Source organism: Eutrigla gurnardus (assembly GCF_963514095.1).
Source record: "Eutrigla gurnardus genome assembly, chromosome: 19".
NCBI lineage: Eukaryota > Metazoa > Chordata > Actinopteri > Perciformes > Triglidae > Eutrigla > Eutrigla gurnardus.
Genome location: NC_139930.1, coordinates 8317065 through 8461243, shown reverse-complemented (window position 1 = coordinate 8461243; position 144179 = coordinate 8317065). Strand labels below are relative to the sequence as shown.

Below are 144179 nucleotides of genomic sequence, written 5' to 3'. Positions count from 1 at the left end.
TTTCCTCGTGCCCCGGCTCTCCTGCACCGATGTCTGGTTTCTGTGTAAAATACCTGTTGGGATGCATGCAAGCATGTTACATTTCCTGTCACAGCCATCCATCCTGCAGCGAAGCAGGTATGTCCAAGGTGTGTTTAGAGTGTGTGTGAGTGTCTTGGTAGCGTGTGTGTGTCAGCGTGGAGAATAAGACCCCAGAAAATGCTCATTAGAGTTGACCTTGGCACTTGGAGCCAGCGTTTGATGGATCGGGTACAGGGCCAAACAAGCCCCTGGGGAGCCATGATCTTATCTCTTATTGTACACACACACACACACCTCCTCCCACCATTGACCCTGCACCCCCCCCCCCATCCCCGCTCACTCACACTCCTCTGCTCTACACGCATCACAGGCAGAATAAATCTGTGTCTGACACCACAGGAAAAAAAGAGAGGGGAGGAGTGGGGAGGCCCGAGGGAGTAAAGGAGAGAGAAGGCAGTGCTTGAAGAGGGATGGGGGTGGTGGTGGTGGTGGTGGGGGGGGGGGGAGTGTGACAGGAGGAGAGAAAAAACACACAGAGAGGGCCGAGGAAAACCAATAGCTCACTGAGGTGTCATTACCCACATAAGTCAGATGTGTGTGTGTGTGTGTGTTTGTGTGTTTAAAAAAAATACCTGCGAGGCCCGTGGAGTGTTAAAGGGAAACTGAGGAAATTGGCTGAGAGGGGGAGGAAGGGAGGAAGGAAGGGAGGAAGAGGGGTGAGGATCAGTGGCTGATGAGTCTGAGATGAAAGAGGAGACTCTCATGTGTCTCTGTAGTGCGTTCACAGTTTGCTCCCTTCCTTTTACCTGTCCTTCTTCTCCATGACACACACACACACACACACACACATATATATCGCAACAAACACACACACACACACACACTATTGCCACTGCCACCCTCAAGTCTTCCCCCGTCTATACTCCCAACCTGGGGACACACCAAACACACAAAGAGACATGAGGCAACATCCACCTCCAGGATGGCAAAGTTTCTCCCCCACCACCCAGCATCCCATTATTCACAGGGGTGGCATCACAGGCTTGCTGCCTCTTTGTGTTCTCTTCTTCTGCTGCTGCGCTACGGGGAGAAAGTGACACTCTGAAGTCTTAATTGAGGTTTACCTGGGGTTTTTTCCTCTCCCCCCCTCCTCAGTGTTGTTGTGTGTTAAAGTGTGGTTAAACTTTATAATCAAGCCTACAGGGTGTGGAGCGAGGAGAGCGAGGAGCGTGTGATGACATTACAAACACGGTTGTTTACCGGGCTGCTAGCAGCGGCAGCAGCTAGCTCGCTCGCTACCTGCATCTAGCGAAACAACAACAACAAAACATTCTCGCTGTCAGTCAACAGCCTTCTAAACAAACCTCTTAGTGTTCCCAGAAAAAGGGGATTTGAGTCGTATGCAACTATTTACTGAATCTTTGGGCATGTTTGAATGGCTCCCTCTCTTTTCTCCTTTGCACTCCGTCCCCCTGCCTTCGCTCCTGTCTGTCAGTCTGTCTTTGCAGAGATCTGGGAGGGACTGAGAGACTGATGTCTCAGCTCCTCCAGGATCCCACCAGGAACGCCTTTTGACAGTTGCAGGAGCAGCAGGATACGGCGCAAAGATGTTGCTGTAATTGCACCTGGTTGCGTCATGAAAAAGTAATAATTTGCTGTCAAGGACGTCAAGGTGTCAGCGTTCGGCAGGAGTTGATAAGGTATTGACTGCCTCCAGAGTGCTCACTCACTCACTCTCACTCATACTCCTTTTATAAAGTTGACTCCCAGAGAAAGAGGGAGACAGCAGAGGTTGGGGAACAGGGGAGAGAAAGAGGGAAGAGAAAGAGAGAGGGGAGATATGAAAGGACCAACGGAGGGAGAAATGAGCAACGTGGAATAATAGGCTAAAGACAGTCAATCTGCATGCTCTGAGCTCCAAGACATTAATTGCACTCTGTTTGCCACTTCGCAAACCCTGTTCATTTATAATACATGCACAGATTGCGTTAAATTATACATAAGCGATCAACAGGCTAAAGCAGTGTGGCATGCTCCCCGCAAGTTGAATAATACACAATTACCACCTGGCTCACTCTTCTATTCACTTTGATTGCTGTCGCACGGGTCGCGACTCGCCACTGATTGACACCCACAGGCAGGGAAAGAAAAGAGGGAAAAAGCTGTGACACCTTGTTGGAAGGTGGACCCCCCCACTCCCAGCGAACCCCGATCTTAGAGTGAGCACAAAGACTCATGGGAAGGTCGAGCTCCTCAGCTGAAGGTGTCTCTGCGATGTGTTGAGTCGGGTTCAAGGCCCTGAAATCAAAGAGTGTGTAGTGTAGGCCGGGCACATGTGAGTGCACACACAGAGGAATAGCATACTTTTGCATTTTAGAGTGCTCTTATTTTGAAATATTTAGCAGGGTTAGGTCTCATTTAAAATGTTTACCTGTGATACATTTAGGCCATCACAAAAGGAATATGTTTTATGATGCCTTAGTTTGAGAAGTAAAAGTTTTGTGCACAAAAAAACAAATGAAGCTAAAATTCTGAAACTTTAAAATGTCTTAAAATAGAAATTTGACTAATTTAAGCATTCAAATTATTATTCAATACAGCATGATGTTGATTTAGTACAATATGGTTAATTCAGAGTCAAACATGAAAAACAGGGTCTACTTTAGGGTGTGGCTACCTTGTGATTGACAGGTTGCTACAGCAGCCTCGTTACCACACTGGCAATGCAGTTAGCTAAGATTATTTTAACACTTTAACGCTATAAAAGTGTTAAAATAATCACCTTGAATGATGGAAGCTAACTTTGTTAAGAAGAAGTCAGATTGAGCCAGATGCTGTTACGTTGCTGCTCAGGGTCTCGCTCTGCCGCTTGTGTGGATCATCAGATCCACCTGTCACTCCTCCTCACTCCAATTATGCTCACTTCTGTTCACTGATTACCAAATTCCAATATAGCAACAGTGAAAATGCTGAAATTATTATATTGACTTGTGATTGACAGACTGCTAGAGTACGCCCAAAATCCAAGATATCGAACTTGAGTCTTCTAAACCGTAGTCCACAAACCAACGGGTGATGCCACGATCACTTCTTAAATAATGTGCCAAACACAAACTATGGCAATGTTTAGCAACAGGTGCATAATGACGCAAAGCAGCAACCTCCGGTGATGAAAAACGATGCCGATGTGGTAGTGTCAAAAACATCAGTTCCTCACTTGAAGCTGCTCCAAAAGTGAGTCAGTTCCCATAAACCCCAATGTTAAAAATGTCCAACTTTACAGCACAAATAAACATGTTTACAACCTGGTACAAAAAAAAAATCATAGTTTAAATCATATCAAGGCTTAAAGTTTTCACTCAACATTTTGAGTGACAGGTGTCGCCATCTTTTCGCCCATTTTTTAATTTGGCTGTTTCCTCACTGCCAAGATGGCGCCAGCCAAGCCACCAAGTGTTCAAGGGGCGACTGACCGTCGGACACATCAGGGCCACTTCAACAGCAGCCGTTAATGGGTGCTGGCATGCCGGCCAGTGGCTACTACGGGGATCAAACCTGCAGCCTTCACTGACAGGACAATCTCCCTCTAACCACTATTCCATCCAGCTGCTCTGTGATCTTTGGTCGGGGGAAAGTCCCTCTGAAGTGGGATGAAGCCCGGGGCTCCAGCTTTAATATCCCCCCCCCCCCCCCCCCCCCTTCTCTCTCCTCTTGATGTTGTCCAGCTATTTCATCGTCACAGAGAGATAAAAACAGATTGATGAAGGCGTGTTTGACAGTTATAACATGCAACACAGTGTGAGAAGGAAACACACCTGCTTCTCTTGAATGTGCCACCCTGGTTTAGCATAAGGGGGATGCGCCCTGTTTCATGGCTGGGGTGACGTAAGCAAAAAAGCCCTTTCTGAGCGTAAAGTGAAAGCCACCAATAAAGCAATGCAGTGGTTATCTGTCCTCATTGTTGCTTAATGAACCGTCAATGGAGCAGCTTGGACCAGCTTATAGGCTTCTCATTGTTGCACAGGGGCTTCCAGGGTTGATAGATTCAGCACTAAGGGTCAGGATTTGTGAGGCTCGAGGCACAATCCTTCAGATATTTCCCAGAGATCTAAAAGCCAGTTAATCAGCTCTCCCATCATGATCTCCCTGGCTGTTCATCTTCTCATGAACGCGTTCTATCAGTCTTTTTACCACCAACCTCCGCGCGCTTTCTGTGCTTTTCTTCTGCTGTGTTTGTGTTTGGGATTTGCCCAAGTGGCCCCCAGATCAGTTGCCCTGACCCCCGGCTTGGTGGAGAATGGTTCGGGGCCTTAGCTGCAGCCTCTCTTACATTTTAATCACAGCTCTCTGGGTTTCTGTCGCCGCCACACACACACAAACGCACACCATACTTTTTTTTTTTTTTTTTCTTTCCTCCCCTCTTTCGCCAGGCAAAAATGATTCGCACAGTCGATGCTAAGACGATTCTCTTTAACCTGCACTTCTAAAACTGCGGTGGAGATAAACTCATCTCTCGCTGCGCCTCCTGTAATTAAGCCCGCTGTCTTTATTTCTCTTGGATCACCTTGCATTAAAAATTTCCCCCTGGATATCAAGTCCCCCCCCCCAACCTCCCCCCTCCCTCCCTGCATCCCCCCTTCCTGTGCAGTTTGTCAGCTGAAGTGATTGCCTCCCTCTCCCGCCCCCTCAGTGGCATTTAGCTATTCTCATTTGCATGTACATGCCCTCGCTGTGCAGCCTGTGGGCTGGCGAGATTGATCAACAATGCCGTGTTTTATTACATGTCAGACGGAAGGACTGCTTGCCGCACGCCACGGGCACGCGCATGTGTGTGTGTGTGTGTGTGTGTGCAGGTTTTAGCCCGCGTACCGGTGGATGAACATGTTGTGTTGGCTGTGACGTACGCACGACGGGTACACGCTCACAAACAAAACACACACGGCGCTCGTACCTCGCCTGCAGATTTTGACACTTTACAAACACGTATGCATACGTGCTCACTTGAGGCCTGGTTGAAAACACACACACACACACACACACACACGCACACACACGCACGCACACACACACACACGCACACACACACACACACACGCAATCATCTTGGACTCTGCCCCCCGCGGGAGTTGATGCGGCTGAGCATGTATATTCTCGGTGAAGCCTGTGTTTACGGTGGTATTTTAGCGTAGCCTAAGCCTTCATCTCCTCATATAACATCCTGAGCTGACAGATATTAATATGCAAAATGGGAGGATGCTGAACAAAATGCTGATAATTAAGCGAAGATGTTCTGGGTAGAATCGCGCTTAAGGGTGTGCACGTGGGACCCAGCACATGGTAAGCCATATGCCTCTGCGCAGTAAGCGCCATCCTTTGGGGTGGGGGGGTTGGGGCCTGTTTCCACACAAATGGAGCCTGGGAGACTTGAACTGTATCCTTATCACTCTTTTATAGAGTCATCAGAGGAGAACGAGGCTGTTCTCGCTCTGGTTTCCTCAAGGAGCAAGATGTTGCTTTACGTGACGCCAGCGTCGGGGTCAAAGGTCAGCAGGGTCTCCTCGGTCTGACGTCGCCGGTGTCACTTTATGAATATTGGCCGCTGTGTTATATTTCATAAAGGCATCTCTCCCTTCTATCAGGTTGGCTGCCTTACCCACCAGCTCCTCCTTCCCTCCCCTCCCTTCTTCCCTCCCGCGCTGATCTCTCCCTCCATCCCCAGAGGGGGTGAGGGAAGTGGGGAGGATTTTCGTGCTGCCGGGGGCGACAGGCTCTCTGTGCCATCCACTTACACAAACGGCAGGATCAGCGCTCCACACAAGAATAATTAGAAGATAATGGGTAGTAATGCGGCCCGATCTGTCCCGATTATCTCCTGGCACCGACCGGCACAGCGCCATCTGGTGCCAGATCTCGGGGCAGCGGCTGCTCTGCCACATGAAAAGAAGGTGGGCTTAGGCTTAATCTCACACCCCATTCTGTTATTGACTGTCTGTATGGCTCTCTACTCAAAAGTGAGCGTGTGTGCATGTGTGTCAGTCTCTGTCTACCCCTCAGAGATGATCGATATATATATCACAGGGAAAAAGTGGGATTGCATTTATATTACATGTATAGCTGACAGCCGGTGTTGCAGAGCGTCTTGGTGATCGACAGTAAAGCAGAGTGTTGTTGAGAGCCCGGTGTGAGTTTCTGCAGCGCTGTAACATGGACAAGTGTCTGTCACGCTGGGCTCCATCTCAGCTTAACTCCCACCCTGCGTCTTCTTAAACAGCTTCTCTCCCACAGCTCCGGGCCAATTCAATATGACAGTCCATTGTATGGCCAGTGTGGCCCGAGGTTTAGCGCGTTAAGGCTCTTTGTGATTCGTGTTTACAGACGCTTTACGTTCCCGGCAGAATTTCAAAAAGCCCTCGCTCACCCCACACCTTTTACACCAGAGTTCCCGTAATGCTCCGGCTGTTATCCGTTGGATTGGAGCGGCTTCATCAAACGATGCCGTCACGTATTTCACACACAAGTTGTGGAGAGAGTTGCTCTGCATCAGTGTTTTCCTCACAAATACTCCAGTTAGGAGCTCTCTTGTCATTATTGTTGTATTGCCTATAAGTATCGGGAAGTATAGCTTCAGCTTGATGTCACATTCCTGTCTGACTGCTGCTGAAGAGAGAAGTCAGAGACGGTCAGACAGACAGTTTCTAATCATATCCTTGTAAATTGAATATCTTTGGGTTTGTCAGCCAATTTGAAGACGTTGCCGTGGGCTCTGCGAAATAGTGACATCATTTTCTGACATTTTACAGACTAAACACTTAATCAACTGATCACAAAGACAATCAAGACGTTACTCAATAAAGAAATGAATAATGAAGTTATTCTCCTCAAGTGTCTGACATGAGAACGTTTCAAATCCAACAATCTGTATTATATTCTCCCTGTAAACGAATGATTCTGGAAGGAATTAATTAGATTGCAAATATCAAGCATCTATGAATAGATACAATTTAAGTACTTTTAAATGCTAAACTGCATATTATGGTCTTCTTCAGCAAATGGAGCAGATATTATATTATTTACTGTATTCAAATATGTGATGTGTATCCTGATCTTGTATATCAAATATTAATAATATGCATATTCATTATGATATAATTATTCTTAGATTGTCATTAACTAACCATTGGAATATTAATGATAATCATTTTATTATTAAAATATCTGGCCACAAGGTCCAGTTTGTGAATATCATTATGATTTTTATCAGCTGCAGGAATTTGCCTGGTTGTCACTGAATCAAGGACTCTTTCTGTTGATTGATTATAATGAAACTATGAATAATGTGATTAAAAGTTTACATTTTATTTGGAATATTACGTTCTAAAAACATATTTGACCTCCAGGTCACCCCGCTGCCCCACAAAACAGCCATAATAACAAGTTTGGCAGATACTTTTCTGTAACATGATACCGTTCAGAGTGATGGATCACAATCTCCTGCAGTTTTTATAGATACAGTTTGCACTGTTCAGCGTTCACCCCCACCTCCCTCCAACACCTCCTGCTCGCTCACCGCATCCCCTCCTCCTATACTGTCCCTCTAATTTGCTCTCCGTGCATAACCGTCGCTGTTTATTGAGATGCTAACTCTCTTTATGAGCACCTAATCCCGGGGCAGGGAGGATAATTTATGAAGCATTTACATGAAGAAGCCCAGCTAATTGGAAGCATGTGTCCGGGTAAGCCTCTCCACTGCAGACACACTGCAGATGAGCAGGCCAGGATTCTCACCACTTGTAACGTAACATCATAATCATTTCTTCTCAAAATGTCAGTTATCCCCAGACCGTTCAGGCGTGCCGCGTCCTGAAGTCTGTGTTGTGGCGGGGCCATATGTCACACAGGCCACGCCGTCCACGCAGAGGCTGGAAAGCTGTCTTTTGTTTGCCCGGTCACGTACGGAGGCAGCATTTTTCTCCGGCTAACTGCCCCATCAGCACAGAAGTGAGGCACTCAGCGCCGCCTCTCGAGGCGTGACCCCCTAGTCTGTTATGTCCAGGGGAAGGTCAAAGGTCAGGTATGCAGGTCTTTGCCAGCCAGCCAAGAGGGGGCACTGGCCATTTTGATGGCAGATGACACCTCCATCCTTTATTACCGCACACCCCGGCATCCGTGGCCCTATTCTCTCCAAACCCCAGCCTCCCTCAAAAAACACCCCCATCCTCATTTACATCAGGTCGTTTGTTATGACTTTATGATTATATATGGGGCTTTGTCTGGCTGTGCATGTACCTTCACCACTCCCAGCTGGTCCCCATTAATAACAGGGCCCCGGTGTCGACGGAGCAGGAGAGACGGAGGAGCTTGTTAGCGTCATAGCCGAGCGCAGGGGCTCAGCATGTGAGAGTGGAAGGGCCGACAGGACAGGAGGGAGATGTACAGTACACACACACACACACACACACACACACACAGTCACCTGGAGTATCCTCTTCCACTCCAACCACAAATTTGAAGTACATGACATGATGTCCGGCATTTGTCCTCGTAATTGCACAAAGCCATCATGGCGTATTTGTGCGAAGCTACATGTGTAAACGTGTCAGTCTGCTAGTGTGTGTGCGTTTGTGGGCCACTGGGCATGTGTTGGGGTGAAAGCATAATGAGGCTGACTGGACGGAGTGGGGCCGCCATGCAGACGGGCTCCATTGTGGGTCCCAAACGGCGGCAGAAGCTTCTGAAAATCTGCGTCCCTGATCTACGCTCCAGGAGTCGGTGGGGAATAAAGGCGTGGAAATAGGATTTATTTAGCACGCCTCATCAAAAGGGAATTAGCAGGGTTTGGGGAGGGAAGACGGGGCTCTGTTTAGAGCTAGGATGAATGGCAGGATCATCTCTGTAATCCCCCCCCTCCCCTCCTCCTCTCCTCTCCTCCTGCACCCGAGAAAAAGAAGAGAATCAGCCACATTAGCTCCAAAGGTGGCTTCTGTAGGCTCACCCTGAACCTCAAACCAGTGATCCTGAAAGGAGAATCAGTTTGTAAGATCTTAGCAGGTGAGCACCTGGATCCTTTCTTCCTCTCTCCCGCCCATCTCTATCTTTTAATTCCTCCTCTCCCTTCAAAACATGGCCGCGGAGCTGTCAGACTCGATGATAGCGAGGCTGACGGCAGAGAGCTGGCGCGTCAACATGCAACAAACAACGAGCGAACGTGTAAACTAAAGCAAACAAAGCCCCTCTCCGCTCCTCCAAAGGCAGGATCCCTCCCACCTGCCACCCTGCGCCGCTGATGAAACATACAGTAACAGAGAACAGCCATTAAATGGGTGAGCGGTAAAACCGAGTTGTACAATGTGAGTTGGGGGGGGGTTTGTTGTGGCACATCCCGCTCTCAGTCACACACGCCCGCTTGTTCATTATCATCCCTGCTCGTGTTTGTGTTTTCCCAACTCCTCAGCCCCAGACATGGCGGCTGGGTGCACCGTGGGGGATTTGTTACCTGAGAAAAGGTGACAGGCTAAAGGGTGCTTGACTGGCAAATCTCTGTCAATGAGGCAATAGACTCAAAGTTTTGCTCAAGTTCTCACCAAATCTCATCAACATTGGCCCCGGTGTCTCTGTAACCCGGTTTGGTGTGTGTGGGGCGGGGGGTTATCCCTAATTGACAGGGAGTGCAATTTCCAGGAGTTGGGCAAAATAAGGTGTAACTATCCATTTTTAAAATGTCACTGTAGAAAAACAGCATCATCATATTTCTTCCTGCAGCTCTAAGTGGTTTCTGGTCAATGTCTTAATTTCTCCTGTTTAAAAAAAAGCCACCAAGGCTTAAATGAGGCTAAAGTCCACACATTTAGACAAATGAAGTTTTAATTGTGGTAAAATATGCAACGGTATTAATCTACATTTCCTGCTCCCATGGGCTCATCTCGCTCCCGCTCAGCGTCTCCCTCCTCCTCCTCCCCCTCCTCCTCCTCCTCCTCTTCGTCTCAGGAGCAGGGCTGGTATAATGGGCTTGGCCAGAATAAGCAATGCTGCCGTGCCCGTATATATATCTCCGCGCCTGGGTAATTCCAGCTCAGTTTATGTGTCCTCGAGGCTGCGTCGGGCCCCGGCAGACCCATAGCTCCTTTATGTAACACCCAGGAGAATCTGCCCCCTGCACAGGTACAGGCCTGGGAGAAACAAACACCATCAGTAACCTGTCTGCTGTACACAAGGCTGCCGGGCCCACCTTTACCCCTCCTCTTCCTCATCCTCCTCCCATACATCCGTCCTCTCTTTTCTCTTATCCCTCTCTCTCTCTCTCTCTCTACGCAACCCACAACCTAATCATCGCCAGCCCCCATTCCCATGATTTATCGCCCCGCGAGCGGCTGAAAACCAATAGATCAGGCTTGCGGCGGGGGGCCCGGGAGGCAGAGAGGTACAGGGGACGGGAATGGTTGGTAGGGGGGCCGGATGGGAGGGGAGGGGACCCGGAGAAAAACCCACCTATGATGAAGTGCTCTGTGACGCAGAGGAAAAGCAACAGCAACATTACAGCTCGCAGTCGGCGTCCTGCCGTCCCTCTGAGCACATTCCTCTTCCTGCCTTTACTCCATCTCCCTCTCTCCGGCGTCCTCCTCCTCTGTGGCTCTCTTACTTCCATCCTTTTTCTTTATGAATAGCCTCTTCCCTTGTTACAGATCTTCCCTGTTACTCCGCAAGGACTGCATTTGAACATTAGCGCAGTGATCATTTTCACAATTAGCTTGGATCAGCGGCCTGTGCTCCGAGATCACTGGAATGGAACGGGGCTGCAGCCAGGATTTTAGAAGTCATGACTATAACTTCCCCCAATTACTCGTCTGTCGGGAGCAAAGGAGGAGTTTGACGTTGTAATGGAGGCACAAAGGCCGCAGAGGGAGGAGGCCGGTCTGGTTTGATGGGTCAGCAAAACGTCGACCACTGATCACTGTACTGTTCACTTCCTGTTTCCTACCAGCAGTGAACGTTTCCTTCTTTTAACCTTTGATGATTGTTTCTTAACCCCAATCAACTCTTTTTGTGCTAATCTCAATCTAGATGGAAATTGTTTTGGAAACTTTAACATATTTTTCCATTTTATTATGATATATTATATTTTTTTGAGGGAAACAATAAGTGCTTCTCAGTCAAAACGCTGGACATTTGGACAAAAATTGGAAATATAAAATAGTCTCCAATAAGCTAAAATAAGCAAAATACCAGAAGGTGCAATGGAAATACACTTGGCAACTAAATATTGACATATGTGAAGCATGTAACTTAAACAACGGGCTTCTGTTGGTACTCTTATTATATTCTAATGTCTCGTACACCTTCTTCTGAAATCATTTAATTTCACCCAACTGGAGAATTAGCGCCACCGGCTGTTCAGCAGCTATGAGTCTAACTTCCTACCGTAACATTTACATTACAGTAGTGAACGGGAACTCCCATTCAATTTCTTTTTCTTTTGCTTTTCTGAAAATTTTGTTGAAACTTGAGTAAAATTTGGATTGAATCTTGACTGTGTATTCTAAAGTGTGACGCAGGCATTAATTCAGTTCTTGATGAATTCCAATAGAAGTCTAAACATACCGGAATCAGCCTGTAAAATACCCACCATGCTAAAAGCCCCAAATCCCACAGCAAATACCACGGACATGTCCTCAGCCTCGGCTCTGATGAGTGCAGAGATTTGGACGTTTTTTTATGGTGGAGAGCTGTTTGATGTAAAACTGTACAGTGGAGCTGTGTGATCACTGACCCCGACACGAGCTCACCGAGGAGCTGCCAGAGAAAGACAACTGTCAAACCCGTCCACGTGTTCATCCGCTCCAAATCCTTTCATCCTTCGTCAGCTCGGCATGTCATCTTATCTACAGTGTGATGGCCGACTACTTTTCTATATAATATTCTGTGGACGCAATGTGTTTGTTTGATCATTGAAAGTTGTGTTTTATAGCCAAATGTGTCAATTAATGTATTACAATAGAAAAATGTGAGCATGTGCATTGTGATGTTGAAAGATTCACACTGAATTTGACAGGTCCTAGTTTGCACAGATGCAATAAATTCCCATCCCAGCGATCACATTAGCCATCATTGACATTGTCAAATGTTTAAAAAGGCTTAAAATTTCCCATTCCCTCCTCCAGACATGTAAATCTGTTTGTATGAAGATGTTTGAATTGGCCTGTGAGCAAGCGTCGACGTCTGATGTTTACCTTTATGACGACAAGTGTTCCTCTTTGAATTTAAAGCTGTAAGCTTTAAAAATACAGTTTCATTGGAGTAAGAGTGATGTAAAATCAAACAGTCCAATATATTGAATTCACAGTTAAAACAAATCTTCACACTTCAGAAGCTAAAACTAGTTAATAATTGGCATCTGTGCTTGATACATGACTAATGAATAATATAATATAGGTGAAAAAACAGCACGCAGACTTATTTCGGCTATTGCTGGTAAAAAAAATGTTTTACAAGGTTTCAGATTTAATGGCTGAACTATCCAATCAAAGGACAACGGAAATGTATGATACTTAATAATCAAAATGATTGTCCATGGTTTTCTCTCAATTGACTAATTATTCACCGACTAATTGTAAGAATAAATGATGCGTATTGTTGGTGTTTGCATTGAAGCGTTAACCTCACTGCACCTCCGAACCTCTCCGTCCAACACAAGCGGCCGCGTGGTTCAGGTACGGCCGAACACTTGACCTCCCGGCCACCTGGTGTCTGCGTTGTACGACGGACACATGGAGTCGCTCCTCAGAGAGTACACTTCATTACAAACATAGATTGGATTATGTCTTCCCAAACAGACCGACCGTGTCCAATCACTCTAGTGCGCCTTTGAATGAAGAATATTCACCTTATGTCTGGACCGGTGGGTCGGGAAGGGTGACGCGCACACACACACACACACACACACACACACACACACACTAAGAGTGGCCCTCCTGGGGACTGGTACACGGGGCTGACGGGGAACTGAGGGGCATAAAAAGAACCGAGGAGGGGAGCGGGTTAGAGAAAGAGAAATGTCTTTTAAATGACATCCCCATTGTGAGCCAGAGCAGGACGATGGCACTTTGCAAAACTGCTAACAATGAGCACAGGAGAAATCCCTTATCCTACAGGGGCCCGGCAGCATGCTCGCCATTACCATAGTCATTTAAATACAGTAATCTCATTTTCTGCCTCAGCCGAGAGGGCATGCTAAATTTCCCAGTGTGAAGGGAGGAGGGAGGTGGGGAGTACACGGTGTCCAGGGCATGCAGGATTAGTGACTTCTCCCAATCTGTGTGCGTGGCTGAGTTTGTGGGGTTCTCGTGGTGGCACACTGCAAAAAAAATCATTTTAACAGGGAGGGTTTTTTCCTATTACAATGTGGGTTTTATTGAGATATATGAGCACCATTATTGTGGTTTTAATAACATTGTACGCACAAAATTAATCGCTACAAGAGTTTATTTTATTAGCCAAAATGTCTCTGCACTAGCGCACACAGTTTTCCCGTGCAATGAGATACTATTAGCTGTGTTTCTGGTGTGGTGTTTTTCAGTTTTAACGTTGAAATAAAGTGGTTTAGAGAAACGCAACACCAATATCATGCAATCAGGGTGGTGATTACAGTGTTATGGCTCATAGATAAGATGGAAAAAACCTACACAAATCAGGACAAAGTTGGAATAAATCAGAATTATTAGTAAAATAAATAAATAATTTTGCAGCCAGTTAAATGATTTCAATGTGTTCCCAGAAATAATCAATGCATGTATTTAATATATTATTTTAATTTAAAAAAAATGTCATATCGTAATAAGTTTCCTCACCCCAATGAGATTTCCTTAAACGTCTTGTCTATTCCGGAGTATGGATCCTACATTTCCCATAATGCAACTCAATAATATATTTTCCTTAAACAATCTAGATCCTGATGATCTTCTGTGAAATATCGGTGAAATTCCTCTTTAATTGTCCAAAGATTGTAACATTGATGAATCATTAACATTGAGTGTTAATCATGTCAAGTGTCTAATTCTATCCTGTTTCAAGAGACTGAGACAAACACTTGGAAGAAGTTGACGTGCAGATTTGTACACATATTTTAAGAAAACACTATTTATTTCTTTATTGGCCTAAAAATGCTCAATGAGGGTGGACATTTTTTGCAGCGCATTTGTCTTGTGCAAAAAGTGTGTGTGTGTGTGTGTGTGTGTGTGTGTGTGTGTGTGTGTGTGTGTGTGTGTGTGTGTGTGTGTGTGTGTGTGTGTGTGTGTGTGGCCGTTGGTGGGGTTGCGGCGGCAGCTTTGGGGATATCATATCAGATCGAACAACAAAAGAGAAGCGGGGGAGAAAAGGCTGTTTCCACATAAGCTGTTCTCATTCTTCTCTGCTTCCGGTCCAGTGGAACAGTTGATGAAGTTTAAATGAAGCAGAATTAGGAGATCAAGCAGACACAGGAGCTGGTGCTGATGGTATCCGTGAGGCCCCCCTGTGCATTGGGGAATCGAACCGGGGGACAGCTGACCTGGATGAAATCAAGAGAAAGAGATCCGTGGAGAGAGAAAAAAGAGTGAAGGCGGGGAGGAGGAGGAGGAGGAGGAGGAGGAGGGGGAGCCGAGTGAGATAAGGGATGAAGTATCCCCTAAATGTGATAATCTCCAATCACCTCTAACATCAATTCTGCCAAGGCCCGGGTTAATGAGCTCACAGCCGATCAAGCGTTATGCACCGGCACCCCCCCTCCCCCCCTCGATTCTCCCTTTCTCTCCCTCGCTGTCGCTCTCATCATCATTGTTGTTCTTTTGATTTAATCCCTCTTACTTCAGCTGATTTGAGCAAGATGGGAGAGAGGGATGGAGGGAAGGGAAAAGCCTATTACCCAAGCTCCTCTGCTCTCAACTATCTAAATGCTAACGATGTGAGGGGGCGAGAGAGAGGAGAGGAGGAAAATGATGATGGGAGGAAGACGCCGAGGGGAAATGGGAAAGAGAGCGCGAGCACGCGTTGCCAGGAGAGGACAAGATGCAGCAGAGGGGGGCTAATCTGTTGTTGCTCGGGGTCTCCGGGAGCAGTTTGGTTATTTTGAAAGCAGGTTAGCTGAGGAGAAAGCCCGGCGTCCCGCGTGCTGACCCTCGGTCCTCCGGGGTCAAAGCACCTGATCTGGCATCTTTACTTCCACTTGAGCAGTCATGACACACCGACACCGACATTGCCTGTCCTCGTCAATGCTTCTTTTTTACCTGATTTCACTTCCCTATTGATTAAAACACGAGGTGGTCGCGTCCGCCTACTGCAAAGAATTACATGTTGCAGATGTGATTCGCTTCGGCTGGTGTAGTTGGTCGGAAAAGACTGGGGTAAAAGCTGTGGGTCACCTTGAACTGAGAGTAATGTCTGTTTCGATCTGGTTCTCGGAGGCGCGCCAGGGGACCCGAGATTGTTTCGTTATGAGTTTTCTCTCCTCGCTCTGCCTCCTGAACAATTGTTTTCTTAGTTAGGCTTCTAGATACAGTACCCAGAGGCCCTAAAAACAACTGAGTAAATATTTGGCAATTGCTCGAGCTGAAATGATGATTATGAGCCAAGGTTTGGCAAGACCACAGGAAGCCGTGTCTGCGCCACCACAATTCAAACCCCAACGCTTTAATTGGACGACAAATTCTCCAAAGAGAGCACACGCAATCCAGTGTTTCCCTTGTTTAATTTGGCTTTTTTGTGAACTTTGCAATCATGCTGGCGGTAGGTAGCGAGGCACCTGTGTGTCGCGGATTAATTGCCTTGAAAGTTCACACGACAGCTCCGCTAATTTACATGGCGACATGAGGGAGAGAAACACGCCGCAACGTGCCGCTCTTTCAACTGTAACAATCATTTTGATTTGTTTTCACTGCCTGGCACTCAGCATCTCAATTCATCTCAAATACACAAGAACAATGGGAGGAATTTGCTCGAAAACACGCACACGTTCGCGCTCGTTCCCGTCTGCCTGAGCAGCGCAGTCACTTATTCTGTGCATAACAAGTCTACCCCTCAGATTCTCCTCTTTCAAGACTCCCATTTGATTTCATATTGGCCAATGAAACAGTGGAGGGTGAGAGGCAAGTGAACAATCAATCTTTGTAATGTGATCCACGGATTGAGCGCGGTGAGTAAATGTTTGCACAGGCAGCCATCCAAGCCCGCAGTCAAACGAGTTCTGCAGAAAAGGAATCTATCCAGGGCAGGCCTCTCTCTTTATCTCTCGCCTGCCCGACAGCAGCAGGGTATCAAGCACATTATATTCCAGCGCTCTGTGCATTTTTCATATAGGCTCGCCTTTTATGTTTTATGTACGCCAGCTCAGGGGAGAACAGCTGTGTGGGCGCCGCATCCTCTGGAAGTTTAGAGGGAGATAGAGAACTCATTTCAGTGGGAGAAGTGGAGCAGAATGCCAAACGCAGTGAGCGCGGTACCTGCGAACAAACAGGAGCTGCAGACCAAGGCCTGCCTCAGCTATTACATTACCATAATACACGGAAACAACACCTCGCATGCTGTTACTGCAGTAATTTGAAAACAGATTGACAGGATTTACAAGTTCTCAGCTTATCTTCAGCGTGACCTCCGTGACCTCAATCTTCACTGTCAACTTTTGGAGTAAAATCATGTCGGAAGCTTATTCGCAGTTGTTGCAGACTTTTCCTGGATAATCTGGTATTATATATATATATATAATAATGGAAATTGATTTTTTTTTTTTTGTATTTGGTTTCTGTGGAACTCTGCTTGGATCAAAAGAAAAAAGGAATCTACAGTGTGATTTTATAATTGACCCTACTTGCTCCTTCATACAGAGTTGATAAATCCCTCAGGCTTCCTCTGTGACTGTCGGCCTGTTGGATTATAAAACACAGCGTGTGGAAGATACTGTGAACAGAACAACAGCTGCATTATGAATTGGTGTATGTGCAATCTATACAAAATGTGGTGTGAAACCGTGCACTTGTTTTTACTGCTAATGCCCTCAGTAAATCCAAATGAATACAAATATAACCGCTAACTCTCAGTTAGTTCAAATGGGTTTACGGGTTTTACAACATTATTCAGATTATAAAATGATATGAAGATTGAAAATCCAGAAAGTGTAGCAGTTGAACTCTTTCAGGAAGAAATATCGAGATAATATGTGAATCTGAATAGGAAAGTATTTTAAAATGAATTAACGAGACACATTGCAGCTTTACGAAATATTATTTTTACATCATACAAAAAGAGGTATTAGCAAGAATTTAGATTTGATGGATTAAAGCAAACAAAACATTTTAGTGACTGTAACTGTTTGCCATACAGTAATCTTTACTTAAAAAGGCAACGCAATTTATTTATATATGTTTCATTTATTTTGTACCTTTTTGAGTCTAAATGGAAAATCCCTGTTGCTGCATAGATCCTTGGATGCATAGAAGTGAATGAAAATGAAGCCCAGTGAGGTAGACAGTGATGAAGCCATCTTCAGGGTACTTCTATTATCCCCAGACTCATCAAACCCAGCTGGGTAACCTCAGACACTCACTGCTCACAGACCGCTCTGCTGCTGCAGACGGGAGGTGAAAGAGTTTTAGAGGGACACACTGCCACCCAGTGTTACAGGCTGAGAGGCAGGAAGAGCTGAAGTTCACTCAAGTTTGTCCATTTCTGCTCCCAGCCGCCTCACCGCCCCCTCCTCAGCATTAATCATCCCGTCTGATGTTGAAGTAGTGCAGAGGAAGTGATGCTAAGAAGAAGGCTCCAGTGCAATAAAAGACATCTGAATAGATCTGTCAGTAATAGACATATAAGCTACAGGCCTTCAGTTCACATAATAGTCAGGCGTATTATCCGTCTTGACCAAAATGGCCAGAGGACCATTGGCCTTTGATATGCAGCATTACTGTTGTCACGTTGTCTTTTTTCATACTACCAGTGGGGGGCGCTCAATATGAAAATGAACTGTATGCAGCAATCAACTTTTTTAGGTTTTATAACACAGAGAGGGCTTATTACTTTTTATAGAAGGGCTTATAAAAATACTTTGACATTTGTGGGGAATATACTTGAAATGACAACATCGATACCATTCTCGTGTCTGTGTGCTCAACATGGAGCTACATACAGCAACGATGACTTATCATCATCTCGGTGTGAGATGTGAAAACCTGAGAAAATAAAGTTTTGTACTCATTTTGTGTTTAGCTGATTGCTGAAATGGGCCAGCATTGTCAGTGAGGCGTACAGTAAGCCCTGAAGGCTTCGACAGGCGTCCAACCCGCCTACCACTAAACCTTGATAGGTTCAGTGCAACGTGTCACAGGTGCCAAATGTCTCCTGTGAAGCCTGATTGGCTCGAATACAGCCTTCCATCTGTTAGTCAAGATTCCTCCAGTCTCCGTCTGACAGACTTTAAAATAGTGCGTCACTGCTTTATTCTGGCATTTTCTCATCTACAGTCATTTATCCAACGGGTCACATTTTCAGTTCATCACACACAAGAACTCAGATGATGCTGATGATACTTTTATAGCCACATTTTGGAAAGGGAGACGTGTTCAAGTATTTTCCCTAACTGCTCAAAGTCATTGTCCCATCATTTCTGTGGCAGTTTTTAAATCTCCAGTAAGACGACATGAACGGATGTACAGCATTCAAATGTTCGGTAGTGACAACTGTTGGGTCTGTAGGGAAATAAACAGCTGGAGATGTACTTCATGCAGATTGTCTTAGACAGTTGTTATTCATAGAGAAATTATGAATTCATATGTCAGCTGCCATCTAGTCACCTGATCAATCCACAAACCCCTTTCCATTTTTGTTTATCAGTTTAATACACATCAGTGTCCATATATGAATAGAGTGATAACCAGCGTAGAATGAAAGCCAGAACAACGATCCCGGACTGAATATGCATACATCAGACTCGTGTTATGCCAGCTACGCTCGTTGTCTATTTTTGGATTGCAGCACAGAATTGATGAACTGAAGACACAACATGAGCATCTGTGATTTACAATAGAATTTGCACCACAAAGATTGACTTTTTTTTCTTACTGTGATATATAAAGTGGCTTGTGTAAGCCCCTTATGTACATTTTTGAAGATCAGAGCAGGCACCACAGACTTTTTAGCTCTTAATTGATTCTTTTGTTCACCTCGGTCCTCATCAGCATGAAACTGAGCCTCCATTATTGACCAAGAAAAGAAGGAGGGCTGGAGAAATGGACAAATAGAGCATGAAGAGAGATAGTTAGGGATGGGGAGCGATAACGAGGAGGGCAAAGTACCCTGTAGGATTAGCAAAAAGGGTGGATAATAGGGAGCGAGTGTGACCGCAGATACAGTAGCCTATCAAGTGAGAGTGAAAGGAGTGGGGGAGGATTCGAGATGAGCAAATCATATGCTGTAACTTATCCTCCCAGTTCACCAGAGACCAAAGACACTGTGGTTTATTGAAGCAGGGAGGCCAGACTCCAGGTAGCCGCAGGGAAATGAGAGGGCAATTTTTTCACGCCTGAGAGGGTCTTCCCTCTACCTAACTGGCCACACTGGCCACCAGTCCCGTACACCGGTCCCAGCTTGGTGATTTGTCAATGTGCTGTGACTAATCCAGGAGGGGTCCCGCATTTTCTCTCACCCTAATTAAAAGAGGATTAGATGGGATGGAGCTCTCAGCCACTCCAACATGCACAGCCACCGTCCCTTCACTTTCCCAGCATAATCACGGGATTGCCTGGATTTTCTGTGCAGGGCACCACCTGAACTCACACCGAAATGGTTGGTGCTGAGACTAAATGGGGCTTTAAAAGATCGATCGGTCCCAAAATAAGAACACTGTAGCAATTGGTGTCATATACACACTGGTGATAAGATGGAATGCTGATGGCTGTGTGCATGTGCTGTGGGGATATCTTAAGTAATTTAAATTACACTGACTTATATATATTTTTTAAATAACAAGCTCTTAAATTTTGTACCAGTCGGATAACAATTTATTTTAATTTAGGGCAACTCTTCGCAGTTCATTACGTTAAAAAGCAACTGAAGTGAAGTGAGGATTAACGGAATAAACAGACAAATCAACATGCAGGCATGGTTCTCACAGCACATTACAAAAGGCCTGACTGCTGGGTTCGTGCGGCGGCTTTGCCCAGCATACAGACTTGTAGGCAGCTTGCCTGGGACCAGTCCTCAGGCAGCCACACACAGAGTACACTGACACCAGTGTTCACTGTTGCTGCATGACTTCCTGTCACCCTAATTTATTAGTTTTATGTTCATTGATCATGAATTGAAAGAAACTGAAAGTTTAAAAATCGCAAAATACATTCAAACTATTAATGGGGAAGAAAGTTATTCACTAAGTAGATGAATAATAATAATAAATAATTTTTTTTTTTTTAATTGATAATGACAACGCACAAAATGTTCTATCTCCAAGAAATGGCATACCATTGCATAATTTATTTGTTTTCACTTTGTTATCCACCAACAGGAAACGCAAGAGCTGTCCAATAATTGTGTTAAAAAGCTTCTTCATCCCCATTTCTTATGCAGACACATCGTGGTCAGAAAATGTCTGTGCACGTAAAACAGTTCTCGTCTGCATTATTGTAGGGTTTGCATGTAGGAACAGAACTGCAACTGAAAACCGTTTTGAGGTGTAATTACTGTTGCTTTCAGCTGTTAACTCATTCTGCACAGGGGTCCATAAATAGCCAGCTGAGATGAGCCAGTTTTTAAGTGCTGGTGACTTTAGATGACAACTGTTGCAGAGAATAGCGTGCGGCTGCATAGCACTGTTGGTATCTGAGAAATTGTGAAAATGGACCCCTGAGGGCCCCTGACCTCAACCCAGGTCAACCCAGATCATTGTGTTGCCTGCTGTGGGTGTATGCCAAGTATATAAACAGACCATGGTTTCATAGTTTTGAGTCGTACCAACGTGGATTAAGTCTGCATTTGAATAACAGGTGATTTTGCAAGACTTAACTGCTTTTAAATCTAAAGAGAGAGCGTTAAAATGAACTTTGTGCATGAATGTAGTCTGCTATTTAGTAGCATGCCGGGAAAAACTTCCCTCCTTCCTGCGTCACACAGCCACTGCCAGTCTGACTTCAGGGTGAAGGAGGCGGGCATCACCCACTCGGAGTCAACAGCAGCACGGTCACTCCGGTAAACACGGGACTACACTTACTACCACCACCGTTTCACTTGTCATTCGGCGCACACAATGGATGTTTACAACCAAGACGTGACAATGAAAGAGTCCAGAAGACGAGAGCGTCAATCAGGTACGGTTTGTTCACCTCGAGAGTGTGTTTATCGGGGCAGCTTGACCACGGAGCTGTCCTCTCCTACTTCTTTATTTAGCAGCAACGACACAAGCGAAAATGAGCAGCAATGTAAAGTTATTTCACGCTTTCATTAACGCGTATGTTACGTTACACCTTGCATTTGCTGTACGTTATGTTCACCCGGCGTAAAAAATCCTCAAAATATCAAACGTAGCGTTACTCGTGAAAGCTAACATTAGCATGCTCGGCTCACTGCTAGCTGGTATTAGTAGCCGACCGTTATCGTCCACGGCTGTTTAGAAAGATTCCAGACCCCAGCGTTAACCGTTGGTCAGCCGTTGGCTCTCTGAGGTTATGTGTATTGATAGCGTTAGCAGGAAAGCTAACTTGGTTGTTTGACAGGTGGGTGTTTTTGTGCGTTTGGCTTTAATCGGTAGCTGGGACAGGATTGATCATCACACACAGGGTGGGTCCAGCTTGTAAAGCCCCCCGGGGGAATCACTGTTGATTATCAGTGACGTAACGGGAAGGATGGGAGGCAGCAGCCCGGGCCACTTGACATACTTGCAACTTGTTACTTTAATTCAGGTGTTTTTGTTTGTTGTTGTTTTATCATATATCCGCTGGTTACTGACTCAGCTGTGCATACGTGCTGTAATCTGCTGCTCTAAGTCGTTCAGTGGCGTTTCTGACCTCTTGACTTTGTCTGTAGGTTCAACCAAGCATTATTTACACGATGTTGAAGGTACGGATCTCATTCACCGAATGGTCGCATGTCTAATTTATTATCTAATCATGACTGAGGTAATTAAAAGCTGCATGTAGGCATGGGACAATATTACAATATCATGTCACTAACGATTATCCTGGCCAACATAATTGCGATTCAATGATATTATCCTCATAAACTTAAAAATATGATTAAAACTCTTAAAAAGCAGCAGAACAAACTTATAGCATCAGATGAAAGTAATGAATAATAGAATTATAAACGTGCCAGCCTGTTCTTTTATGGTAATTCCTGGAGGCCTATCTTTAAAATGCTCCATATTTTTTACTTCTCTATGATAACGGTGAGCTAGACTTTTTTTCCATCATATTCACGATTATCCCTATAATGGAAATTCACCGCAATCAACTTATAGCCATCAGCTATCTTTTGATAAAATCCTATATTGTCCCGTGTCTAGCTGCAGCCAGGGTGAATGATGTTAAGTGTTAAGTCTAACAAGTCCTTAAAAGTAGTGGCTGAGTGGCTTTTACGTACAGTGGGTGTTCAGAGATGGATGTAAGCTGCTCTGATGCATCGTAGCATTAGGAATGTGTGTTTTTAGCAAGAGAGTATTAAGAGTCACATCTGAATTAACTTGCTTTTCAAACAGCTGTATGCAAATGTATTTAATTCAGTGCATATTGATATATTCCCACGGGTGAGTTGAATGAGTTTAATTTATTTCAGTGCATGTGTTTGTCTTCTTTCCCCCAGCTTTGGAGAATTCAGACTCCGACATTGGCTTATGTGGCTGGCTGTTGGTCGCCCTCTCCGTTCTTCTCATGCTGGCTACTCTGCCCATCTCCGTATGGATGTGTATTAAGGTCAGTTGCTGGTCAACTACAGTGTTTATTTTCCATTTTACAGGCAAAGCTAGCTAGTAAACTAACATAAATTACTGAGGTCTGCTTATTCAGCGTTTTGACAATTCTACGGTTGATCCCCCGTGTACAAAATGACTATCCATAGGCATATCTCAATATCCAATACATGTAGTACGTCAAATAAAAAGTTTGTTTCACTACACAGATTGTGAAGGAGTACGAGCGAGCCATTATCTTTCGACTGGGGCGTATTTTGCGAGGAGGAGCCAAAGGTCCAGGTCAGAGATGATTTTTACACAGCAGCATATGGTTTTAACTCCATCCATAGCCTCAGTTCTTCTGTTAAAATATACTTGAAACATGGTTCAATTGTCTGTATGTGCCGCTGGATTATCTCCACTTATCTTCATCTCTTAGTTAAGGCGTTCATCGCCTTGGCATTTGTTTACAAGTCCATTTGCTCCATTAGGCATAAAATTGCATTATATTGTACACTGTTTGTAGCTTTAAGGTTTCGCCTCCCATTTTATACCATAAATTAAACCATTATATTGTCTTTGCTGAAAGCATATGAAGGAAGACAGACTAATGTCTAAACCAGCGGTGGTTTACAGGCAACAGAAACCACAGTAAAGCAATATGACAGAGCAGATATCTGATGCCACTGTTGTGGATAGTATGGACTTCCTGTTTGTTTATCAAATCTACTCACTTTGAGGTGATGTATCAGGACTAATTGAGACCAGATTGTTCAGACCAACCAAATGTCAGCCTGCTGGTGGTGCAAGGAAACCCACATTTCTGTTTATGTGGCCATGCTGCAAAGTAGACAAAAGCATGGGAAATATCACAAAAGAGTGGGGGCTTAATATACTTTCTCACCCATCCTCTTCCTGCTGGGCAGCTTGACAAAAATCAAGTCCATTGTACAAATTATCAAATATTTAGGCCTAATAATAACAACTAAAAGATGTTCCACCGCAACATTCAACCAGACCATATGTCTGACAATGCTGCTGCATGTCTGTTCAACGTCTGAATGATTTAATCATTCTTTTCTCAGTGATGTGACTTGTGTTTTGAAAGGCAGCTGATTTGTTTAAGTAAAAATACAGACACCCACGAGGAAAAATTTGCATACATCTCATAACTTGCTGTCTTTTTATCTTTGATTTCTTGTTTTACGGGATCTGAAAACCAGGCAGTGTCCTCTCAAAATAGTGAAATGTGCCTCCAAGGAGTGTCAGGGGACCCCGTTTATGACAGTGTGGAGTAATAATAGCTCTCTGCCAGCAAACTTCACATTCCCGAGGAGCTGGAGGAACCAACGCCAAAGCTAACTTCATCATTTAGTTTCCCGTAATGCCCCTCACCCGCTAATAGTCTGGCTCCCTTTACAATGGCTGTTTTGCAATAATGACTTTGAACATTGCCTGAATCTTTACTGTAGTTTGAAACAGGCTTGCGGCGATAGTTTGTCATAAAATGAAAGGGCTTCGTTTGTTGAACATTTTGCATCTGTATACACTTCTGCCATGAACAGAGGTGTTTATTGAACCCAAAGATTTTTCCATGAAGCTTATCCGTGGAATTTTCCACTGCACAATAAAACAGTTTACAGAGTCTGTTTGAGAGCAACTGAGGTCCTTTTAGTTGTCTGACAGGAACTATAATCGCTGGAAATGTCATGATGGAATCGAAACAAGGAGGCTGCTGTTGTCTTCCTTTCCTCTTCTGAACAGATGGCTGTGATCTCACCATTTTAAATACACAAGATCCTGACAGGAAATGCAGCCCCACTAGTCTCTGTCTGGTGTGGCATTAATGTTTGCTAAATGATTGCACACCTAGCACATGTCTGTTCCACTCAGGCACATGCCACGTATTGTTTAATGCACTAATTTGTTCATTGTGACTTGAAACGGGCTTATGAAAGCTGCAAATATCCCCAGCTTTGCCTCGCTGTCAGCACAGCTGCAGTCTTATAAAGAGAGCTTGACTTGGCCTCCTGCCACAATTTCATTCATCCCGGTGTTTTCAAACATTTGTGAAGACTCTTCCTCATTATTGTGTTTGCAGTGGCTTTGGTCTTTGTTAAAACTATTTGCATTCCTCTGGTTCCACAGGGCTGTTCTTCATCTTGCCGTGCACTGACAGCTTTATTAATGTGGACATGCGCACCATCACCTTCGACATCCCACCGCAAGAGGTATGACATGCACGCATCCAATTACAAACAAACACTTTGTCACATGCACAGACATTCAAAGGACATCAAAATAATTGAGCTGATTCTTGATCCAGACCGCCAGTAACGCACTCTTTGGCAAATAAAATAAAACAACACAAATCATTTGAACATTTCCATTGAACATTTCTCCTTAACATCGTTAAACCATTTTCTTACACTTGCGTGTGTCCTGCTCTCAGGTTTTGACCAAAGACTCCGTGACAGTGAGCGTTGACGGTGTGGTGTACTACCGGGTCCAGAATGCCACTCTGGCTGTGGCCAACATCACCAATGCAGATGCTGCGACCCGGCTGTTGGCCCAGACCACCCTGAGGAACGTCCTGGGGACGAAGAACCTGGCAGAGATCCTGTCTGACCGTGAAGAAATCGCACACAGTATGCAGGTAGAGTACAGTACGGTCAGCTGGCATTGTGATCCACAACAGCATGCTAGCGCTAATATGCTAACATGTTTCAAGTGGTGCTGCACACCCACATGAAAAGGATATATGCTGTAAAATGGAACTTACTTTGGTTATACATGTTATGATTGTATGAACCTTAAAAAGCTGTATACTTAGTGAATGCCCATTATCTGTCTTTGGAAGGATTAATAATAATTTAGGAAAACATACACATAATATAGGCTCCACCTAATTTTATATCTGTGGGATACACACTATGCATGTTCAGAATATCTTTGTCACCAGTCGTCAAGTTCAGGTTTATGTTCTCTTTTTTTTAATCAATTTAAAATTGCATTATATTGTACACTGTTTGTAGCTTTAAGGTTTCGCCTCCCATTTTATACCATAAATTAAACCATTATATTGTCTTTGCTGAAAGCATATGAAGGAAGACAGACTAATGTCTAAACCAGCGGTGGTTTACAGGCAACAGAAACCACAGTAAACCATTATGACAGAGCAGATATCTGATGCCACTGTTGTGGATAGTATGGACTTCCTGTTTGTTTATCAAATCTACACACTATGCATGGCTCTGGGTAAGCTTATGAGAACACATCCTGGTCTCGGGCGGGTAAAAAAGTGACAAAACACTCTTCCACATAGGTTATTAATAATGTCATAGTTCCTTCCACTGTTACGGTACTCAAAGTACATTTTTGCCTTGCGTTACTCATGCAAGTTTAACTGGTCAGTGCTCAGGTTTAACTGACACAAACGCATAACTTGGAGCCTGACAAGTTTTGTTGAGATGAAAATGATTCTCGTGTGATCTTGCAAGGTAAATTTTAGACCGATTATGAGACAACATGTCTCACCTACGCTACAAAACAATAAGTCTTGCTGAAACTTTCTCTTACATGACAGTTGTATGATGCTGTGATACCAATCCTTCTACAGTTCTGCTGACATAACTTCACTGATGCACAAGGTTCCTGTGATTGTTAAGAAAGAAGATGTTGTGAATGTGCTGTGCTTGAGAGAGACACAGCATGTCTGGACCCCTGAAATACTGCACCCTAAAGCATTATGCAGAAAGCATATTTTATACAAACACATTATGCAGTCAGTAAAAATAAATATAGGCAGTAATATGAGACTCCAATAACAGAGTGACTCGTAGAGAAAACAGAATGCAGGATTACAGTGCCACCTTGCTTAGAGGCAGTTTGCCTGAACTCCGTGACAGTTAAACTAACACACTGCAGATAAAATGTGTATCCACAGTAAACTAAGAAAACCTTAGGTAATCCTGTGTTCCATGTAGACAGCTGTTAGCTTGCCTTGAGTTCAACTATTTATTCATTCATTGAACTTTTACTTCCAGATTATGTTGTTGAGCTTCTGTAACTGATTTATATGTATTTCTGATGCACAAATAGTCGGAAGGTTTGTCAGTGATCAGTCGGTAGTTCATTAAAGCAACATTATGCAAGAATTTGAGTTTGTGAGTTGTGATCTGGGGCTCTACAGATTCCCAGTTGTACACCTCCCTTATGTACAGCTGTGCCAGCTTTATTGACTAGCTGAAGGGTTTGGATCCAGTAAATATGACGTCAAAAGCCAAAGATGCATGTTGATGGACAGGGTGGAGAAATGTTACAGGATCATACACAAATAGGACTGCAGAGTTTTATTCCTTGTGGCACCGGGAGATGAACACCGCCATAACAAAAACAGTGACGGGAAGATAAGATTACAGCCTAGGTCGTCTTTCATAAATAACATTGGCAGGCATGTACACTGCTGTCGGTTTGTCCTTGTTTTCAGGACATTGTAAACCACTTGCAGTCAGATTTACTCTCATCCGGCCTGTTGCTTGGTTGACCTCTCTTTGTCTCTTTATGCTTCCATCATATTCTTTTGGCCTAGTCGACTCCGACATGTTGACGGTGTGTGACGTAAAGTGTTACGCACTAAAGTGTTACACACCCGAGATCGTAACTGCTCAGCAAAAGTGCATGTCGGAGAGCAGTTGTTCAGGGTTCATAGTGGAAATGAAAGGGGCATTATTCTCCCTTTTCCAAGCCAGTTTATCCAGTACAATTGAACATGATTTTGAAGCTATTATTTTAAGGTAAAAAAAAAAAGTTGCATAGTGCTTTTAATGTCACTTTTGTTAAGGTAAACTCCAGTGTTTTCACACTGATCAAATGGGAGTTTCTCCACGCCCGCATGTACAGTTCACTCTCCCCCTAAAACAGGATAAAGTAATAGTTAAACCTCTTCCTCCTCCTGTGAATTGCAAGTGGAAAATTGCGCGTTGCCGCCATCATCTGGCACAAAGTGGGGTTGAGTTGATCGGCCATTTGGACATTTGTTTGAATGTGTAATCACAGATGTTATTCTCTGGTTGTCAGACTACTGTAGACGTATAATGTAGTGATTTGATTGCTTAAATGGCAGAACATGTGAACCTAACAGTGTTTCCTTTGCTGCAGCCTTAATCAGATCACTGTTCAATAGCCATACGGTTGCTGAAGCATAAACACAGTGGCCTTGATAGAGCCATTCAACATGGTGCAGCACATAGTGTAGCCTCGCAGCAGGAGACTTTGTATGATTTGATTAAATACACAAGAACAACACCACTGTACTTACTACAGGCCCCAATCTGTTTTTATGGTCAATAGGTGCTCATCTGAAAACGACCTGCATGAATGTGAAAATAAAAACTACAGTACTGTAATGCTTTGAGCGGTTGCAGATTTGTAATGGTAATTTTAGGATTGTGTGTTGTACTGTATATTTACAATAACACCAACCTTTCTGCTCCATCTGCTGGACAAATTGAAAACTGCAAGATAGCTGGCCTTCCATAGAGGAGGAACCTTGAGGCAACTCTGAGTTGTTGTTGTTTTTTGTTGCTTTCTTTTTCACCAAAAACGCAGGGCTATTTGACATGTTGCCCATGTGGGGGCAATATCTGTAAAAAAATATATATATATATTTTGAAATCAACCAAGCGTGGACAGATTCGTGGAATGACAGTGAAAATGGAATAAAAAAAATAAATAAATAATAAATAAAAAACCAATGTTTCTCTAACATTTAAAGTGTTTGTCATTGCACCTAAGCTGGAAGGGGGGGGGGGGGGGGGGAATTCATCAAGCACATGATTAGACACAATTTGATGGGAAAAAAAATGCTATAAAATTGTAAAACACAGAATTTAGAAAAAGTCGAAATCTGGAAAACCTAGTTGTGAGCCTGCTTCAAAGCCATAGCTTTCTCATAGTTTCCAGTACGTCTGACGCTGACCCTGAAATCGATGTCACTGATGTTGAGGACAACTGTCGAGACTAAGAAATGTGCTGCATGTTTGCATCCAGCACACCAGTTCCTGTCAAATGCTGACAAAATGAGATATTCCACTAGAAACTCCAGAAACACGTTTTGTCTTCTCAGTCCACTCTGGATGATGCTACAGACGACTGGGGCATCAAGGTGGAGCGGGTGGAGATCAAAGACGTCAAGCTGCCCCTTCAGCTCCAGAGAGCGATGGCCGCTGAGGCTGAGGCCAGTCGTGAGGCCAGAGCCAAGGTAAGTCGGATATCTGGTTCATATCTGTACACCAGTAATCATAGAATAGTTATATTGCATCCTTCACCATCGGTTTTGTTCATTCCCCCCGTTTTCTTCTCAAGGTGATAGCAGCAGAGGGAGAGATGAACGCGTCGCGGGCGCTGAAGGAGGCCTCCCTGGTCATCGCCGAGGCTCCGTCAGCCCTTCAGCTGCGTTACCTTCAGACCCTCAACACCATCGCCGCTGAGAAGAACTCCACCATCATTTTCCCGCTGCCGCTGGAGATGATGCGGGGCTTCATGAAGTAATAAGCAGGAGTCTCCAAACACAGGGATGTCAGTTTCCTTTTTTAGTTTTCAATAGCCCGACAACCATCAACCGGTAACTAAGCAGTTAATTATTTAGGAAAAAAGTGACATGAAATACCAGAGGTGCTTTCCTTTTGCTACTTCTTCAATACTCCTTTGTTTGCTTTTTCACTGCTCTGTCATTCTCTCTGAGAGCGACACAACTGGACACACACGGGCCTCGCATGCTGTGATGCTCGCCGTGCTTCCTGTCTGAACAGCTCATTGGTTAACATGGTCCGCATAGTTGTTAGTGGTTGACAAGGTGACACATAAAATAACAGGTGGAGCTGGTCAACAATGTTCTCCTGGTTAAATGTTTTAACCGTTGACACCCCTAGTACACACACACACACACACACACACACACACACAGATACATTTAGGCCTCTGTGTCTATTAAGCATGTCTCTTTGAAGCAGCAGTGCCAAGAGATCGCTGAGGAAGTTGTGCTTGTGACTCATGATGCACCAAGAACATGTGGCGACTAACACCAGCCAGGCCACATGCACGCATGTTCTGTTGTAATGTATATAATACATTAGTCATGCAGCTTAAGCAAATGAGTCAACTCGAACCAGCGGTGCCAAAAATCTACAGTCTGCAAAGAGCTGTGTATGAGATTACACTTTTCTATAAATCAGGTTTCCTGACTGTTACAGAAGCAGGAAGCCCAAACATTCATCCATTTTAAAGTGGCCTTCTCTCTTTCTCTCACACACACACACACACACACACACACACACACACACACACACACACATTTATATACTGAACTACAGCTAATATTTCTGATATTGTAGCAACATTGCTACACTGCCGGCATCATCGTGGTCTGACCATGTTATATCTAGCATGGAAGGTTCACACACGTACCAGGACGTACAGTCAAAGATCCCTTTTGCCTTTTTAGAGGAACAAGATGGATCTGGAGTGGCATAATCTTGGTAGAGTGCATTTTAATTTTTTGCTGTATCACAATATTAAGGGATAAAAAGAGATGGGCGAAGAACGGCCCCTTCAGAAAGTTCATGTTTACAGTATTCTATTCATACACAGCATTTACCATATTTGGGAGATTATAGAGTTGAGTATGGCTAAAGTGAACACTATGAGCTACACAGGTGGTACTGTGTGCTGTGTAGGGCTATCAGTTCCTAGCATTTTGTCCACCACCTGTCTGGCTTTACAGCTTAGGAGTGAAGAAGGGACTGTTAGAAAGGCATCTCAAACTTTACAGCCAAAAGCCTTAACTCACTGCCATCCATTCATTTTACAGCCAAATATAATATGTCTATGCACTTCTAAATAGAAACCACTATTCATTTTTAATTCGCTATATTTTATCTCTTTCTAAATGTGAAAAAGCCAAATAGTTCAACATGTTTTAATTCATGTACCTTAAACCGACATCATGTACCTTAAACTGACATTTATGAGTTATATTTTTCTTCTTTTTGACATATGAAGGACAGAAGTGTTGATAAATGTATGTTAAATATCAAATGTATGTCTGACTTGGTGTTACTATGTGTGTGTCTATATCTATCTATCTATCTATCTATCTATCTATCTATCTATCTATCTATCTATCTATCTCATATATATATATATATATATATATATATATATATATATATATATATATATATATATTACATCCATTACAGTCCTGTAAGGTTTTTACTGTAGATAGATTTAAAGTTGTTACATGTTACATTTTATGAATTACAAATGCTGTTACTTTGTTTTACTACAGTAACTCCTGTATATTTGAGTTGCTATGACAATGGGAGAGAGTATTATTTTTGCTGTTACATGCATCCACAGCAAGTTACATGCATCCACAGCAAGACCAACCACTCGGTAATGTTCAAGTCTTGTCCGCTTTCTCGGGCAGTTTTTGTGTTGAGAGAAGCAACTTTTTATTTGATCTTATTTCTCTCATAATACACCCGGCTTGCACCAAGTTTTAATCCGAATTAATGGCGGTTTGGTTTCTGCACCTCACACTAATTATTTTGTACAAGCTCACTGCTGTTTTATATAGTTTTATCCTTGGATAATACAAATATTTGAAGACTTAAAATAAAGATGCTGCCAAAAAGCATTTTGTCTGTATTTTATTCTTTTCACATCAGCGTTGCAAGCAGATATTTGTAAAAACAGAGACATAACACACTTGACACGTTTTATTAGGTTTTATTGAAATGATGACAAGGGAAACCTTAGAAAGTGACTCAGAAGGCGTAACTGGGTTGTTAAGCAGCAAAGCGTTGGTTCCCCATTTAAAGTTGGCTATCGCAGCAACACACAAGCTTTCCATGAATCTGACATTTAAAAAAATAAATATAAGAGGCATCGGAACTGAAGGTGTAAACAACATATCTATAAAGGCACCCTTAAACTGGAACAGTACCTTTTTATAAAAAGAAAAAAGCTGGCTTACTGTAAACTAAAGGAGGGATATTAAGGCATCACTTGTATTGCTTTTTCTAAGTTTTCTTGGCAGTGTGGTTTCTGATGTTGCAGCACACCCAGACTTTCACTAGTGAACAGGTTGTTTTATCAATATATAAAATGAATGTGTAAAATTGTTTTTTAATAAAAACTAGCATAGTGTATTTAGTGCAAACCCTACAGGAAGCCTGTGTTTCTACTGAAGCTGTTGGTTGAGACAAAGTGAATTACACACTTCGACCTGCATCACAAACATAACAAAAAAAGTTTTCTGGGCGCGTTGGCAGCTAAAAAAGTCTCATGATTGGAGCTCAGTGCTTGCGGCGGAGCAGAGGGGTCAAAGGTCAGGGCTGATAGTCTGGGTAAGGATCAGGTCTCACAGGGCCAGCTCAGCCATGGCGCGCTCCAGGGGGTCGCTGGTCCAGTACTCGTGGTCCCAGCCCAGGAACCAGCCGGTGAAGGTGGGCGGCTCGAAGCCCTGCTTGATCTTGACGATGGGCGTCCTGCGGTCTCTGTTGGCCGGATCCGTCTCGATGTAACGGACCGCTGAGCGAGACGAGGACAAGGCCCGCGTTAGTGCTGGTCTTTGAGTAAAACTTGAAACACAAATGTAACGCAGAATAATGTTTGCGAAACGAGCATAAATGGGATTACCAGACGCCATCGCTTCAGTCTTCTCTTCCTCTTGGGCCTCGGTTCCGATCCAGACGAACACCTGAAAATGGGAAGATGTTGACGTGTTTGCTCCTTTTATAGTGGTGACTCTGCTCTGAATCCGTACGCTGCATCTAAAGCAGCCTCTGGTTTCTTTACCTGCTCCCAGGTGTCCAGGATCATGACATCATCAGTGGCGAGGTCTTCTTGGGTCATCTCCCCGGGTACCTCCTCAATCTGAGATTTAGTGGAGCCGTAGGGAATGTTCTCGTGAAAACTCTTAACTGTGATTTGTGTGAATAATAACTGTGACATTATTTTGCATTATGATCACTTACGATAAAGTTTCCAGTCTTGTTGGAGCAGGCGAAGAGTCTGGGTGGGTGAGAGTCCATCTTGTCCTTGAGTCTGGTAGAAGTGCGATATTCTGTCTTTCCTCCCAGAGCCTCCCAGAACTGATCTGTGAACAGAACGGACACTTCAAGTTATCACGGTGTTTTACATTTAAAGTAGGGATGGCTGGATCCATACTTTAATATTCACACGCTGCTCATTCTTTCACCACACGACTGTGATAACGAACACTCTTCAGCATACATTTTAAATCACAAATGTAAAATAGACAATAAGTGTCAAACTACCATTAACATACAGATTTAAACTGTTTCCCCTGTGACAAATTCAGCCTGAAAAGCAGCGTGTTTGTAACATTGACTCTGTTTTCGCCTGTTTTTCTTTTTCTATTTGAAATTGTGAGCAGAGATTGAATAGTCTTCTTCTTGACCTTTGAAAGCAGATCACAAAATCACTGATGAGCTCAGATACAAAGAGAAAACAGTTTAACTTCACATTCAAGCATTACTTTAACAGCTTGGAGCCGACAGCAGAGAGAAATAGTTATTGTGCGTCCAGCGCGTCTCCTCACCAGTCTCTCCCCCCTCAGACAGCTCGGAGGCAGACACTCCCAGGATGTCACACAGCTGCTGAGCTCCCTGCTTCTCCGTGTCACTGGCACCTACGCCCACCCACAGGAAGGAGCCTCCGGGGGTCACCAGAATAAAAGCATCGTTGGCGTTCAAGTTGGACGACACTGCGTCGAGCTGCATGGAGGAGTAAAGATGTTGTGGGTTAACGTGCAGAACAAATAACTGTTTGAAGTTGTGTCGAGTGTCTTTCTCCCGTATGGAAGCAGGAGAGGAGGGCGGGACCTGACGTTGGGAGGCCGTGGATTGATTGATGGATGGATGGCATGATATTTGGTTGAAATTGGTTGGTGCTAGCTGATGTAAGCATGCGTCATATTTTATTTTCCAGGGAGAAAAAATAAGTAGATTTTCAGTATTTTTCCAGCTCACAGACACTACTTATGAGTATGATCAATTTATTCCTGGCCTTTTCACAGTAATACAACGTGTGGTTGCCTTACCTCCACAGCTCTGGTGTGTCCTGCAGAGTTGGAGCGGACCTGGAAGAGTCGAGTCTCTGCGGGAGTCGACTGACCTCCTTCTCTGGACGTGCCTCCCTTGTACACCACCATGGGCTGGCCTCCAAACAGGCTCATCAGATGGGCCGGCTCTTTCCCCTGCATCACCCTCACCTGGTACACAAACGCCACGGTTACAACAATGATGCTGCTTTATTACAGTACTTCAAAATACCTCATGCATGGTGAAGTACCACAATATGTGATACGTGTCTGCTGCAATCCCGACTAACAGACACAAGATGGCGCTGAGGCACGCGTTCACCATCTGCGCCACAAGGTGGTGAGACTGTGGGATTAGCAGGCAGAGTGATGACTAGGTTGAGTCTGACACAGGATTATGGTCTGCAGCCTCTGATAAATATTTATGACTTCTCCTAAAGCAGTCATACTAATCCTGACAGAATGTCTCTGTGTGTGAATCCGTTCTCCTCTAAACAGCACGAAAGTTGTTCTTCAAATCTCTCATTTATTAACCGTCAGTTTCCTTGTTTTTGGTTGCTAGAACTCAGCAACCAATCACAGACCTCCACACAGCCTTACCCGCCGTCAGACCTGCTGTTGCTGTTGATGTAACTTCCTATTTCTGGGCATCATTGTGTAGTCTGGCTCGTCTTTAGGTATTAAACACAATGTTTTACCAAACAGAAAACCTGTTCTTGTGCTTATACAACTTTTATTGAGGTGTTTAACTTATTTTTGTTAAAAAAAAACAACCTGACTTTATTCTTCATGGTATCATTTTGGTATTTGTGCCCAAACTCAGGTATCGTATCAGTGCTGGTACCGTCAAAACATCCAGGCGATAGCCAGCCCCGGCCAGGTCTGTTGTCTACATTTGATTGAAGTGAATATGAGGCTTCAGTGGTCTGAGCTAGGCTAGTCAGGTGAGGATCTTCCAAAGATACAGTCCTCCTCTATCCTTTAGTGATTCTCTCAGTGGGGTCAGTGTATCATTAAAAGTGCATCTGTACAGATGTTGAAGCACTTACTGGAAGTCAGCTTTAGACTGGTTACTTGACATATCTGGATTCATGAGGACTACGTTCATTTTCTGAATGCTTTTGGAAAGAATGTTAAAATATGTATAAGAAGTATTTACATGACTCAAACTGAAATATGTCTGTTTATCAATATGAAACAGGTCTGAAGTATTTAGGTTGATGAGTTTTCCAATACAAAGAGTTCCACTGGAAATGATGGCAGAGTATGAATGGTAGGAAGCACATGCTTAAAAGGTGTTGTGTACGTTAAAGGGGGGGCTTGGAAACTTTTCTTGAGAACCACAGCTTTAACACACACACACACACACACACACACATGAACACAAAGGCTGTGCAAAGTGAGGACACACGTAAGCGAGTGAAGTGTGAATGCAGAACACAGAAACGAATGAAGACTCTAAACAACTCAAAGCTTACAGAACGATGTCTGTTATTTCCAAACTCTAACATAAGCTCTACTTGAAGGATGGATGCAGGAGCAGGAGGGAGGAAGGGAGGGGAAATACCTGAGTGGTTATAGGAGCACCAACAACCTGAAGACATGGGAAAAGAGGGAAACCAAGGAGGACAGAAGCGGCGGTGGCGGAGGGGAAACCGTCAGGGAGAGGAGAAACAGTCAGAGGATGTACAGATCAGAGAGGAGGTGAGTGTGCAGAGTAAGCCGGCAGACTTGAATTATTTGACGAATGAGAAGCTCATGAAAATGAAAAGCATCGAAAGGAACCGTGTGTTTCACCTGCACAGGTCCGCCGCCAAGCTCGTCATCCAGCTGGGCGCCGAGGATCGCAGAGGCCCCGATTTCATCCTGACTGGAGTCTGCGCCCTGCCTGTCATCATCATCATCATCATCATCATCATCCTCCTCATCATCATCATCAAGGTAACTTTTTCATGGCCGTTTTCAAGACCCACCTTATACATCTATGAACTTTGTTCCTTCGCTCTACTAGTGTTACGTCTTTTATACAAACTCTTTTTCATTGTAAAATATTCAAAGCAAGTTCCCAGCACTGAGTTCTGTCTCCTCTCAAACATGAAATCCTCCTTTAATCCTCCGTCTCATATCTGCCGGTTTAACAGCTAAAGTCACAGATTGACAGCTTTGACGTGGTTATGGGAATCTTTTATAATTCAGGTAGTTTTGACAGGAATATGTTTCTACAGAAATGTGCCTAATTCAGCTTCATCTGAACTGTTGGTGTTTGGTATTCTCACCACATGTAGATGATGTGTCCCTGCCGTCCTCCGTGGCTGTAGTTATACAGGATGATGTAGCTGTCTCCTCCGTAGAACTGTCCATGTGTGGACGGGTCCACCTCCACCTTGTCGGACGCCTCGATACGCCAGATCTGTCGAGAAAACAACGTTTGTGGACGTTTGTGCCAAATTTGAAGAAATTCCCTCCAGGCATTTCTGTTTAGGGACTTAATAATTTACAATTTTACAGCAAATTAAACGGATATTACATGAAATAATATCTACTATTCACTTATTAAATGTTCACAAACTCCCACCCCCATGGTTTTGGATTCTCCACAACTTCTCAAAGTTCCCCCAAACCCCCCACCAGGTCTTCAAGGCACTACAGCCCTGTCCTCTCACCTGTTTCTCCCCGTTGCCCTCGTCCACCATGCCGTGCTGGGCGGCCATGGCGGCGGAGTCGTGGAGGCAGGACGCGTCGAAGGGCACCTTCTCGATCTTGGCGATGCTGTTGGCGATGTAAGCCACGCCCATGCCCTCCGTCTGATCTTTGTCCCGCCAGTTCTTGAAGAACTGTTTGAAGAGCGGCGTCTCGCCCATCTCTGGCAGGATCTGGACCTGAGTGTGTTTGGGGTAACCCATCTTCTTGATGAACTCGTCTGCTGCTTTCATCGCTTCCTTTCGCTCGTCCATGTTGGCGTCTTTGCCTGGAAGCAAGAGAAAAGATGAAATAAGATATTAAATAATACACAACATAGAAATAGATACAAGGAGTAATTTGACAGTTTTGAGATATAAGATTATTCTCTTTCTTGCAGAAAGTTAGATGAGAATGTCGACATCGTGCCTGTTTGGTCAATTTCAAGCTACAGGTAGTTACAGCTAGTTAGCTTAGCATAAACACTGGGAGCAGGGGGAAAAATATCCTCACGGTCATATCTTGTGTGTTTAATCCGTACAAAATAATCAGGTTGTGTCGCCAGGCAACCTCAAGATGGTCACAAGACTCCAAGAAGTCAGAGCATCCAGCCGACAACAGACAAGAGCCCTCATAAAAACAACTATGTGTTGTTTCTACACTTTGGTTTTTGTACGGATTTAACTTACAACGTGTTAATTATGGAGGTTTAGAGGTGCTGGTATGCAGATATTTTTTCTTAGAAGTTTCCAGCAGCGAAGACGAACCCCTCCTAAATGACCTGCACTGACCTTTCCAGACGAAGATCTTGCCATCGGAGCCGTGGTCGAGGATGAAGCAGTCGCCGGACTCCAGGGCGCTCTGGGCGAACGGGTTCTCTGCTGCCACCAGCGCGATGGCCATTCCTCCACTGGCGTTGGACACCTGCGAAGCAACAGAGGTGGAGCTGAGAGTTTGAATCCTTGGAAGTTCTTCTGAGCAATCTTAAAGAGAAATGTTGAGGTCCGGGGTTTTTCCACTCTTCTCTCACCTTGTACAGTTTGGCTCTCTTCCTGTTCGAAGCATCGGCCTTGATGTCATCGGCGGCTCCGGCAGGCAGATCTGGTTTAGGACCCAACACCTGAGGACACAAGCAGCCGTTTTAACACTGAGTCCCTTGAGAGCTCATCTGTTCTCATCATCCACTGATCCCACCTCTTGCATCTTCTCTCTCTCCATGCCCTCGTCACAGACGTAAACTTTGGACCTCCCGCTGCGCTCGTTGTCACGGATACCCTTAGCAACCTGGGTAGCCTTTAGCTTCTCGAAGCGGTTGCTCTGGGAGCCGCACCACTGGTAAATCTCCTGAGAAGCAAGAAGAGCACATACAAAAGAAGGTGAACAGAATGTTGCTGCCTTACAGCTTCTAGTGCGCAACATCTGTGCTGTTGGCCGTGTAATGTTTGTCTACTAAAAAACTGTCGTTGTGACAATCACATCACATTATGATGCCTTTCCTAATACAGGTCTGCTTGGTGTGACTCACGGCCCCCAGGTCCAGGATGAAGCAGTCTCCCTGGTTGAAGCTGTCCCAGCTGACCGCCACCTCCGTGGCCCGGACGGAACGGCGACCTTTGACATGGAGCAGCCTCTGCATGACGACCTCGTTGGTGACGACGTGTTTGAACCCAGACGCCACGCCCCCTTTCTGGAAGATAAGCATTTCTAAAATTAAATATTTGTCTTTTTAAGAAAAGTGGATCCAACCTCGGAGCATTCGGAAAAGAAAGATTTGGGGTTTTTTTGGATGGATAATTTTAGCCACTTGATTTACAAAAGAACAGTTTCATAACAGACTGGATCTAATATTTTAACAGCTACTGAATGATAAATGCAGTTAATGTTCCAAAATATGACAAAATATAACATTAAAGTCAGTTAACAGGCAGAAATCACACTATAATGTTAACTTTATGTGATCCCAGGTTTAAAATCCCCCAAAACCCAAGCACAAAACATATTATTCCTTATGAATTGTCCGCAGCTATAAACATGACATCTTACCATGTATTTGAGTCCGGACTTGAAGTAGCCGAGAAAGGTTTTGGACTCGAATCCCTGGACCTCGCGGTACTGGATGGGTTTCCCCCCCAGGAAGTCGTCCATTTGGACTGTAAAGATGGCCGCCGAGCCGCTCTCATCTTGGGTGCAATGATCACCTGCACCAGAGGAACCACAGACACGCTCCATGTTAGCCCTGGTCCTTGTTTAATGTCGGCAGTCGTCTCCCCAGAGAGCCACGCTTCGTGTTTGATGGATTCCCTCACTGAGGACTCAGCGAGTCCAGAATCAATATGTGGGAGCGGCAGTGGGTCAGATCCCAGCAGACGCATTAATACATGCAACATTATTCTATTCCTGGTCACACACAGTAGTTCAGCAGCATGTTGGAAGGCTACATCAGATCCACTTTATTGGTAAATGCAGTTTCCATGATCAATCAATGTGACTAAAAGGACCTGAAATCAATCAAAAACAGATCCGACTCAGTTTCTGGCTTTCCTGTTTGCTTTCAGCTAAATCCTAAAAGACTCTCTGTCTTCTTTCAGGACCAAATACTAATTTACCCTTTTACTAGACTCTAACATCAGTTTGGACTTTTAATTCCAGTGAAACCATGTTGGCTGAAAGATTAAATTCACCTTAAAGGGTTGAGAAAATTATCCTATGTCGACGGTTTAGGAGAAAAAATCTAATTATAAAAAACCCCACTGAAGTTAAAAACAACTCTGTTTTCATGAAACGTTGACTTTATTAAGATGCATGTGTTTCATTCAGACAAACTCTTACAGGTGCAGTACTTACGACTTTAAAATGCTGCTTAGATGTTGCTGCATCAGTGATAATAATCCACCATGTATGTAATATCCTTGTGGATTATGAAGGGGTCACTCTGCATGTGTAATTTTACTTTTTATACCATTTTACAGATCACTTTGACTTATATTTTATTTTGCAATGTGCAAAGTAGATGATCTGAATACTTAATCCACCGTTGAAATTTTGTTTGTGTATGCCCAATGGTGCAAAACCTTCCAGACAAAACCCCTTTTCATCCAAAAACGTCATATGCATCTTTCTTTTAAAGCTGTGAAATCCTGCTGTGTCGCCGTCAGCCTTTCAGCTTCGATCACAGAGTGCGTGTGGAAATAAGGCCTGTGATTATTTTAGAGGCTTATCTAAGTACGCAGCAGAAACGTAACCGCAGCTGCAAACACAGCTTTGTCTGTTAACACACAGTGTCCTCAGTTATTTCTACATTTTCCAGTTTTTCCCCCAGTTTTTCCCTTTTCATCTTCCCAGATTCATGTCACATGCAATTTTTAAAAAATGTTTGACTATGCTGCCTTGAAGTAGAATCGTTTTTTCTTACAAGTACACATTTTTAATTTAGTTTTAATTAATAAACACAAAGTTACAACTTAATGTTCCCTTTATGCACAAGCAGATATTTTATATTTGAGCTCACCCAGCCAGAAGTGGAGGTCGTACTGCAGGTTCCCGGAGCGTTGTTTGATGGTGTTGAGGATGAGGTAGGCGTCACCGGTGTAGAATCCCCCGTACAGGTTCTCGGGGACGGGCACCAGGTCGAAGCTCTCCACCCTCCACACCTGGAGGCCCGGCTTCTGTCCGGCCCGCTCGAACTCTGGGTGCTGCGCTGCCATCCTGCAATCGAACACGCACCTGTGATTACGTGCTTCTACTCTACAGGCCTAAATGTACATGTGTTGCCGTGGCAACAAGCTGTGATTTTACCCTCCAGATCCAGCGGTCAAATACTAGAACAGATAAGAGTCGTGTCATAACCTTTAAGAAGAGAGACTGGGACTTCCCAGAGATGTTTGCTCTGGAAGGCACTCCTCTTAAGGCTGGGGTGTTGCCATGGATACAAAGATAAAGTTTAGGGCTATAGTTAGATATTAATGGTACAGCAGAGTGAGTCACTTTTCCTCCTGATCAGGAAAAGGAAGTCCTAGCAGTTATGACTCAGGCGTGGTCATTGGTGGCAAAAGAAAGCCTGTGTATAATTAGGTATAGGAAAAGACGGCTGTGTAACGAGACATTTGTGCTCTTCAATCTGTCATAACTTTATGCAGCAGCCCCACATATCTGGACACAGAGGCTAGGAGATATGGAGAATATCTTCTTTTCCACAGTATGTTAGGGCAGGGTAATATATCATGATATAAGACTGGATATCCTCTTAGATTTTGGATATCCTAATATCTTTGCATGGCATAAGTATTGTCTTTTTTAGAGGCTGCAGTATGAATCGATTCTATTTTTTGCCCGACTGTTTTAGCTGTTGTATTATTTCCCTTTACCCACTTAGTCATTATATCCACATTATGATTATTGATTACAAATCAAATTTTGTAAATGTAAAACTCCAATAGTCAATAGGCTTTTCCTTAAATGTTGACACCCACATCTTTATGGACTCTATGTGCCCTAATGGACACATCAGCAGTCAGCCACTGGTCCAATCACAGGCAAATTCACTCACACAGACACACACACACAGACACACACACACACACACACACACACACACACACACACACACACACACACACACACACACACACACACACACTACTGCCCTATCTGGGAGCATTTAGAAGACATGTGGCGCCCAAATCAAGTGTTTCAAGTATGTGTCTGCCTGTGCAGCATTGGGTTACAGCCCGCTGGCCTCTCAGCAGCACATGTTGATGTTTGAGAGTTTTAAGATGGGAGTTGGGCATCCTGTTAGAAATCTTTGTTATGGGCGTCTGGAAACTGTTTGCAGAACAGTTTATGAATTAACAAGAGGCAATCAGTGAATTCTGTCGGTTTGGACGACAGAATGTCTTTCTTAGATAATTTCAGAGTGAAGAACGTTTCAGTGGTGAAAAGGAACTCGCTGATCTTACTTAAGTATGACTGTTGACGTAAAAAAAGTTAAGATCTTGTAAAAGGATGTATTGTTATAGCGTAACAACTGTGTATAAAGTAGTTAAATCCACCATTAAAAAAGCAGCTTTCATGTCAAGACATTAGTAGTAATACAATGATGTAAAGTATTCAACTCTCTGGTGGTCTTTGTTCATAATGAGTGCTAACTTTAAGTCTTTGGTTGGTGGAGACCAAAGACAGAGCTCAAAGAGAAAGACCATTGGACTTACATTCATCAGGTGGATAACAGGTTTAAGCTAACGTGGATGTAAACAAAGTATTTCTCAGATTCTCCTATTAGTTAGCTATGTGATGGTTTATGAGGAAGGAAATGCATTCCAGTCATTAATCGGACTCAGGGATAAACAGTGTGATTTCGTGAGAAACAGCAATCTAAATAACTTTCTTATCACGGACAGGAGGATCGGACTGACAACATCGTGATTAAAGGACGGCCAACATTTTAAAAACTTAAAAAAATTCACAGCTATTAAAATAACCACAATTCTGCTTTATTAGATGTTCTTTTACATCAGTAAAATTAATTGAATGCAGGACTTTTACTCATAATGTGTTATTTTTCCATTCTGTGGTTCGACCTAAATGTTTGCAATGTCAGATAAGTCAGTCAGTCATTTTCATACACTGTGCATAAGTGAGCAGAGGTGTCCTCTGAGATTTTGCTGCAGACTCTGACCTAAACTGACTCCACACCACAGTTTCATTGCTGGCACATAAAACACTGCAGAGAGGGCGCAAACACTTTCACTGAAGTGAAGCAGTGTTCTCAAATTAGAACCTGAAGTCTCTGAAAAGAGCTTCTGTGACATTTCATGGTGCAATTCTCCTCCGTTTTACTCATTTTAATGAAATGACGATAGACGTTCACACCCTCAATGTTCTTAACTTTAAATAGCTGTTAATGAAGATCGGGTTCAGGTTTTACCCCCCCAAAAAACTGGAGGTCATGTAGTTCAGAATGAACACAGAATCCAGTTTTCCACAAGAATCCTGCTTGGACCGGCTGCCTTGCAATCTGCATGACTAACGTCCACACTGGTGCAAGAATTGCTCATTCTTCTAGGCGGCCGTCTGCCCACAAGCATGGCAGGAATCCGCTCCTGACCCTGGAAGAGGGAAGAGGCTCAGAATTCATGTAATCAGCCCAACAAATGTGGGCTTCGTTTCCCCCCATTTCAGCTCCCCAGACTCTCTGGGCTCCGTTTTACAGCTATGGAATGTTTCAGCATGGAAAAGTAAGTGGATAACTCTGAAAAGAACATTTTTCACAGCTTTCCTGACTTTTGATTTGACGTTGACACTGATACGTCAAAGATGAATTATTTGGATAGATCAGGTGGCAACCTCCAGTTCTGGAAAGTGATGCCAGAGCTGAAGTATGTGAGTTATTATCTCAGTAAACATTGTAAACATGAGTTTATGGACTCAAGCTCTAGTTTTAAGTCTTCTTTAATTCAGCATGATGTTCATTTAGTAAATTATGGTCCATTTAGAATCAAATAGACCATAAAGGGCAGGGCTATCTTGAGATTGAGCTGTCGCTGCCACCACTACCAATGCAAGTAACTGCTAAGATGACTTTAACACTTTGCTATAAAGTTGACCTTGAAGTTGACCCTTAATAAAGTAACATTGTTAACAATTTTCCAACAGAATCCAGATGGATCCAGATCCAGTATGGTTGCTGCTTGGGGTGACGCTCTACTGCTTGTGTTCGTCAGATCCACCCGTCGCTCCTCCTCAGTCCAAATATAGTCACTTCCTGGTTGCAAAAGTTCCAAGATGGCGATGGCCAAAATGCTAAACTCAAGGCTTCAAAACCGTAGTCCACAAACCAACGGGTGATGTCACGTTGGCTACGTCCACTTCTTATAAACAGTCTATGGGATAGATATTTGATATTATAAGTAAAGGAGGCAAACATATTCAGTTGTCGCTCTACAGAGATCTGACAGAGAAGTTCCTTTAAGGCCGATTCATATTTCAGGTCTGTGTTGGTCTACCTATCATTTCATCATCAGTCCATGTCTGTGAGGGGTTTGCATACGGCCACAAACACGTAGTAAGCACACCGACTGCACACAATGGACACAGTGTACGCAGTCAAAATGTAGCCTAAACAACCAGGTGCACTGGAGTCATACAAGGTTATGTAACATCTGATCTTCCATGACAACGCAGCGCCGGGGTCCAGGTTTTGGCCAGACAAAGAGAAAATGAGGCAGCTGAGCAATTCCACTGGGAACAATCGCTTGAGGGAGGCTGTGGAAAGCTGAGTTTTCCTACAGTGGCTCTAAAGAAGTCTGGTGGAGATTCCAGCATCAAGAAAGCTACAAACTCAAAGACAATATATCTGCAGCCTCTGTGGCACTATAAGAAGGTTTAACGAGTATTATAACTGTGATCCTTAATTTTGTCAAGCCTGAAAACAAAGATACCAACAGATAAAATAGCAGTTTTAAGGGAAATAGGTCTGCACTGATAGATTTTGTGGATTTCCACAAGGAAACACTGAGCACTCATACTTGGAAATGATCCGATATGGAAACTTTGAATACCGACACAACAGTCTGGTACATACAAGACTTTCATACACATAGATATTTGTGTTTTCAAGCACAACAACAGTAACTAAGACATGTTTTTGCGGTGGATCATCTGACTTCAATGTGATTTGGAGCTGATAGAACAACAATCAGTGAAGTTCTGATTGGTGATTGGACAAAGTGGACTGGAGAGCCAAGATAAGATGGTTCAGCCCTTTAGGTAACCATAACCATAATATGTTTATTGCCATATTTAAACAGCTCAACATACACTTTTTTCTCTCTCTCTCTAAAAGTCTGAAGAGTTAAGATTGACATCCCTCTCTTCTGTGTCGTTGATGGAGACTAGTTTAGCACGAAGACTAAAAGTAAAGGAAACAGGAAATGGTTTGAACATGTAAAATACTAAAACGCATCTAAATGAGATAGCTACCGCATCCTCCAAACGACTACTTCCTAAATATCTGGGGAACCATCTAAAACAAGATAGGATAAAATAACCTCATGTTCCCAAAAAACTGCCAACAAATCAGTAACTTCTTCTTTGGGTTGATGTACAGTCACTCATTAACTCGGACGCACCCAACAATATCCAAGATCTGAGCTTTCACACAGAGACGGAGGTCCAGCAGAGACACTCAAGTCCCTGAAGGCGACATATTGATGTCATGATGCAAACACAGTACAGGAGAACTTCTGGTAATCCAATCCCACGTACAACATCATTGCTTCAAAACAGAGCTGCTTTTTTTTTTTGTTGAAATATATAGAATTCTGAAAAGTCGACTTGTTCAAGAAGTCTTTTTCATCCGCTGGCAGCCGAACACCTTTCCTCTGAAGCGCTTCACCCGTTGAAAACACCCCTTCTTATTCTGAAGGCCTTTGTTTCCGAGGCGCTAAATCAAAATGACTGCCTTTGACTGTGATCTTCCCGTCTGATGGAGAGAAATGTTCCGTCTGCCTCTCCACATCAAAGCTCTTTCCTCCCGCAGTCACATACTTAATAAAGCGGACATCAGAGCAGATACGCCGCGTCTGCTTCACCTCGCGCTTTGACAAATCAAAGCCGGTGTTTAAAAATGTGGTAGCGACTGTGACAAAAGGTAGATGACAAAATAAAAATGTAACAGGAGCGAGGGAGAAGGTGAGAGGATGAGATCTCGTTATTTTACAAAATGTATTGAACGAACGGGACTAGAACAAACATTAGCTGTTACATGTAGGAGGGAGTGACTTGGAGAGGGGTAGTTTGTTGGACTCACAGCTGCCAGCTTATATAGAACTACAGGCCACCAATGACGAGGTATTCTGCCCCTTCTGTGCAGCCTCGTTGCCCCCAACCACTCTCCTCCAAACAAACATGCATGAGTCTCTCATTCCAACCTCAGTTATGTCATCCCCTCCCCCATATTTACCAGCCTCTCTTTTGTGTCTGCCTTCCCCGGAGGCCTCGACACTGGATCAGCTGCAACCGTGCAGTCATATGATACATTTGTATGAGAAGCCCTTGTGATTTATCTGCTGGTGTCCCAAACAAACAAGAACATCATAATTTAATCTGTGAAATATGAGTTTACTGGCTTTTAAGCCCCCCCATGTGCACTTGTATTTTCTTTGTGATGTTATCACTTGTGCTTCTATAGTAAGCTTTTTACTTGCTGCCCGAAGAGATATCACATGATCTCACTGGGAGCTCTCTGACTAAGTCCCCCCCCCCCCCCCCCCCCCCACAGAAAGAAGGAGATTCCTCCTTCAGGAAGCCGGATTCTTGATGACTCATTTTCTCCACGCACACCACTCTGGGCCTCCGGAGGGCCGAGCAGCAGCTGTCCGGCAGCTCGCTCAGGACCGACAACAGTCTGCATGGACTTGACACTCTATAATAGCCTCTCTGCATCCCTCTCATCTGTTTACTCAGTGTAGAACAAAGAGCATCTTTATGGCTTTGTAAACAACCGCCCTCATATAAGGAGGGTTATTAAAAGAGAGGAACAGTTCTGCTGCTGAATTCATCATATCAAATGTGTTTTTAACACAAAAGGGTGTGTTGTTTGATTGACATTAACAAAGCAATCTTAGAAACAGAGATGCATATAACATGTGAATTAACTTGAATACCTGCAGATAATGTGATGTGTATCAATATGGCAGTGTCACAATCTCTAAAGATATATCCGATACAGAGTTTCGACCACTTCCCTGTCAGAGATGCAAAGCAGCTAGAATGTGTGTTTTCAGTGAGAGGTGTGGCCTTTTTCCTCCTCCACTGGAAAACTGTGACTGTGTTGAGGTCGAAGGGAAAGCCCACAACTCTTCTCCTCAAATACAGCGTCTGTAAATATTTTTCTGTGATGACTCATGCTCTTGGTTGCTAACTTGATATGTATGAAGAGAGCAAAGAGCAGGTTTGAGGTCTTCTGTGAAACGTTCCCGCCCAACAACCACCCATATAACTGTCACAAACATCCTTCATATATGTCAGCCACCCCTATACTAATGACCTGTTTACGTTTAACTGATACTGTGAAGGTAGGGTGAGGGACCAACGACCTTCGTTATTAGAAGAAACAGAGCCAGGCCGGTGTTTTACATTGTATATTATGTAACATGACGTGCTTTACAAGCTGTAACCTACAGCCCCTGATTTAAACCACACATCTTCTGACCTGTGAAACACCAAATCAGTGTTTGCTGGGTGTGTAAGGTTTCTTTCTAAGACTTCTTCAGTCCCGATAGCAACACCTGATCTTTGGGTAGAAACATCCACAGGGCTTCAGCTGTCCTTCCCCCTTTACATGCACACACTTGTTTGAGGCCTCTATTTAAATGTGAGGTACAGCCGGTGGGTCCTGTACTCTCTGTACAGTTGAGAGCTGAGTGTGGACCTGACACAGCACTTTCTGATCGGCTAACAAAGGCCTGTCTATGTCTCTTACACTCACACACACACACACACACACACACACACACACACACACACACACACAGCATGCAGGATGTTGTGACTAACTTCCTCAGTGAACAGCTCCACTATTTGGTTGTGTGTTTCTATGGAAACCACAGACCTCCTAAAATAGAGATGAGCATATTTGCAGCTGCCGAGGACCATCTCAGATGCTCAATCACATTACTTTTTCAGTAAACATTCCAGTTTGGGTTTGGAGTGGCATCCTGAGAGTTAGGTGTTAGCTGTTAGGTGTTCAGGCAGAACCTGGGCCCGTTTTAAGTGGATCCACTGGATGCAGGGTTTTGACTGCCAGTCTATATATGGCTGCAGCTGCGTTGCACTTTTCACAATAAAAGCAGAGTTTACACCTCTTTAAAGGGAGTGTTATGGTGAACCTGGGTTCTTTTGTCCAGCGCTCATTCAATCAAACCTTTGTTAACTCTTCGTGGAAAGTAACGGTTCGTTTTATTGTTGCCCTAATTATGAGGCATCAAAATGTCCGCAATCAGTGCGCTCTGCTGTTGTTTCACTGAAGCCAGCGGGGGTTTGACGTACCTGAAGGCGGAGGTTGTGATCGGTGACGGACTGACGGACGGACCGGTGTAGAGCTGACGGAGCCGCGGTGGACGCTTGGAGCTGCAGCGGGGGCAGAGAGGCGTCGAGTCGGCGGGGCGGCGCAGTGCGGAGCCGCTGTTTATGCTCCTGTCCCGGGACACTCCCCGTTATGACACTCCTCCCCTGGCCCGGCCCGGCAGACGCGTGGGCGCGCACACGCACACTGATGCCTTCATTAAACCGATCTTTAGTCGTATCTAAACGGTGACGACTCGAAGGGTGAAGCTTTGGCTGCAGTGATTTAAAGATAAGTGTCATAAAGGTGAGCATTCTGCTCTTTGTATTGGGCTCCAAAGTGTTCGTGTTGGACATTTAATGATATTATTTTCATTCAAATAGATGCCTCAAAGGTTAGGTTTTCAACTTATTTAAAAATATATGATGAAGTGTTTTTTTTCTTTCTTGAAGACCTGCAGGACTGACTCACTTCCGGTCTCCAACAGCGCGTGCATCTTGACCAACACTGCCCCTGTCTGGTCCTGGTGAACAGCACCAGGCTGTCTAGTGAGCACGTCACTGTAATGCACACTGGACGTGTTTTTCCCCCCCATGAGGGGAAAACTGAGGGTCAAAGGTTGTCATTGTGTCTTTTAGAGGTGTGTGAGATTCCAACTTGCTTTTAAGGAAAGAAAATGAGACACTGTTCTCGCAATGAAGACATTTACTGATTGCATCATAATAATGACATCATACTTAGGTTCCCAGGTATTAGTTGAGCCCCTTACCCTACACATGAGAAATATGGTTTGCAGGTTCATTAACTGATAACATAGGTTATCAGCAGTGTACTGTATGTTCAGAGTACATTTTTTTTATTACACCTTTGCCAATATTTGTTCTAGATATCTGTGCAAAAGAAATGCACTAATTTTGCTTGTGAATATGTATTAAATATGTAATAGCAGCCAACAAAATCACAAGTCTACTTGTGCATGTAATATCTACAAAAAGAGGCATAGCACAAGTCTTTAGGCCTTGAAACACATCCGACCATGACCAAAGTTACAGCTGAAGAGGAAACACAGATTATAATGTGATTTAAACCCAGCACTGCATGGTTTGGCATAGACAACATGTTAAGTGTTATACAGTAGCTATAAGCAACATCTTTAGCAACATAAAGAAGCAACATGTTGCTCTAAGTCAGGAAACACATTGAATCATTCTGAATGATGTCGAGACAGACCTTGAATCGTGAAAACTCCACTGCAGGTGTGAGTCGTCGTCGGTGGCTCAGAGGAGAGGAAATAACGTGAGGGTCTTTGACCTGTTGCAAGAAGTCCAGTTATGTATTCATCTTATCATAGTGTCATTTCATTGTCAATGTATGTGTGTTTCAGCTGACAGAAATCATTCCACCTGATTATTTATATTGTAAAATGCTACAAATACTTTGCATTCATCAAACAAATCCCAAATCAAAACATAACCTTTTTTCTTTTGTTTGTTTTTTTTAAATCTTTTTGTTTTCAAAAATGTAATTAAGAATATGATGGTGAGGAGAATTATTTGACCCCAACATCAAACTGCTGGCCCTTTACCTCCCTTAAACATTTTCAACCCGTGGTGGCCCTCTAGTGGACAAAAACTGAATAACGGGGTAACCTGTGTTCATCTTTACTGGACAAATATGAGACTATTGACAAGATTGTCAATAATGAGGCAACGTTTTCAGCTGTTTGTTGATGTAACTTAACAGAACATTTGATTGGAGTGATGTAGAAAAGAACAGATTTTATCTATTTGGCTTTTCCTCCCTCTTTGTTATTAATGTGCCATAACACATTATGATTGTATGGCGTGCTAACAAGCAAAGAAGGTCAAGTGTTTCCTTCACAATGTCTAATCACAGTACATGACAATGTCGCATTCAGGGGCCGCAGAAACACTGAAACTTGCTTTGTGACGTTGAGAGATTTATGGAAATCACATGCTGCCTTGTGGGAACAGATATGTATATCAAACCACTGTCGCTCATGTACATTGTCTACGTCATACCGCTTCTAAACTTAGAAACTGTCATTTATGCACACGTTGAAAGATTCAGTTATGGATGAAAACATCCCAACAAGAAGGTCTTCTGTCTCAGACAGTAACACAAGCTGCATTCAGCCTGGCAGGAAGTCCGGCAATCCTCAATAGGAAGAGCTGCACACTTGAGACTTGAGACTTGGACATGAGTTGGACGACTCACCCGAATCACAAAACAACATATTTTCCCATGAACCCCGGATTGGTAGCCTTGCGTATAGTTTGAACTGTATTTACCAGACCACATTATGCAGCCTAAAGCAATGTTTGTATTAGTTTGTTGGGAATTCAGCAGTCTGCTGCTTTTTTCTCTGCTCTCTTGTTTGTTTTTCGTCACGCAGCAACAGCATGGCCGTAGGGATGGCATTGTCGGTCGGTAGGTCTGTTGCTCCGTCCACCACTTTGGTCGGGACTAAAATATCCCACAGCTAGATGGATTACCATGATGTTTTATTCCTGCTCCCCAGAGGATGAGTCTCTGGTGGTGTAAATTTAGATGTATTGTCCCAGAGGGAGATTAGTTTCACTGCCAGTGCAAGAGAGAAACATACCGATATAGACAAGACATAAAGTCTTCATGAATACATTCATGCCCGTCCCAGCAGTGTCAGCGAGGCCGTCTGTTCAGGGACAAAGTGAGCCCTTCTCCGTTTTAACGTCTTCTGTCTCTAATGTCAAGTGTTGTTTAGGGGTGGGAACAGTGACTTTTCAGCATGTTGAAGATGTTTTTCGTGACATTTAATGACGTCACCGCCAGCTGGCCAAACCCATCTTATGAAAAATCATAAAATCTACTGGATAAAATGATGAACACTGATGGCTGTGAGCTTGGCTTTTTCTGGACGGTGTGCCGGGCATTTGGTGACACATCGGTGATTCCTTAACTTTTCATCTGGTGCCGTCACCAGGACAAACTTTTCATTTGACTTTGTTTACGACCAAATACATGCATCATAAAGACATTCCCATCAGCCTCAGCTGTAGCTTAGTGCTAAGTAGCAAATGTTAGCATGCTAACACGATAATCCAAGATGGTGAACATGGTCAACGTTACCTGTTAAACATCAGTGTTTGCTCAAAACACCAATTTGCTTATTGAATGGAATTTGATTTGTGAACCTAAAAGCATCAAAAATGACTTTTAAAAAATGGATTGTGTCTGTGTGGAAACAATCCACAGACCTCACCGTGAACAAACTAACAAAGACATATAGCAGTCCCAGTGAAAACAGCTGACAGCAAAGTTTGTGGCTCATCCTTAAGGATGAAATTTAGGCTGCCAGCTGGTCCTCACAAAATCTGAAGCTTTCAACAGGTCTGCCTGATACCCCCCCTTCAGCTCTCCTTTCATTTCTCTGCAGAAAGTTTTTCGTGCTGACTGTGTTGGTGATGAGGGGCAGATGCTGGGCCAGCAGAACGGCCCACTGCTGCCGGTTGCTTGAAGAAGATTGAGGGGGATCTTGTGTTTGGAAACGTCAATTAAAGGGTGTCAAATCCCTGACAGGTGAAGTGGGTCAGAAAGCAGAGCCTGGGAGTGAAGTGACAGCGTCACCGAGTCTAATAAGATATTGCATTTGGCAGTTTTGAAAGCTGAAACTGAACAAGCCTCTGGCAAGGATTTATTCATCTTAGTTTAGTTTCTCTTGGGCTTGCCATTTATTCCTCACATGCTGGCTTTTCTTAGCAAGCTGCGACTTATAGATGCTGCACATCTCTTTTCTTCAGTGGGCATACTCCTTCTGAGGGCGATAAAGGATGTGAAGTGTCCGTGTGGGCGGTGAAACTATCAGTTACACATCTGAAGGCCTCCGTGTTTGCGGTGCTGGAGTCCACCAACATGCTGTGGCTCCTTCACAGTTTACATGACTGACAGAAAATAATGTGAGGAGAAGAGAGATGCAAGGAAGGAAAATATTCAGACTGTGAACAGTCTTCGATTTTAACGCTGTTATTACATGACAGACGGGCACTTTGCCATGTTTGTTTTTCACTGGCAATCTGTGCATATAAGTGTCCACATAGAACACAATGAGTTATTATTATTGTATTATTATTAGCCACCTCAGTCCCTGTTGGTATTGTCAATAAAGGTACTAGATAATAATATTATCAGATGTTAGTTTTCAAATCAAGTCTAGCAACAACCTTTTTGAAGTGAGCGCATTGACTCTTCTCTTTCTTGCATTATGGAACGTCGCCATGTTTTCTAGCTCTCAGCTCACCAACTTGAATCAGTCTTCTATGATTGTCTTGAGCAACACTGGCAGCTGTTGTTTGAAATAAAAATAATAATCTGGCATGAAAGCATGAATAGGTATGCATTTCACAACGCAACGTTTTTTGGCAGCAACAGTTCACAATGTTTATTTGCTGCATTATAATTTACTGTAAGTATGAAAAATATTCAGTTCCACTGTAATTCTCTTATCGCTCTGCTTTCCCATGAAACCTGAATGTTACGTGCCTTGACAGGCCTTTATTACACAAATCCACACAATTTCCAGTGTAACATTTTAGTGTGAAGAAGAAGAGATCTGTGGTGAATGATGATGATCCAGTACCTTCTGAAACCAAACAACGTACTTTTCATCTGCTTCTGGAAAGTCAAGAATTAAATTCAGTATTCTTCAATGAGTCAGGGAAATTCTTGTTTTTGTATGTTGACATATAGCCTAGTCTCCGGTTTGCAGTAGCTCTCAATGTCCTTTTACATATTTCTCATACACAAGACAAGAGTATACAAATACATACATCCATATACTGTATGTGCATACATTAGTGGAGTATGTATACAGTCAGCTTAAACTGTGTATAAAAACACCTCAGTAAAATGTGATCAAGATGAAGCTAGTGTTTGAGTGGGACAGTCCCCCCCTCCCTACTGTTTCTTCATCTTTGTGCACGCGCCTGTGAATCTGCGATCCTGTGTGCGCGCGCATTATAAAAACCCTTTGGTTCACGTGCGGAACTGAGAGGGGTGGGGAAGAAGTGACTTGTGGGATGCGGCAAGCGAGACAGAGGCGGAGAGTGACTGACACACGGAGTGAAACAACAGCGCGAGGAGCGGGAAAGGAGAGGAGGAGATCAATATAATAAACCGTTTACGGTTCATTTAGCGCTTGACAGCCAGGCTTGCGCAGACAGACGGCGGAGATTCAGCGGAAGAAAAAAAAGTTCAGTTCCCACGAACCAGCGCGTGGGAGTGGGAAGCAGGATCGTGACTGACTGAGGAAAGCTCCACTGTCTGTCTCGTCATGGCAGGTAATTCAGTTTAAACGGTACACACATAAACACCACGAACGGGCCGTCGTTTCTACAGCACGAATCCGTTCCGACGAGCCCTGCCCTGGCGGCTGCGGGACTCGCTAACCCAGCGTAGTGTTGGTTCAGCTAACGATTGCTAGCTAACAAAACTTAGCAAGCTAGTGCTAACGATCGCTAGCTAGCAAGCAAACTCTGGTGTCATCGCCCATCTATCTGGCCTGTCTTTGCCGGCTACAGCTAGCGTGCTAGCTAGCCAGCTGCTACTAGCAAACGATAGCTGTTTACTGTTACACCGGCCCGGGACCAGTCTTGCAAGCTAATGCAGCATACCGTGTTAGCCAAACTTAGCTATCCGCGACACTAACGTTAACCCAGAACGCTAACTTGTCGTAGCCGGAGCGGCTGTTCCTCAGCCTTGTGCATGCGGTTAACAAACCAACGTTGTTCATTTAAGTTTCTGATCTGCTGTTGATGTGGAAACATAAAGCAGATAACTGGGCGGTGTTCACACCAGTGCACACATTTCTCAAACATGCCATGACTGGCTTGACAAGCCAGGCTAGCTAACGTTAGCTCAAACTTTGACATTGCCCACATGCAGGCTAGCAACGTTACTCCAGGCCTGCTGCCGACTGAACAAGCTGTTAAATAATTTATGCAGTTTTCTGACTAAAGGGATTGGAGAGTCAAGAGAGCCAGTATTTGGGACATGCATATGTTTTAAGTGGAAACATTCACCCATCCAATAAGGCCCAGTATGTAACGTAACATTAGCATTTCAAATACATTCCTCAGCTGATACCTTTGCTTAGAATATAGAGTGGTTACCAACTATGCGACTTTATTCTATTGTAGCCATTGATATTGTTCGCAGTTTGTTTAAAAAAGAGGCTAGTAGGATCTAGTAGGCATTCGGTCCATTTGGGCGGATAAATGACACTGGTCGTGGGGCAGAGGCATTGCACATCATCCATATGTTGAAACTTACCGAGATGATTTGAACATTAAAACACCTGTTTGCTATGTGCATTTTCTTTTGCGAGGAATGAAGGCAATCTATGCGAGTGCTGAATTTCTGCCCTTACCAGTAGCAAACCTGTCCTGGCTGTTTGTTTTAAATCATGATTCATCTCAGAATACTGTATGATGAAGCCAGGGTGACTCATAAATGTCCTTGGTTTTTCTGCAGAGCGGTTCCACTACGTGTTATTGACAAATCCGATCAGTATTTATTGTGTAACAACACATGATCACATGCAAAAATGTGCAGAATTTAAACATCTTTGTTGTGCAATGAGCTGTGTAGAGAGATAACCTGTTGAGGCGAGTGATGGAGGTCATCAAACAAACCAGCATGTTTTTTCTTGTTGATGTATTTTTAACATCCAAGGCTGCCGTGAAACTGTCTCCTGCCGGTATAACAGTTTCAGGTTTAAAATGAAAGATTTGAGATTGTATTCACCTATTGTTACTGTGATCTTAAGTCAGTATTTCTGAACATGATTTGCAATCGACTTCTTCTCTCAAAGCGATAAAACCACAGTACCCAGGCGAAGGCTTAAATGTTAATTCTCATGTGGTTGATGCACTCATTGAATGTTATAGATCTTTGACATACAAGTGGCTTGTATTTCATAACATTAGAAATAGACTTTGGCCTCTCAAGGTGCTTATAGCTTAACTGGTCTTGCAGGGATCATGTGTGGAACAGTTCAGTACGTATATATTTCATGTGATATCAATATTGTCTTTTGAGACTTGGTAATGTTGTGAGAGGATGTGTGCACATGTGTCATCACATACATTTTCGCAACCGGTCTACCATCTATTTGTAGTTGCAACATCATTTCAATTATCCAACACTGCCTGAGAGTGACAATGTGCTGAAACAAAAACGTTCTTTATAAATGTGCACCTATTTGCATGTACGAACAAGGAAAGTCCAAGCGTGCAATCGGTACACTGCTTTGACAATCCACATCATGTAGTTAATTACTGCTGTGGCACTGTTTCATTATCAGCCAAAACTCTGAAACATGGCCATCTTAGTTCAGTTAAACCACCTCTGCATCATTATGGATGCCCAGTGCAATACAGTTAAGGTCTGGGAAACATTGTGAAGCTTGAAATTAAAATGTATGTAGTAAACCTGCCACTTTAATTTGTTTTCTTTTTAATCTCTGCAGGACCTGGAGGTGACATGCAGTGGTGCTTCTCTCAGGTGAAAGGAGCCATTGATGATGACGTAGCTGAAGGTATGATCTCTGCCAAGAGCTATTATTTGTATGCGTATAGCATGGATAGGGAAAGTGTGGGGAAAATGTTATAGGAAGGTATTGGATAATATGCAACGGCAGTTCAATGTCTTCCTCACTTGTTCCATTCCAACTGATATGGCACATTTAACCATGACGAGCCATGATACTACGCATATCGACTGTGCACTCCCTGCTGCAGGACAATAATGTAATTGGTCTTAAACCTAACTGCCAATTGATTACTTCACCATGTGTGGTCGTTGAGTAAATGACTAGAGATAAAGTGACATTTTCAAAAGGCTTTCAGAAATGTTGTAGCTTCCTTGTCATCTCTTTGGTACCGCTCCTACATTGTTTTACCTGTATCATACAGCAGCCTAGTTTCTGAATCTTTGGCTTTATTGGAGCTATAAGAGAAGGTAGTGCTAATGCAAACCAAATGCTTCTTCCTCTTGCTGCTTGACATTAAAAGCTTTCCATTGGCAAGCCACTGGATGGCTCCTATTTCTACAGGAAGTGCAGGCTTATTCATCGCAGATGTTAGTGACTCCTTGTATACATCAATTTTATATCAAACAGCAAAATATTCACTTTTTTAACACACTTTGTTTTCAGAGGCGGCTTTAGTATTTCAGTAATGAATACTAAAGGAGGAAAAAACAGGCACAGTGGGCTGGGTAGATGAAGAGCCTCAGACGACACGTTCCCTTTATGCTTTGCCTGCATGATGGACTCTTATTTTGGTTGCACATGGTGTGATGCAGGTGTCCCAACTATAGGGAAATTCAGCGATTTCTGGCCAATTTAAGTGGCCAGATGGCTTAATTTTTTGTGAAGGCTACCATACTATAGTTTATACACTCCTAATAGACGGGATTTCTGGAGAGTTATCACAGCAGTAATCATTTACCGTTCTGTTTCAGAACAAGGTAAATGGCTTCACCGTGTTCATGTTATCAGGTATTTTATCTGGAATATCTGCTCTAACATTAGTTTGACTTGCCAGTGCCGTGTGTTGCTGCATCCTGTAAAATTGGATTTACAGATGCACCGATATTAATATAAAATAGCTGGATTACGTTTCTGTGACAATTACTCAATCTAGGATCAGATACCATTATTTTAATGTTTTAATGTTTTTTGTTTTTTTACAAAGTTAGGAAAGCAACGTGACACCTAAAAGAATGATCCCAGTCTGTGCAACACAATGAGGCCTACAGTTTATTAATTTAATGCTGGTATCGGGTCTGTCCTCTGTATCGGCTGATAACCAAAGCCCATGTATCTGTATCGTGACTGGAAAAGTCAGATTAGTGCATCCCTAATTGCATTGCACTCAGTCAATTCATTATTTTGCCTGCCCTCATTGGTGTAAATGGGGTTTACAAACTAATAGAAACGTTGTCAGTATAACACAATACAATTCAACAGCACCACAAACGACAGACGCCAAAACACAGTGCTATTGATTGTCTTTCTGTCCAATTAGTCCTGGTTGCTGCCCAAGAGACGCATAATATTTTCCTCATGCACTTTTTTGTGAGAACATGTATATAACATGTATAGTTTCTCCTAATTGTATTTTATTGGAAGTTTCATTCAGCCAGTGATTCAAATTGCCAGATAATTGTAGGTTATCAGACTCTGCGTCTAGTCTGTTGTTGGCCACGTAGCTGGAATCTAAATGATGGTGACATGCTAAGACTGCAATGTTGTTCAGTTCACAATGTTCTGCAGCGGTCTGGCATGTTAACCTTTGAACACATTCTGACAGTAGGGTGACAGAAAAATGGTACATTTTCCTCGGCCTACATTCTTACTCTAACAGTTTTTGATGTCCAGTATGTAGTGTCCACATACAGATAGTGACTTCCATTAGCCATTAATAAATAATGCATTTTAATACTGAGTAGTTTCTGTTAGGGATGCAACAATACAGTGAGCCCACGGTTCAATACACACCTCGGTTCTTGGGTTTCGGTTCTGTTTTGGTACACATTTTGTGTGCTGGGAGAAAAAAAGATTGCTTTTTATATATCCAAACATTATTTCTTTATTTTTCTTATAAGCTAACATAAATATACCTGTAAACATAAAGTCACTGTTTTAAATAAAAATACCTGTACTTCAGTCGCCTATATATGACTTTCATGCAGGTTTGGAGTATGCACTCTTCATCTCCCACTTCAACATTACGTTAGTGCTGAAAAGTGTAGCACGGATCGAGCGTTTTGATTCGGTGACGGAAGCCTGCAACTACGGAAAAGGGCAAATCTTTAATAATATTGGATAACATTGGATATTAACTCAGCAAGTGTGTATTGAACCGTGCATGGCGTACCGTACGGTTCAATATTGTATTGAGAATCATTGCATCCCTAGTTTCTATGCTGTGGTTATTGTTGCTCTTACACCTGAACATGTATACATTATATTGGCTAAATGATGTAATTAATGGGAAATAAATGAGGATGAATGACAGCTGAGAGAGGATGTCAAATAATTAGATAGTTTAAGTCTTAGTAGAAGAGCAATTTTACGTATATCCTCTCAAGTAGCCATACTATGAGTTCAAATATATATCCCCATACTGTCAGCCTCAGGGAGTCCACCACACAAAGACCTCCTACAACAGCCTTTTACAGCATTGTCTTTCTGCTCCAGTGGGTAACAAAGGGTTAAGAAAGTGTGCACATATGTGTGAGCTACTTTCTGTTTATAAAGCAACACTACTGCTGGGGGAAACATGTAAAAGGAGGGCGGGTGGGAAACTAGGTTACTGATCATTTTCCGTCTGCTCTATATTCTCTGACATCCTTCTGCGTCTCTGGCCAGCTAGTGCACTCTGATCCCAGCTCGGATAAATCCAGAGTTAGTTGGGATTACCTGAGTACTGCCTCATTGTCTTTCGTGCTTGCTGTCTGTACACCAACTTAAAAATAACATCATTACATGTACAAGTTTAAATGTTTGTTGTTGTTTTGCAGCGGACATCATATCCACAGTTGAGTTTAACCACACTGGGGAGCTGCTAGCCACAGGAGACAAGGGTGGCCGTGTAGTCATATTCCAGCAGGAAATAGAGGTACAACTGCAACTTTGTCTTTGTTGAGTTTTATTCCCACACTATTCATTTTAGAATAGAACTCAATTAATACAAAAAAAACAGGATTATTCTATTCTAGAATCTAAAACAAAAACTCAGTGAGGTTTTTACAGAGTGATACGCTTTATGCAGCTGCCACTTCTTATTTAAGAGATTGGTATGGCATCACCCAGATGTGCCGATCACTGATGTGAGGGGAAAAAACAAACCCAGCCCGACTCATTATCCTCGCTGCTTTGAAGCAGCCTTTTGACACAAAGGTAGAATGCTATAAAACAATTGCAAATTAATTGGCATCTTTGTCACCCCTTTTCACCCCTAATGAGTTTGCATGCCTGTGTATAGAACAAAAATAGTCATCACTGGCTTGTTCTTGTCTAACAGCTGCTCTTTTCTTCTCTTGTCTGATATTTTGCCTGGTTCCCGGACAGAATAAGAACCAGCCTCAGTTCCGGAGCGAATACAATGTTTACAGCACTTTTCAGAGCCATGAGCCCGAGTTTGACTACTTGAAGAGTTTGGAAATAGAAGAGAAGATCAACAAGATTCGCTGGCTTCCTCAGAAGAATGCCGCTCAGTTCCTGTTGTCAACTAATGGTAAGTTGGTTGTTTAATTGAGCACACATACTGGGTTATGTAACGGCAAAATGTAAATTTCAGCTTAAATGCAAATAAGTGACAAACCGAAACAGAAAAATAGAGCCTTTCAAACTTACAAATGTGAGCAAGAAATGGAATTTAAAAGTCGGTGAAATCAAAAGGTATTGACAATTTCACCTGCAGGATTGTAAAATTCCTGGAAATCAACTGTGAAAAGTACCTACAAAGAACTTGTCACATCCTGAAAAAAATCCCTTCAACCTTTTTATGTGTGTGTTTGTCTGTGATGCTATTGTCATTTGCATACTTATTTTTGTTTTTGACAGATAAGACAATCAAGTTGTGGAAAATCAGTGAACGAGACAAGAGACCAGAGGGCTATAATCTCAAAGAGGAGGATGGACGCTACAAAGATCCGAACACTATCACTTCAGTGCGGGTCAGTCTGAATCAAACACAACCTGAGTGGTATTACTCAGCCAGGTTTCTACCTAGAAATGAACATAATCTCCCCACATATGTTTGTCACTTTATATATTGAGAGAGCAGTCCTGCCCAATTTAGTAGGCTTTCTTTGTGAGGTAATACAGACTGCTCCAATTACCTGCCCTGTGGTTATACTGGTGGCTGTGGTTGATGAACTGCATGAATCGTCTTAAAAATCCACACGGTTATGTGGCTACAGTGATTGCACCGGCTCTTTGTGGTGAAACAATGCTGGCAGTTTGCTGAGATCACCAAAGAATCGTATAGGAGTAAGTTCTCCTGCCCTAACAGGAACAGGTGTGACAAAACTGAGTCATCTAACAGGATTAGCTAAATGTTAGTCAAGCTAACCGTCCGGAGATCAGCCAATATAACTGACAAAACCTTTGTGGGTGTAATAGAGGTGTGTGTTCACCTATCAATGAACATCTACACGTTGTAACTTTGAATGATGTAAAAGATGACTGCAACTTGCAATTTGTTGCCACACAACTTTAAAGAAAGGTATTCCGGTTTTTACAAAAAATGTTTTTATTGACTGCACCCATCAAGTACAGCACAGACCGATTTCACATCCATTTTTTAATGACCTCTGTCGACTGCTGTATTGATTTTACAAAGAAGCAAATCTGTTTGTTAGATTCACATTAAATAGATGACTCAAATTCTACCTGTATAGAAAGGGTGTTAGTGCATTTTATTTCATCTTTCTAAGTAAATACACATAATACTTTGACACACTGTCTACATGCTCTGGTGATGAAACTGAGTATATTTTGTGACTGATCAGAAATGTGCCACTAGGAGCTTTCAGAGCTTCAAAAAGCATACTTGTCTTTATCATCAGTTTCAGATTATGTTGTTCTCATCTCAGGTACCAGTTTTAATACCCATGGACCTCATGGTGGAAGCAAGTCCACGGAGGGTGTTCGCCAACGCTCACACCTACCATATCAACTCTATCTCAGTCAACAGTGATGATGAGACTTACTTGTCTGCAGACGACCTCCGCATCAACCTCTGGCACCTCGAGATCACCGACCGCAGCTTCAGTATCCTTGAATACATGTGGGCATGTTTGATCTGTGAAACTCATCTGAATATGAGATGAGATGTTGTTTTTCTTTTATACAGCCGGTTATGTTTTCATCAGCAGACATGAAAATGTTTGACACTCAAAACGTTCGATGGGGAGAAGAGATGAGGGAAAGAATTTAGAGTAATGAACAATGGGGGCAAAATAAAGCTGTGTGACACAGGAGTGGGAAAAACTTGGTTGCCGTCGGTTGTCTATCACATCCAACAAACGGCTGACATGATGTATTTTGTGTCCAAATCCTCTATTCAGCATCCAAATCCCTTGATTAGTTTCTTCCCTAACCCTGTGCTCTTTTAAGACATTGTTGACATTAAACCGGCCAACATGGAGGAGCTGACGGAGGTGATCACAGCAGCAGAGTTCCATCCTGATCAGTGCAACACCTTCGTCTACAGCAGCAGCAAAGGAACCATCCGTCTCTGTGACATGAGGGCATCAGCCCTGTGTGACAAGCACTCCAAATGTGAGTACTTTTTATTTTGTTTTACAAGATCTTATAAGAGGGGTTTCCCCTTTTACAAACGTGCAGACAGCAGGGAGGCGGAGGATGCAATGTCATAATGCAAGCACACCTATTTTTTTTTGTTTTGGAGATGACACTGATTAGTTTGATTCATGTTACGCCTAAAACACACCTATGATTAATTAAGAGACTAAATACAACCCCATTACTTTTTATGCCTTACTTTGCAGGTTTTGCGCCATTTAACTTGGACACGCCTGAAATGCACTTCCACCATGCACTTTAGATGTGTGCTGTAGATCGTTTAAATGAAGCCCAGAAGGAACTTCATGTTTTTGTGCAAAACTACTAAAGTCATATTTACAATCCAGTGTGTTTTGTAGGCTTACGTGTGCACTTTATAGCATAAGAAAGACTTTGCATGTTCACATCTTCATAAGCTCTGACTTATTATTACTGTTTTGTTTCACTGCCCCTGCTGGCACACATCTTATAAATGTCACTCAGAAACCCATCTGTGCTGCACTCGGACTATATTTCATCTCGCCTGTATCGTGTTCCTTTCTCTCGTCCAGTGTTTGAGGAGCCAGAAGATCCCAGCAATCGCTCCTTCTTCTCTGAGATCATATCCTCAATCTCAGATGTTAAGTTTAGCCATAATGGACGCTACATGATGACCAGAGACTACTTGTCTGTTAAGATTTGGGATCTGAACATGGAGAACAGGCCAGTGGAGACCTATCAGGTAAGATTGACAAATGCATACACCATAACAATGTCCTGGGTTCTTACACAAGTGTAAATGTTGTTTTTGTTTAAATCATTATTATTTACGCTGCACTTTAAGACTTTTACAGCACTGTTATGTTGTAATATCAGCAATGTTGGAGACTGCTCATTTATTTTTTACCACACTGATAAAGATGTATTCTTATTTCAATGTAATTTAATAGCCAATGTAGAGCATCTTTAATGGGGATACTGTGCAGTAGACAGATTCCCCCCTTTCTTTCTAAACAGCCACACCTTTTTTTTTATTATCTTTCCTTGTAATTCCACACAGTGTCCACATGGAGGCACCATAAATGCCTTGTTTTGCTGTGCAATGTCATTTGTATAGAATGAAGTTTGCTCCATTGGGAAGCTTCTAGATAACATGATAAACACAGTGATGTGTGGGTCCCCAGGGAGCGTCTTCTTCACACCGGTCTTCATGTCATTATTACAGGTTCACGAGTACCTGAGGAGCAAGCTTTGCTCGCTGTATGAGAACGACTGCATCTTTGACAAGTTTGAATGCTGCTGGAATGGAAATGACAGGTGAGGACATGCAGGGGGAAGACAAATGGCACCTCATGACAAAGAATATTTTTTTGAATTTTTTTAGCATATTTTAGCATATATATATATATATATATATATATATATATATATATATACATACATACATACATACATACATACATACATACATACATACATACTGGATGTTATTCCATGAATACTTGTGTTAAAGGCTCACTTACCTTTTCTCATACCTTCCCCATCAGTGTGGTGATGACTGGCTCATACAACAACTTCTTCCGGATGTTCGACCGTGGCCAAAGGCGGGATGTAACCTTGGAGGCCTCTCGAGAAAACAGCAAGCCCATGCAGGTCCTGAAGCCTCGCAAAGTGTGCGCAGGCGGCAAGCGCAAGAAGGATGAAATCAGCGTGGACAGTTTGGACTTCAACAAGAAGATCCTTCACACTGCCTGGCATCCCCAGGACAACATCATCGCAGTGGCGACGACCAACAACCTCTACATATTCCAGGATAAAGTGAACTAACACTGGGGTGAGCTTACGTGAGATCTGGCATGGGTGACATCATGAGTACCTGCAGCCTCATCCAGGGTGATCTGCGGTAACGCTGACAACCAGCGTCCCTGTCCGTCACTACTGGGTGACCAGACTTTGCCACTTTGTTCTAGATGTGGACAGAGGAAGCCTCGCTCTTGCCCATCATCAGCCTGTTCGTGGCAGAGTAACACCTGCCTTGTTGTTTAAGTGATGTTGTGCCAATCCCTCCCTTTTTGGTATGGCTTTTTTTTGCCAGCCCATCTGCCCTTTTCTGCCCCCAGGGTAACATGGGTAAACAAGTTTAATTTCCTCAAGATTCTGTATACAGACACACTTATTTTTATAACTTTTCCCCCCAAAAGGCTCTGTGGTAGAAAATGGAAAAACACTTATTTAGTATGTCCCCTTATTGTCCTGTGCCATTGTATTGTTTATTTTTCTAAGAAAAATTGCCAGTTTTTTTTTCTTTTTATTAATTCATCCGTTTTACTGTCATAATATTATTTGAGTCTCTTCACGTGTCTCTTCCCCTCATCGATTAAACCATGCATACAACAGTCACAAATGTATGGTCACAGTTAAGCATGTGCTGCTCATACACACAGGACAGCAACACCTCTGCGGTTGCCTCCAAGAGTTTGAGAAGCACAGTGTTTCACACTGAAAGTCCGGCTCAGTGAGGAGTTTTCCTGCTCACTGTCGCTGTGCTTCGGGCTCTCGGGTGGTCCAAATACCACAATAGATTTTTTTTTTTTTTTTGGAATGGCTCTCTCTATCTTTGTGCTTTGGTTCCTCTTCCTCCTTTTGTTTGTGTTCAACAATAGTCAGGTATAAGAGATAGCCTATTCAAAGATAATAATTATGATTGTCATATTTATATTAAAAAAAGTAAAAATGTCACCAGATTTGTTCCGTCCCATTTATGAAATGAAGCTGGACCTTCCACGTGTTTTGGAGTGATCTTAAGTATTGTCTTCCCGTGGCGTAGCACAGCTCTGAAGCAGTACTTCACAACAGGGAAAACCTTTTGATTTGACACTGGACTCTTGCTGCACCAACTAAAGTACTTGGATGTGTTGTAAGTTTAAAAGAAGACATTATTTGAGGCATTAAGTCACTTAAAGTGTTTGTTTAAATGACTGCAGACATTATTACTGCTACTGTATGTAATGGTACAATAAGCTGCACAAGAATCTGCAGCAGTTGATGTCTCCACACGTATTTATAATGTGGGCAGTTCAGAATATATTGATGCCTCTAGTAATGTATAACTACAGTTTTAATCTATGACGGTGAAGATAATAAAGGAACTACTTTTTTGCACCCTTGTGATTGCCTGATCGTTGATGAGTTATAAAATATCCTAGATCCATGTTCATATTATAAGAGCATCTTCAGCTGGCAAATAGGCTGGGGTTTTAAGTCTGGAGGGCAATGCTGCTCCATTCAGTTTCCGGCTGCTTTTCAATCATAACAAATTGTGAGCACCTGGTCCATCCACACCTGGAATGGTGCAAACCCAGCTGTAAGTCTGTCCCCGATCTGACGGGTGGACATGATGAGAAACACCCGCTCTGCTACTTCACCACGTTACAGCCACCGGCTGATGTGTGTGGTTGGAAATAACAGGCTTGGGGCACACATCTGCCTCGTGTCTCGACTGGCACGCGCGTGCTGTGTACGTGGTGGCACGCACGCCTCCTCCTACATGGGTGAACCGATCTAGCGCTGATCGCCACACGTCGCAGTGTTTAACTTTCCATCAATAGTCGATGCTAATAGTTCAGACGTGTCGTTGCAGGTGAAGGTGTGTTTTTTTCTTTCTTTTTTCCCCGCTCGTTATGTAATTCCTCTTCCCCTTTTGTTATCAACGGGACAGCGTGACGTCATCACCCAGCCCCGCGAAGCAGTGAGAGCGGCTCGCGCGCGGCTGCTGCTTCCAGACCATTTAACGGGCGGAAAACAAACGGCAGCGGTGCTTCAGCACAGCTACTCGCTCCCTCAAAAACGGAGGTAGCCAGTCGGGTCGGTTGTATTATCGCACGTCTGAATGTGCACAGATAAAGTAGCGCGTATTTGTACTGACTTGAATCCGTATATGCGACCCGCCTTGCTCACCAGGCACCGCGATGTCCGACGCCGCTAACGCCACTTCTACAGACAACAACGGAGACTCGGGGCTAAACGGTAAGCTACATGGTACCAAATTGCGGTGCTGGGAAAACCTGTCAACGTGTTTACTCGGTGGAAACGTATCGGGGTACACGGCTGTGTGTTTTATAGTCCAGTTTATTGATGGTTCTCAATCATTAATGGCAGTTTATCTTCTTTTTTTTCCCACCGCGAAGCTTCATTGGAAGGGGAGGTGAGAACGCTATGTTCTGTTTATTGACAGTGGAGGAGCCAATGGTGATTCGGGATTTTGACTGACGGGCAAATAAGCCAATCAGCGATTCGCGCGGAGGGGCGGAGTGGGTTTAAGCTTTGTCAACAAGCCGAGGAAGAAACTAGCAAAAAAATGAGACCAGAGAAATTTTGCAGAATTATTCGTAGCGTATTTGCTTTGCTTTCCAATCAGTTATCAATCAGAAACCGTAGATGTCTAACGTTTATAACCTGCTTCTTCCTTTCATTTTGAAAAATAATCCCTTTCAAAGTAATGAGGGTTTTTTTAAATATATCACCAAGTGAGAAATAGCATTTTATTTTCTCACAGTGATCACTGCATCATTTCATGTGTGGACATGTGTCACCTCTTGTACATTCAGTTGTTGAAATAGAATCAGCTACATTTAATACCTCAGCCTGCATAAGCCATTTGAGACGTAAACAAAGACATGTTTATTACCCTGATGCACTGACCCAGGGGCTTACTATTAGCTGTTGGGGTTTAGGCTTTACCACACTATGGGGGACTGTGACTCGGCATGCTATTTATGGCCACTGTGACAAGGGGACAGACGTTTTGGAAATGGGGAAAGGTGTGGGGGGTGTTCCAGCACTTATTTTAAGAGACGCATAGAATATCTTTTAATCGGATCGGATAGCCAGTGATGGATAATTGTGGAGCAAGTATGTTGCCAGCATTTTTAGCAGATGGATGGTAATAATATTCTACCCCGGCTCACATCTGTAATTGTACATCGACAGATGTGAGCCTCGTATATCAAGTGATGTTATATGATGTGGAAAGAAAGCAACAAGTGTTATAATGTCTGCTATTCTTGTTTTATATCCTTAAAACAGTCCAGCTTTCTTTTACTATGTCAGCCTGTGATTGGGCCCCATAATCCCTTGCTACACACCATTACCCAGCACTATTTTTGATGAACCGACCTTTACATTTAGCTGATAAATTTAGTAGTCATATTTACATCTGACTTATCTAGAATAATTTAATTTATGAGGTGTTATATTCACCACAGATTTTATCTGTTTTATTCGTGCACCAGGACATAATAGACTGTGACAGGACATGCTGAGACACAGCTTTAGGCACAATAAGACCTTGCACTGATCAGATGGAGAGGCCAGCAGTGTGCACTGTTATCTGACACTATGTTATTTATGGCGTTTCCTGGAGCTCCCACACCGGAGTCATGTTTATCTAATACCTGGGATCTTCAGGCAAGAGGCAGCCTCCTCCCTCCTGTCTGAGCCTCAGAATCAGTAGATCAAAGAGGTCCCACCATGTCCACTTCCTCTAAACCCACCCAACAGCTGATAACTGCTCTGTGGCCAGAATGTTCGGAAGCTTCAGGGCCATGGCGATGTGGTTTTAGTCTACGGAGTGGAGACAATGGGCTGTCACCAGCAGCTTGGCTCGCAGTCCGCTGTGTAATCCACAGGATGAGTGCAAGTGCTGAGTCGAGGCCAGTTTTAGGGGCGGGGGGGGGCATCGTTTGGGTAGTGGGAGTAAATGGCCTGAAGCCTGAACTTTGAAATTCAGTCCTCTGAAAGCTCTTGTGAACATGGTGTTTACAAACTGTTATGGGGTCATGTGACCAGCTCAGGAAGTCTTCCCTTTTTTTGTTTTGGTGAGGACAGAGGATGACTGTCTTTAAAACTGCATGATGAGGCATATTAGGGACTTTTTTCCCCCTCTGCGCTTCAAATTCTTGCCCTTTCTAACCTGCCCCTCCTCTATGGTTGTAACTTGTAACCCACCTCTGACATGCTGTGCGTCCTCAGCTGCCAGTCCATGCCAGAGCTCACGTACAAACAGGGAGGGCGTCATATGTCACAGTCAAGCTCTACTAGACGCCACAGCACATAAACAGGAAGGCATTTACTGCCCTTTCATCACACAGCAGTAACTGGAGCTTCACTCTTGAACTTCTCTGACTGACGGCTCAGGCTGTCTGTCTTTCTGTCCCCTCCCAGCTTTGGACCAGGAAATCATTCTAACATTGTTCCTCTCTTTTTCATCACCCTACCCTTTGGATTTTGAGTAAAAGTCCCTTTGCAGCACTTTGTCAGAGTGCTGACAAAGAGCTAGATATTTTGACATGTCATGGCAGGAAAAGCAAACGTGCAAATTAACATGAGTGATGTTTGCAAATCAATTTAGGTGTGCCAGTTTTTGCATGGTGCATGCCAGCTCACCATGACATAAGACTTGAAATGTTTTTAACCTTGTTACACCTGTGCTCGCCCTGTTATGCCAAACACCTGCAAGATTTCTCTAGTTGATCAGTCATTTTTTAATGTTGAATGACTTATTTCAAAGAGGCTTTTTTGTCTCAGTAATCAATAAGAAGATAGATACCAGGCTGTTTCACATAGAAGTCTAAACATACATGCAACAGCAACAATCTCAGTTTCAACTGATATAATGATGGTTGTATTCCATTTAGGTGTGTCGGTTTCAGGGTCTAATTATGTTGCTTGTGTTGTTGTATTGTATTTGCATGTTGCCAGGGACACTTAAATGATCACGATCATTATGATATGAATTTCACCTGAGCGTTTCCTGCTATTATAAGTCAAAATATCTGAGAACGTTGTTAAAAAGATGGCTTTAGCAAAACATAATAGGTGGGCAGTGCATTGTCATCTGATGTAGAGGCGCAGACTATTATTATGTATGTTTCCAAAACATTGATAAGATGCACCAAAATGAAAGAGGACATAGTTATGATGCTTCCCATTTGCCCATTTGCACGCTTATGGTTTTAGTGGCCAGTTTAAACAAATAGCCGGCTCCATGGAGCATATCAGATCTTGAGCAGGATATCGGCTTATTAGTTTAGTGACATGATTTTACACCAGATCTGTCTTATCAGTCAATCCTAACACGTGTCTCTGGACGTGGTTTGACAGAAGAATCTAATTAATATCTAATATGTATGTTGACTCATGAAGTCCATCCCTTTACATACATTCAGTTTAAGCAATTCTTTGTAGAATAAGTGGCTGCCCTCCAAAAATATTTAAGTTTGTACCTACATTTTACCTTTTTATATCATCTAATAATGTTCTCTTCCACAACAAGAAATAAGTGCCTTGACATATTTACAGCTCATTATTTTAGTGATGGCTCATTATTTTCTTTTTTTTAAAACAAAAAAAGGAATTGATAAAACTGTGTATATTTTTGTAATATTAAGATCAAGTGAGAAAGGCCCAATATAAAAATTGTAAAAGTGTTTACATCCCAAGTGGTGTTATTTTTCCCCTATCTCCTTCCATGGTGTCGTTGCATAATAAACTATGGAGGTCAGTGTTTACCTGCAGGAGGAAATAAAACTTTGCGTGCACTGGTGGGGAGTTGGAGTTGTGAAAATGGTTTCAACCAATCTTTTTAAAAATCTGAACATGTGTAATGCTGACAGAACTGAGTGAATTAACGGTTTATGTTTGTCTCTTTCTTCCCACAGGGTCCTGGGTGGAGTTGGCGATGAACAGAGGCACAGCCGATTCAGCCCAGACATCCTCCACAGGCGACCTGGCCCCAGGCCTGCTGCCCCTCCCTCAGGTGGAGGAAGAGGAGGCCATGGTGGGGGGTTTGGAGCACGTCCCATCCTCGTCCTCCATCCACAACGGAGACATGGAGAAGATCCTGCTGGATGCCCAGCACGAGTCAAGCCGCAGCAACTCCTCCTGCGACAGGTTGTGTTGAAGGGAAACTCTCTAAAGGTTTCATGGTGTTGAGTCTTGAGTGCGACTGCATATGTTAAAAAAGTAGTAAAAAAGCCTTTTGTGGCTCCAGAAGAAGTTATGTGAAGTCAGAAGTCAAAACAAAGACAAATATCAGGGTGTAGTTGTTTATTAACATTTGATTTTAAAATCATGAATCCGGCAGTGTTATATGAGGGTATGAGGGACCCCAGTAGCTCCCGGTGGTGAAGTTGGTTCCTCCTGTCTAATATTGTTCTTGACTTCCACTCAGCCGAGAGCTTCAGAAGTTACATTTGATCTCAAAGCCAAAACAAAACTTTGTGCTGAGATAATTATAACCCTTGATTTGATATAAAGCTCGAGGCTGTGACATTATGCAATCCCTGTGCTACCATGGAAAATAGTAGAAAATAACTTGAACCAAAGGGATTAGCATGTAATTGCATGTCATTTTAATTATTGCTCACAGGGTAAACATAGGGGGACTGGTAGCTCTACCGTTTTTGAACTAAAAAGATGCACTCTGTAGCTCTGTCTGCTAGCTTCAGCAATGGTCTCAGCTATGTGTGTATTGGAAGTTAAAGGCAGTGGGCGTGGAGTCAGCTGTCCATGACCGTATCAAACGGGCAATCAACATTTTTTGGGGGAAAGTATGAGCTACTGCAACCATGAGAGGTCCTTGAGCATGCAGCCGTAAATTAGTACCCCAAATATTATGCAGTTTGGTGCAGCATAAAATCATGGGGGAGACCATCTGGATCCAATCTTGCTCATTTTAATCTGTTTTAAAACAATGCTTGTAGGATAGTTTTAGAGTAGTGTGAACTGGAATTTAACTTTTCATCCAAATGCTTTCATCTTAGATGTGCAGCTCGACTGCTAACCACTCATTAAAAGCTCACTGGGAAAAGTAAAAATACCTTTTTAATATTGGTCACATAGCTTCTCAGAAACCTCAACTTTCCCTCATATTCCATTGGCAAATCGGCTCCTACTGTAAGTCAGGAGTGGCTTCTCTTTCGTAATTGCACTCCCAACATGTTGAGTCAGCTTTGACTCTGAGGTGACAGCTGCTTCGGAGTTGAGTTGGCTTCTGGAAATAAAACTGATGTCTTCTTCGCAGCGAGCCTCCCATGTTAACGGGCACGTCAGAAACATCCTGACCCTTCAACTCGTGACCAAGCTCGAAGGCTGCGATAATGCAGAGCTTATCAGAGAGCCGGGCAGTCAGCTGTCAGTGAGTCACCTGAGGATGTTTGTCAGCGTTTGAGGACAGGAGGTTCCAGGAACGCTGTATAAACAAGCAGGAACACAAACATCAAGTTCATCCCATCTTAACACGTTTAGTACAACCCAGGAGTCATGTTACACAAATTGAATTAGGAAAATGTTTTCTTTACTTGTCCTGCCAAGACACACATTTCTTCAACGAGGCCAGAGTGCAGGAGCAGCAGGACTTTACTGCTGGGTAAACGTTGTATACTGTCCCAGTCGAGGGGTTGTAATGTCAAGCTTTAAAATATACAATGCAACATTACTGTCATGTATACATATGGGTTAGTATAAGTGGAACAAAGCAGGCCTTGTGCTCCTGACATTGATCTATTAAATGTTAGAAGTATAAGTGCACCACCTCCAAAACCCTAAACATTTTATAATGGTGCAAATTGGTTTAAACCACTTACATTTTTTATTTTTTTATTTTTTTACAAGTGTGATAACATTTACTATATTTTCTGTTCATTGATTCAATTTTCTCAAGTAAATAATGTAGCCAGAAGTATTATGTTAAATGTTTTTGGATGTTTCCTGGTATCTAACATCTTGAGTTGGAAAACGCGTGTTCTTCTAGGCTACACTAATATTATTATTATTATTAATATTATTTGTAGAAATAGATTATTTCTAACTAAATGTTTTGCTTCTGTCCATATTTGTTGGCGTTTCAAATGTTTTTTTTTTTTTTACTGCCGTCAAAACTATTTCTCCCAAAACACAAAAGGAGGCACACACAGATGAGTTCTATTCATTTGAGAAAGTTGACCAACTGATTTAATTTCATGAATCACTTTATTTATATGGAGGATTTTTTTTAAATGATGAAATTAAAGTTTATGACTTGAAAACTTGAATAAAAGCTTTGAATGTCAAATGCCATTTAAAACAGTCTGAGTGCAACTATAACTATAAACTCACCCTTGAGATGAAGTTCACAAGCAGTCGTGATTTCCTGACGTGTGTAAGAAACGAGGCGTCTGACGTGTGGCTTGTTTCTGCCTCTGCCCTCAGCCCTCCGCGGCCCCACAGCCCCCAGGATGACGGACAGATCATCTTTGACGTGGACGTGAGCGGCAGGAGAGACAGCCTAGTAAGAGCTCATGTGCCTCCTCAGGGTCTCCATCATTGTCTGTTGTCATGGCAACCTCAACCACTGGCCTTAAAGTGGTGTGCGTACATGAGAACGACAACTGCTGTCTGCCTTTAGTTTCCATGGAGATAGCTGCTGCAGCCAATGTGGATTTCTGCTTCCTTTTGCACAGCATGTGTTGTCATCATTCCTTTCACTCTTCTTCCTCACTCGTTCTATCTCACTCTAGTTGTCTGTCAGCGCACTCTGTGAACAAAACTCAAAGAAATGAGTCTCTATGTCCATGTCACATGCATACATATACTGAGCATGTCTGGTTTTTGCATGTTCATGGTGTACAAAAAGCCTGCAGGCCCAGTTGTGTGAATGACGTGTGTGTGTTGGTGTCTTTAGACAGAAGACGATGTCTCGGACAAGGAGAGGGACATGGACATCCTGATGAAGGACGCAGACTGGGTTGCCGACTGGTCTAGTCGACCGGAAAACATTCCCCCCAAGTAAGTCTCCACTCAGTAAACAGCAGCGTGATGTTTCCATGGCGACTGAACACACACATCTGTTTGTCCAGAGAAAGCGGTTAGGCATTCTCGCAATAAAGTTGCCCACGGCACAAATGGGAAATTAGCTGCCAGAAAGGGTGGATGAAAGGTGAAGGTTAAATAATCAGCAGAGGAAAAAACAATCTTTATCCAAAGAATGTATTATTTTTGCTTTTTCAAAGACATAAAGTTGAGCTTAAACAGCATTTCAAGAGTATCTATCTCCCGTATGGTGACGTTGTTCTGAGTGAAGCAGGATAGACAGGCTGGACAGAACGGGAGGAATTTGATTTTATCGTTGAAAGGATTAGATCACACCCTTCTCTAGCTCAGTGCAGAGCTGAATTTGCTGAATGATTGATGAATGGATGTCATGATATTATAATTAAAATTGGTTGTGATAGTTTGTTTCCAGGGGGGAAAAATGGATTTTTATATAAAAATACCAAATTTCTTCAGTGTATATATTGTTAATCAGGTGCACAATAAGACCAGGATGTGATCTACAAGGGTTAAAAAGGCAAACATGCGTACAGTGATTATCAGGTTTTCAATCAACTGTTTTGTTATTTTTGCAGGGAGTTTCATTTCCGTCACCCTCGGCGCTCAGTAACACTAAGTATGAGGAAGACCGGGGCCATGAAGAAAGGAGGAATCTTCTCCGCCGACTTCCTCAAAGTCTTCATCCCCTCGCTGCTACTGTCACACATCCTTGCTCTGGGGCTGGGGTAAGAAATATCACTGCTGATAATAACCTGTCTGCTCACTGAGTACATGGAGTGCAGTTTAATGAAACTTATAGACCTGATTAACACTTGGTTTAGTCAACGATCAGCATTGGTTTGGTTTTTCATCATTTTACTTTCCCTCCTTAGAAGTTCCTCACATTTTTATACATAAAACATACTTAATTATCATAATGTGTATCATTTGTAATATGTTTTAGTTTGGGTGAATTCCACTAGGGGGAGCTGTAGAACCGTAGACACTAGTCTTCGTCTGTGTGTCAAACTGGCAGAGCAGCTGCCGACTGAGAGGCTGCACACCTGCTGTCTCATAGCGAGTGCCGACACTCCCAGGAGCCCTCGCTGCTCGTGATAACGCTTGTTATAATAATCCCGGCTCCTCAATCAGATGTCGTCACAGCAGCGATGCCTCAGGCAGCAGGCTCTCCTTGTACGTGATGTGGTATGCAATGAGTGTTGTCAACACACCTGTCGTCCTCGCAACATCTCTGTTGGCCATTCTGGAGTTTGTACTGTTATCAGTCACTGTGGTGCTCTCCATGAACCGATGAAGAAGTTCATGAGAAAAAGAGTTAATAGTTTTATTATTGTTATTTCAGTTTATTTCTAGTTCATGTGAGATTTAGAGGTACTGGTTAGTCTATAGTGCAGGGTTGTACGTATATACTGATACAGGTTCAGCTGATACCAGCTGTCAAAAGCTGTATTGATAATATTCCAATATCAATCTTACTTACAATACTTTTGAAGGACCAGTATGTTGCATTTTTAGGAAGCATCTATTGGCAGACATGGAATATAATATCCATAATTATGTTTTCTTTTGTGTATAAGGATTCAGGGATAATGTATTGTCGTTGTGCGACACAAGGCTGCGATGAAAAACCAAAGGCAGCTTCCTTCTTCAGGCTGTGAGCCTCCTAAACTCATTCTCCACCCTTCACCATGAAATATAGCTTGACGAAACAAAACAAAACAAGTAGTTTTTTTAAATTTGCATCAGGATGATTAAATGGCAACAGTATTCTCTGGACAGATAACTTGGCCGGCATCTTAACATTGAACATTCACCATCGATGTAAACACAGAGTCCACCTCCTCTCGTCCCAGTGGAGACCTGTCCTCTGTCCTGTGGGCCGCCCGTCAAGTGCAGCTTCATCCCCATGATGGAGCCAGGTCTCAGTAAAGATGTGGGCACAGTCACATACCTCCCGTTGCTGAAGTCCTATTTTATCCCTCTTATTTTCTGCCACCGGAAATCAGCTAGGAGCATGCTGGGTAGTGGATTAGCCTAAGGTGCTAGCTGGTTTAGCTTAGCTTCCATATTGGCTCTCCCACATCTCCTCCTGTGGTGCTCGATTCTGCTTTCCGCTGGGTGATCGGCTCAAGGTCCGCCACACTTTACAGACACACGTGTATTTGTAGGGAAGTTCTTTCAAAATGTGCATACTTTGAATACAATAGCTCTGTCCTAGCCGTTACTGCCATGAAGCAGTTCATGTTGTTGTTCACGCCTGTGAAGGATGAGTCAAAATGCATGGACGGTGATACGTAACCGGCTCCTTCTTCTCGACAGGGTCTACATCGGGAAGAGGCTGACCACGCCCACCGCCAGCTCCTTCTGAACCTGAACCTGAAGAAAAGTGCCTGTGAAGTGGCCACGAGTTGTTGGAGAAAGTTTTGACGCCGGTCTCTTCTCCCTCTGTCCCGCCTGCACCCTCCTTCCCCTCCTCATCCCTGAGATACGACATGTTCTCAGGAGACATGCATCTGCCTTCCCCTCTCTCTCGCTTTGCCCCACCCTTTTTTTCTTGATCGGCTCCCCCCCCTCCTCCTTATATCCTTCACATTTGTGTAAGAATGAATAGGGTCGTGTTTCACTTTCCCCACAATTGGGTTTAATGTTTCTAACGCACGTTTTCAGGGAGGGTCGCTGCGTCAAACCAAACTCTTCTTCTGCACACTACCCTTTGATCATGTGACCACAAGGGAGGACTGTCCACTTTTAGAACTGACCACAGATTGTGCCACCTACACAGTAGCCCAACACTCGATCTCGAAAAGGGTTCGACCGAATTCCGAGTCGGCTACTGAAAATGTGATCATGCCTTTTTGAAAGTAGCCATTTTGTTCATTTTCTTTTAGGTAATATAGGTTTTTTAAATTTATTTTACACCAGTGTAGGTTTATTGAGAAGGTGTAACGATGAAAGGAGTTACCGTAGTGGCCATCCTAAACCGTGAGCAATCACTAATTGCACTGGGGAAGTCTCTGGACGGGAGAGATTTATGACTTGTTTTCACTTTCTCTGTGATGGAAACTAAAAAAATGATAATATATTCAAATCTACTTCTGAATGATATTTTGCAAAGTGACAATAAGTGGAAACCAGGGTGAAAATGTGTGTTGTGCAGGCAGGCAGTGTGACCCTGTGTGGTTGTGTGTCATATGGTCCAGAAAGGTTGAAGCGTCCGTTCAAACAGTCGGCGTCCCCGTCGTCCTTCCAGTTTCCTGGGTGTCGGCAACATATCGTAGAGCTGGTTCGGTCCCGACCGATCAGTTCCCACTAACTTCTACTCTAGATAGGGCTGGATATAACGTGGTACTATGGTGAGTGTCTCATATTCTTTGTTGGTGTTATAGTCCTCAAAAAGGATTCGCTACCAAGAAGCTTAAAAACATGAGATTAGGAATAAAGAACTTTCTTTATTGACATTTGTTTTGAGGATATCGGAGCCAGCCCTGCTTTCTAACACCCATTCACGTTTTGCCAAAATTTCCAAAAGTAATACTTCATCCAGCTGAAGCTGATGAACGGTACTGAAAGGGGATCCTTACTTTCACATTTGTCACAGTGACACTGCAGATGTTCAGCAGCTTCCAATAGACCGAGGGTTTGTTTTTACTGAAGGAGGCTGTACTTGAAGTAGAAACGCAGGTACGTGGCTAGCAGTTTTGTCCCAAGTGGACCTGGGTCAAATATTATTTGATTTACAAGTTCAGATCTGCTTGAACACCCATCTAGAAGTAAATAGCTCCTGGAGATCTGGTATTTCAGTTATTCAGCAGCAAATTAAAGCTTTTTAGAGCGTTTTCGGGTTGCTTTGTTGCCTTTTCAAAATAATGATTTTATGATTCCTGCATTTCAGTGTTACAAATACCGGAGTGAGAAAAGACAAACAAATACGTGAACGTGCCAGAATACTATTTGACCCAGCAGGTCGACTCAGGTTGTGTTATCTTTCATAAGAGTATTCACAGAAGTACACACATTCAGACTACATACTAGGTGCTGGACAGAAAATCATGTAAAAGACCGGAAAAATAGAGTCCGCCGCCTTATCTTCTTGTTTTACCTCCTATGACACACTCATTAACGACCAACGATGCTGGTGTGGTACTGTTGTGTTGTGTGACCCACGTGTGTGTCCGCCTGTGTTTGTACATGCAGTGTTTGGCAGCAATATTTTGGATTCTTCTTTCCTGTTTTGAGTCGTATCTTTGAGTTGTCTTTTTTCCTGAGGTTGCAGGAAGATTGTGAATGCACCGAGCGGGAGTCGAGTTTTAAAATGTGAGAACAGAATCCTTGTTGTTGATGGCAGGGCCTGACGTGAACAGGAAAAGAGAGACTTCCCTCAGACTGCAATGGTCTAACAGCAGTTAATGTAATGATGTATTCGCTTTGATTTTCTTTTTTTCCCCCACATCATTGGAAGAATTGATGAACATTTTCTCATTAAAAATGACCTGAATGAAGCATTTCACTGAGTGTGACTTTTTGTTGCTCCTAGATTTACGTTTTTAAATTCAATTAATTTCGCCTTTTTTGATGATTTAATGTGTAATCCTCGAGGCCTTAAACAAATGATTTTCATCTTTTATTCAGCCATTTTGCAGTTTTGTCTATAAAATAGTGAGTTATAAATGATAAACCTATCTATATGATATAAAATATCATATAAAAATGTTAGAAACAGCCAAATCTCAAACTTAACTAAACAATATTCTGTTTGAAACATAAAATGTAATTTAATTTTAGTCTAAAGTACCTCCATCGTTTCCAGTTACTGCTGGTACAGAGCCGCCGTCAAGTTTTGAGTGAGGTGTTTTTTCCGTTTCCTTGGGTGCACTCCGTCTCCCTCAGCTGCTGCCACAGGTCCCAACCGTTGTTATGGCTGCCATTCAAGTCCACAGCAGCGAGTCAGCACACATAGCTGAGACCTGAGGCACCGGGCCTCTGGAAATAAGACGTTTCTCAACTAGCGGGAAATTCCCCTGAGCTCTGCTTGACTCTGAATGAAGAAGACTCTCAGATCAGTTAGGGATTAAAACATCTGCTGAGACGAAGATGCCGAGCTTGTGTTTTAGGAAACATTAATTAGACAGTCTTTTGTTTTCAGTCATGAGTTTCTTGTTTGTTAAAAGACTCTCCTGTCTCCAGAGGTGGCAAGTTAACCAAGTGACCTCGACCTGTTGAGCAGAACGACACCAGAGCGATCAGACGGCGTCTCCACATCTGACTGAGGAAGCACTGCTCTCCAGTGGCAGACGCTCTGAAGTGCTCACTGACCTTAAAAATGTTCCCCTGCAGTCGGCACACACTTTGTTTGGCTCTCACGTTTACTATAACTCAAAGCATTCACATTTCATAATCTAAAAGATTATTAGTCTTAATCCCTTTAACACAAGACGGGTACGTCTAATATCTATATATAAGCATGACAGGCTTTTAAGATATTTATTTTTCTTTCCTGCACAACAACACACAATCTTCATCTTTGTTTCCTCCAGAAAGTGACTTCAGTGTAGCCGCATGAAGAACATCTAATCGGGTAATGTGGACGACTCTCCCCTTCTGTAGAATTATACCTTCATCACTGCTCTGGGGCTTCACCTCTCAGTTATTCAGTGTTTTCACTGGGATTCGTTTGCAGGCTGAAGGATATTAAAGCTGCCTCACAGATATGGTCGCTCTGCTGCCTCTCTGCTCGCGCCTCCGCCTCCACCTCTGTCCTGTCACCACCTATAACTCACCCTCCCTCAGAGTGAATACTATAATTACATTCCTGATTGAAATGTTCCACATTTTAGAGAGAAAAGGTTATTTTGTACTCCATAGTCTGTACGTTTGTTAAAGGAATAGTCTGACGTGGATATACTAAGTTGTTTTCTTGCTTAGTCAGATGAGAAGATTGCAGATTATTAGCTTAGCTTAGCATAAAGACCGGACGCAGTGCAACAAGACCTTCGTCTAGAGCCACCCATGGTTTTTACATTTTGTTTTTTGAACTGATTAAACAAACAAGTTGGCCGTAATTTATTATTTATTAGTAATTATATTATTCACATTAATCAGTATCACTGTAAAGGTGCCAGCATGAACCAAAAGGCACATTTTCAACTGTTATTCCTTGGCCAGATATGAAGTTATCCATTAAAACAAAACTAAAACACACAACATGTCAAATTGGAACCAGAGAAAGACAACAGCTGAACAGGATAAAAAGCTCTGAGGGGTAAAAGGCAAATACCGTGCAAAGTGGGACTATGAAATTGAGGCAATTAATACAAAAGAATGCACAAGCAGTTAAAACATGACGACATAAACTCACATTACATTACAGAAGACAAACAAAGCAGAGCAAAGGCGAACATGCAGATTTAGAGATACTTTTGACCTTTATAGATGCTAACAGCTGACAGCCCCCCCCCCCCCCCCCCCTAAAAACTTAAATGAATGCAGCTGTGTGTAAAACAAAGATGATGAGACATTAGCTGAGGAGCAGCAAATAAAGTAGACAGCATAAATGAATGGAAGACATCCTAAAAGAAATGATGAGCAAAGTGCAAAACTTGCAGAAAACCCCAGTTTATGTTCAATCAAAATGAGCCAAATGAACATTTCAGTTTGCCTGATTAATGCAATAGATATACATGTCAGAAGGTCACATGACCCAGGTTAAAAAAAAGAAAGATAAAGCTACAGACCCCCCCTCTTCCTCCTCAACAATGCCTCCTCCATCCAGTCTCCTCCTCCATCCTCCCTATATGGGACCTCAGGACACCTGTTCCCAGCCAATCCCGACACAGTGAGACACGTAGCTCCTCCCACTGCAGCTGATGGCGTTACCATGGGTTACAGGGTGGTGGCCAGCTCCGTCTCCATCCCTCCGGTGAGGAGACTTTCCGGCACTACACTGCAGCAGCTTTACATCAGCTGAAATCAGCCCGCTGACATCAATAATTAGTTGTAATCCAGCTCCGAGTGCTCAGATTCACTTCTTTGGATGCTGTTTCTGCAAATCAAGACAGCTGTTGTGAATGTCAGACACCAGCTGTGTTCATGCCGTATGTATAAATGATGAAGAGAAATGATCAAACGGCTAAACACACATTGCTCACATGAAGCCATCAAATATAGAAAAGGCAATTTCTAGTCATTTATATTTATTTGTGAAAAACAAAGCCAGTTGTAGTCAGCGTGTGACAGAGATGTTTTTTCCTTTTGGCAGGTGGGTTTTTTTTCTCTCCTCACTCACTCCCACGTGTCTTACACAAGGAAGAAACGTGGCTTTAAGTCCCACTCCAGTCATATTTGGAAAGTAAAGAACAGACATGTTGAAGTGTACGGACCACAGCATTTAGCATCTTAACTGAGCGGTGTACACCCAGGTTTTTGGGCTGATTAGCTATCTAGCAGTGGATTTTCCTCTGGTGGATGCTGGTTTAGGCCCAGTCCATGTGACCATTCTTATAGATAGGAAGGAGAAATTGCCTTTTAATGTTTCTTTTTGCTATTTGTCCCAGGATGCTGTCAGCTGTTAACTGTATGCTCTACAACGACCTTCGGACAGGGTAGCACACAGACAGCAGAAGGTCTCAAAGTCCACAGCGGATATATATGCATACGTGGGAATAAATAGCTACATCTGGATTTTCCATGATACAAAGAAGGCTGCCGTCAAGTGGCAACCACTTGGTCTGAAATTGAAGCCCCTGCTGAAGTGCCTTTAATGTGCATTATCTCTGCTGGCCATCAGGGGGCGACTCCTCTGGTTGCAACAAGAAGTCTGATTACATGGAATACTATGAGAAAATGAGCCTACTTCTCACTTGATGTATTATCTCAGTAAACATTGTAAACATGAGTTTATGGTCTCGATCTCTAGTTTCAAGTCTTCTTCAATCCAGCATGATGTTCATTTAGTACATTATGGTCCATTTAGAGTCAAATAGACCATAAAGCAGGGGATGCTTTAGGGCGGGGCTATCTTGTGATTGACAGGTCACTACCAGCACCCTATCTGGTCTGGGAGTTGTTTGTGTTTTTGTTGAACCCTTTTACAGTTTAATCCTTTTTTTCAGTTCATGATAACAGTTTGGTTGTCCAAAAATGTGTTATTTGGTGTTCAGTAGCTCAAACCTCTCGTGTCACTTCTGGTTGCTGAAAAACAAGATGGCAGCATCAAATGCCAAACTCAAGCCATCCACAATCCAGTAGGTGACGTCACGGTGACTACATCCACTTCTTATATACAGCCTATGGCCAATACTCCAGGACCTCAACCAGGGGCCCCAAAAGTCCCAACTGACTGATTTGGTTTGTGGTAATTTTATTTTTTTATTTTATTTTTATTTGACCAAGTAAATCATCCCACTAAGGTTAGAGATCTATTTTGCAATATAACAGCATTAAAAGTTGCAGACAATTCACCCGGGGCTCAAAGCTAATTTCTGGCCAAAGTGTACTAACCTGCTTGTGTTTAGGAGGGAAAAGGAGAGAACTTCTATTCTATTCTCTCAGCAATCTTCCCTTGTTTTTGTCATTCATTTAAACATGTTTTTATATGTTTGGATCTGTTTCTGCAAAATCCAACAAATATTAGATTGTAATCATTCAGATTGATAAACTGCTGATAAACTGAATTGAACAGAACCAATAATCTCATCTAATAAGCACTTTCAGTATGTTTTGATCGGACCATTAGAGAGTCATGCTGCTGATCTCATGTCCTACATCTGTTCCTGGATGCCAGGACCAAGCCCTTCCTGTCCAGAGACCAGACTCTCTCTCTCTCTCTCTCTCTCTCTCTCTCTCTCTCTCTCTCTCTCTCTCTCTCTCTCTCTCTCTCCCCGCCTCTTCCAACTGTTTATGAGGCACGTTGCCAACTTTCCCCTCTAATTTTCTAATGCCCCCCCCCCCCCCCCCTCCACCCGTCCCTGCTCCTTTGTTTGGTTTTGTGGAGCTGTCTCAGCCTCTGGGCGTGGCTGCACCCTCAACATTTTCACTTTTCAGTATTCACCTCTGACATTCAGACATCAGACACACCTCTCCTGCAGAGATGACCCACCCACACACACACACACACACACACACACACACACACACACACACACACACACACACACACACACACACACCGGCCCTCTGGGAGAGGAAATAGTAGCAGCAAAGCCATTTGCTGCCCACCACGTTGTTATGGAAACTGAGTCGACATGGACTCAGTGCTGAAATGTTAGTAATGGACACTTGTGCGGGAGAGGTTTGTGTGCCTCAATGTGAGTCAGGAATTAACAATGTGTGTGTGAGAGTAAGCGTTTCCTGCCTGCTCTTATTGATCAGCATGCAGCACTGATTTATTTATATCCCAACAACCATACGTTCTCTGTGAGGCTCAACTAATAATGGAAGTTTGTTGATTACAAACCATAAGTAATGCAGATATCAATTTGTTAAATATGAATCTATAACTTTAATGTAAGAAACATGGTATATTCAGTTCAGTTATTACTTCAATTGCGATACCATAAATATGCATGGCAATATATATGGCCTGTTTTTTTATATGAATATTTTATGTAACTCTCTTGACCAGACTTTTTCTATATTAAATCAAGTGTATGTTAAAAAAAATTAACTATTGCTTATGAGAAAAATTGTGATCCTGATGATACAAAAACAAGTCCCCAGTCACAGTCACATGACATTTACACATCAGATTCATGGTGCATGTTCATGCATTCTATAATAATATTTTCTCATCTGACCTCTGCTGTATTGATTATGCTGTGTGCTTGGTGACTTGAAGGGCTTTACAAACAATACTTAAAGAGGCATATATTGATTTGTGGCTGAAAACAGGTGAGTGCAGAAATGAGAAGCCTCTGGCATACTTTTAATCCATCCATCCATCCATCCATCCATCCATTTTCTACCGCTTATCCTGTATTCAGGGTTGCGGGGGGGCTGGAGCCGACCCCAGCTGTCATTGGGTGAAGGCAGGGTACACCCTGGACAGGACGCCAGTCTATCACAGGGCTACTTTTAATACATGTTTGTGATAACTTGGACTAATAATGGAGACATTACATACACTAACAATGTAAAACATATAATTATTTGTAACTAAACAATGTTTTTTGTACTGAGGTTGTGTCAGCAAGTTCGCAATCTTCTCTTTGACCTTCTTGGACGCAGAGCAAGAACTAATTGAATAATAAATAGACTTTCACTTACCCCAAGTAAAATAAATGTTCAGTGGTTTGCTGCTGATTGATGGAGTTGTATTTATTTTTTTCTCATAGTAAACTGTCAATGGAACCCATTGTGGATGCTGGTAAAATGATTACAAGAAGTACAGAGGCAGGGAAACACATTTCTCTCACGCTACATACTGAATACACTGTACTGTAACTACCGTGTGGTTGCACATGTACAGTGTATAATAGTATAGTGAGACACAGGCAGTGCATTACTCTGCTCTACTACAGCAGAGAGTCAAATGCATCAAATGTAATGTAATCAAATGATTTAAAACCTTGTGGGAACAGACCGTCTGATGCTGAAGAAGTATCAAGTTTGCAAAATCTGAAACCACTTGTCTAAGCAGAAGTTTACAGTGTTGGGGTATAAATCAATACACGGATAACAGTGGGTGTTGTGAAGTGTACAGTTTCACTGAAATAGTAACAGATTCTAGTTGCTTTCAGTCATGAAACTACTCCCCAAATGGACTAGTAGAGCATCCCCACTCATCATATTTACCTGGTACCAGAGGTATGTTGGCTACTAACAAGGGGGACACCAGCCATGCAGTTGTGAGACTAACAAGAGACACATTTAAAAAGAGAAATGGTCAAAATAGAGCAAGCAGAAGCTGAGATATGATGTGTTTTAGTCCCTGCTATGGGTCAAACTAAAACCCCACTGGATCTTTCCCATAATGCAACCGACTGTATAGCATAATTATATTTGACTGTATCATCCTGGCATGCTTGTCTTTCCAACACGTTTTTTTATGCAGACATAGATAACCCTGATGACGTCAACTTCCCCCTCAGACAACACGTTACCGTCGGTGACATATCCTGGTTTAATGTTTGCTCCAAGATACTACACTTTTTTTTGCTGACTTGCCATTTTGCACGCTGTTCTCTCTCCATTGCACCAACATGTCATTAGCATGTCATGTGTTTGTGGTTGAACATTTCCCCGTGTGCTGCACGGCTGCTGCCTCCCGTCCGGCCGTGTGGTGCTGAAGGGACAGCGCCCTTCAACGTGGGGCTGGGTGTGGACTTTGGGGAACTCTCCGTGGTGCTGATGGCTTCTTGACCTAAAAACTTTGTGCCAGAAACGCCCTGTTGACACACACACACACACACACACACACACACACACACACACACACACACACACACACACACACACACACACACACACACACACACACACGGACACAGCTGTATGACATGCTTCACTTATTACACTACACAACTGTTGGCCTCACTGTCATGCAGGCAGGTCACGCTACCCTGATGGACTAGAGCTTTAAAGAGTCTCCACTTCGGACAAGAATCACTTCCGGGCAGACGGATCTGATCCTCCGCTCCTAGTCCGGACGAGTTCTCTACAGGTAATCCCTCATCGGGAAATATCCTCCTCCCTAGCCTATTGGATATTTATTGTGACAAAGCTAGACGGCCGGTCTCTCCCCCATATGCTGACTTGTGACTCGTGAAAGATATTGGCTCGGGGCTAGAAGCATATTGAGACTCATGAGTAAGCAAATCCAAACTGTGTGCCGATCTGAAGGGGGATCATAGGCTGGGAGAGCAGCGGAAGATTTTCCTCGTATATTTCCTTCATACCTTCTAAGATTACGTTAGATTGACGGTGCATTTTTCTCTCCACAGTGGGCAGTGTTTTCACGCAGCATTAACCGAGCAGATCTTTTGTCACGGTGCGACCACCTGCGATAGAAAACCAGCAAAGGCGGTGGCTGTCCAGGCGTGCGTAGCTGAAAAAAAAAAAGGGAAAGAAGAAGCCGAGACTCTGAGCATCTGTGCAGCGACTCCCCCGCAGAAACCTCTCAGCCTCCCCGCCTGCAAGGCATGTCGACCACCGGGGAAGTACCTTTCTTCCAGAGCATGGGCTCTGACAGCCCCTCCAGGCCGAGGCAGAAATTCTGTGGCATGTTCTGCCCGGTGGAAGGCTCCTCGGACAGCAAGACGCTGGACTTTGGCGCGCTGTCGGCGTGCAGGGGCAAGAGTGACGGGCGAGTCATTGACCGGCAGACGGACATCGCCCAGCCGAGGAAGGTGGAGATAAGGGCGAGCACAGGGAAAGAAGCTCTGCAGAACCTGGATGATAAAATGGTATTTTTGCATGCTTATTGCGTTTGCTCTCTTTCTCATCCCACGTCTTTCTCTCCGACTCTAATTGATCATCCGACATCCTGGTCTTTGCACGAACCTGCGCCATTTTCATCGAGATGTTTCACTCATTTGAGTTTGTTTAAGCCAGACATAAGCCTGACAACTTGCCCTGACTACATTTCCCAGAAAGCATGTGTGATGTAACAGGGCCCACCATGCAGAGCTGCTGGAGGGAGTGGCTCCTGTTAGTTGGACCCTGTGTTGATTTTGTCGTCTTGTGCTGCACAGCAGAGCTGGCAATACAACACTGTGTGTTAAGGAAGTACCCAGGAATCACAGGAACACGTCTGACACTAACTGACACCATTGCAGCCGTGCATTAAGTTCTGTTACAGTAGCATTGAGGGTGTGGAGCCGATGGATGAGACATGGCAGCTCCAACCTGCATGACTTGCAGGAAAATCTGTCAACTTTTCTGCTGCTGGTCCAAACTCAGCATCCAGCTTTTACAGTTTGGTGGTTTGGTGGTTTCCTTTATTTCATATCTAAGCAGGCTGGAAGCCTTAATGAGCTTTGCATAGTGGTGGTGAGCCTCATGTTACATATTGATTGGAAGCATTAGCCACACAGTCGGTTCTCTTATCTCCCTCTCACGTATATTCAAGTCTTACATGTATCGTAGTTTACCTTGCTCTCCTCTGATAAAAGACTATACATTTGACATTAATTGATTTGTTCTTGCAAATTAAATAATATGGGATAGTTAAACGATGGGGCGTTGTAAACCAAGCCTTGGGATCATGCTTGATCATCACATTAGCAGACTGCAGTGGGGGGAAGTAACTGAGTACATTTACTAAAGTACTGTACTGACAGTCATTTACTTGAGTATTTACATTACTCTGCTACTTTATATTTCTACTCCACTATACTTTTCAAATGAGGCAAATAAGGTACTTTTTTTTACTCAACTACATTTATTTGATCCTTTGCAGATTGAGATTCACAACACAAAATATCACCAGCAAATCAATTCTGGAAACATTCACAAGCTGCCCAGCAGTTTATTAGGTAATTAAAATCATCCCCAGCTTTCCACGCGATGTGCCAATAGTTAAAATCCAATAGTATATTATATAATTCAGAAATGGGTCAATCTGTGTCATCTGTGCTTTTACTTTTAGTTCTTTAAACATTTTTTTTATTTTAAAAGGTTTGCACCATTACTTTAAAATATTTAATGCAGTATTTCCAAACTGTGGTATAAAGATCTTATTCCATCACAAGTCTGCAAATCTCTATATTTTAAATAAAGGTTGAACAATCTATTGTCTCACACCGACCTGTGTGACATTTTTAAATGTGGGCCCTTAAAGTGAGACTAAAACTAAATTAAAATCAGGTTATTTAAAAAGAACAAACAACACATTCTTCCCCTCATAAATGAAAAGTTGAATACATAAGAAATAAAAATGCACTTTCTGCATTTGATTCACTCGAGGGTTTTGCTGTCGGACTTACTAAAGCTACTATTATCATACTTTCTATCGCTCCGTCACTTAATTTCCCCTTTAAATGAAAAACGTATGCAGTTGTTCATAATATGCAATTGGAGGCAAGATGCAGTCAATTAAGATATATAATATAATTTACTCTGAAGTGAATTCTTGTGAATCTGATTTGATTCTGAGAGATATTGGAGCTTAATACAAGCTTCTACTCAGGCTTCTGCAGTGTGTGTGTGGAAAATAGTTTCCATCAGTTTAATTTGATATTCTATTGATTAAAATCGTTTTGTTCATCAAATGTGGAACGATGGATCCCTTCATCTCCTACATGCTGTCTTCTCTGGTCCCAACAAGTCACCTCCTGTTTCTAATCACAACTTGAAACTGTCTTGGGATTTTTTTGAAAATCACCCCCAAATAGTGATGGAAGAACATTTCTGGAACAAGTCCATTAATGCTGAAGATTTGATTCATTCTAATAAAAACCACACTTTAAAACCCAACGGATGAAGAAGGGTTAAGATGGCTGCTGGGTGTTTCTTCGTGTGTTGCTTTGATGCACTCTCTGCCTTCACTAATCCAAGGAGAGTAATTGATGGCATTAGTGGCTCTTTTCCTGTCAATGGAGCAGGGCGAGGCTCTGCGCATGCTCCGTGGTGTTCCTTTATGGGACGAGGCTCGCTCGCGGTCCCTCCCCTCCCCTCTTGTCTGACTCCGTCTGGGAAGGAAACGGTTTGGTGCATCGGCGGAGACCGGGAGGCTGCCAGGACGAGATCCGGAGCTGAGCGACAGTTCGACTCTTTACATTTGCGGCCTCCGGAGGATCAGCTGCGAGCTTCTTCTTCGTCCTCCTCTTCGGCGTTATCCTCGTTTCGAACATCCCGTCGCATTGATCGCGGTCCACGGCGCAGCGCGAGACGAACCACCGGTGAAGATGTCTGGCTACCAGGGCAAGAAGAACATCCCCCGCATCACAGTGAGTGTTGGACTGCGGTTTTCTGTTCTCTTTTCATGTTTGGAGCAGCCGGGAACATACCCGGTCGCGTGCCCGGTGTCCGGTCGCGTGGGCCTGCCCGCGCGTGGCTGCAGGATGTCAGGGGGCGCAGCTGAAAGATATACGCCTGCACGAGTTTGCTCTCTGGGATGCATGTTGCAGATGCATGTCGGGTTATATTTATTGCTTTATTGTGCAGCGTGCTCCGCGGACGTTTGGATCGATACATGGACGCGGCCGCAGATGAAGCGCCGATCGGCTCGATATCGCAGCATCTTTGCGACAAGTGTCTCCGGATAAGATTTAAAGCCGAAGCGACGAGCTCCTGCTGCAGATTCACTCCCAGTCTGCCATTCTTTGTCCGCGGTGTTCCTGACAGTTGAGGTTTCACGCCGGTGGTCTTTGTGTGTCTGCTAGCCGGGTATCAGCGCACACCAACTGGTGGGGCGAAGGCTTCCCAGCAGCCGCTGTAACACTCTCTACCCGGCTGGATTTAAATGGAAGCTCCCTTTTCAGTTTGGAGAAAGTGTCTTTTTAAAATAAAGGAGCAGGAGCACGTATGGGCACATTGCCGGTGTTAGTGTGGGGCTGTTAAATATCCCTGGATTCGTAGCGGAGCTGCAGGGAGGAGGTGGTGGTTCAATGGAAAGTAGAGAATAGGGAGGGGAAGGAGCCGGGGGAAGGGAGGGGACAGTGGCTCCTATTTCCTTCCATGTTTCTCCGTCAGCTGTGTAATGAGGGGAAGATGCAGGCAGAGCTGACCAGGAGGGAGGTCACAGTCTCTCCATGCTGATGTTCCTGCAGGGAAATAACTGTTAAATGATGTTTGGCTCAGAACAAAAGCCACATGGAGGGAGATGTGCGTCTTATTTTGGGTTCTCAATATGAATGTGAGTTAATGCTTTGTGCAGAAAGAAGACGTGCTTTAAAAAATTAATCAGTTGGCTTGTAATGGCTGTCTAACGGGCCAACCAGGAGCAGCCTAGGGGCCAAAATGCTCAGGTGGCCCTTCAGTTATAGAATGTGTTGAGTGTTAACGTTTCAGCCAGTTCAGTGAAAAGTCCTTAAAATCTGATTCACTTCCTATAATGAACTATATGACTTTTTTTCGGGCATCGTCTCAAAGTCCTCAATCTGATTTATCCTCTAGAAGAAGCCGAACTTCAGACAAGTGCAGCCAAAGTGAGCACCAACACAGATTTTAGCACCACAGTGTTCATGCAGACGCCTTGTGTTGGAATCCCGGTTCTGCAAAGGTGAATGTCTGTGTTGATCTGTGCAGAGAGGGGCATTGTGGGTAGGGGTGGGACGATATAGGATTTTGCGATAGATAACACCCAGAATAAGCTGGATATAGATATGATTGAAAATGCTGTCCAGCTATCGCTATCAGACGTACTAAAATAAATGTATAATATGCATTTATGCTTTATTTATGCCGAGCCCTTATGATTATGATGATCTCATACACACTAGCTCATGTTTGCACACAATCACAACAATGGGTGCCCCGTCTTGCACATAAAAAATACTGATTGGTTATGCTGAAAGTGTGATTCATAGAAAATGAACAGTTTTTTAATAACTGTTTATCTTTTTGGTGAAATAACCAGGAAGAGAAAAGTCACCTTTTTCATGTTGCACCAGCTGGTTTAGTTTAGTTCCTTCTCTGCTCTCTGGAGAGTGGTTGAGGCACAGCAGCCAGTTGGTGGAGAGCTCAGAGGATTAGTGGAGGTTGTAGTCCCAATAGTGATTAAGTCGGACCTAAATGGATCCGATGCCTATTCCTGAACAGACCATGAAAGAAAAAGGGTGTCAGGGACAGAACTTAAGGTTTGAGCATGGTGAACATGTTGCATGAAATTGGCTGAAAAGGAGTCTCTTCGTGACTTTGTGGTCCTGGGTCAGAATTGTGCAACCACGTCTTCACTGAGTGAAGCATGGATGAGCTTATCAAACCAAACGGAGGCTGGAGAGGAAATTAGGTTAAATTGAATTAAAAAAAACAAAACAGGAAATGCTGCAGCAGTGACAAAGAAACCCTATGTGTTCAATTACTTTCTGCATAAGCCAAGAAAGCTCAGAGGTTAGATCATAATGCTGATTTTGAATCATCCCCCGGTGATCAGGGGTGGAGTACTCTGTCCTGGTTTGTCTGGGACAGATGGAGCCGGGTCAGCTGCGCAGGCAGGGACGTACTTAAGGCAGACCTCATCAAATATGAATGAACATCCACAAGTTTGCCACCTGGATTTAGAGCTTCTGGGATTCATGCCTGTTCTCCAAATCTCAGATGCATGCAGCAAAACCAGGGCTGAGTGCAAAGGCCAGCGATAGGAAGCGCCGCAAATCATGATTATTCCCCCCCAAAAAACGTTATTTAGTCTTAAAAAATGAAATAAAAGCCCATCACTAGTTCATAGAATCTAAGTCCCAAACCCAAATATGTTCAATTTACAAATCAGTTCACAACAGAGGCTGTTTTTTCTGAATATATTTGGGTTTAGGGTAGTTTGTTGGACAAAACAAGTAATTTGAAGATGCCACATTGGAGGAGGGAAACTTTTGATCAGCAAAATAATCCAATAATCAGCAGATTAAAAAAATAAATCGTAATTAATAAATTATATCAATCAGAAAAACATCAGCAAATCTTTGCGAAGCTGAAACCTGAGAATTGTTCTCTTCTGCTTGATAAATAACTCAATCAATATCAACACTGGAATCAAGCCAAAGATGATTTTTTTTACTCCAAATAATTGCAGTTTGTCTTGATTTGCTTTGCAGCATAGTAAAGGATATAAATACAGATGAAAGCGGAGTAAAGAAAAATCAAAGCAAATGTTTTAGTAAGTAAATGCAGCTCTGACATCCATGCTAAAGGGAGGTAAAAATAGACCGAGGCTATAATAAGACTGTCCTGGATTAAAGTGACTACAATCCTCAGCGGATGAGAGATCATTAGGCAGTCTGCTAGCAGACCTGTAGTACAGTATTTGTCCCCGGGTGGCAGAGTGTTGTTTTTTTTTTTTCGTAGAGGTCGCCTCAGTTTGTTCACGCTGTTATGCAGTGCACGGCGGCGGCCCGAGGCCTCGTCTGCTCACACATCGCACGCAGCACCGCTCTCCAAACCACACACCCGCCGGCTCGCCCTCAGCCCTTCTGTCACGCTCAATGCCACTCTGAATTCCCCCCATTCATAAAGCCAGAAATCAGAGGGAATAAGCGGCGTGCGCGTTAGTCCGCATGCAAAGTTTCTTAATCAGCACACGAACAGAGGAGAATACTGTAAAATCTGTAACAGGATCGTAGTGCCTTCAGCATATCCTCAATAAACGTCAGAAAGAGGTCAACGAGGGGATTCCCATAGTGTAAGAGAGTGGAACTGATTTCTTTTTCGGAGGAAGCGCTCATTGCTTTGAATATTTCATTGATGACAGAATTTAAGGGAATTGTTTCACTGAGTGCATTTATTGTCAGAGAGAGAGAATTTATGTGACATTTAATATACAAAAAGAGAAATTAAGGGATGTTTTTTTATGTCAAAAAGAGAATTTAAGAAATGTTTTTCAAGCAGACATAATTTATGTGAATATTTCATCGTCAAAGACAATGTAAGTTTATTAAAGTTCACGCTCATAATTGTATTTTTAGGTGAATATCTATGTCAAAGAGGGACTCAAATGAATGAGTCCAGTTGATCCTCTGAAGCCTGTGAAACTACTTAGTTGTTAGAAACTGTTGAGTTTCTTTCTTTCTCTGGTGATGTGAACACAAATAATACATTTGTTTGTATCCAGTAGTTTGGGTTGTAGGGGTTACATATTTACTCCTCTGACTATTTGTTCGTGTTGCTCCCTGTTCAGATGGTTTATTGAAAGACCACAACTAGCCAACATGTGTTTTTGAAGCAGTGTGAACATGTAGCCAACTGTACGTGGAGGATTTTTAGTAGCAGGCTGTTTTTTTAAATAACCTTGGACACATAAATCATGATGCTGAATGTCTGACCTGGCAGTGTTCTCCACCTGACTTCACAAGTGTTTCCCGGGATATTTTCCATTTGGATGACAACACACGACGTTGCCGGGTTACATCTGACACTGGAAGACGTTTTCATGGCGCCCAAATGGATTTGGTCCTGATTCCATGAGCCGCTTTTTCCTCCCCCTGTCTTGAGCGTTTTAGCTTTCACCTGTGTGAATTTGTTTCTACAAAACATGTTTTTCATGACCATCACTCACAGGAGTCATAGGAAACAACACACTAACCTGACTGTAATGGAGTAATAATCAATATCCCCGGAGTCCATGTTGCCCAGCAGCCTTTTGTATTCAGATGACATCTTTGCATATGTTTATTTTAAGGTGCAATGTGGAAGATCAGGCCGATATTTGTGGAACAAGCAATGTAAAAATGTACATTAAAATTATAAATAGAATGTGTAGAGATTATTAAGACGGCGTATTAGGGCCATTGTAGGGAAAAAAAACAATAAACAAGCCGGGGGAGAGGAGGGGGGGACAATATTCTGAAAAAAAATAACTGTCAATTTTAAAGCCATACATTCATGAGAAGAAAAAAACATTTTCCAAGATTTAAGTGGTACATTTCTGAGAAAAATTCAGAAAAAAAATTTGCAAGGAAAAAATCGAATAACTTTTGGCTAAACTGTCTGACATTATTGAAGTCTTAAATCTAAAAAAAAACTCCCTGCCATGTTTGATGCCTGCAGACGACCTAATCAAATTATCCTTTGAAATCTGATTAACAATAAGAAATTACAGGCGATTTAGCTCTGAATGACCAGATTCAGAACTAAACCAGCATCCAGACTTGAAAGAGACATTCCCGTGAATTGGGCCTATTCAGGAGAAAACAACATACTGGTTTGGATGAGGAGGTTTGCTTTTGTGCATCAGGATCTTTAACGCAATGGACAGATGCAAGGATGGCACTGTTTGTGGTGCAGCATCTGTCCTACACAATAGGACAGATCATCAAATGAATCGATCCTCAAGGTGTGGAGTTTATGACTTTATAATCTCAGAACAACACTTTCTTGTAAATGTACGATTTAAATCTCGAAAATTCAGAGTTTTTTCTCTGAATATTGGGGTCGCAGTGGGCTTTGTGATAACAGCTGTAACAGAATGCTTATAATCGGGAGTCGGGGCCTTCCCACTGGATAAATCCCTGGTGTTGTGGTTTGCACTGGCTGAATTTGTGTTACTACGGCTAACCGCTAACTGCTAACCGCTGACCGCTAATTGCTAACTGAAGGTCTGTCTCTTGGAGCTGTCACTCCTCCTGACAAAGTTATCTTTGACGCGTGGCCTTTTCTCGTTACTGTCACTTCGGATTGAATCTAGTGAACAAACTATCAAAGTGTATTCGAACCATGCAACCCATGATCAGGGGCAGCCTTCCTTTAAACCAGCTAATTTAGTTAGCCAGCTAATTTGAATTAGCAACAACACAAGCTAAATTGATGTAAATTAAGTTGCCAGACTTTGTAGACACGAGCCTGTCCTGCTGTTCTCGGTGATCCATCCGTTTCATATCGCCAGATAAATCATGCTAAGCTGAAACTAGCCTTGCTAGCATGGGAGCACACTCATTCTTATTGTTGTTCTCATAAAAAACAAATTATTTTGACTTTATAGAACTGTTTGAAGTGGACGTCAAGCTTACGCCACTGCACCTGCATTGTGGTGGCAGAAAAAACACCAGAAACAAGTTGAAATAGATGATAAATATGCAACAAAATAAAAAGGGCTAATCATTTTTATAGGATACCATTGTCGAAGACGGCGCACATTAAACGACTGACTGAATGGATGAAATCAACTTGAATTCTCAACTATGCAGCTCATTTCAAATCGTTTTTTTCTCCACTGTTTACAACCACAATGGTAAAAAATCAATGATGTAGTTAATAACCATAAATTAGCACCAGTAGCAACCACAGAGCATCGTCAGCAGGATATTTTATGATGTAAACACCACTGATCAACCTTAGCATCATTAGCATGTTAGCTAGCTAAAATCATAATGGCATTCACTGAATGAATGGAGCATACGGTGATATCATAACTGTGATATGTACTTTCCACTATGACTGAACAAAAACTTAGTTGAGCCTTGGGACACATATTATTAGTGTTGACTGAGGTCATCGCCAGGACAACGGTCCACAACACAAATCTCACTATGAAAGAGGGAATTTATTTGGATTCCCACTGATTACGGTCAGAAAACTCACCACGTTGCTAATTGTTAGCTTATTAATGTAAAACCGCCCGTCTTCTGCTGGCAAACCATTAAAATAATCTGAGACGGCGTCCGGATCCAGTTTTAGAAGAACCAGCATGTGGGGGGTTAAAGACATTTGCTTCAAACCTAAATATGAAACATTGTGCAAGTAACTTCAAAACGGTGGTTTCTCAATTCCCGGGCGACATATTTAATTTTCGCTGGCGTGACATGTGCATTAGTGGGGTAGCGTGGAATGAAAACACAGCGGTTCAACAACAGTGAGCCCATTGAGCTTCATCCACATCCTGTTTGTGAAGCTGAGAGAGGTTCCCATGAACGAAAGGTCACTGTCATGTTTGGCCCCGAGCCAGTACAATCTGACACTCGGTCCAACCTCTGTGAGCTCCAAAACAATCAGAGGATTATACAGTCTGCATTCAGACAACCCCCCCTCCCCCCTTTTTTTTAGTATTCAAAGACCAAAAAACTGAATATTTAGTGAGACTGTCTCTCCCACAACGACTAACCCAAATACTTGCCCATCTTTATGGATGAATTGTTTCTGAAAGGGTAGGTTTGCCTCTCACTCTTCGGGTCTGCGTGAAGCGTCGACAACTAAGAGTCTCCTGGTGAACTCGGCGAAGTAATGTGATGATGACGGTCGTGACGAGGCACATGATGTAACGGCATATTTCAAAGCCGACTTGTTGGGGATGAAAGCATGCCAGCGTCGGGCTGGATTGAGTCCAGTCGCTCCACCACAGCACTCCGCTCCGCATAGATCCAGCATTACCATATGATCTATTTGCATGAGTTCCATCAGCGCCGTCAGACCGTCGCCACACCTTTCAGATGACAACTGTGAGGCCTTTTCCAGTCAGCTGAAGTCCTCTCTCTCTCTCTCTGTGTGTGTGTGTCTTGATAATAATGTTAACTGCATAATTATTTTGGCCGGGATAATCGTGTCATGAGTGTGTGTGTGTGTGTGTGTGTGTGTGTGTGTGTGTGTGTGTGTGTGTGTGTGTGTGTGTGTGTGTGTGTGTGTGTGTGTGTGAAATGAAACGAAACATTAGTAAAAAGTCTAACTTTTCAGCAGATTTTGTTGATTGTCTTGATAATAATGTTAACTGCAAAATTATTTTGGCCGAGATAATCGTGTGATGAACTTTTCATAAAGTCCCATGTCGCCTAATCTTTTGTTTCAGAAAGAAAAATATTTTGAGCTTCGAATGGATATGACCTTTACATATTTGTATGGCATAATGTTATAAATGCATGTGCAAGATTACTCTTTGCAACAAAAACAATATTTAAATGTTTTAATATTTGGTCGATCTGTTGTTTAGTCTATACTTTGTGAGAAAATAGTGAAATATGACCGTCACAATTTCCCAAGCTGAGGTCTTCATATAGCTTATTTTATCCACCAAACTCAAATATTTTCAATGTGAAGCAGCAAACCCTCACATTGGAGAAGATCACATAATTGTTTGCTTTATGATTATCTAGATGTTGTTTGGAGCAAAGTTGGTGTGACTTAAACTTCTATCCGTCACATATCTATCCTGGTTGTTCCTGCAAAGATGTATTTAGTTTGATCTGGGGCTGAACAGTCTGAGTAAGAGTCTGGAAAGATAACATTAAAAAAAAGCATTATGTAATATGTGACAGCGCTGAGCAGAGCTGCAGGGCGGGGCTCCGACTGGGAGCCTTTGCAGAGCAGCAGCAGTCGTGTTCGGGGGCCAGAGCTGCCGCCAGCGGCTCCAACAGAGCAGCCTTTGTTAGCCGGGGATGCTGGAGTCCTTGTGACCAGAGCTGCCACTCCCTTTTTGGACAGAGGACCCGAGCCGACGGGGTGACTCGAGGGAGGGACGGGGGGTGAGGGGCTCAGGGTGGGAGGCAGAGGAGGTGGAGACAAGTGGCACGGCAGCAGGCATGGATGATTGATTACGCCGTCTGTGCTCTGATTGGTCCTCTCGTGTCTGTTCCCGTGCTCACATGAGGAGGGTGTGTCTGGTGGGGGGGCAGCAGGGAATACTTCACCCCTCATTTTGTTGTTCAAGCATAGCTTAGAGACTCAACTGCTGCAGTTGTTAACCATTAAACACCGTTTAATGGTTAAACACCGTTTAATGGTTAACACCATTTGGTACGAGTTTCTCTAAACCTAACATTTGTTTAAGACTCCCTTCCATCAATAATCATGTTGTTTTAGAAGATCGTCCAGGTTGCATAAAGAAAAAATGAAAGTAGATTTGTACTTGACAAATCAGTCCAAGAGGCTTCTTATAAACTACTTTCCAAATACAGAATACTAGAGACATAAAAATGCATTAAGTTTACACCACAAAGTGCATAAAAACCTAAAACGAATGAAAGTAAATAAATCAATGATTCATTTGTTTGAGTCATCTTGGTCAGAGAAAAGTTTTTATTACCATTTTCTTGATTATCCCAATAAAATGTTAAATTGAGATCATAGTGAAGTCATAGTTGAGAATTTTGTGTTATGGAGTGTCGCAGTTCAAAAGTTTGTCACTTTGTTGACAAATCGGTAGTGTTTCTGAGCCTCAGAGTCCCGTTAGAAAACTGAATTCAACTGTAGCAGGGTCTGAGAGTCTTTCTTGCTAATGCTGATGGGCTTGTTTAACTATTTGGGTCATATAGAGGCATCACTACTATATTGTTTCATAACTAGAGATGTGTTAACAGGATTTTATCATGGATCGTCATGAAAAACACACAATGTGGATTGTGGTGAATTTCCATTATCGGGATAATTGAACATTTAGAGTGACTTGAAAAAGTGGTCTAGTTCAATATTATGGCAGACAAGTGAAAATTAGAGCCTGATTTTAAAAGGAAAGGATAAAAACATGTTTACTATAACATAAAACTATAATGTAAAGTGATTCCAGTATGTTTTTGTGCCATTTAAGTGTTTTAAGCATCTTTTGATGATAATCTTAATTATTCTGGCCAGGATAATCATGACATGAAATTTTCACATCGTTCCATAGCTATTCATAACAATTCAACTTTGTATTCAACTATTTTCCTCCCTTTCCTTCTCCTCCATCTGCCTTCCTCCATGAATCTGTTTTGGTTTATTATCAATCTCCCTTTCCCTTCGTCTAATCCTCCCCTCATATTATCAACTGTGTCAGAAACCTGGTGCTTATCCAAACAGCACAGCTCTCTGCTCTCTGTGTCACCGCCTCCTTCCCCTCCATCCATGCATTAGGTGTGTGTGTGTGTGTGTGTGTGTGTGTGTGTGTGTGTGTGTGTGTGTGTGTGTGTGTGTGTGTGTGTGTGTGTGTGTGTGTGTGTGTGTGTGTGTGTGTGTGTGTGTGTGTGTGTGTGTGTGTGTGTGTGTGTGTGTGTGTGTGTGTGTGTGTGTGTTGAAAGACATTGCACAGCCATGTGTTCCTTATCAGAATGCATCCTAAAAAGGCCAAGTAAAGCCTGCTGTGTAAATTTGGCAGGTTTTGGCGTATTTATTTTTTTTACTGTGAGTGCCAATCTGCCCATTTTATGTGACATTTCTCAAAATGTCTTTCATTAAAATGCACTTAATCCAGCATCCATTTGAGCCAAATCGGATACTCGTCCTTATAAGCGTGTTTTTACAGGCGTCTATAAAAGCCCAGCCTTCATGTGTTCAGGTCTGCAGCGTCCTGTTCCCACAGTTTCACATGACGAAATATTTAATGGAGTGTTCAAATGTGATCAAATGTGCAGCGACTGATGGTTTTTCTTCTTTTCCAGAGTGACCGTCTCCTGATCAAAGGAGGGAAGATTGTGAACGATGACCAGTCCTTCTGTGCTGACATCTATATGGAGGATGGAGTCATCAAGTGAGTTGACTGGTTTTCCTTTAAGCTGCTGACGGCGTTTAAATGTTTGTTTGTTTGTTTAAAATGTTAGCGGTCCACCTGTCTGAGAATAAAAGATAGTGGTGAAAATAGAATTGCCTACACTGACATTACATGCAAACTGGGGGAAAAAAAACAAAAAAACACATGATGGACTCATGTTAATGAATGTGCATCATGCCTTCTTAAAGGTACAGTGTGTAGGATTTGGTGGCATCTAGTGGTGTGGTTGAAGATTGCAACCGAACACCCCTCCACTCTCACTCCATTTACATTTCAGTATGTGCCGATACCGAGTACCAATATGAGTACTTAATAATACAATTACAGTTCTAGCAATAACTTTGAAAACTTAGCTTGTCTCCTCATGCAGCCTGAGGTGCATTTATTCATAACAAATAAACTGTACCCAGAATGCACTGCAGCATTTGGCTGTAATGTTACTGCTGACTTTATAGTCACTGTCACATTCACGTTCACTTGATCGGACACTCGCTAGCATAACGTCGGGCAGCAATCATTGGCCAACGTCAATACTACGCCATCTATTTCTTTCCTGTTTGACAGGTGTACTTTCAAGTTAAGATTGACTTTCTACATCATTTTATAATCGACCAAGTATGAAATCTAAGACATAATTGCTCAGAGTTACAGTATGTAATATACAAACTCATTAATTTGTAATTTTCCACTATAGAAACATATTCTTTCTATTGAATTTAGCATTATATTCTATATTGTTATCATTACTGAAGTATTGTGATGTCTAGATGATATTTTTTTAATTAAATAATACATACAAGTATTTAAAATAAATGAAAGTTGTCATTTTCTTTTTTCTTAGTTCATCTTTTCTCCGTTTTGTAATTTCTTACGTTCTTTTCCTCAGACAAATTGGGGAAAACCTCATCGTCCCCGGCGGGGTGAAAACCATCGACGCCCACGGCCGCATGTTGATGCCGGGCGGCGTCGACGTGCACACGCGTTTCCAGATGCCCGACCGAGGCATGGTGTCCGCCGACGACTTCTACCAGGGCACCAAGGCTGCACTGGGCGGAGGCACCACCATGATCAGTAAGTATTCACATCCCACAATTCATCTGGGACTTATTAGATCACGTTTCCATTCCGAGTCCTTTCTGTGAGCGAATAAGAGCTGCTGTGCTTGCAGTCCGTCTTCCGCTGCAGTGCTTCTTCGTTGGCTGATTGGCTCTAATTGAAACGATGTTAACGAGCGCAGGAAGCTGCCAGGTCTGTTTACGACTGAGCCAAAAAGTAAAACTGTCCATCTGCTCTGAGGACAGCAGAGTGCTGCTCAGACTCAACCAGGAAGTCAGTTAAATTCCCTTTGGACATTTAGATTTTAAAGACTTGACATTCTTATTTCACGTACCCTGGATGCTTTTCTTCATATACGGTGGGCTTGTTTTATATAAAAGTTCTACTCCCTTGGCTTGTTTAGGTAGAATCCTTTTTCCAAAAACAGGATTATCAATATGAGTGCATCTACCAGCAAATTAACTGTTATAGAATAGAATAAAATGCTCTACTGTCATTGCACAGTGTAAAACAAAATGTACACTCATATACCCTCTTTTTCTACTTTTTTAGATTCTATAACACTCTTTTGTTATTCTGTTCTATTTCATGGTTTGGTTCTGATAGTCAGATCCATTTTCTAGGATTTTTTTCATTATGGCTTGAGTATTGCTTTGCTGTTACAGACTTTTTGTTAAACAAATAGATTTGGTGAATGTGAAGGCAGATTTTTTAGGAAATGTGATCTCTCTATATTATCAGTCCCCAATTTTCCCCATCATGTCATTATGTTATTTATAAGAAACACAAGACTGTGGAGATAAAAACAAAAGAGTTGATGTAAAAGTAAACACAATTAAAGAATGCTCTGGCCCTCGCTCTGCTGACTCAGCAGCTGAGCTCTCCTCTCCCTCACCGTAGAACAAACGCTCCCAGGCAACCAGAGTGTTGTCGTCTCCTCGGGGCAAAACGCTGACTGGTGCAAGGTCAGGCAGGTCTGGGAGCGTGGCGTGCTGCATGGCGGCCTGGTGACAGGAATGTCAGTGGAGTGCATGTCACTAGTGAACACCACGGAGACCAGCCTTTCAAATTCTGATGTGAATCTGGTTTAAAACTACTGATGGATGTGTTTTTCTGCTCTGTTGTGATTTTACCAAGAGGTCGTAACCAAATCAACTCAACTCAGCTTTGAGTTGCAGATGAAGTCTAACTCAGATTTGACTGAAGCAGGAAGTGATTTATTTTTTGATTGATGGGGTTTTCGGGGAGTCCAAGGGTGAAGGACAGGGAGTCCAGTAAGTGGCTGGGTCTCTAAGACAAGTGATTGAGCAGGGGAAGGATACAGTGGCAAAAGTCACAGCATTTCCACAAACGATGCCACTCCTATGGCTGGAAGTGCTGGAAGAGAGAAGAGCAGTGGCAGACGAAAGGAGCAGAGTTATAATTGCTACAGAGGCAAGAAACAAGCAAAATCATCAAAAGGGTTTTTCAAAGTCAATAATCAGAGCCACAGAGCACTGCACCACTGAGTGGGCAGATCAATCCAGGAACTGGAGGATAGAACTGATAGGCTGATGAGTCGCAGGTGTGTCTCGTTAGGAGGCGAACAGGAGAGGGAGGGAGAGAGAGAGGGAGTAGCCACGCCCACAAGACTGTAGTAGTTGTAGTAGTAGTAGTAGTAGCAGCAGTAGATTTTTCTGGCATTGACGCCTTTTATTTAGCAGTAGACAGACAGGAAACACAGGAGAGAGAGGGCGATGTGACATCAGCAAAGGACCTCCGACCGGGATTCGAACCGGGGGTCGGCTGCTGCTGCATATATGTACATGGCATTCCACCAATCGACCACCTGCACGCCGTATAGTAGTAGTCTTAGTTGTAGTAGTAGCAGTAGTAGTATGGTAGTAGTAGTAGTAGTAGTAGTAGTAGTAGTAGTAGTAGTAGTAGTAGTAGTAGTAGTAGTAGTAGTAGTAGTAGTAGCAGCAGCAGCAGCAGCAGCAGCAGCAGCAGCAGTAGCAGCATAGTAGTAGTAGTCGTCTTTGTTTTCGATATGGTGGTCGTAGTAGAAGTACCAATAAATGGATGTGGATCCAGTTAGAAAAGACAGAAATCCGATGCGGGCTTCGTCTCTATTCTCAGACGGTTTACAGACTTTATAGTAAATAATTTCTTTGAAAGACTTGTTGACAGATGACTTGGATGTAAATGATAGTTATTTTGTGAACGCTCATTCTTTCCTGACCGCACTGAGGGACCACACATCAGCACATGTGAGCCATTATTCACTCCATCGGCTCTGAAAACTCTGAAGAAGTAATGCATCACATCTTGAGCCCATACACTGGAAGGCTGCCTTCCTGTGGTGGAAACCATGAGCAGAAGGAGCAGATGATGGTTTCCCTTTCAAGCTCTGGCTCCGGTCCGTACGGAGACAGGAGTCGTGTATCTGGTTGTCCTCAATGATCAATAACCAGCGGATTTGGCAGCCAGGTGTGAAGTCCAGTCTGTCTCTGTTTGGCCGAGACAAAATGTCACTATGGAGAGCAGTTAATGTCACAGCACCGTCTCAGTCGTGTGTGTGTGTGTGTGTTTCCAGTTGACCACGTGGTTCCTGAGCCCGGCGTCAGCCTCCTCTCGGCCTTCGAGCAGTGGCGTGAATGGGCCGACAGCAAGTCCTGCTGCGACTACTCGCTGCATGTCGACATCACCGAGTGGCACAAGGGCATCCAGGAGGACATGGAGGCGCTCGTCAAGGACCACGGTACGACCACGCCCACTTTATCAGATCAACCCACTGTCACAATGTTTTAGTTCAAACTGCAGCTTTTTGAAAAAGTAAATCTATGAGCTCTGCAACATAGAAGAACCCCACACAAGAGCTGCAGGATTATGTCCAAAAAGACGGTCACGATTATTTATTACGTTCATTAATTGATGCCACATTTCTGCTAACATACAAACCTGAATCAAAACCTGAATGCAGTGCGTTTTTATTTTATCCCATTATTATTATATCTGCGGACTTTAGCAGCAACATCCAGGAAGCTTTTCTGGCTACAGCTGCAGGATGTGCCAGAGCGCCTTGATCGCCCCCTGGTGGCCGGCTATTTCTTTATTCAAGCGCTTGATTTGCTATGCAATTTCTACGCGCTGAGCACCCGTTTTATACGTCAATATCTCAGTCAAAGATGATCATTTAATTGTGGGAATCCGTAATCAGGATCACAATTAATATTCAATGAATTGTGCACTTTTGAATTGTAACAATTTTTTGTTTTTATAAATTCGTAAAAACCTGCCTGTATTTGACCAGTTTAACGTTCATTGTATATTTAATATCTGTTATCACACTATTGTTCTGTTTCGTTCCTCCGTGTCCCTCGTGGTTTTCACACTGACGTCTTGTGTTTTCAGGTGTCAACTCTTTCCTGGTCTACCTGGCTTATAAGGATGTTTTCCAGCTCACCGACGCTCAGGTGGGGTTTCTCCTCTTCTCCTTGTCACTTGTCAAACTGAAAGCTAAGACGCGTTTTTCTCACAGGGCTGCAGCATTTGTAGAGAAGTTGCATGCTAACGGCCACCAGTGTTATATGAGGCGTGACGACACCCAATCCACAGACCAAGATGATGCTGTTTACTGCAGAAACAATGGTCTGAGTAACCAAAATCACCACCAAATCATAACTTGTTTACTCTTCGACATCCGGACTCACAGAGTAGCAATTATGGTAAAACCAAAAAAATGCTTTGGATATGTTTTCAGTCGGTCAGTTGTTCACCGCATTACGTCTGTTTTCTGACAACACAGTGCTCAGTGGGATGAAGCAGTCACTTTAACAAGCAGACGGAGGGATCGGTAGCCTTCATCCTACAGTGAGAGTTGAAGTGTGTGTCTCGACGTCATGTCATTCCTCTCGGGGAAGTGAATGGACAATGAAAACGACATTCCAGTCCAAGTCTCTTTCTGACTCATGGTTTGAAATGAGTAAATCACACTTGAACGTTTGTTTTGAAACACATCAGCGTCTGTCTTTTTGCACCTGCGTGAGGAGGAAGCAGTTTGTCATTTCCTCTCTCGTGTCAAACTTTGATTATTCGCTCCACGTTTGGCATCCGGGAGGCGACGACTCGCTCGGCAATTCAGTGACTCTAATAAACAATCAAATGTGTGAGAGACTGGCGTGCTGTGTGAGAATCAGGGTCCATGTGATTCATTTCACATCAGTCTTTGGGGCTCATCTGTTACAGTGAAGCCGTTTAGAGTATTGATGTAAATACAGTAGATGTGATAATGGCTGCAGTGTCCAGGATGACAAACTGGTTCCAGCTGCGTTGCTCTGTTTTCTATCCCTGTAAATTGAATTGAGTTTTTGGACTGTGGGTTGAACAAAACCAAGCAAATCGATGACGCACACATACATGAGTTTCCACAGTGTGGTGATGCGACGGCACAACAGATGTTTCTTCCAGGAGAGGGCTGCTTTGCAAAAAAAGAAAAGCTTTGAGATTGGTCGAGAAGACTAGAAAAGCGATACATAAATGCAGGTCTATTTCCTCTTACCTGTAGTGTTGTGTAGGAATCCAGGTTGTTCGTTGTGAGGTGCCTAGTTTTGCAGATGTCAGCCTCCTCTCCAATATAATTAGACACTGTTCTTTTGGCGCTTCGAGCACCACAAGTTGACAACCAACTGATTATCAGCACTTTTGAAAAAAATGGACTTTTGTACATCAGGGCTACATAACATCAGATATCAAAGAAATAACTGTGTTTTGGCCATCAACGTCGTGATTTTGTTCCTTAATTGATCGTATTTGGGAACAGGCTTTGGAGGAACATGACCTCTAACAAAGGACAATAATGAATCTGTCTGTCCGGCCGTCCATCCATCGAGGCTGTAGAAGTGGACAGCCCTGATGGATGGATGCACTAAAGAGTTTTTGAGAGTCAGACTGGTGAATGTGTGCACCGGAGATCATACCCGTGTCTCGCTCTTTGCTGCAGGTGTACGAGGTGTTCAGTGTGATCCGGGATCTGGGAGCCATCGCCCAGGTGCACGCCGAGAACGGAGACATCGTAGCCGAGGTACGCCGCTTTGACGGGATGTGACACGAGAGAAAAGGAAGCCCTGAGCTTCGCCGCTTGTCGCAAACACATTCACACATGCATGCACCTGCACATGACTCAACATCTCCATTGGTGTGTGTGTGTGTGTGTGTGTGTAGGAGCAGCACAGGATCCTGGAGCAGGGGATCACCGGGCCTGAGGGACACGTGTTGAGCCGCCCTGAGGAGGTTAGTCTCGCCGCTGACCGACTGACCTGTCCCGGTTTAAATGAGCCGGTTTGACTTTGAGCAGTGAGTTCATCCTTTTCACGCTGCAAGAGGATTTGACCTTTCCAACTATGTTTGACAGTTTTACATGGAGGCCGTGGCTGTCTCGCTGCAAATATTTAACCATCCTTAAACATCCATAAATACAGATAACGGCGCGTCCTTTTCCATAAATCACTGTTGTTACCCATGAATATCCAGATGTGGGAACAAAGTTGAAAATCAAATTGAGTATGAGTCATGGCAGCTGTTTTTATTGCTAAAACGTGTGTTTTTCTCCTTAAAAATGCCCTTTTTGATTTAAAGCAAGGGCAAATTATTTAGAAAATTCACTCTCAGCTTTGGGTGGAATTTGATGATTGGTCATTGCAAATATCAGGGGGGTACAAATACATAAACTATTATATAAACAGTATTTCGTGGCGGATAAAACACCTTTTCTCACTGCCCTGCAGGAAGTTGCTATGGCGACGCGATAATCCAAACTGTTATTTTGTAGTCATTTATACAATGGTTGTTTAAAACCTCCGACGGAAAGAGAGAGAGAGAGAGAGAGAGAGAGAGAGAAAAACTGCCAAATGAAAACGGGGGATGTGATCCAAAAGAAGACAAGATGAAGCATTGACGGTGTTCTCTGTTCAAGGACCTAAACCTAATTTTACAAAAATAAGATGCCAAGGACCTCTGAAGTGTTTTACCAGATTGTGTTGCTATGGAAAACAACATAAAAAAAAAAAACATTGGACAAACTTAACGGAGTAGTTGGAAGTTTTGGGAAATCTGCTTCTTTCTTAGCTTAGCTTAGCTTAGCACAGAGACTGGAGTCGGCTGGGGAAGTAGCTTGCTTCGTTGAATCCACCTACCCGCACCTCTAAAGCTCATTAGGGAACGTGTTTTATCTCGTTTTTTCAAATCTGTACAAAAAGAAAGTGTAAATATGACACATGGGGATTATGTGGAATCTGTCACTTCCTTGAGCTGCTTCCTGCTGTTTCCAGTCTTTATGCTAAGCTAAGCTAACCAGTTCCAGATTGGTAGCTTCATATTTACGGTACAGATAGGACTGACATTCGTTTTCCCATTTAATACTTGGCAAGAAAACAAATAAGCATCCTGCCCAAACGGATGAACCATTCCATTTAATGATTACATCTCCCAAAGGCTGAGGTCAAGTTGATTTGTTAACTCGCTTTAATTATCTTAGTCATTTTTCTAGTTATAATGTCTTATCTATAATTAACCTTCATCACACAAAATGCCTTCCCACGGTTTCTAATCTTCTTTATAATGAAATGAGGTTTTAATTTGTTTTCACAAATGGGGAACTGATGGACACGCAGTCAGTAGTGAGAAAAGTGAGAGGGTGAACCTATTGTCCCCTCTCTTCTCCAGGTGGAGGCGGAGGCTGTAAACCGCTCTGTGACTGTGGCCAATCAGACCAACTGCCCTCTCTACATCACCAAGGTGATGAGCAAGACTGCTGCTGATGTCATCGCCCTGGCCAGGAAGAAGGGTGAGACTCTGAATTGAATGGATTTCCTGCACAGTTTTCCACAATTTGAAAGGGATGAGAGGTAATCGGCACAGAAGCAAAGCACTGCTGTGGACGAGGGCTGCAACACAACGCTGCCCCCTCTTTAACTCGCTGTCAGCACTTTCCGATGGGCAACTGAAGCTTTCTTCAAAGCCGTTTTGACAAAAACGTGAATTTGCAGAACACAGAAGTTGCTGGTCTACTGCAGCTTCCATCGGTTAGATTGTTTGTGTCCTTGTGTGAATATGATGAATCCGTACTGACCCTTTAAAGCACCAAAGATGGTTAAATGACTGTGTTTGTCAAAGGTCATAAGGGCAAAAATGGTTCATTTTAAGGTAACGATTCGATTTTCAAACTAAAGAAGATATACTTATTAATATGTCATTCCATTTCTGCCAATAGAGCCTCCTAAATGCTACACACTGGCCCTTTAAAGCTGATATTGATACATCTCCTGTAGGTGCACAGTGACAATAAATAAGTGCTTCACACAATCCTACTTCACTTCAGAAAACTATCCCTTTAATGTATTTTTTTTTTCAACACTAGAAACCACAGGGATGAGACATAAAACAAAACCCAAGTCTGCCCCACAAACACTGACATAAATATTTATTTTGTGGGTTTCCCCAATTCTATTTGGGTTTTTACTTACTTGGAATGACTTTAAACGCTCAGTTCCAATCAATTTGGCAGAAAACAGAGGCAGTGAAATGGATGCAAACAATTACAAACAAGAAACTTTGGCAAAGTCCACGTGAAAAGCAATGAAACAAACCCCGGGAGCGTAGTATCTGCTGTTTATATTTGGGATTTGACTTTCAGGCACCGTGGTCTATGGAGAGCCAATCACTGCGAGCCTGGGAACAGATGGCTCTCACTACTGGAGCAAGAACTGGGCCAAGGCAGCTGCCTTCGTCACCTCCCCTCCGCTGAGCCCCGACCCGACCACGCCGGACTATCTCAACTCCCTGCTCTCCTGGTGAGAGGACGCTCCACACGTTCACACAGTGAAAGATGTGAAAAGCGACTTCACTTTCTAAACAATGAAGACAATATCTGCTCCCCTGCTTTCTCCACGTTGTGTATAGTGGTGACCTGCAGGTGACGGGAAGCGCTCACTGTCCCTTCAACACGGCCCAGCGCGCCGTGGGCAAAGACGACTTCAGCCTGATTCCTGAAGGCGTCAACGGTACCGAGGAGAGGATGTCTATCATCTGGGACAAGTGTGTGGTATGTACATTTCTACTTAAAATGAAGCTAGGGGCACGGGATATGGATAATAACCTCTGTCCCATTATATGTAATTGTATATCTGTCTGTCAAATCAATCCATTGATTTTGTGCCTCAAATAACCACAAAGATATTTCTGTTTTTGTCCAGCTTGCTGACATTAGTGTTTAACCTCGACTAAATACAAACTTGAATTAATGTAACGGTAAAACACACGATCGTCGACGTCCACAGAATATTTGAGTAAAACTGGCTGCTCTGATTCGTTTCAAGGTGACGGGAAAGATGGATGAAAACCAGTTTGTGGCGGTGACCAGCACCAACGCCGCCAAGATCTTCAACCTGTACCCCCGCAAGGGTCGCATCGCCGTGGGCTCGGACGCCGACCTGGTGCTGTGGGACCCGGACGTCACGAAGATCATCTCCGCCAAGACCCACTACTCGGTACCAGCTTCACTCATAACGTCCTGACTGCTAATATTTGTGAGGCCTCTTATGACAATAACGATTATTAATTTACACGGCACCTTTCATGCCTTAATCAAGACTGTAGAACATTTTTATATTAATCAAAAGTACATTTCCAAACAGTGAAAACAAAACAGTGAAAATATGTCCATCAATATTTTCAATCTATAAGTGAAGCCTACAAACTTTATTGATTTAGATACGTGAAACAATTTAACGATTAGAAACTACTTTCTAGAAATCAGACGGGTTTCTAGAAAATCTGCCTGCATCTTGAAAGAGATGGTGAATGAGCTGGTTGTAAATAAGAATCCACAAAAGCAGAGGCAGATCTGTCTTTGTGCTCGGGGCCCCTTGTTTATGTTTAAACAGGAACACGGTCCTTCTCACACGGCTGCCAAAAAGATGGAATCTCATTGTTTAAAATATCTCGGTGCGCTGCAGCATTTTTACAAGATACAGAAAGCACGTGAACAGGGGAGTCTGCATACTTTTTCCATATTGTGTAAACATGGAAGCCACAAAGGTGTCAAATTAAAAGTCTGATTAAAAACAGTGGTTTTTACTTTTCTAAAATTTTAATCTCAGATTGATCCAAAAACACAGTTTATTTTACATATCACAATTAATAATAAGAACTCTGTGTTATTGATGGCAGCCAGTGCAACTGGTTTATTAGTCCACTTGTTGTTGTCTGACTGTTGAACAGGGTGTGGGCTTCACACAGCGTCAAGGGAGTGATGTCATCCTTAAAATCTCCCTGGAACACATCGTTTCTGATTGTTAGCAGGCGGATCACTGGAATCTGTTTCTCTAAGCCTGTCATGTTCTTGTTCTTTTTTATTCCGCTTGGTCAGAAAAATGACAATATGATGTTCAGGGAAGGTGTGTGTGTGTGTGTGTGTGTGTGTGTGTGTGTGTGTGTGTGTGTGTGTGTGTGTGTGTGTGTGTGTGTGTGTGTGTGTGTGTGTGTGTGTGTGTGTGTGTGTGTGTGTGTGTGTGTGTGTGTGTGTGTGTGTGTGTGTGTGTGTGTGTGTGTGTGTGTGTGTGTGTGTGTGTGTGTGTGTGTGTGTGCGCGCGCGTGTGTCCTCCTGGTGATCTCATTTCAGGCTTTCACCAGATTGCCATGACCTCAGCTCCAGGAGCTTTTAGGAGAGAACACTCAGCTTCCAAATTTGTCACACAGCAGCCTCCCCACCCTCCCTACACACACACACACTTCCTCTTCTCCCTCCTCTCTGGTCTGAGGACTGAAGCCCCTGTGACGTATCGGTTGTCCCCTCCCCCAACGATTAGCTCTGCGCTCTTTCTAAGCGTCACAAACCAGAGGGGAGCACTTTCAACTCTGTGTGAGTTAAATCAGTTAAGCTCCTTTCACAAGTGCACTGTAATCCCGAAAACATTCTGCCAAGTTGAAACGTTGGCATCATGTGTGAAAACTAACCCTCAACATGGCCCTGGCCTGCTTCCAGAGGAAGACTTGAGTGAGATTAGAATGAATCTGTGAATCTGGGCAGCGACATTCCCGGATACAGCATGAGGTTACATCATCCTTATGATGGGCGGGAGGTATATCTGCTGGAGGACATGAATTATTGTGTCGCTGCTTTGGAGTTATTTCTGTGTGGATTTCATGTATTATGAGCCTGTCAGTGTCAAATATGAGTTTTCCTTCGGGGGAACTGGCAGCTACTCAGCCTTGTAACAAATATATAAAATAGGTGAAAACTCAGCAGCTTGAATGCCACCCATAGTTATCCAACCACTCCGTCTAGACACCGGTGTGTCATACAGCATCATTAAACACACTTCATTCGATGAATGCAAATTAAACTCTCCATGCTGTCTGCTCACGTAGCAGCGGCTGAGTTCGGTTACTTAGCAGTTAGCCAAACACACGGTCCAAAACAATAATAATGAATCATAATAAATGAAATCCTTGTCCCAATTAAACATTGTACGCTCAGTCAGAGAAGGTTTTTGTTCACAAACTTGCTCTCGACTGTAAATCCACGGTTTAGTACGTGTGTGAGGACTCTGTGGCGTCCTCCTTTTCCAGCTCGCTGCTGTCATCCAGCCGCGCCGTCACCCACGGCGACCGTAGAGCATTATCAGGAAGGGTACAAGAGTTATGATGTGAGAACAGACGTGATGGGGTTTTCTCTGTGGGAGACCTTTGTTTGAACACAGTTCTCACTTAGTATTCATCGGATCGGTGGTCCTGTGAATCTGCAGCTACAGAGTTCAACCAACGGGAAGTCGCTCACGAGGCACTAAGCAGTGATTATACATGGCTATATTTAGCTGGAGACAGAAATGGAGACGCGTACTTGAGATCAATAATAAGTTATGAAATGATGTCCGAGTCCTGATGTACTCTAGAAAGAAGTGGGGTTGATTACTCCTCTTTTAAACTATGGGTTTATTTACATATTACACTATTACACATGGATTTGTGCATATTGATCCATTCGTGACCATAATTTCATTTCCGTTTTTTCTTTGTTCTCCTCTGCAGACCGTGGAGTACAACATCTTCGAAGGCTCAGAGGTGCGCGGCGGGCCTCTGGTGGTGATCAGCCAGGGCAAGATCGTCTTGGAGGAAGGGACCCTCCACACCACCGAGGGCTCGGGACGCTACGTGGCCCGCAAACCCTTCCCCGACTACGTCTACAAGAGGATAAAAGCTCGCAGCAGGGTACGACGCCGCTTCTCTTCCGTGGAGACGATTGGATGCATTAAACAGCTTTGTCCAGAGAGGAGGAAGGCTCCACTCACCCAGCACGTTTTTCTAATAATGAATGATGTCTTGTGAAAGATTGGTTTTTGTTTTCGCTGACATGACTGTTTGCTTTGTGACATGCAGCTGGCTGAGCTGAGGGGTGTACCCAGAGGACTGTACGACGGCCCGGTCTGCGAGGTGTCGGTCACCCCCAAAACCATGACTCCCGCTTCCTCCGCCAAGACCTCACCCGCCAAGCAGCCCAACCAGCCCGTCCGTAACCTGCACCAGTCTGGGTTCAGCCTATCCGGTCAGTGCACACGTTAGTCCATCATCACTGGCATTGGCTGTGTTTCTATAAATAGATTTTTATGCATAAGAGAAGCACTGGAAACAACTCACACGACTGATCAGTTGTTTCAGTCATTTATCTCCGTCTCCAAACATGGCCAACACTAGCCTTCATGAAATAACCTTATTACGTATTACTAACTTCTTCTTCTACCGTTTCCTTTGCGTAAAGCGCTGCCTATCCCAGGTGATGGAAATGTGGATAATTCACAATTATTTTTTTAGCAACATTTCAAGAGTTGAATAGAAACATGACTATTTTTTACGATTCTCTTGATTTTGAAGATGCATAATACAAGAAATTATAATCTCTTCCCTCTATACACAGAATCAATCAAACAAATATCATCATCATTGAGTGTTAATTCCTCTCGGTGCAGTGTGATCATCTTACATGGTCACTTATTATAATGTAATTTATCGAGTAAAATGGAGAACTCCCCTTTTATGTTTACCTACTTGTAAACAGACACTGCATTTCTCTCTCTTGAGCAGTGCGGCTGCTCAATGCCATAAAGCAGCATTCATGAAATGAAAATGGTTCGGCCACATCGGCATTTCTGAGTGAAACTCATCACCCAATTAATTTGAACAGTCACCGCAAGCACACACATTCTCTCATGGCGTGAGAGTTTAACTTACCTCATATTTTTTGTTGTGTAGTCTCATTGTTAAACCTCTTGGAAACAGTTACCACGGCTGCCAACTCCAAGATGGCACCTATTTGAAAATGTCACGTTGTAGAAATGAAAGCGACTCACCCTTCATCATCCCATGAACCAGGATATACATTGAGATTAGATTCAAGGCTCTTGCAATGTTGATATTAAACATTTATTCATACACATTTATTAAAAATGCATCATACAAATGTGTGGAAAAGGTTATTTGTGCTGCAGTGGATCATTTTGTTGCAGTACTGCAGTTGACCACTGGGACAAAATGGCAGTAAAGCCTCAGTTATACTCCCAATCGTATACATAGCAATGCTCAGATAGTTTGCACACAAATATAACTTCGGCTACCTCATCATGTTTTGTTTTTATGAAGCCAGTTTCTGGTTCTGCCTTCAATTGCAGGAATTGACACATTCTGGTGCGACCATGAGCAGTAATAAATGAATTACCCTGAGAGTACAAACACATGCTTGAACAGCCAACTTTCCATTTGATGTCACAGGCGCCCAGATTGATGACAACATTCCTCGCCGGAACACCCAGCGCATCGTGGCGCCGCCCGGCGGCAGAGCCAACATCACCAGCCTGGGTTAGAGGTCCGCCCCCTCGGCCGCTAGGGAGGAAACGGAGATCGGAGGACGGACGGCCAAAAGGAGCTGAGGGGTCGGGGAAACCCACGTCACGACACCGGGGGGCCAAAAACCCTTCGCAACACCTGACCGGGCCATCCGTCACTCTCCATCTTCCACCTCCTCCTTCGCCGCTTTTCACGTACCCACTCTGCTCCCTCCCACAACCCCGATCCTAGAGGACACCGTTAGAAACAGAAACAAAAAAAAAGATGAATGCCTCATATGATGGAAAAAAGAGAAAAAATGAAAACACTCCTTATTTGAGCACTTTTGACTGCATTATTTCATTTTTTTACACCGTACTTTCTCCCTGCCATGTATGCTTTGAATGTTTGTTGTTTGAATAGAGAGTTCTAGTGAGACTAAACTGAATTAACACAGCTAAGAGAAGAGGAACATTGTCATGCAGGATGGCCGTCATTTTTTCCCACTCTCCCTTCAGGGAGCAGGCTAAATGGCGCATCGGTACAAAATGGGCATTGTTATCATCTTTTCTTGTTTTCCTCTAATAGGCCAAACACTAGGTTTCCTGAAATTGAACAGTCTTAACAGTTTCTTCAGCCGACAAGAATCAAACGCGTCTTTCATGCTGTTCTGTGATTTGTGTTCTTATTGTTGCGTTTCGGTTGCTTCACTTTCCAATTGATCATTAACCACGAGGACCGCCTTGAGGTTTGAAAAATTGAACGTAACGGCAATCTTTTATTCCAGACTCTGGCTGCACTGACTCATCTCATGTTTTCCCACCTGTGGCTTTGCGAAGGTACAAAAGTGAAAAAACATATTCCGTGTTTGGCAGCTGCCTTAGAGCTTGAGAATATTTTTCTTTTTTTAGCTGGAGGAGGTTTGGCAGGTGGTAAATGGAGCTTTATGCCTCGTCTGGAAGCGTTAGGTCATCGTTAAGTGGGAGAATCGATGGAAAGATTTAGGGAGGAAAGAGAAAGTTGTACTCGCCGTCGCTTCACACTCAACCTTTCCATGCCTTATTGGCAGTTAATGCCGTCCCATTAGAGAACTTGTTAGATGTGCGGGGAAGGTGCCATTCACTACGCAGCTACTCAATTTCTTGCATTTCTGTGAATCATAAAGGGTCCGTAAAGGTTTTTGGTCGACACACCTGCTAACCGTCCATCACCAACCTGTGCATTTACATCCAGAATGTTTCTCTTCCTCTCATGTGTGACCGTTTCCTGCTCATCAAGGTCCCTCTTTCTTTTCTACTCTTTATGTGCCTGAACCCACAGAAGTTGTACTGATAGTTAGGTATTTTTTATTTCCTCTTGTTTTTGTTATTCTTATTGAGGTAAGTGAAGGATGTAAGATAATAAAAAATAAAAAAAAGAATAGAAAAAAGATGTAAAATAGCCAGGATTAACCGATTCAAAGGTGCCAGAGTTTGCGCTTTCATAGGGCCTATTCCGCCGGTAGAGCCCCTGTAAAGACGAAAAATGCTCGATATCTTGAAATGTTCTAATGTTTTAGAGTTTTTAAACTTGTCGTCAAACTGCTTTTTAGTGTCATTCTGTAACTAGGTGCCTAAGGGCCGAGCACTATTGATTTCCGCTTGAAAGTAGACATGAGCTAATGTACTTCTGACTAGTGTGCAGTGTTGTTGATGTGTGAGGGATGGGACACTCCTGTACAGCACTCCTTACTGTTGTGGACGTGACCGTGCTCTGCACTCGCACGTTCCCTTTTTATGTATGTGTGTGTGTGTGTGCGTGATCTGGTCCTGTGTTGGTTCTGATGTCACGAGGTCTCGGCCACCAGTCACTTGAACTCTCTGCAGCCTTTTTCTTCCTCCGGGACTCGACATGGAGCCCCGAGCTCACTGACCGGTCACATAAATGTAGATCAAGACTAGTCCCTGCTTTAGTCTAGTCTTCCTCATATAGACTAGTCTGATGAAGACCATCGCCTGCATAAATACGAACACAGACAACCTACTTGTCGCTATAGCAGCAGCTTTAGTGAGCTGCTGCAGCTGGCCCCCATCTCACACTCACTCACACACACACACACACACACACACACACACACACACACACACACACACACACACACACACACACACACACACACACACACACACACACACACGCACACACTCTCACACACACACACACACTCTCACACACACTCTCACTCTCACACACACATGCAAGCATGTAATGTAGAAGTACGGACTGCACCAACTGTGTTTGTGCTTTCGACCCCCGTTTCCTCAGGCTTCCTCCCCTCTGATCTAACTGGACGCCTATAGAAGGCAAACGTGGCAGCATTACGAATGGTGTATGTAATTTTATGCGTCTGAAGCATTCAAAGACGAGACGAGGTCGTCACGGCAACTTGTGCATCACACAACAAGTTTTTTTTTCTACGTCGGGGGAATTTAGAGCCACAAGTGTTTCTTTCATTCCCAGTGGTCTCCTCGTTTTCTTTGTATCGTCCCAATTAACATTGTGTTCATGCTTGTAGCCCTCTCTGCTTCTAGACTCGGTCTCCTCCTACTGGGCTCCGACTTTAGGCGGGAGAGTGCGTGAGTAACGCTAATAGAATGTGGCAGCAAGCGTAGCTTTCGTGAGAGCGAAAGCACGCTGCTTGTATTTTATGTCACTCCTTCCTTTTCTGCTCGTCTTTCATTCCCCTCCTCCTTTTCTTCCATTCTTCCCCCTCCCTGGCTCTTTCGTTGTTTCTGGCTGTTGCCGAGGCGACGGGGCCCCTCCGCTCTCACGCGGAGTTCTGCTTTTTGTTTGTCATGGCAACGCTTGTCAGATTGGAGGTTGCCATTAGCAACCCTGTTCCCGACCTGGTGCTATTAGTACAAGCTTTTGCACAAACACGTACACGTTTTTATGATTATCCTGTGTGGTTGTGCACCGTTCCTACATAATCCTGTGCTGAGTTGCGTTGAATCCCAAATTCCCTGCTGCTTAAAAATGATCTATTAGAGTTGAAAGCCCACACACACACACACACTTGCACAAACACACACACCAAACAGCCGTTGCTGTGCTGCAGCACCCATGCCTGAAGAATTGACTTGGACATTAAAAAGCAGCTGTCAACGCTGGCATCCCCTCGCCGTGTCCCATGCCTCCTCGATGTGCACACACTAAAACACACGTATACTCCTTTAATGCTCTGTCAGCTTGGATGCTTTTTCTATGCCATATTATGCTAATGATATATGAGTAATATGTACGCAACGTGCTGCAGGCTGAGAGGAGCTTCCTTTCTGTTCGGAGGTTGTTGATGCTGTCAAACACCTTCCTTCTTTCCCCTGAACCCTCTCAACCTCCCCCCTCACCCCCCCCCCCCCCCCCCTCTGTAAGCCTACCCGCCTTGTGAAAGTGAAAACTGTGTGATGGTATTTGTCTTGGTGGCTGTGGGGTTTCTGGGATGCTTGTTCACGATGGGAAGAGTGTCAAATCCCATGGATGGTGATGTTAAAAAAAACAAAAAAAAAACAAGGACTTCAATGAATTAAAACGAAAAATGAGAAGGAATGGATCAATGTCTGTTTCTGTTCTTTCTGATGTTATGTTTTTAAGCTGTGTGTCAGTCATGAAATATAGATGGAAGGAATACAGACCGCTACCCTTGGATTTGTAGTTAACGACCTAATGCAAAATGTGTCACGTTAAGATGACTTGGTTAGTAAACATGGCTAGTAAACAACGAATCAGAAGTGGACATCGTCATCATGACATCACCCATTGGTTTGCGGACTCATTTTGGCCGTCGCCATCTAGGATGTTTTTGCAACCAGTGAAGGTGGTGACCATATTTGGACTGAGGAGGAGTGACAGGTGGATCTGACGAACACAAGCAGCAGAGCAGCAACCGTACTGGGTCTGGATCCATCCAGTGAAGATGATAACAAAGTTGGCTTCAAGAGTCGAGGTCAACTTCCAGCTAAGTGTGAACGTAGTCGCTAATTGTATTGGTAGTGAGGGAGTGACCTAGCTACCTAGACACCTAGATGAAAAAGCATCTCCTACTTTGTCTATTTGACTCTAAATTAACCATACTTTACTAAATGAACATCATGGTGTATTGAAGAAGACGTGAAACTAGAGATTGACACCATAATCTCATGTTTACTGAGGTAATAAATCAAGTGAGAAGTCAGGTCACTTTCTCACTTCTATACAATTAGACCAGAGAAGTCTCCCCCTGATGGCCAAAAGAGAGAATGCAAGTTTATGGCACTTTAGCTTGGCTTCACCTTTCAGAAGCAGAGGTTGCCATCTCGTTGTAAGTACTAAATTTTGAGATTCAGATTGAGAACGCTCAGGCTCCTTCATGTGGCTCAAAGGTGTACTGCAGATATAAATGTTACTAAAAGTATTTGGTGGCCCATAATGAAACCTCCTGCGACCCACCTGCGGGTGTCTTTGGGAATGACTGGTGTTGAGGTTAGAACTGCTAAGGAGTGGTGAAGCTCCACTTTGTGGTGACTGAAAACGCCACCGCCAGCTCAGCTGCAATGCAGTATTTTAGTTCCTGGTCAAAAGACAATAACAACAGAAACCCTCTGTGAAGGGACAACTCTGTAGCAGACAAGTGGCTGCAAATGTGACCTTATGCACGGTGCCTGCATAGAGTTAAGGCTTCAGTAAGCTAACGAGGTGGGCGGTGCTGTCTGACTGCGTTTAAAAGCAAAAGTGTGAACACTTGTTTGGAACGGCCACACTTGAAGGGCAGAAAGCCTGTATTCAGACAGAAAGCAATTGCTGCAGCCGCCTCCAGCCGCAGCTGTGACCATGGCAACCATAGAAAGCAGAGACTGAAACAAAGCAGGAGCTGAATTTACTGGAATCAATAAATAATGTTGACTTGCCACATTAATTGTGACATAATGCTAACACTTTCCTCTGTTCAAGAGACGATCTGCTCTAGTTGCTGTTGTGTTGTACAGGGATGTACCACCAGTGTGTCTACGCTCATGCACAGTATTGACTTGTCGTCACCCGTGTTGGCAGCACTCAGAGCCTGGCACACTATTAGTGTACTAACAGGTGTTAAATGAAAGAACATAGACTTGAAACTACAAAAGCTTCTGGGTTTGCTGGAGTATAGCTCAAATAACAAGGAAACAAGTCTCTCCTTGAAGGCATTCTTGATGCTGTACCAGGTCGAACACATGAAAGGTGACAGAAGAAGTTTATTTGAAGAATGAAAAAGAAAACTTGAGGGAAGTTCTGCCTCCTTTCCCACCTCCATACACCTGACCAGGTGCTGTGTAGCATCCGGAGAGGCATTTTCAGATGAGTAGACATACCGATGGTGGTTTCTGTGTGCAGTTTGTGTTTCCTTTGACAGTGTAAGAGACGTGAAAAAGGTTAAATTGCATGTATGTGTGAATGTGTTTCCCTTTCCGTCTGTTAGCCCTGTGATAGACCAGGGTCTACCCTGCCTTATTCTTGGTGCATGCTGGGATATTGTCCACCTAGACAGGATAACCAGGGCAAAATAAGGGTCATTCTATCCAATACTGTCTCTAAGTCTGTCTTAAAAACTCTTCAGAAGGGGTGTTATTATGCTGCTCTTCTGGTGCATACATGTATTTCAGGTTACTACTGGTTATTTTTCCATCCTGGCTGCTGCAGCAGCTCCTCTCAGCCTCTCTCTGAAACGCTCTGTTTGAGCTCCTGCCCCTCCCTCCCAAAAAGCCCAGTCTGCTCTGATTGGACAGTTGACCCACTGTTGTGATTGCTCAACCGCTTAGTCGGCTTGTCAGAAATGTCACTTACCATAACCAGCAAATAGGAGTTGTACTGCTGAGAAATGAATATTTACCACTTGTTCTTAAACTCAGATTCCTTTTTTCGCGTCTTTTCAACACGGCGACTCCATGAACCACTTCATGGAAGAAATGGCAAAGATTTCAAATGAGGCATTTGAAGCAGTTCAGGAGCAGAGTTTCTGTGTGGGAGAGTAACTCCCTTTGGGCTGGGAGTTTATGTTTTGACACTGGAGACCTTTTACACGAGAACGAAATTATATAACGCACTTAAAGAGAGACGAAGCAGAAAAGCATAATAGGTCCTCTTTAACATTATTACATTATGCAGTAAATCACTACCAGGAGGATGCTTTAATGTTTCTACACTAGGTGGCAGTGCTGCCATGTTGTTCTCTCACAGCTCCCTGCGTTCCCTGCCAGTCTTGACATCAGTGGTTAGATGGTGACATCTTCTGCTGCTCGTCTTAACACATTGACCGACTGAATAATAAACATGTTGATCAATGAGCATCATATTCATGTTGGATTGATAAAAATGAGCCGGGATTACAACGAGGACTATAAGTGGTATCCGGCCATCAACCTGCCAGACCCGTTCCTAAGAGCATTCAAGTGAAAAGCCCTCATTTTCTACACTGTAATGGATTGACACTGTTTCTCACATAAAAGCATTCTTTGACATCAGAGGCACTTTCATGTGCCTTCCTCAGATGAACATGGAGGAAAAAAATATGACAAAATATACACCCAAGTGAATGAATAGTTTGAGATTCAAATGAAAAGTATAACTCGTGTTTCCTCCTCCTGCAAAGATGTTCCCTGACTAGCATTTTAAAAGGGAAGTGGTTAAAGGCCAACCTCCAGTCCACCTGTAAGAGAGGTCAGCTTTATTTCTCATCCATAAAAAGATTAAATTCATGGATTAAATATGCAGAATATGGCTAAAGTCACTGTTTTGTTTCCACTATCATGACTGTAACGATTACTTTGACAAATGCCTTCAGTCTCATTTGCTAAACTCATGTTGTCAAGACGATAAATAAATAGTCAAACAATTCTAAAAATCAATCACTGCTCTTTGACTTTGTGGGGAACAGTGCATAAAAGAAGCTGCTTTACCATGTTAATACATTGAAAACAGATTTCTGATTTGGAATAAATAAATAAACCAAGGTTAAGTTTTAAATACCTAACAAAGCACAAACTCTTCTAAAATTCAATCCAAGCCTCCCATCTTGTCAGGGGCCCTCAACATTGTTTTGTCTCGTCTCCCACTGTGTCCAAGGGCATGTTGTCTTGCCAAAGTTTTCTTCCTTCAGATTTTTTAAGAAACAAAACCCTGAATTCAGCTTAAATCACTCTTGCACCGTGGCAACTGCTCCAGAACGGTTCACTCAGAGTTTATTTAACTGCAACACTTAAGCTGTCCTGTGTGCACGATCGGACAAGACGGGGCCGCTGACCGGACGAGTGTACTGGGGCCGCTGACCGGACGAGTGTACTGACCTTTTCAAGCTCGGCCGGCCTTTTAAAAAGGAGTCCAAACACGACTTGTGCTTGTTTGCTGCCTGGAATCAAACTGTGGCTATGACATCAGCATCATTTTACCTCCTTAAGCTTTTATAATAAGAACACAGCTTTGCTGCTGGAGAAACTCTGAACCTATGGGTCCAGCATTCAGCTGCACTTACTGGGAAATACAATTTGACAGCTGCAAATTGATGTCCCGGCACAATGCTAATAACGGGAATGTTAAAGTTGTTTTTTAGAAGTCAGGAGCAACTTGAATAAACAAGGAATGAGGACTCAACGTGCCAGATGGCAGCTGACTGCTATGAAAACAAATGTTCAGTGACACGAGTATAAAAGGCATTTTACATGGCATTAGCCCCTCCTCACACGGCCAGGCTTAGTCTTTTCGAATTAATTTTCATTCACGGTTGTCGCCATTTAAACCGTTATTTCAAGAATTGCGTACACACACACACACACACACACACACACACACACACACACACACACACACACACACACACACACACACACACACACACACACACACACACACAGCTTTAATACTTTAATAATCCAAATGCCAGCACTGAAAAGGTGCTGTGAAGATGTACATAATTTGAATATATAGTTTCAATGGAATTGCATTGCTAGGCAACAGTTTGGGTACATGTTCCACTTCCTGTCAGCTACTTTACTTCCTGATGTCATTCACGTCTACTGCAACAGGAAATGAACTGGAACAGCTTAATTTTCCTTCTGCAGCAAAATCACATTTCATTAGAAGGCATAGACATTGTTCAGAAAATCTGTTTTATTCCTGCAAACCTCCTGCTGAGTGTTTCCCATCCTCATCTCAGCTTCTACTTGAAAAAGAAGTGAAAAAGAAGAGAAATAGTCTTGACCATGAAAAAAAAACACCCTTCAAAGCATCTCCGAACGCTGTTAGTTTGTATAATCCCTCCTGACTGTCCGTGTCCCTCACCCTCACCTGTTCTGTAATCATTTTTTCACACAAAAGAAAAAAGGGAAATAAAAACCTTGTGAATCTGTATGATAGCCATCATGGCACAATTTCGTCCTTGAGACAGCTACTGTCGCAGGAACTCACATTTTGACTTCTTTGCTAGGTGTTTTTATCTCTGTCTGCAGACAGATTTTGTCGTCATTATAAAGTCACAAAACAATGAAAAGTATTTGTTTTGTCCCTCCTGTTGTTTTTAAATCCATCCATCCATCCATCCATCCATCCATCCATCGTCTACCACATATCCTGTATTCAGGGTCGCGGGGGGCTGGAGCCGATCCCAGCTGACATTGGGCGAACATTGTTTGTAAATGTGCTATATAAATACAGATTAATTTGATTTGACTATGCCTTCAAATGTCATACCCACCACTCCATTTACAAACTACACTGTGCACTAAAACCTGGAATCGAACCGGCTACTCATCTGCCCAACAACAGTCCAGTTCTTACCTTCGTGGCAAGTCCATTTGGTACAACTCCTGTTTAAACGTATGTATGAAAGTCATATTCACCGCTTCATAGTTCCGGCCTTCCTTCCAGTGAGCTATGAGAACGAGAGTCGCTGAATAGCTGTGGACTCGGTCTCGTTGACTCGATCTCGTGGGCAGTTATTGCAGTACTCACGGTCGCGCTTCTGTGCGAGTCAGACTCACAGTAAGTAGAGCTACCACATACAGCCAGTAGAGGCGCTAGTTGACCAGGAGGAGACTAATGTTAAACACCATAACAAGATGCCAAGCCTTGGTAATAGTGTTGGTTATGTTTTTACGGCAGCTGGGGCAGACGACAAAAGTAAAACTGTACATTTGACAAAGTACCGGCTCGTTTGCTGCTGACGCCCGATTCCACCGACTCAGTGAATTAACTCAGTTCAAAGAACCAACTCTTCGGCCGGACTGTCATCTCTGAGGGTCAATGCAATCACCATATTTTTTAAAGACGTGTAAAATCTTAAAAGTGATATTTCCTGACATATTTTTTATTTATTTAGCTACTTTAGCTGTCAGTAACAGTAACTAGGCCCCTTTCTTGTTTTGGCTTAATGTTTGACACCTTTAGTTTAGCTTGATTCCTGGTGCCGGCATGAAGAGTGCAAGTTGAGCCCTAAACCCTGCAGCCTATTATATCAGCTTTCAGGTGAAATTTCAGGATGAACCTAAAATGCACTATAACCTTTACAGGTGAACTTAATTTGACCTTCTCTAAACGTTTGTATGCACATGTCCAACTGTTCAATGTTTCAGTACTTTTTGTACAACTTTCTGTTCTCTAACGAGGAGCTGAACGGCAAAAATCACAAGAAGTGTTTGATCCTTGAATTGACCAATCAATGTCCTGGTTCAACTAGGATTGGTATTTAAACAGCCCTCTTCATCATCATGAGACCAAGATGACACCTAACAAGTGATCAACAGCACCTCGCATGCGAGCCTTCAAACAGGAAGTTGTCAGAGGGAAGTGGCCACTGAGCTTAGAGACACAGAGAGACGGGAAGAGTCCCAGAAAGGCAGAGAAGTGGACTTCCTTTGGTCACATGACAAGTTATTGAGACATTGACATGTTTTGTTGTGGTATACCCTCCACTGTTGATGGCTTTTGTTTCAATAAATAATTTGAGATGAAGAAATCACCATACTTCTACTTAAATGCACTACTTTTAGCGTGAACTCTTTACATTTTCCATAAATTTCACCTGAAAGCCAAATATCCCTAACTTTGTGTGAGTAGTGTAGTTTGTTGCTATTAAAGGTTGTATCAGCGATTCTGGGCCGAAACATAAATGATCACATTCATCTGTTTTTACCTCAAGATCTGCTAGCTGCCCGCCCCATAAGCAGGCCGTCAAAAAAAACGCGTCTCTCTAGGCAGCCTAGGCTCCGAGATCGCACACAAAAACAAATGGTACTACCAACACCTCAAAAGCAAAATAAACAGTGTTCCAACCAATCACAGACAAGGGGTGGGTGGCACGTTCATGAAAATGCGTGAAAAAACACGGGAGGGAGGGGCTAGCTGGCTCTGTTTGTTTTGGATCTCGCAACGGAAGTGAGGGCAACCGGAATCACTGATACAACCTTTAAGGGGCACTTTCATAGATCGTCCTCTTATCAGCTGGTAGTAGGTTGAAGTAAAAAGATATGATTGAGGGAAGACCGATGTTACTAACTCTGACAGACAATGCAATAACTTTTGGGAAACTGGAATGTATTGGGAACTCAAAATAAGTTTGTAAAAACATGTATCACAGTTTGGATACATTAGGGAGCAGTGACCTGTCAAAATAAATGTAGTTTTAAAGCTGCATAATCCAGTTTAAGGTTCATTGAAGAAATGCAAATCAAGCAACTGGTTTATTATCATGACTGCTCATGTGTTGGCAAAAAACTATCACAAAGCGGCATTAGCATTCGTTTGGAGTTGTGTGTGTGTGTGTGTGTGTGTGTGTTTGTGTGAGTGAAAGTCCAATATTCATCCTACCATTAGCTCTGTTTTTGTGTTCACCAGCTCATGAAGGAAATATCTGGCTTTTAAGCTGCCAAATGTTCCCCCCGGATAGTTGCTCAGGGTGTCTGTTGCCGGGCAGGTAGCGAACTGTGTGTTTATATGGAAACGCTTCACTGAAAACAGCTGCAGGCAACATAATGCTGCGAAAACCAACTAAAAGCTGCAGAGTTGATGATAATTCTCTCCTCCAACTCTTTCCCCTTTGACATTACATGCAGTTATTTGAGCCTTTTAATCACATTGATAATGCTGCTGCCATATGTCTTTAATACTCCGACAATCTAAGATTAAAGGGCATTGCTTATGGCACAACAAACACTTTTTGTCATCACAATTTTCAGTCTAGTTGGCCTCCAATCTGCCATCTGAGTAAATATTAAAATGAAGAAAATTTAAAAAACCATCTGGTCTTTGCCCAAAACTTTACAAGCACTTGGAACGGATGAATGAAGAACCGCAATATAAAACAACTTTGTCCAATTTCCTATCAGCTGGCAGGAGAGAACGAGTCAGTCACCTCTTGTGGTACGACTATCTCAACTTTCAACGACCCAGAAAATGATTAGTGCAAACAACACAGTGGGGAACTCTGGCGGCTTTAACTGCAGCACATATTGGGAGCTGCATTTGTATGAAGACTCATTTTTAGCACATTTGCACAAAGTGCGGAGACGTTTTGCACGAGGGCCTCATTAAGCGGTACTTACTCAGTGGGTGGACTTGGTGTACTTACTTCCTCGTTCCCACATACTCCTACAAGCATTATCTTCTGAGAGTGCCAATACACTTTAAATGTGTGCTCAGTCACTTGGAAAGAACTGGAGAAGAGAAGACTGTCAGAAGAAGTTTCGGGGGAAGTCTTCCGCCGTTTGACGCACGACACAAACGCTATTTTCCTCGTCTAGATAATGAGGCTCTTTGACTTCCTGATGCGGTTGCGTGTCTTGTCATCTGCTTGAGTCGCTGCGCAGCATCGTTATTAATCAAGACCGCCGCTTGGTAATGAAGCAGTACTTTGCTAAGTCAACTGATTAGGTTAAACGGTACACGCCTGTCTAGCCAGTAATGCGAGCCTGGATCCATTCATCACATCTGTGTTCGCCTTAATGTGACAGCTGCTGCAACAGTTTGAATCCTGTGTTGAAAACGAGAGCCGCATGTTTAGTACGAATCTGATGCATTTATTTACATAATTGATACTTGATGGAGGCAGACACAGCACCGATCGACACACACGAACACATTTTCATGTGTTTTGGGGACATAACTTGACTTAATTTCCTGGAGACTCGCCCTAAACCTAAACCTTACATTAACCTTAACCTAAACCCAACTTTACCCAAACATTATGGGGGCGTGCAGTTAGACGAGTCCCCACAATGTGACTGTGTAAAGTGATATATGTCCCCACAAGACAGTTAAAAACAACCAAACAACACACACACATGGATGGACAGAAGTTCATTGGGAAGCAGCGGCCTGATGATCCTCCCTCTACCAGCTTCCCTCGGATATTGTGTTGTGTATCATTATTTCTGTAGCGTTTCTTTTCTCTCCGAAGCCGAGAGAAGGCAATCTGTCTGCTGTGTGAAGCTGGGAATTTAAGCCAAATGGGGGAAAAGCGAGGAGGAATTGCGTTATATTGGTTTGACATTCAAACGGGAGAGATAGTCATTAAAGATGAGAAATACATTTTCTATTTTTATACTTCCAGAGGGCAAACGGACGTGACGGGAGATTTGAAGGAATATGTGAGAATGTGTTGCAAGTCCAAGCATGAAATGGCATTTTATTTACTAAAACATTCGTTACACTTAGTCATGCCTCTCTAATGAAAAGTCAACTCATCTGTTTCTGCTGCACTTGTTGCCTAATGCAGCGTATCATTGAGTCCTTGGCTGCATAATCTCAGACAACGAGAGCTGCATGTTTATTAGCTGTCCGAGACGGTTGCGACATTGTTAAGTGTGGAGATTTACAAGAGTTTAAACGCAGACATTATCCGGTTTCACAAAGCCACAATGTTTAAGTAGAGTAAAGCAGAATGAAGGTAACTCTTCTACTCGTGTCCTTAACTTTTACCTTGAATGTAAAATGACTAAATCATCCGTCTTCTATCAATTCTTTCAAAGCCCTGCGTTTCACAGATAAGAATTCTAGGTTTTCATCACGGTTATGTTGTCTGCAGGGTAAACCCCGCCTTTAATCCGAGCGCAGCTGAAAACAACTGTGTAATGGGAGGAAGGGAAGGATCAACAGCTAAGAAGAAATGCGTGGAACTTAAAACAGATCAGACAACCAAAGTATGCTAATTTTAAGCGATTAATTGCTTCCTAATGAAACACACTTTATCTTGACACTGGGCCATACAATGTCATCATCAGTGTGACACGGTGGATTGTGTTTTGCTAATTAAGGAAATCACTTCATTTCAATGAAGGCATTCAGGAAGTAACAATGCAGCCCACTAATTTTGAAAAGTACCCTTTGTTAATCGTTCAGTTCAAGTTTTTATTAATTGAGGGCGACGCTGATGTCAGATCTCTTCTGTGTTTGCACACAGTGTCATGATAATCTCCCATACCCGTCTATTAGCGGCTACAGTAAAATGCTTTTATAGCTTCTGCTGCACCAATGATTTAGTTTATTCAAAGTCAACCCTTTCATAATGTGAACTGAATGTCAATAACCTCACAGCAATGTGCTTCCATTAGAAGGCAACGCATGGAAATGTGTTTCTAGCCTTGGATGAGAGCACAAAAGGCTGAGATCCTCGTTTAAAAAAAATATTCATATGAGCACATGTGATGTGAACGGGGTCACTCGTAGTGAAGAATCCAGCAACTCTGCAGAGCTTTTGGCCTCTTTAAAGTGTTACACTTCCATACAAGTCGATCCAATGCAAAGTGGGCGAGGCAAGAGCTGAAACCACGCCCCCATCTGTATGACCAAAGCCCAGATGCAGCGCGGACCAGTATCACAGCTTATATAGCAACATGGAACAAGGCACTGAGAGATTTACTGTTTATCAGACCACAAATAAGACAAGAACGAAACCCAGCATCAGCTCCTCCTCCTCCCCGCCACTGGAAGACTACTTGCCCGGAGGAAAGCGGGCACCAGGTTCGGAGGCGACCATCTTGGCTGCAGCGTAAACCCTCACGTTAGCGTCTCCGAGCGGCCGTCTCTCGGGGCTACGTGTCTGTTAGCTTGAGGGACTTTTCTGCCTCGTGGAGAAAAAACAAAAGATGGCAAACTTGAAAGAAACATACAGATACCGAAAAAACAAAGATATGAGATGTATTACTCATGACTTTCAAACATGATGTAGCGATGTTGTTCCCAGCGTTTGCACGGGGAAAACACAACTCTGCCGAACTGCACTGGCAAGAAAGCAGCACTCAAAAAGAGAGAGAAAACCATCTGACACCTGTTCATTTATTTAACAGTACCACAAGCTATGATGTCAAACATTAAAAGTTGATCCAACACATCTTTAATACAGCCTCGGCGAAAACGAATACTGGACATCGAAAGCTTTAGAAGGGTAGAATGGAGGACTATTTTTTGAGACTGCACTGTATTGTAAGGGTTTCTGTTCCCCCGCAGCCAGATATCAAATGCAATTCTCTTCCCTCCAACCTGCACATTGTTGAGTTTCTTTTAAAGCATAGCTCACATAACACACACACACACACACACACACCCGATACAGACTTCTGCTTCCAGAGCTGTCGGTTCATGCTAATTATGTCAGGATTTAGGAGTATTTTGCCATTGAGGGCTTTCGTGCAATCCTCAGAAATACCACTAATGTTTAAAGAAATCATGTCTCTGGAGTTCTTTTCAATGCCATTTCAATAAGGTTTTATTATCTCTTTTATTCTTTTCCAAGTGCAGATAGTAATCCCTTCTACCCATGTGTCCATACTTGAGCTTCATGCATTTTTTAACCAGAGACCGAGGTTGTATTTTTCCCAAAACCTCTTGCTGTGCGCTCGTACTCGCAGTCTTCTTCTTGTCGATCACCGACATGGACATATTGAGCAAGCTTGACATGTAGTGTTCTGCCTCTATTCAAGAGCGGCTGAGTGTTGGTTGTTGAAAAAATCGTATTCATTCACTTTTCCAAGTTGTATTTTATTTGAATCCCCAGACATTTACACGGCGTAAAGCCTTGAGGCAACAGACTTATCTTCCGCTGGCAAGTCTCACTCTCGGCTGGAGCTCTGATGCTGCTGAGGAATTAAATATACATGTAAAAGTTGTACATGACTGCTCCCACAGGGCAGAATGTCCAAGATTGGATGCTCTAAATGTCATTATTGCATCAATATGCCAATCAAACAGCCTCTCCTGTAACGCCGAGAGAAAGACGCAGGCCCTTGGCGGACCCGTGACTGGAGGGGTTCTGTGGTAGCGGCGTTCGACTTGCTGAGAGACACCATGCCTTCAGCAGGCTCCGACTCTGGGTTTGTGCACTTAGAGCCTGATCTGCGCTGCCGACAGATGACGAGGGGCAACATCCCCACCGGGAGACAGCGATGCGGTTTTGGCCCGAGGCATCGGACGTATTGGACGCAGGGCCTGGACTGGATGAGCGGGCGGTTATGTGTCCTTGTGGTTTGGCAGCCGGCAGCCCGGTTCTCAGGCAGCGACCGCGGAGCACGTTGTGGAAGGCTTTCTTGAACTCCCGGCTGAAGCACGGGTAGATGATGGGGTTGATGCAGCTGTTGAGGTAACCCAGCCAGAAGGTTATCTTAAAGACAGTTTCAGAAGGCCTACAGGACGGGAAGATGGATCCTAAAGAACACAGAGAAATATGCAAATGAAAATATGAAGGGAAACAGACACTTATCCACCACAACACTTAAAAGTCCCAGTTAGAACTAGAAAGTGCCATTTCCCACCCATCCACCAGATGCCCTCAGACTTTTCTTCCTTTCCCGATCACCTGACCGCCCCACCCATCTACACACCTGGTCCCACTTTCCTCATCTGCTCTGCAGGTCTCAGACTTTCCCCCTCATCAGCCTCTCAGTTCAGATACCGGCCCACTTCCATTCATTTTTCAGCTTCTGTAGCCTGAACCTGGACCTGGAACCCACCCCTGCCAACATCTACGTGCCTGCCTGTAAGCCTACATATACACACAATTATCCTGTCTACTGCATTGTCTGCATTTGGGTCCAATACTGCATTTCCTGGATCATTACATTAATAATTATTAATGATTTAACATATTATTTTTGGAGAATATCTAATAATGGGTTTGTGAATTTTGTAAAGATGAATTAGACAGAATATCAAGTTTGTCTGGTTTCAAATGTTGATCATGATTTCACGCCATCACGGCATAGGCTGAACCCAACCCAAGACGATTGTGATTGGTTTAAAGGAACAGTGTGGAGGATTCAGGGAAGTAATTTAATATTCATAACTCTGTTTTTATTTGCGTATTATCACCTAAAACTAAGAATCATTGTCTTTTAAATAGTTCAAAAGGAGCCCTTCATGTCTACGTTGGAGTGGATCCTCTTCATGGACTTCTACAGTAGCCCAGAGGGGACAAGCCAAACACCTATTTCATGGAGGCCAACATAGTTCACTGAAACACAGGGAGGGATGAGCAGAGGGGTTCAGTTGGATGAAATCTGCAATCTCACCACTAGATGGCACTAAATCGTACAACCTCCCCCATTTAAAGAGGTACTGGCCAGCTCTGTGGAGATTGCCAGGTGCATAAAGAAATGCTTTTCCTCGTTTGTTGTGGAAGAACTTAACCTGCACAGAGACCTGACCTCAATCTTATCCAACACCTTTGGGATGAATTGCATAAACCAAAGTGCAAAACCCATGTTTTTTTTTTTTACAAAAGCAATGCTTCATGTTACCACAGATGAGCAGCAGTCACCTGATTTTATTAGCCCTGTAAGCTTACTGTGCCAGTAATGCCAACATTGGCTGCCGCCAAGTGCATCAGCGCAAAAACAGGCTTTCCATCTGAAGTGCTCAGGAAAAATACAAAATGAAAAATGCAGTAGTTTTTCAAACCCTCTCTCTGGGAACCTCAGACTATCATTGCCTCAGAGCTTGAATGAGCACTGCACTGTGAGCTGTGAAGGTTTGTCTCAATTGAAATGCATAACTGTTCTCCGATGACTGGCTGCCTTGGGAGGCTACAGGGTGACTGAGGATACCTCCTGGCATTACAGCCCATTAAGCCTCGTGCTTGTTATCTATAATAGCTTTCATATGAGGAAGCAATAGTTTGGTTCATTCCATTTCATCTCACAGAAGAAGCCCATTTTGCTCCAATGTGGTGTTTTATTTGGTCTATTTGGTTGCTTGTAATTGAATTTCTTGATGTCCCTTCAGAGAAAAGCGAGCAGTAGAGCCGAGGGAAAGAGGCAGGTCCTGCCTGATGTTATGTTCATACGGCAAAATTTATCATCAAGCCACCATTATACAAATGTTTCAGGCCTGAGCAGCTTTTGCATCATAATATATACAGTGTTTTCCCACAGGAGGGTTGCGCTTAGTGCTACATAATAATACATATAAGGCTCCGGGTATATGTTTAGCCATGACAGTCACATGACTCGATGGCTGGTCAGCCCGCCACGTTAACCCAGACTCAACAACTATTAGCTGGATTCGTAATCTTGAATCCTGACCGTGGCCAGCCCCTGACCTTTCCTCTAGCGCTACCAGGAGATTGACATTATTGATTTTTAGTGATCAACTATTAGCTGGATGGCCATGTAATCTGTTACAGATATCCATGTCTCCAGACGATGAATCCTAAAGTCTTGGACCCGCTGACCTTTCCTGTAGTTCTTCAGCTTTACATTCATAAACAATAATATAATATAATGAATATGGTTATCTGCCTGAATGACACATTTTACACATCTTGATTTATGACATCATTCTACTATGTGTGTGTATGTGTATATGTATATGTATATGTATATGTATATGTGTGTGTGTATGTATGTGTATATATATATACACACATATATATATATATATATATGTATAGTATATGTCGATTAGTTTCTTTTTAGTAATAAAAAGTCTGAAGGTAATGGAGAATACCTGTCATGGTTTTACACAGCACAAAGGAAAGTCTTTAAATTGCTCGTTTTGTCCAATCAAAAGACCAAAATCCCAGAATATTAAATTTACAACGGGAGCAAAAAGCAGAAAATCATCTCATTTGAGAGGCTTTCAAACAGATGATTGATTAATGGGCCTTTTTCACAACAGAAGGAGAAACACAGGTGTTACTGATAACATTGGCGGCGGCTCTGTTCTATTACTGTGTCTCAGTAAGCCGTGACAGTGAGCCAGCAGGAACACTTGCAGGACCCTGAAACTGAAGCAACTAAATGGAATTCAGCCCTCTTTAATTTAAGTATTTAGGGCTGTGTTTTTCCTACTGTGTAAAAGCCCTTTTGGCAAAATGTTTCAGCACTAATGTGAGAAACTTTTAACAGCATCAGAAAATAATGTTAAATTGGAACAATTAAAGTAAAGTTCAAGTTTAATAATTAATTTTTTTTTAACCAAGGACCAAGGTTGTATTTTGTCCAAAAGTCTCTTGCTGTGTGCTAATACTCTGCAGGCTTCTTCTTGTCGAACACTAAGAAGGTCAGATTGATTAAAAAATGGAACTAAAGTCAAACTTTCATAACTGAAGTTATTGTGTCGTCTAAATCCCAGCTACAAAAACCACGTTCATCGATTTATGAAGGACGACATCTCCCAGTAGAAATAACTTTTTTCTCACAGTTGGATAACACATTGTTTGATATGGCTGGTTATGAATGTCCACACTGGCCAAAAACAGAGAAAAAGATAACCCATATTATTATTTGTCCAGAGGAAATGTTGCATCCACGTCTCCTCCATCCCGTAAATTGTTCCTTCCTGCAATGATATTACGATTTGTGTAACAAAATACAGGCTTGAGATATAATCTCATCATCTGTGACCTGTAACTGCTGACAGACTATTACCCTTAAATCCACACTGGTCCAAGCTGACGAGCACTTATCTCAGTCAAGCTACGAGAGTTATTTCAGAAGCAATTAAGATTTTAGATTGGGATTCACAATGGTTGGGCTCCGTCCTCTCTTACATCTCTGATAGCATCGCTGTTATCGCCTCCTCTGACAGAGTCTGACAAAATGTAAGTGTCATTTATTGAAGATGAGGTTGAGAATATCTGGATGTAGTGACTCTGAATGTAACAACTGCGTACAATGGAATTGTAAATGTAATAAAAGCTTAGAATTTAATACCCAGCATATAATAACCAGGAGCCCCAAATGTAAACTGTCGAGTGTGTAGTGTAAGAAATAACTAAGTTGTGAGAAAAGTATTACATAACGAAGCAATATAATAATATACATAATGTTGCATAATGTACCAGATGGATGGATGTGTTATTAATGGACAAAAATAACTTTTACACAGATGATAAAGAGCTCAATGTGAGGTAATTATTTCAGACAATCATTTCTGTCTGTAAAAGTTTTTCCTCTCTGTAAAAGTTTTTTTTTTTTAAATTGTCCATTTTTTAAAAAAGTAGTCATTTTCTCATAATGTAATAAATTATTATATTATGCACAAAACGCTGTTATGCACTCTTTTCTTACATTATGTGCTGATTTTATTACATTTAAATATTGTAGAACATGAAATTTCCATGACCTTTTTATAAAAAAAAAAAACAGGCTCTCAACGACACAACGACGCTCAATCCACAGAGAAACGAAGACGCTGTGCCTTTTAAACGAGTCGTCAGGACTTCTGTAGGGTTGTGATGTCACACCTAAAACAGTCAAGAGTAGAAGTGCTGCAAACTTTGTGATGCACCCTGTGAGTCGCTGTGAAGACGGCGACAGCTCAAATGCCAGAAAGACCAGAAAATGCGGACCAATCGGAGCATACTTGGCTTTTTCGGCAGCTCTTAAAGAGACAGGCGCTTGAACAGAGCGTTTCATTGAGCGACAGTCAATACTGAATAATATATTCAGACAAATCTTATGAGAAAAAATCATAGTTTTTTATAACATTAAAGCATGTAAACATGTTTTAATAGAAGCCCCAAATACAACTATGAACCTGAAAATAAGCATGATGTCACCTTTAAATTCTAACATTATGTGCAGATATGAGTTCCTCCATCCTGAGCTCCTGATAATGTAAATTGTAGCTCATATCTACACTACTGTCTGACTACAGACTAATCCTTAATTAGTTCATTTCTATTCAATTTTGACTCTGCTAAAATTTTAATTAACATTTCAGATATGTTTCAGAATAAAGCAGGCTCTATGAGAAAATGTCTTAAAATAAATAATTTAAGCATTCATTATGACATCAAATAGTTTCTGAGTCATTGAAATCCTTTCTTAGATTCCTCAAACTTTTGTTGTCCTCCACCCTATTTGGGGCCTCTCATTACCTCACCTTTGCATTCAATGCACATAGTGAAGACTTGTTTTTCTGAAAGATGCTATAAATTGTTCTCAGTCTTTCAAATACTCAGTGGGTTGTTTGACAACACTGTTGTGAAATTATTTCTCAAACTTCAAAGACTCATTCCTTCGTCTGGATCAATAGGTATTACAGACATACTTTTTTAACCGTCTGTTATATTGCAACTCAAGATGTTTTATTCTAGGTCCATTTATCTAAAAGAAAAAAAGCGCTTAACTGCTACACCCACCAGTATTGTCATGGTGTGCTGACACCCCGTGGAGAATTCAGACGTTAATCTGCAGGATGATTTTTTGTGTGTGTGTATACAAGCACGAAATAAAAGCAAATAACAACAAATACAGATGCAATTTAAGTTTAAGCAGAATGGCTTAGGAGGTACCTACCGATGGGTAAAACCAGGAAAAACGGGAGCCAGCACAGAACGAAGCACCCGACAACAATGCCAAGAGTCTTGGCTGCCTTCTCTTCTCTTGAGAACTTCAGCAGCCTTGGCAGGGAAAACGTGATGCGTTTATGTGTCACGGACCCCCCGTCATCCTCCTGCTTCCCCGTCTGAGCAGCGTTCCCTCTGTGCATTCTCAGCACCACCCCCTCCATCTCCACGCCTTCGCCCTTACTGCTCTTCCTGAGGGTTTTCGTCTCCCTCCTTGCCACGGCGTACACGCGGCAGTACATGGCCAGGATGATGGCCAGAGGTATGTAGAAAGATCCCAGCGCCGAGAACAAAGCGTAGCCGGGCTCCTCTGTGATCCGGCACACCGTCTCGTCCTCTGGGTCTGGCTCCTTCCAGCCGAACAGAGGGCCCACGGATATAGCTGCTGAGAGCCCCCAGAGAGCAGCCACCGCCGTCAGGCCTCGCCGCCCTGTCGCAATGGACGGGTAGCGCAGCGGGTAGCTGACAGCCAGGCAACGGTCGATCGAGATCACGCACAGACTGAGGATGGAGGCGGTGCAGCAGAGGACGTCCAGGGCGGCCCAGACGCTGCAGAAGGAGCGGCCGAACACCCATCTGCCGAGAGCCTCCGAGGTGGCGGAGAAGGGCAGGACGGCGGAGCTGAGCAGCAGGTCTGCCGCCGCCAGGTTGGCAATGAAGTAATGTGTCACAGAGCGCCAGTGGTGGTGGAACAACACTGACAGGATGACCAGGATGTTGCCAAGGACCCCGAACACCACAAACAGCAACAGCACCACCCCCAAAACCACCGCCTTGGTCACATCCACCTCCGGGTTGGCGGAGGGGCTGCAGTTTGTACAGCGATCAGCTGCAGGGAGAACGCTGGCGTTCTCAGCAGGAGTCATTGTTATATGTTGGGTGCATTTGGTTGTGCAATTGTCTTGCAGATTGATGGCATTCATGCCACATCTGCTCCTCAATTACAGCTGCCTTGTTCTGCTCCTCCTAATGCAGAGGATAAAAGCTTTTCCTGCTGCATAAACAGCTCTTCCAGTATATTTGTAGATGCGGGGACTCTTGCCAACACTCTGCATATCACATGGCCTCTGGCAGGATTCCTTGGCACAGCGTCAAATTTAGAAAGAGAAACACTGCAACGCTTTGTCATATTTAGTCCAGGATACTTTCGTAGAAATGACAAAATAATAATGTTCACGTGGTCACCAGTAGATTTACGTTACGTTCAACCATGCTGAAAGGCTTCCTTGCAAGAAACCGAAAACCCTAAAACAAGAAAAGAGAAAAGTATATTGAACAACACTTTCATAATCCAAAGCTTTTATTTCCAAAGAAATAAAACAGGGCATTACCTCTTAAAGGAACAGTGTGTAGGATTTTGCATGCTCTGTTAGCAGAAATTGAATATAATATTCTTAATTAGGTTTTCATCTACATAGACAGCAGGTCCTCCTCATGGTTGTGTTGCTGCCATGTTTCTACAGTAGCCCAGAGAGGACAAACCAAACTGTGGTTCCAGAGAAGGTTTTTACGTTAGAAGCCGCCATCATTCTGACACACTTGGGAAGGGAGGGGTATTTAGTTTGCCACTAGATGCCACAAAATCCTACACACTTTACCTTTAGGCGCTGTTCTTTCTTTAGGAGCAATTAATCAAAACTTCACATATAAAATAGAAGGCATTTAAGGTAAATTGGAAAAACAAAAATACAGCCCATATTTATGAATAAAGGGTAAACATTTTCTTTTTCTCCAGAGGATACATTCTCTGTTTGCAAATGTGCTCTGCCCCCATTATGCTGCATTAGAGGAAATGGGGATTATGCTTGAGCGAACTCAATGGGATTCACAATTACCTTTCCAAAAAAACATTGCAGCCAACTTCTCTTTTTGACTGGAAGCACACAACTGACAACCTTAAAACACACCACTCCTCATACCTGAGTTTTGTTTAACCTTTAGTTATCGAGGCAGATGGATTTAAAAGGAAAATATCAATTTACTGTGAGGAGGCAACAGAGTTCGTGAGCAGCGGGGATGGAGAGTATCTTAATGGAAAAGTTAAAACAACAGACGAGGCTTAATCAAACGAAACAGGGGTAAAGACGAGGGCACCACAGCGACAGTGATAATCCTCAGGGGGCAAATAGAAAATCATCTGTGGCATTATGAGAAAACCAGCCAGCCATGCGGGGAATACAAAGATAAATCAAAGCGGAGTGAATATTTGTTGTTTAACAGCAGACATTCGTGGGGAAGCCTGTGATGGCTTCTTTGAAGCCTGAAGGCTGGGCTCTTACTCAAACGGCGGATGACAGGCCAGGAATTGCACCTTGAGGAGGGAACTATATTACCGAGCAAAGGCTTGGGCCTGCTGATAGTCCCACTCAGTACCACTCTCCCTGTACGTGTTGCAGATCAGGGATGTCACCGAGGGAGATAAACGGCGGCGAGGAGAAAAAGAATATGGAGAAGCTGTGGCGATAAAGTCTTTGGAGAGCAGCAGCCATGATTGTGACATGTTAGCGCTGGATCAAAGGCTTTCGCTCGCTTGCACATTCACCACGAGGCAAATCTAAATCCACCCAAATAAACACTTGATGCTGGGATTTCAAACGTCAGTAGCCGGGAGGGAGGGGGATTTGCAACGGAATAGGGGGTGAATAAGATATCTGGGATTGTTTCAGCAAGCGTGGCTAAACGCAGTGATATTTGGAATGCCGTGGCAATGACATTTCACGGTTGTGGTGAAGCGCCTGCACAATAAGAGATTAACAGCATATAAAAAGTTTATTTCCTCAGCCCACCTGTGTTTGGGGACTACTCTTACTGTGAAGTACAGTGTCGGCTGGGAAATAGCTTTACGTTGTCCTGAGGTAGTACAGTAAAAACAATTCAACGAGGTAAAACGACATCATTCAGGCACATAAGTCTTCCGTGAATTGGAAAGCAGAGCGGCACGTCTGGAACAGGTGACACATCGATGTCCTGCAGCTGCTCGGCTGACACATTATGTTCAATTTGCATGTGCTGTGTTGGCGCTCGGCCCGAGGCTTAAAAAGCAGCTGTAACTCCTCTATATGTCGCTTGCCTTCATGTTTCATTCATGCATGTATTAGCATGGAAGGGGCAGCGTGACAGCTGGGCTGTGACAAAATGATGAAGTGGTGTAAGATGTGTTAAATGACTTTTTCAGTCGGTCGACTGAGAGTTTTTGGCGTCTTTTTTCATAATTGTCTTCCTCCAGGAAAAAGGAGGAGGCCTATCAGACAAAATTCAAAAGCTGTTGAGCTGCTTGTGTTTTGACAGAAAGGACAGAGGCAGACAAAAACTCATCCAAACAATTGAGGAATAGATTGCTGCAGAATGATGCATTTTTAAAGGCTGAACCCTGAAAGTTAGCATTGCATCCTTGACAAATCTTTTTGTTGAAAATAGGCAATTTAATAAACACTTCTTGTTTAGCAAGATAGTGAAATTAATTGAAGACAACTTTCCTGAAAAGTTGCAATAACTTTGCAATAATGCAATAATCAGAAGTGAAAAGCTAACGTTAGGCTATGAAATTAAATCCACGGTAACGTGACATCACTTCACCACCATGAAGCTAAAGGCTGACACAGGAAGTGTCCGAAATCACTCACTCATTCACTTCTTCCCATCCAGGGAGTTCTATTTGACGACTCTATAGCGAGCTCATCTGCATTGTGACCAAATACTTTGGGACACGACTGGTGTCATTTTCTCTGTGCCGTTAATGACGTCACTGCTGTCGCACAATTAAAACATGCCAGATTTACGGTGGCTGGTGGACAATCCGCAATAAATACCGTCATATTTGAATAAGTAAGTATAGTAATAAATACATACTGTAAGCTAATTTGTTCTAACTTGAGCCTCCCTGCCATGTAGTGATATGTTTAGGGCTTTTATTGTGAAAGGTAAGAACGAAAGGAGCAGTAAACGCTACCGTTGTCAATGTGGGGCCAAAAGCGTATTTTATCGACTTGCTAAATAAATACAAAGTACTTCATGACCGTCTGTGTTGTGATGCACACATTAAAAATATCAATGATTTTTGTGCCGAGGAGCTGACCACGCTGTTAGTTGACATGAATACACACAAAAGCTTCAACATTCACTGACATATTTTATGTCGTAAAACAAAATGTTAAATCCCTTAAGCTTGTACAGTATAAACCTTATTTCAGGCATCTAAAAACACATTCACACAACCCAATGTCTGCGAGACACGGGACCTGGAAGTGCAGAAATGCTGACTAATTTCCAGGTTTTGGGGGTCATTCTCTGTTAACTCTGTTTTAATGCTTCTGAATTTCTCCAAAAAGATTAGAGAAAATATCCTTCAATCCATGTTAAGTGAGTGAACTGACCCAGAATGAGTTAGTCGATAGAAAAAAAAAAAAATCTAAAATCCTATTAATGCACTGGCCTGTGCCCTGTTGGCCGAGTGCATCAAAATGTCAAGGTGTGCAAGATCAATCTGCCTTTTCACAGTGTTCATAATTGATTAGTTCTGAGTTATTTATCGAGCAAACATCCAATATTTGCTCATTCTCGCTTCTAAAATGTGATGTTTTGCTGCTTTTCTCTATTTTACATCACTGTGAGTTCAATTACATTTAGGTCATTTACATTGAGTTCCACATCTTGGGTTTTTCTGGGAGTGTTGGTGAGGAATAAAAGGGCAAGTTGAAGACATAACCTCCGAGAAAATGTAGAGATTAACAGTGAGACTGCGGATGTCTCTCATCCCCTGCAGATAATATTTGATTAAGACATCAGTGCACCTCAATTTACATCTGAGATCCACGTGTGCACTGCTCCATTTGATTGAATTTGTGGACTTCATGGAAAGATGGTGCTTTGCCCTTGAAGAAACTTTCCAGTTAGCCTCCTCGGTCTGTGTGGCCTTTACACAATGGAAGCAAGGCAGCCAATTAAACCTCATATTGGAGTTATAATCAGAAATTTGTTTTAGGAGACAGAATGTTAGCGAGCTGGCTTCATGTAGCCTGACCACGGGCATATTCAATCAGCAGTTCACAGCATTGCTATCACAGAAGTAATGTGCACAATAAGTCTGCCTGACAACATCTCGACTGCAGCAGATCACGAGGTCCTGTTCTTTTTACAGCATGCATGCTCGCTTCAACAAACCCCGATACATTCATTAACTAGTGAGACCCTCATCATCGCGGTTGCAGAAGATTTAGCTGCACGCCTGTCATGCACAAGCAATCATTTTCATGATTGATTCATCTATCGATTACTTGTAAAATGAGGTTGGTTCGAGGTTGACAAATACCAGAAAGAGAGCCACATCGATGGCTTCAAATTGCTTGTTATGTCTGAACGCACCCCTAAAGACGAGTTCACACACGACTGTAGAACAGGAAAAGCAGCAAACCGTCACATTTGAGAGGCTGGAACCAGAGAACCGAATCCGACTTCGTGTTGAGATATTTCTCCACAACTTGGAGGAATTCCTGGATTTAAAATGTAGACGACATAACTTTTCCTTCAGGTCACAGCAGACAAACGAAAGCCCGACATCCTTCTCAAACGCACACATGAATCTCCCCAACACGGTAATGTATTCTGCTGCCAGTGCGGGCCACCGTGGAGTTCATATATCATTTGGTTTTACAAACACTGTAATACAACCGTTTGTGTCAGGTCTCTGGAGCAGTGCACTACCATGATGAATTACTGTCCATTCCAAGTCCATTTCTGAAAAGCTGTACTCTCTGGGGGAAAGGGTTCATAACTCTAAAAACCTGCATGACATTAATCATTATGTTTTATCAACCTTGAACACTGCTGCACGCTGCCCTTCACAAAGGAAAAGTGTTTTGTCTTCATCCATCTGAGGGGGTTGTGTTATTAGTGTTGAGTCCTGAGGATGATGGTATACAATTGAAAAAATGAATGGTGTTTAAGTCCTCTAAGATTTGAACCATGAGCCTTTACAGCTTTAATCATTCATCATTTGCTTTATATGCATACAATATTTTATCTACATCCCATTCCCCCTTCTGTGTTTTCAGATTATTATGACCTACCTGTTGAGGGGAAATGTTCTGACAATAAACGACAGTGCGACGGGAAGAAGCCTAATTGTTTTTTTTTTTGTTTTTTTGTTTTTTCACTATGAATATAAAACATATTAGCCTCTATCATGAATGAATACTTTTGAAATAATGTACAAACCATTACTGGAGAGGCTGCATGAATTAGCATCCCCAACTGACGGTGGAAATAAAGCAATTTTCACAATGTGCACATCAGTAGCCAATTAAAAAAACACACACACACACACACACAAGCAACGCGTCCTCCACTCAATTAGAAAGAATCCAAAATAATCATAACGCTCCATTATGGAAATGAGAAGTCACTCAGCCAGGGAAGTAGAGGAAAGAAAAAAAGTCTTACCTTGCACCGAGTTAGTTTCTGTTTTTAAAAAGGAAACAGTTCAGCGCTCATATGTTGCTGTGTCGTCCAGCACGGAGAGCAAAGAGCTCCCGTCCCTCCTGCCAGCCTCCTCTGCTGGGAGAGAAAGTCACGGTGGACCCCCCCCCCCCCCCCGCCCCCAGGCCACGCCCCCATTCATACCCTTTTTAATTAGTGGGTTCACGCGCACTGCTCATTTCGTCAGTGTCTTTAAGTACATAAACAAAACGTACGCTATAAATATACACTTTATAGAAACACAATTAAGATTATGATCATCTCTAGTTGCTGAGCCACACTGTTGCCGTGGGTGACATGTTCTTTCATTAGCATGAACACATGCTGACTCAACGCAAACTGGTGCCAAACCAAACCAAATATATATCAATCCACAGCTAAATATAGTCCCCGTTAACCATTGGTCTGTTGACAGTTTTTGAAGGCTCAAGGTCGACATTTTTGAATTTTGGCCAAAATCCTTCTTGGATTATGGCGGTCGCCATCTTATATTTAGATATTTTTGCAACCAGTAAAGGAAGTGACCATATTTGGACTGTGGAGGAGCAACGGGTGGATCTGACGAACACAAGTGGGGGGAAAAAGTTAACTATCTTCCATAATTCTCTGCAGCTAAGTGTTAAAGTAATGTCAAACGCATTGGTAGTGTTGCCATGGTAGCAACCTGTCAATCACAAGGTAGCCATGCCCTAAAGCATACCCTGCTTTATCGTCAACTTGACTCACAGTTAGAGGGACAAAGCAATGAAATTGGTTGTGTAGTTGCTGCTCTGGCTATTAGTGTAACGGTTTAATTCTCTACACATTCGTTTGGGTTTTGGGTGTCCGGGCAGTTTGTTTGTTCCTCATGGCTTTTGTGGAAGAAGTTTTGCAAGCTTCAATGGTTTATTTTGTGTCAAACCTAAGCTGCATGCTGGAGGCTGGAAGCTGTTGATGCTCCTGGCTCTAGTGAGGGAAAACAATAGTTTCTGGTTTGGTGGTTTCCCGCTAACAGCACGTTTGCAGACTGTTTAGCTTAGTTACATCACTGATTACTGACTCATGTTTGTTTTGGGGTCATTTGTGAAATTAATGTGTCTATTTACTACTTTGAACTCATCTGGTCTCCCATTTTGCGGGCTTTTAAGCCAGCTGTAAAAAAGGGGGGCCGAGGGGAATGGTTTGGTCCTGCAGAGGGATTCCAGATGTACTGACGCAGTTTGGCCCAGTACATCACTAATACCTCAAGGATGACAAATTGGCGATCACTCAGGTTATTGTTTCAGGTTTAGTTATTTATGGCTCTTGCGACGGCGCTGTGACCTGACCACAGGTGTCTCAGATGCCGCTGGCAGCGCGGTTCATTCTGGGATTCTTTTTCACTTCTGTCTGGAATGTCAGAGTGAAGCATTCATCTTCAAATGACCGAGCTGTCTCATAAGTCTGCTGCAGCCGGGTGTATTGATCTAGCATAGGGATCGCTCTGGTCTATGGGTGTATATTGTAACTTTCAGTTTTCATTTGGGGCTGTCCTTATAATCTTTGGACTGGCCTCATTCTTCTCTCTGTCTGTGTTAAAAATGTGTATTATTATTAGAATCTATGGAATTTACATTTATTATAAAAAAAAAGTGGTAAAAGACAAGACAATTTTTGCATTTTCTTAGCTTTTTTCTTTCACCTTTGATCAGCTTAACAGACATTGGGGTAGCACAAAATGTTCAACTCATCTACATTTGGACCGTTGCTGAATGTTGTCTGCAGTCAGTCTGATGTTTATTCCTGACTTTGAGAACAGTGAAAAGAAACTGCCTATTTAGATTCATCTCATGGATACTGCACAGAACCCTGCGCCCCAGAGCGTGGTGAGGAATATAACGCTCTATGGATGAGTACTTGGTGATGCTTTTCAGATGCTGTGCATTACCACAGAGCTGGCAAATGCTTGTGCAAATGAAATGCCATACCATTCTGTACAGATGGTCATGGTCCCCGGAGGGTGAATGCTAAAGGCTTTAGATATGCCCTGATGTTTAATGATCCACTTTAATGTCTCAACATCGAGTGGATGGATTGGCATTCAGACATTCATGGATCCCAGACATGTGTCCTCTGTGACCTCTGTGATCCCAGGTCTTCCCGTCGAGCACCACAGTGAGTGAAATGTTTAAGAATTAAACTTCCAGACAGCTTTTGGATGGATTGCTATGAAGTCAAGTTTAGCTCAAAGCACCACTGTGCCTCACAGAGCCGCTAGCTTGGCTTCAGACTGAGAGTTTAGAGCCAGAGTTTAGTTTTCTTGGTAAGAAAACTAGTCAGGGCCAATGGCGTAAATATTAAAGAGGCAACAGATGCAGCAGTGCTGTCAGGGGCCCATGTAGGAAGGAATGTTTTGCCCCTTTACTGTTGTAGGTGGATCCTCTTACGCATTTCAATTTTAATGGGTGAGTAAAGGTTTCTCTTTCTTATTATGGAGTGAGAACAGGGATTTAAATCTATAGCAATATAATTTTTATGTCTCATTGTTGGAGTGTTGCGGAAGATGTGACACCTACTGTAAAGTGTGCCTGATGGCATTTGGCCGCTGCATTGCTTTATAGATTTGGTGCTCTGTCCGTGGTGCTGATCGAAGGATGGCTTGTGTGTGTGTGTGTGTGTGTGTGTGTGTGTGTGTGTGTGTGTGCACATGAGCGTGTCCTTGTGTATGAGCCCAAGGAATATTGAGGTCAATCACAATTAGGTTTCGCTGCTGGTCAGTAGAGGTGTTGAACTCGACTCAACCGATCTTAGTTTACGAGTGACTTGAGTTGGCATCACCCAGAGCATTCTGCTCCTATCTTAATACAATCCCATATCCGAAATACAAGCCCTCTCCAATCACAAATAAAAACATGGAAACTTAAGGTAATACTGTGAGTCTACTGTTTGGGTCTTTTTCATTTTGATAAAGGGAATTAAACATTGCATTTCAATCTTGTTTAATTTCTGGAATATTAAAAACATAGAGACATCCTGCTGTGGTCTAATGTCAAAAATGTCTGCAGTGAGTAAAAAACGTACATGATGATTTGTGCTGTGGAAGTCCAACCCGCTGCTTCAGTGTCAGTGATTTGAGTGATTTCAGGCGATGCAAGTGTGGCTCCGCTTTGTTTCGCTAAAGCGGAAGTTTCACTGACACTGAGTGATTGACTCAGCCACACACACTGAACCATCTCCTCTTGTCTGTGATTACTGATAGCAGCCACCCATCCGGGTGAATGGAGACAGCAGACCCGACACTCCCAGGTGGTTTAACTGTTCACATTTGAGTGAGTGAGTGAGTCATGATGTTCCTCAAAGCAGGTCAAAGAATGAACTTCAACTCATATTGTTATTTTGCTATTGAAAATAAATGCCAACATGTTGATGTTAGACATTGTGTCGTAGCTGAGGGACTGTAATTTTACTTCCTTTTGTAAAGTCACATGACCAATGTTATGTTAAGAAAAATAAACTGAAAAAGATTTTCACACATGCATGAAAAATTAAGGATATAATTTAAGGAATAAATCATGTTAAATTGGAGAAGAGTCAAGCATCCCCTCCCATACAATTCATTAAAACTTTTAAACTCATTTTATTAACTACCGATTATTTGCTGTGTGTGTAAGGAATTTTGATTCATGACAAAAAAGTTGGTAATAAATATAAAAACCAACCTGCTCTCAAGAGACACACCTTTAAGATATTTGTCAAGTTGCTCTGTGTAAAGATCTAAGAGGCGTAAACGCCGAAGGCAGTTTTTTTGGGGGGGAAAGAAGCGTTGTCTTAAATCCTCTCCCTGAACCCATCCGCTCATTTACGTGGGTCATGCAGTTCTATCAGATGTAGACTGTGAGGAGTGTGTGTTGCTGCTCTGAAACGACAGCTTGACAGTTTGTCAAGGATGCCTCATACACGCAAACTGCACTTTAGATTTCAATAAGAGGAGCCACTCCTCGTCCCGCGACTCCCAACTCTCCATTCCCTTGATCGGTGCGATTTGTTGAAGATAAGCCAGTTTGCAAACCTGAGATTTGCTGCTTGCAAAAGGACACTCTAACTACTGCTCATGTCATAACAGAACCTTTTGACTTGCTGCCCAGAAATTGATCCACCTTGTGCATTTCTCCCATGACTGTTTCTGGATGTGGTATTCAGCTCCTTTCTGCAGTTTTCTCTACAAAAAACCCAAACAAACCCAAAACAAAATACAAGTAAACTCTTTCACTTTAAAGGTTGTGCTCCTCAGCTTGAGCGGACAGGCGTCTCAGAGAGACATTACTGCACTCAAGCGCTCTGGGCCTCCTATCATAACTGATGTTCTCTCACATTCGCTGACTTCAGACATCAGAAAGTGATTACATTTTGTTTTGGGGGGGGGGGGGGGGGGGGGTACTCCTGCAACTGCAGCCTCCACTTGGCAGAGGGAAATACATTTTGTTGTTATCAGCTTCAAGTGTTTGAATGCTAAGTTATTCGTAGGGAGGGAAGGGCTTGCCCTCATGAGATAAGTGCGCCTAATTGTTATCCAGTCTGCAGCTTGAATGCAGCATCGAGGCTCGCTGAATACCGGCATGGATGACTTCATTAGTGAGGAATGAACGAGACATTCAGAAACTGTTAACAAAGCTCCTTAAACTTTGAAGTAAAAGGGTACTGGCGACTTTGCAGGTTGGGAAAATGTCATTTTAAAGCTCTTATTATTATTATTATTATTATTATACTCCTGCGCAACAAACAGATTGGTTTTAGTTCTCAAAGCCGTTTTATATTGACAATTATGTCTTATTATTATGGTGTTTTCCAACCAATTTCTATATCTATAATGTCTGAAATATGACTAGCTGTGTTGATTTGATCTGCAAATACATGATTTCTGGTTTGTTTCAGTGTGACGTTTCAGCTTGTTGCTATAAACATAAAACTGATATCCTGGCTGCTACTGATGACAAGTACAGATGGCGCTCTGGCTTAACTGGTTTGGTGCTCAGGGTTGTGGAAACAGGGAGCGATACTACAGTTGCACTACGGTCTGCAATGGATGGATATTTAAAAGTCTGTGTGAGTAAGTGAGCGTGCACCACGGCTAATCTCACATCCTGCTGCAGCAGACTGCATTATCTTTTGGTTGGCCAGTTATGGATGCGTGCCTTGTGGTTGTAGTGGCTCACACTTTATCAAAACACTTCTTATTGCCTGTTTTATACTGCTATTCAATGCCTGCTAACTCCTCAATCACCACTCGTAACCAGGGGGCAACCTCTGAAGTGCCTTACACTTGCATTTTCTCTGCTGCACATCAGGGGCTAACCTGAACCATCTCATTCAAACACATTCACAGGCTGATGGCACAGCCTTCAGGGGCAATTTGTGGTTCGGTATTTTGCCCAAGGACAGGAGGAGCCGGGATTTGAACCGATCTTCCGATTGGACGACTCGCTCTACTTCGGTGCCACAGCGCCCCCGTTCTGCTGCTTGTGCTCGTCAGTTCCACCCGTCGCTCCTCCACAGTCCAAATATGGTCTCTTCTGCTCACTGGTTGCAAAAAGGTTTACTCACAGCTTTGCTTTTATTACCACAAGCTTTGCCTTATCATTTTCCCAGCATGCTCAGCTACGTGTTCTGACTGGCTGGAGCAGGGCTGTGCAGCCTTTTTTTATTTACCACAGATCCTTTTTAAAGAGAGAATGATGGTGCACTTGCATCCATCAAATGCATGACATCCGTTTTTTTTCTTCCCAGTGTAGACAAAGCAAGGTAGGCAGTCCAAAGGAATGATGTCAATCCTAATTTGATTTCCTTTGCAGGGCAGGGCTCTGCAGAGATGCTGGTGGATGCCGGTGATACCTGGGGGACTTGTTTGGGGAAAAAAGATATGGTAGTTTCAATTAATCATGGAATGCACTTAGAAGTTGGTAAATGGA

At 43.0% G+C, this 144179-nt stretch overlaps 6 protein-coding genes across 10 annotated transcripts; 4 read left to right on the top strand and 2 right to left on the bottom strand.

Annotated features, from left to right (window-relative positions):
- The first annotated feature begins 21179 nt into the window (after window positions 1-21179).
- stom (stomatin) lies at window positions 21180-30278 on the top strand. 2 transcript variants are annotated; one of them, XM_084035612.1, is made up of 8 exons: window positions 21182-21338; window positions 22054-22086; window positions 22828-22937; window positions 23143-23215; window positions 25064-25146; window positions 25368-25571; window positions 29043-29177; window positions 29282-30278. In XM_084035612.1, the coding sequence occupies exons 1-8, from the start codon at window positions 21278-21280 to the stop codon at window positions 29465-29467; spliced, it is 885 nt and encodes a 294-aa protein (XP_083891738.1). In that variant the 5' UTR covers window positions 21182-21277; the 3' UTR covers window positions 29468-30278. The 2 variants fall into 2 exon arrangements, with proteins under 2 accessions (XP_083891739.1, XP_083891738.1); XM_084035613.1 differs by lacking the exon at window positions 22054-22086 and having other exon boundaries at window positions 21180-21338.
- A 1414-nt stretch (window positions 30279-31692) lies between these two features.
- Window positions 31693-47928, bottom strand: gsna (gelsolin a). 2 transcript variants are annotated; one of them, XM_084035330.1, is made up of 17 exons: window positions 47772-47928; window positions 40234-40430; window positions 38769-38923; window positions 38251-38412; window positions 37920-38069; window positions 37756-37845; window positions 37517-37649; window positions 36710-37014; window positions 36323-36456; window positions 35844-35934; window positions 35614-35640; window positions 34047-34217; window positions 33546-33720; window positions 32959-33080; window positions 32780-32857; window positions 32621-32681; window positions 31693-32512 (listed from the first exon to the last, which is right to left on the bottom strand). In XM_084035330.1, exons 2-17 carry the CDS (start codon window positions 40427-40429, stop codon window positions 32343-32345), a joined length of 2220 nt encoding a protein of 739 aa, XP_083891456.1. In that variant the 5' UTR covers window position 40430; window positions 47772-47928; the 3' UTR covers window positions 31693-32342. The 2 variants fall into 2 exon arrangements, with proteins under 2 accessions (XP_083891456.1, XP_083891457.1); XM_084035331.1 differs by lacking the exon at window positions 35614-35640 and having other exon boundaries at window positions 47772-47927.
- Window positions 47929-52889: 4961 nt separating this feature from the next.
- On the top strand, window positions 52890-64308 carry LOC311030146 (serine/threonine-protein phosphatase 2A 55 kDa regulatory subunit B alpha isoform). Its single transcript, XM_084035744.1, has 10 exons — window positions 52890-53123; window positions 55313-55381; window positions 58372-58469; window positions 58922-59087; window positions 59417-59529; window positions 60451-60628; window positions 60974-61138; window positions 61714-61883; window positions 62367-62458; window positions 62689-64308. Exons 1-10 carry the CDS (start codon window positions 53117-53119, stop codon window positions 62966-62968), a joined length of 1338 nt encoding a protein of 445 aa, XP_083891870.1. The 5' UTR covers window positions 52890-53116; the 3' UTR covers window positions 62969-64308.
- A 543-nt stretch (window positions 64309-64851) lies between these two features.
- Window positions 64852-76512, top strand: bnip3lb (BCL2 interacting protein 3 like b). Of its 2 annotated transcripts, none has more exons than XM_084035091.1 (7): window positions 64852-64993; window positions 65102-65167; window positions 68860-69091; window positions 71390-71468; window positions 71862-71965; window positions 72586-72735; window positions 74330-76512. In XM_084035091.1, exons 2-7 carry the CDS (start codon window positions 65110-65112, stop codon window positions 74376-74378), a joined length of 672 nt encoding a protein of 223 aa, XP_083891217.1. In that variant the 5' UTR covers window positions 64852-64993; window positions 65102-65109; the 3' UTR covers window positions 74379-76512. The 2 variants fall into 2 exon arrangements, with proteins under 2 accessions (XP_083891217.1, XP_083891218.1); XM_084035092.1 differs by having other exon boundaries at window positions 64915-65005.
- A 7612-nt stretch (window positions 76513-84124) lies between these two features.
- On the top strand, window positions 84125-114532 carry LOC311029553 (dihydropyrimidinase-related protein 2). 2 transcript variants are annotated; one of them, XM_084034749.1, is made up of 14 exons: window positions 84125-84408; window positions 96937-97025; window positions 97933-98117; window positions 100678-100842; window positions 101496-101557; window positions 103084-103164; window positions 103305-103373; window positions 104805-104925; window positions 105775-105931; window positions 106041-106182; window positions 106457-106627; window positions 109170-109349; window positions 109518-109683; window positions 110904-114532. In XM_084034749.1, exons 1-14 carry the CDS (start codon window positions 84145-84147, stop codon window positions 110993-110995), a joined length of 1944 nt encoding a protein of 647 aa, XP_083890875.1. In that variant the 5' UTR covers window positions 84125-84144; the 3' UTR covers window positions 110996-114532. The 2 variants fall into 2 exon arrangements, with proteins under 2 accessions (XP_083890875.1, XP_083890876.1); XM_084034750.1 differs by lacking the exon at window positions 84125-84408 and adding an exon at window positions 86656-86892.
- A 10735-nt stretch (window positions 114533-125267) lies between these two features.
- Window positions 125268-138309, bottom strand: LOC311029870 (alpha-1A adrenergic receptor-like). Its single transcript, XM_084035266.1, has 3 exons — window positions 138220-138309; window positions 131732-133026; window positions 125268-126635 (listed from the first exon to the last, which is right to left on the bottom strand). The coding sequence occupies exons 2-3, from the start codon at window positions 132702-132704 to the stop codon at window positions 126175-126177; spliced, it is 1434 nt and encodes a 477-aa protein (XP_083891392.1). The 5' UTR covers window positions 132705-133026; window positions 138220-138309; the 3' UTR covers window positions 125268-126174.
- Between the last annotated feature and the right edge of the window lie 5870 nt (window positions 138310-144179).

What these genes read in the sequence shown, in the direction of transcription:
- stom (XM_084035612.1), top strand. Translation starts at nt 21,278, where the DNA reads ATGGATGTTTACAACCAAGACGTGACAATGAAAGAGTCCAGAAGACGA. An exon ending in CCGTATGGATGTGTATTAAG is followed by an intron (nt 22,938 to 23,142) that starts GTCAGTTGCTGG and finishes TTCACTACACAG; the next exon opens with ATTGTGAAGGAGTACGAGCG. An exon ending in GTCGTGAGGCCAGAGCCAAG is followed by an intron (nt 29,178 to 29,281) that starts GTAAGTCGGATA and finishes TTTCTTCTCAAG; the next exon opens with GTGATAGCAGCAGAGGGAGA.
- gsna (XM_084035330.1), bottom strand. Translation starts at nt 40,429, where the DNA reads ATGGCAGCGCAGCACCCAGAGTTCGAGCGGGCCGGACAGAAGCCGGGC. An exon ending in TTGGCGGCGGACCTGTGCAG is followed by an intron (nt 35,641 to 35,843) that starts GTGAAACACACG and finishes CCATGTCTTCAG; the next exon opens with GTTGTTGGTGCTCCTATAAC. An exon ending in GTCTGAGGGGGGAGAGACTG is followed by an intron (nt 33,081 to 33,545) that starts GTGAGGAGACGC and finishes TTCTGTTCACAG; the next exon opens with ATCAGTTCTGGGAGGCTCTG.
- LOC311030146 (XM_084035744.1), top strand. An exon ending in TGATGATGACGTAGCTGAAG is followed by an intron (nt 55,382 to 58,371) that starts GTATGATCTCTG and finishes GTTGTTTTGCAG; the next exon opens with CGGACATCATATCCACAGTT. An exon ending in GGCCAGTGGAGACCTATCAG is followed by an intron (nt 61,884 to 62,366) that starts GTAAGATTGACA and finishes TCATTATTACAG; the next exon opens with GTTCACGAGTACCTGAGGAG.
- bnip3lb (XM_084035091.1), top strand. Translation starts at nt 65,110, where the DNA reads ATGTCCGACGCCGCTAACGCCACTTCTACAGACAACAACGGAGACTCG. An exon ending in AGCAACTCCTCCTGCGACAG is followed by an intron (nt 69,092 to 71,389) that starts GTTGTGTTGAAG and finishes CTCTGCCCTCAG; the next exon opens with CCCTCCGCGGCCCCACAGCC. An exon ending in CCGGAAAACATTCCCCCCAA is followed by an intron (nt 71,966 to 72,585) that starts GTAAGTCTCCAC and finishes TTATTTTTGCAG; the next exon opens with GGAGTTTCATTTCCGTCACC.
- LOC311029553 (XM_084034749.1), top strand. Translation starts at nt 84,145, where the DNA reads ATGTCGACCACCGGGGAAGTACCTTTCTTCCAGAGCATGGGCTCTGAC. An exon ending in ACGGAGACATCGTAGCCGAG is followed by an intron (nt 103,165 to 103,304) that starts GTACGCCGCTTT and finishes GTGTGTGTGTAG; the next exon opens with GAGCAGCACAGGATCCTGGA. An exon ending in GGATAAAAGCTCGCAGCAGG is followed by an intron (nt 109,350 to 109,517) that starts GTACGACGCCGC and finishes TGTGACATGCAG; the next exon opens with CTGGCTGAGCTGAGGGGTGT.
- LOC311029870 (XM_084035266.1), bottom strand. Translation starts at nt 132,704, where the DNA reads ATGAATGCCATCAATCTGCAAGACAATTGCACAACCAAATGCACCCAA. An exon ending in TTTCCTGGTTTTACCCATCG is followed by an intron (nt 126,636 to 131,731) that starts GTAGGTACCTCC and finishes TGTGTTCTTTAG; the next exon opens with GATCCATCTTCCCGTCCTGT.